General features: G+C 50.5%; 6 protein-coding genes across 10 annotated transcripts in view; 4 read left to right on the top strand and 2 right to left on the bottom strand.

Annotated features, from left to right (window-relative positions):
- Positions 1–8,725: 8,725 nt before the first annotated feature.
- Positions 8,726–35,963, bottom strand: LOC132805610 (hemagglutinin/amebocyte aggregation factor-like). 3 transcript variants are annotated; one of them, XM_060820754.1, is made up of 5 exons: positions 35,763–35,963; positions 34,449–34,527; positions 20,253–20,441; positions 10,433–10,585; positions 8,726–8,815 (listed from the first exon to the last, which is right to left on the bottom strand). In XM_060820754.1, exons 1-5 carry the CDS (start codon positions 35,833–35,835, stop codon positions 8,755–8,757), a joined length of 555 nt encoding a protein of 184 aa, XP_060676737.1. In that variant the 5' UTR covers positions 35,836–35,963; the 3' UTR covers positions 8,726–8,754. The 3 variants fall into 3 exon arrangements, with proteins under 3 accessions (XP_060676737.1, XP_060676739.1, XP_060676738.1); XM_060820756.1 differs by having other exon boundaries at positions 34,449–34,620; positions 35,821–35,963; XM_060820755.1 differs by having other exon boundaries at positions 35,821–35,963.
- A 12,979-nt stretch (positions 35,964–48,942) lies between these two features.
- Positions 48,943–59,399, top strand: pex11b (peroxisomal biogenesis factor 11 beta). The gene is made up of 4 exons (XM_060820714.1): positions 48,943–49,122; positions 54,301–54,416; positions 56,511–56,712; positions 58,131–59,399. Exons 1-4 carry the CDS (start codon positions 49,067–49,069, stop codon positions 58,507–58,509), a joined length of 753 nt encoding a protein of 250 aa, XP_060676697.1. The 5' UTR covers positions 48,943–49,066; the 3' UTR covers positions 58,510–59,399.
- Positions 59,400–60,928: 1,529 nt separating this feature from the next.
- Positions 60,929–109,373, top strand: LOC132805566 (uncharacterized). The gene is made up of 8 exons (XM_060820693.1): positions 60,929–61,011; positions 62,694–62,744; positions 66,305–66,503; positions 72,211–72,293; positions 73,817–74,069; positions 79,696–79,883; positions 95,747–96,013; positions 106,898–109,373. Exons 2-8 carry the CDS (start codon positions 62,709–62,711, stop codon positions 107,312–107,314), a joined length of 1,443 nt encoding a protein of 480 aa, XP_060676676.1. The 5' UTR covers positions 60,929–61,011; positions 62,694–62,708; the 3' UTR covers positions 107,315–109,373.
- A 1,719-nt stretch (positions 109,374–111,092) lies between these two features.
- Positions 111,093–115,480, bottom strand: LOC132805500 (ras-related and estrogen-regulated growth inhibitor-like protein). Its single transcript, XM_060820612.1, has 4 exons — positions 115,333–115,480; positions 114,242–114,295; positions 113,369–113,445; positions 111,093–112,710 (listed from the first exon to the last, which is right to left on the bottom strand). The coding sequence occupies exons 1-4, from the start codon at positions 115,433–115,435 to the stop codon at positions 112,327–112,329; spliced, it is 618 nt and encodes a 205-aa protein (XP_060676595.1). The 5' UTR covers positions 115,436–115,480; the 3' UTR covers positions 111,093–112,326.
- Positions 115,481–126,376: 10,896 nt separating this feature from the next.
- On the top strand, positions 126,377–136,851 carry LOC132805494 (diamine acetyltransferase 1-like). Of its 2 annotated transcripts, XM_060820603.1 has the most exons (6): positions 126,377–126,509; positions 127,606–127,657; positions 128,300–128,380; positions 131,031–131,132; positions 132,461–132,501; positions 136,338–136,851. In XM_060820603.1, the coding sequence occupies exons 1-6, from the start codon at positions 126,450–126,452 to the stop codon at positions 136,536–136,538; spliced, it is 537 nt and encodes a 178-aa protein (XP_060676586.1). In that variant the 5' UTR covers positions 126,377–126,449; the 3' UTR covers positions 136,539–136,851. The 2 variants fall into 2 exon arrangements, with proteins under 2 accessions (XP_060676586.1, XP_060676587.1); XM_060820604.1 differs by lacking the exon at positions 128,300–128,380.
- Positions 136,852–141,323: 4,472 nt separating this feature from the next.
- The window catches only part of LOC132805453 (diamine acetyltransferase 1-like), a 25,788-nt gene continuing 25,513 nt past the window's right edge, over positions 141,324–141,598 (top strand). For both annotated transcript variants that reach the window (XM_060820531.1, XM_060820530.1), the window contains exon 1: positions 141,324–141,468. In XM_060820531.1, coding sequence (XP_060676514.1) covers positions 141,406–141,468 — 63 coding nt within the window. In that variant the 5' untranslated portion in view covers positions 141,324–141,405. The remainder of the gene's footprint in view (positions 141,469–141,598) is intronic.

The following is a 141,598-nucleotide window of genomic DNA, read 5'->3' as shown; positions in this document are numbered from 1 at the left end:
GTGTGTGAGCGAGAGAGGGGCAAGAGAATTATTAAGCGGACTCCGACCTGTAAATGTGTCAGCGAATTATTGATAGAATCTCTGACGTGTGTGAGAGAGAATTGTCGTTATAGTCACTGACCTGTTTGTATTTTTGAGCGTTAGAAATATTAATACATCATTGACCTGCGAGTGTGTGAGACCGAATTAATGATATAATCTCTGACCTTTGTGTGTATCTGAGGATAAGAACAATTAACATAGATAACAGCTTGACTTGTGTGTGTATAAGTGCACGGGCGTGCACACGTGTGCATGCTCATCTGTGTATGAGAGAGAGGGTTGGGGACAGAAAGAGACAATGAGATAGATTAATGCAAATAATGTTTTGACCTACGTCTGTCTGCACGAGAGCAAATTATTAATGCAACACTGTCCAGTAAAATTTGAGAGAATTGCTGATATGATCTCTGGGCCTGTGTGTGTGGATGACAGAGAAATTTTAACAACAATAACAATTAGCAATAAATAGAACATAGAACATAGAAAAATACAGCGCAGTACAGGCCCTTCGGCCCTCGATGTTGCGCCGATCCAAGCCCACCTAACCTACACTAGCCCACTTTCCTCCATATACCTATCCAATGCCCGTTTAAATGCCCATAAAGAGGGAGAGTCCACCACTGCTACTGGCAGGGCATTCCATGAATTCGCGACTGGCTGAGTAAAGAATCTACCCCTAACATCTGTCCTATACCTACCACCCCTTAATTTAAAGCTATGCCCCCTCGTAATAGCTGACTCCATACGTGGAAAAAGGTTCTCATGGTCAACCCTATCTAAACCCCTAATCATCTTGTATATATAGCACTCTGATGTTGGGTATTCCTGTGAGATTGAATTATTAATATAACGTGTCACACAAAGACGGACAAAAAGAGAGAGAATTACTGATGCAAATGCATTTCCGAGCTGTGTGTGTCTGTGAGGCAGACAGAATAATGAAAAGAACACCAAACTCCATGTGTGAGAGAGAGAATTATTGATATAATCTATCTGTCCTGCATGTATGTGAATGCAAGCAACTTATTAATAGATATAAAAGGCCCTGATCTGTCAGATTATGTGAGAAAATTATTGACAAAACTGTACTTTTACCTCTGTTATTGAGTAAGTGAGAGAATAGTTATGCAATACTTGTATGTGTAAGTTAGATTTGTTACGAAAAGTGTTAAATCGTGCATTGGCTAAATCTGGGGAATAGAATCGACGCTGAAGGGATAAAAATTGTATTAATCTGAATGATAAAGAGAGAGAAAACAGAATCACTTATGCGAACATTTAGGATGGTCTCAGCTCCGAAGATGAATCACTGAGAGGCGTTCCAATGCTGTGACTTACCAAGAAACCAAGCCAGAGCTGGGGGGGGAAAATTGCAGAGGAAAAAAATGAGTGATTTGTCCTTTTCCAACTTGCGCCTTTCTCAGGGATATGAAGGTTATGTGGGTCAGAATTTCCTCATTCTTGAAGAAGGGCTTATGCCCGAAACATCGATTCTCCTGCTCTTTGGATGCTGCCTGACCTGCTGCGCTTTTCCAGCAACACATTTTCAGACTGATTCACAGGCGAGAGAGGGATTCACAAATCTCTGAGGATCCTGGCAGCATAGGGTTTCATGCAGAGACTAACATCTCTGGAAAATCTGACAGGAATCCCTCAAATTTCAGCTGGACTCTGCCGGAAGCTGCAGAGAGAGATGTTGCTGGAGATCGTGACATGTACTCAGCCAGTGATATTTCAGACGCTGTTGTAAATTTGATCGTTTCTGCACCCTGACCTGTCGCACTGTGCACAGTGAGAGACTTTGCCAGCGAGTGGTATTTAACGGTCAGACATTAATCCAGAGCAGCAGAGCCCACAGCAGGAAAGCACTGAAACAGTCAGCTGTCAGGGTGTTGTTAACTCCCGGGAACCACTCTGTGGGTAAGCCGGTGAGTGCTCTCCCGCCTCTATTTATTCAGCAGAATGCAAATTAAGAGGCAGAGACCAGGCAAATCGTCACTTCGGGTTTATTTCTGGCTTCTCACTTCATTGTCCATCATCTCAACTTTCGGGTTTATGGTGTTTAACATAGGATTGGATTTATTTCCCAGAGGAACATGGTAAATCAGGGCAGACATAAGCTATTCAGCCCAGCTCGTCAGTAGGATCATCCAAATCAGTCCCCTGTCCCCACTTTCTCACCCACTACCCTTTGATCCCTTTAGTCTGAAGAACTATATCCAAATCCTCTTGAAAACATGCAGGTTTTTTTTTAAAAAAAACTTATAATTCTCTTCTTTCTCCGGGCTTCCTTGTGGAGCAGAGACACAGAGAGATACAGGCCCAGAGCAAACAAACAGAGCCTCCAGTTCAACTCGTTCATGCTGACCGGGTGCATAGATTTAAGGTAAAGAGCAGGTCGCTTCGAGAACGTGTGAGGAAAATTATTTTCACCCACAGGGTGTTTGCCTTGTGGAACTCACTGCCTGTAAGGGTCGTAGGGGCAGAAACCCACATAACATTGAAGAAATATTTTGTTACACGAGTGCTAGAAAATGGGATTATGGCCCCATTTGGAGTACTGTGTCCAGTTTTGGTCCCCACACCTCAGGAAGGACATACTGGCACTGGAACGTGTCCAGCGGAAATTCACACGGATGATCCCTGGAATGGTTGGTCCAACATACGAGGAACGGCTGTGGATCCTAGAATTGTATTCATTAGAGTTTAGAAGATTAAGGGGAGACTTAATAGAAACTTACAAGATAATACATGGCTTGGAAAGTCTGGACGCTAGGAAATTGTTTCCGTTAGGCGGGGAGACTAGGACCCGGGGACACAGCCTTAGAATTAGAGGGGGTCAATTCAGAACAGAAATGTGGAGACATTTCTTCAGCCAGAGAGTGGTGGGCCTGTGGAATTCATTACCGCAGAGTGCAGTGGAGGCCGGGACGCTAAATGTCTTCAAGGCAGAGATTGATAGGTTCTTGATGTCACGAGGAATTAAGGGCTACGGGGAGAATGCTGGTAAGTGGAGTTGAAATGCCCATCAGCCATGATTGAATGGCGGAGTGGACTCGATGGGCCGAATGGCCTTACTTCCACTCCTATGTCTTATGGGATTAGGCGATTTAGGGGATCATATTTGACCAGCGCAGACTTGATGGGCTGAAAGGCCTTTTTTCAGTGTTGAAGACGTTTATGACTCTGTGACATTAAGTTTTGTTTGACCTCTCCAATTATTTTCAAAACTTTAATCACATCCCTTTCTAAAAAAGTATTCACAGCCCAACATTGAGTCATCAGCCTTAGCAAAGGAGATGCACTGCCGGCCTTTTCATTGCAATGATTTTAAATTTGTAAGGGTACAACTATCAGGGAAGAGAACTCTGCAGAAGGATGGGACGAACATACAAATCTCTTTGGGATATTAGACTTTGAGGTGGAATAGCAAGGCTGAAATGGGATATAGACTGCATAAGTGATTTGGGAAGGAATTGGTACACAGACTTTGATGTGGGTAAATGTGGAATTGTATGCTACGGTTGGCAGAACAGAAAAACAGGATATTTCTGAAAAGGCTGGAATAAGGAGCAGCTAATTTGAACTGAGATGAAGAAAAATTCTCTCGCTCAGAGCCCAGTGAATGTATGTTAGTCTCGATGCCTATGGAAGACCTTAATGTGTAGGACTTTGTACACAAAGTGAATCGAGGGATATGGGATAGGAAATTGGAGTTATGAAACAATCATCCTTCGTTTTGATGAGTGGTGAAGAAAGGTGGAAGGACTGAATGGCCTCCTCTTTCAGAGAGGGAGTCTTTGATTTTATTTTAAGGCTTGTTGCTTTGAAAGCTGCAGTCCCACAACAATCCTTTAGCAGTCTGATTGAAGCCACCCCACCCCAATGATGAATCATATAATCAAAGAGCTGGTTTTAAGTTGGCCTCTGCGTCTGAGTTCAATGCAGCGCAGGGTGTCGACATTGGGGGACCTGGGTGGCTTCATGTTAGCTCCCTAAAATAGAGGCTATGCTAGCTTTGGCCTGTTTATGAAGAGGTTACAGGCGGTGCGGTCATTCACTCCAGATGGAGGGGAAGGGGAAGGTCACGTCAGCAGAGGAACTGAAACCTCCCTGATCACTGAGTGATCAGCAACAGCAGCATCAGTCACCAGTCCCAAACCATCACCCAGGTGCCAGTGGCTTCACCTACATGCAGATGGTAAAGTGCAGGGTCTCCATCAAACCCTCACCTTCTCAGACACGTCACACGTTTACTCAAACAGACCCATGATAGACTAGGTCACTTGAAACAAGCATCTGCCGATCATCCTCGGGACTTTCTCATTATCTGTTTCAGTCCTGTACCCCATCACTCCAGCCCCACATCAGATCTCGCAACAGTTTTCACCTGTACCAGCACCTGTACCCCTTCCTATCTCTTTACAAGTCTCCATCTCCTGCATGTCTCTTTGTCTCTGTAACATTCTCCAGCTCCTACACGCCTCTCAATCACTGTAACCTTATCAGTCTCCTGTTGCTGTCACCTCAGCCAGCCATTAGACCTTTTCGTCCTTCTGTAACCACCTCAATCCCTGATATGCTTTACTTTCTCTGTAAGCTCCCCCAGCCACTCAGTCCTTCCTTATTGCGATCACCTCCTCAAGCTCCTATACCACTCCCTACCTCTGTTACCTCCTCCAGGCCCTACATGCCTCAATATCTCTGCACATTCCCTTATTGCTGTCACCTCAACAAGCCCCTAGCCCCTTTTGTCATTCTGTAGCCATCTCAAGCCCTTACATTCCTCACTATCTCTATAACCTGCCCCAGCCTCTACAACCTTCCTTAACACTATCACCTCCTCACATTTCTGCATCACTCCCTATCTCCATTACCTCCTACACACCCAAATGCCTCAATATCTCAGAAACCCTCTTCAGACCCTTTGTCTCTCCTTATCTCTGAAACTTTCTCCAGCTCCAACATCCCTCCCTAGCTCTGTAACCTATTCAAATGGTTACACTGCACCATTTGTCTACAACCTGGTGGGTGGCATGGTGGCACAGTGGTTAGCACTGCTGCCTCACAGTGCCAGACACCTGGGTTCAATTCCCGCCTCAGGTGATCGTCTGTGTGGAGTTTGCACATTCTCCCCATAACTGCGTTGGTTTCCTCCCACAGTCCAAAGATGGGCAGGTCAGGTGAATTGACCATGCTAAATTGCCTGTAGCGTTAGGTGAATGGGGTAAATGTCGGAGTCTGGGTGGGTTGCGCTTTGGCGGGTCGCTGTAGACTTGTTGGGCTGAAGGGCCTGTTTCCACACTGTAAGTAATCTAATCTAAAGACCTCTACCAGCCCCTCCAACCTTCCCAATCTGTTACCTCCTCTAGCACCTTCATGCCTCACTACCTCTTTCACCTACCCAAGTCCATTCATCCCTCCCTATATCTATACCTTCCTTCAAGAAGTCTTCAATTGATGCAAAGTGCTTTTAATGCACTGAAAAGCTCCAGAGAAATTGTGTGTGCTTTCTCTTCTGAGACCTAATGGCTTCTTGCTAAAGGACACGTAAGCCATCTGTGTACATTGAAGGAAATTGAAATTACTCTGTGAATGGTTTCTGGAATGAGGACAGCGAGGGTGAAATTTAAACCGAAGCCCCTCATCCATGGTCTAGTAAAGCGCCCTCCGAGCCCTTGCCAGGGGCTGCATTTATCAGAACCCAATTTCTTTTGTGACTTAAAAATGAAGAACCTCTCGATCAGTGTTGGTCAGAAACTGTCAGCTGCACTTTCTTTGTCCCCCTCTGACTTTCAGTCCATCTCGCAAGATGTCATGCCTGATGAGTTGCAGGCTGCTCACTCAGAACAAGTGAGAAAGTTGCATTCATATAGCACCTCTCACAACCTCAGCATGTCCCAGCGTGTTTTACAGCCAATGAATGGCTTTTAGGAGTGTGGTCGCTTTGTGATGATGCTAACGTGGCGGCCTATCTGCACAGCAAGCTTCCACAAACTCCATACTTTTTACTTTGCATTATTCTTGCAGGGGATCTGGGCAGTCAGGGGCGTCTGGGCCATCTTTTATCAGCTAATGCTAGCTCCCCCTTGAGACCATTGTGGTGAGGCACTTTCCTGAACTGCCACAATCCCTGGGTCGTATAGGGACATCTACAGTGCAGTTAGTGAGATAATGTCAGGATTTTGACACAGTCACATTGAAGGATTGACAGCTAGTTTAGAGTGTGTAGCTTGGAGGGGTACTTGCAGATGTGGTGCTTCAACTTACTGCTACCCTTGTCCTTTTAGGTCTCCTTCAGAGGTTGTAGGTTTGGACGGTGCTGTTTAAGTATCCTTGCTGAGTTGCTGCAGTGGTACACACTGCTGCTACTGAGTGTTGGTGGTGGAGGGAATGGATATTTGGTATTGCAGTGCTATACCAAAGCTGGCTGCTTTATCCTGGATAGTGTCGTGTTCTGTTGGACTGTACCCAACAAGTAATTTAGGATATATTCCATGACACTTCTGACTTGTGCCTTATTGATGGTGGGCAGGCTTTGAAGAGTTAAGAGCTGAGTCACCCGCTACAGAATTTCCAGTTTCTGTCCTGGTCTTGAAGCCATAGTATTTATAAATCTGTTCAAGCACCACTATTTCCCCAGCCATTATCCTAGCTCAACTGATTGTGTTGGGTACGGAGATTAAACATTTCAGGAAACATACATGTGGGGTTTGAGGGAGTTGAAACACAACTCCAACCCAATCTTGTATTGAAGGTTGGAAGAGGTTTGAGGGGCTGAACGATCTCCTCCTATCCCTTTGGAATCAATTTACTCAAAGAGTGGTGAGAATGTGGAACATGGTCCCAAACATGGATAGAGCTTGTAAGAAGGCCTATGGTGTATTAGCGTTCATTAGCAGAGGGATTGAATTCAAGAGTCGTGAAGTGATGTTGCAGCTGTACAGGACTTTGGTTAGGCCACATTTGGAGTACTGTGTGCAGTTCTGGTCGCCTCACTTTAGGAAAGATGTGGAAGCTTTGGAGAGGGTGCAGAGAAGATTTACCAGGATGTTGCCTGGAATGGAGAATAGGTCGTACGAGGACAGGTTGAGAGTTCTCGGCCTTTTCTCGTTGGAACGGCGAAGGATGAGGGGTGACTTGATAGAGGTTTATAAGATGATCAGAGGAATAGATAAAGTAGACAGTCAGAAACTTTTTCCCCGGGTATAACAGAGTATTACAAGGGGACATAAATTTAAGGTGAAGAGTGGAAGGTATAGGGGAGATGTCAGGGGTGGGTTCTTTACCCAGAGAGTGGTGGGGGCATGGAATGCGCTGCCCGTGGCAGTGGTAGAGTCAGAATCATTGACGACCTTTAAGCGGCAATTGGATAGGTACATGGATGGGTGCTTAACCTAGGATAGATGTTCGGCACAACATCATGGGCCGAAGGGCCTGTTCTGTGCTGTATTGTTCTATGTTCTATGTTCTATGTTCAAAGGGAGTGGATGGTGATGAAGTGAATAGTATTTGTGTGGAATATAGACAAGTGGGATAGGTGTGGGAATAGAGGGCCACAATGATATATAAAAACGAGAAACTATGACAGGAGGCTTGCTCGGAGCCTCAGCACTGGCGTGGCCTCTTATGGGCTGAGTGGTCTCATTGTGCCTTATATCCAATATAATGCAGTGTCTTAGTGAAGCTATCAAATACTTTCATCTTGCATTCACCAGAACACAACACAATACCACATTTCAAAGGGAGCAATAAGTTATATCACAGGAGAAAGGGGGATGCTTGGATATCTGTTTGCTCTGTTTGCCTGACATTGCTATGGAGAATTCACTAGGATTTTACTTCCACCGCACAAGATTTCCCGCCCCCACACCCACACCGTGCTTAAGTTTAATTTCCAAACAAGTCCAAAGCCTGAACATTAATACAATCGCCCCCACCTGCCCTTCTGTGGGGAGTGAATAAGAGGCAGTATATGCTGGTTCAAGAGTAGACAAAGATGTTCCTTCTGGCTACAGAGGACAGGTCGCTTCCTATGTCCAAGTGTGGAGCTAGCATGCATAAGTGAACCTTCGAGGAGAAAGTGAGGTCTGCAGATGCTGGAGTATCAGAGCTGAAAAAGTGTTGCTGGAAAAGCGCAGCAGGTCAGGCAGCATCCAAGGAACCCGGAACTTCGACGTTTCGGGCATATGAAGGGTTTTCAGCTCTGCATAAGTGAACCACTTTGTAAGTCCAACTGATAACCCTAAGTTGGCTGCTCGTAGTTCATTTGGGATTATTGATCCAGTTCTGTCCAACTGTGGAATGACATCTGATGTTAGATATTCTGTTCTGTGTTTTGCACACATCCACTGAATTAGGTCAGTATCCTGTCTATTGATGAAAGACAAAGGGATGTTCTGTTGGATACAATCCACCAGTCATTAGTTGCAGACTGTTGCATTTTGGTACCAAGGTAGACCTGATAATGCTTGGAACTTCTCCACAGCAACTATCTCGAACTGCCGATCTCCCACCAATATCAGCCCCCCCCCAAACAGCCTATCCTCATCCTGTCTTCGGCCAAGCCTCCCCCAACCCCGTCAAGCACCACCTCTCCTGGTCCACGCAAAGCCCTGCTAGGTGCCATTGATAGAGGAGATGGGGATGAATCAAGATGGGACTCGCCAGCTACAGTGGACTCATCAATCTCTTTATTGCAACATGAAGCAATCATAAGGTAGGCAGAACGGTGGGGAACATCGCACAGTATCGGTACTGCCAACGGCGTTTGCTGGAAGAGAAATCAAAAATGTCAGGGGGCATTTCATACACTGAAGGAACATTAAAGAAACCTCCATCTGTTCGAACCTTCACTGATATTTCATCATTTTTGTTTTAAGTGTTTTATCAATTTTGGTTTGGAGCAGTGAACTGTGAGTAAAGATAACTTTTGGATTGCTGGTAACAACTTGTGTTGAAAGAAAAACAAGCTTTCGTTTATCTGTGAGGCCAGGGCTGGAAGCTAATTGCAGTTTGGTTCCTGGTCATTAGGTTTTGCACTTGCTTTGTCACCAGGGAAGAGCATTGTGCTTAAACAGAGAGCAGGAGTTGGCCATTAATGGGTTCAATACCTGGGGAAAAAGAAGACCATTAATGAGGTCAATACCTGGTCGTTGATTCCGGCATGTCTGGAAAAGACATTCTGCTCAAGCAGTTAGTAGTTGTTGAATAGTAGCAGGGACCTTGTAGAGGAGGTGGTCAGTTTTTCAGGAAGTGGTCAGAGTTTGAATTGGGTTTTAGACTGTCTCTTCTGTGAACAAAACGAATCTTTGCTATTGATGATTTGTAGGATCTCTGTTTAACCTCCTTTATCAGATTTAGGAAGTTCAGAGAATAGAAAACAAAATTATAGACATTACTGCCTTTATCTGAGTGAACTATAAAAGCAACGCTGATGGAAGCCTTCATAAAGTCAACCAAAAAACTACCATCATCTGCCCGTGGAATAATGCACAATGAGAACCATTCAAGAAATGTGGCCAGTTTTTTTTTTATTATTGTTTAGCCTGTAACTTCTTTACTTTAGATTACTTACAGTGTGGAAACAGGCCCTTTGGCCCAACAAGTTCACACCGACCCGCCGAAGCGCAACCCACCCATACCCCTACATTTACCCCGTACCTAACACTACGGGCAATTTAGCATGGCCAATTCACCTGACCCGCACATCTTTGGACTGTGGGAGGAAACCGGAGCACCCGGAGGAAACCCACGCAGACACGGGGAGAACGTGCAAACTCCACACAGGCGGGAATTGAACACAGCCTGAGTCAGGAATTGAACCCGGGTTTCAGGCACTGTGAGGCAGCAGTGCTAACCACTGTGCCACCGTGCCGCCCACCTAATGAATGGCACTGAATACACAAGGTTTCCAGCATAGATTAATTATTTCATGCTCAATCTTGCTTGACGATAGTTGGCATATTGTGAATAAATTCCTAATTCTTTTATTTAAGGTACAAACTGGTGTCAAGAATTGACTATTCACCAAGTCTGAGGTTGGTATTCGAAAAAGATCTTATTAGGACAGATTGGGGTCAATTTTCAGTATCTTTTAAGGTTTTAATTTTATTGTATTGTGAATATGCAGATACAAAGGCTAATTTGGTTCTGTCTCCATAACGTAGCACATCATAACAATAAGGTTCAAAGAGCAGAGAGAGCAGATTCAGGTCACATCATAATGGAGCCCACAGCTGAATAGCTTGCCCATGTCCAGTGTGGGAGTATTGTATAGTGATGGGTGGGAAGAAAAGAAAGATTGTGTGCATTTGGACAGATAGAGGGGAGGTGAATGTGTACAGTTGAGTCAAAAGAATTGCAACGAGGGGGAGGGAGTATTACATACTTGCCATTACTGTCATGGTAACGTACAGCGCCCACCAGATAAAATCCCTTTGGGACGAGCCAGCTGAAGTACTCTCTGGACTCATTCACATAGTCAGTCCATGCACAGTTGGCATAGCACACTGTGTACTTGCCGCAGCAGTAGAACTTCCACCTGCAGGTGAACACAAACCGAGAGCACATCATTGAGTCTCATCTATCAGGCCCATAATACATCCCTGAGGCATCTTAAGTGCATATGAGTTAGGAACAGAGTCTATCGACAATGTTTCGGGAATCTAAGGAGGGAACCTGTCCCAATATACTTTGAGTTTTAAAGTAACTTTGACAGATGGATAAGGGGGTGAAAAATAGATCAAATTTTAGAGAAAGATCAAGTACAGTTGGTGAGTTTGCTAGACAGCATTTAAAATAGCACAGCATGTGACGAAACAGGAAACTGACAAGAATATCAAAAATGTACATTTTGTTAACTGAGATAAAGTGTTCGCGTTACTTCCAGTCGTAGATGAACATTTAAAAGTCAGGTTTAGTGGGGCTTATTAAATTAAAAAGAAATTAAGTGAGGTGAATTATTTGGTAAGAACATTTGATATAAAGAAATCTCACAAAGCATGTCATGTGAATATGCTTGAAAGGTATTTAGAGAGGGGAAGAAAGCAAAAGGAGAATGTGTGACTGGTACAGTACAGAGTGAAGAACCAAATTCTAATGATTCTCAATTGTACATTCCTCAATTTAAATTGGACAACGAGGCAGTTCTCGTAATTGGGGTAAGTTATTGAATTAACATCCATTGAAAAGACCTGAAAGAGTTATTAGCATCACATGAGGAGGTATGTGGAAATAAATTGGGAACTACTAATCTAATTACACATGGTATAGGTATAGGAAATCCTGTTCCAATTAAGCAACATCCGTTTTGACACAGCAACCTAAATTTGGCACAGGTTCAAAAAGATATTGAACGCATGCTCAAAGACAACATAATCAAAGTGGGTTGCAGTGGCCGTAGCTCACCCATATTAATAGTGCTGTGGGATGTAGGTAAATTAATGTTACTTCTGCAATTCTGCAATTATAATTTCTGATACAAGATGAATGAACTCACATCAGTGTGTAATTGTTTCAGCCAGGAGCTGAGTCAACAAGAATGGGAACGATGTGGAGGAAATGCATAATTGTTTTTTGGTATTAGCTAAAAATGCATACAAGAAAGAAACGGGACTGAAAAACAATGGAAAAAAATACAGGCACTAGATAAGATGGTGTGGGGAGAGGCAGTTAAACTAAATATGCCTGTATAAACAGTAGGTATAAACATCTGTTTCCCACTTTTACAGAAACACAGGAGCAAACCCCAATTAAAAGGGTCTTAATGATAAGAGGCTGAGAGGGGCAGCACAGATGGATGGAGTAAATAATGGTAAGGCAAGAATGTGCCCACAGCAGGATGAGGTCAAATGGCCTTGTGAGAACAGGAATAAGCATTTTGTTACAGACAAGGCTGGATAAGACAAGAGATAAACAGGAGCAATGGGTACCGGTCTTAGGGAAGTGGAGGATGTAAAATGGGGGGGGAAACAATGAAATAAGAAAAAAAATGTAGGAACCAAATTATGTAAATATCGAGTATTTGTTGAATTCAGTGTATTTTGTCCCTGCCTTGTGGACATCACACCACTTGTAAGTGTGGAATAAAGGGCACTACTGATTCAGATCTTGTCTCAGACTGAAATTATTGAAGTGAGTGAGCTTTGTTTGTCACAGTGCCAAAACCAGATGGTACCAATGAATATGTGCGGACTATTGCAAAGTCAGTGTCATTACAAAATCTGATTCATATTCTATTCCAGGTTCAAAAGACGATATTGAGAGGGTGCGATAAGCAACTTTCATTTCAAAGTTGGACTTGCTTATAGGATGCTCACAAGTACCTTTATTCGAAAGAGTGGGGACAATTTCAGCTTTTGTGACTGTGCCAATTTAAAGGCACTTCATTTGGTATGCAAATTATGCCAGCCACATTTCAAAGACAAGCCAAGAACATCTGTTCGGGATTTTCCAATTGTGTGGTGTACATCGACGACATGGCGATTTTGAGTCAGACATGGAAGGAATATTTGCAGCATCTGTCAGAATTGTTTGATTGATTTTGGGCGACAGGTTTAGTGATAAACCTGGTTAAGAGTGAATTGACATTCCTAGACCATGACATTTGACACTAGCAGATTACTGGGGAGTTTCCCATACCATCAAAAAAAAAACAGGCAGTACTACGATTCCTGGAATAGAGTGATTTTTCATCAGAAGTTCATCCCAAATTTTAGCAGTGTGGTTGCTCCACTGACTGACGTTTTGAAAAAGTGTAGAAAGTTTCAGAAAGGGACATTTAAACAAATCTTGGATAGACACAGGGATGATAGTGAAATAAAGGGTATGTAAGTTAGTTTGATCTTCGAGTAGGATAAAAGGTTGGCACAACATTATAGGTGGCACAGTGGCTCAGTGGTTAGCACTGCTGCTTCACAGCATCAGGGACCCAGGTTCGATTCCAGCCTTGGGTAACTGTCTGTGTGGAGTTTGCATATTCTCCCTGTGCCTACATGGGTTTCCTCCGAGTGCTCTGGCTTCCTCCCACAGTCCAAAGATGCTCGTAGTGTTTGGTAAACGGGTAAATGTAGGGGTATGGGTGGATTGCTCTTCGGTGGGTCGGTGTGGACTTGTTGGGCCGAAGGGCCTGTTTCCACACTGTAAGTAACCTAATCTAATCTAAACATTGAGGACCGAAGCGCCTGTACTGTGCTGTGCTGTTCCACGTTCTATGTTCAGTGGACTGGGGACTGTCAGAAGACATTTGACAGCCTGAAATCTGTGTTAATCAAATTACACAGAGCCATTCAAGGCTATCGATGTGAGTGATGTGTTTTTAAGTGCGAGCAGCAGCGGAGGTAGGACGAACTTGGAAGACTGCAGATAAGATAAGGCAGTTTTTATTAAAATTACTTATTGGTAGCGGGCAGCGGTGTTTTTCTCTTTCACAGAAGGAGCGGGAGCAGCAGAGGAAGTGACGGGGACCAGAGGTGTAGCCAGGAAGGTAAGCAGTGAGGATAAGTACTCACCCTTCGACGCCAACGGCCATTTTAAGTGCGAGCAGCAGCAGAGAAGCAGCGGGAGCAACGGAGGAAGTGACGAGGACCGGAGGGGCAGCTGGGAAGGAAAGCAGTGACCGTATATATCAGCAAGACAGCTAAACCCGAGACTCTACTACTGTAGTGTCTCCCACCCGCCCTCCTCCTCTAACCTAGCTAATAAGCAGGAAGAGCAGGAGCGATGACCAGGGGACTGTCGGTAATATATCTGGGCAGTGGCTGAACCCGAGACACTACACGTGTCTCCACCCCCCTCCTCTAACCAAAAATAGGACTCTGGTTTGTTAAGGTAAGGATTTTCTATTTCTTTATCAGTGAATGGTTAAAACTTTATTTTTTATGGTGTATCTATTCATTGGTTTTTAGAAAAAGACTATAGCAGAGAGGTATCAGAAAGTATTTTAACTCAAACATATGCAAAGTAATAAAGTAATTAACTAAGCCGAGATGGCTGGGCAGGTGATGTGCTGTAGCTGTATGATGTGGGAGCTGGCTGATCCCATTGTGAATGGCAGTGACCACATCTGCAGCAAGTGTTGGTTGCTGGAACAACAAAGTTGATGATCTGGAATCTGAGCTTCAACTGTGACACATCCGGGAGGGGGAGAGTTACCTGGACGCTTTGTTTCAGGAGGCAGTCACACCTGGGAGATTAAGTAATTCACATTCAGTCAGTGATCAGGGACATCAGAGTGTGACTGTAAGTGAGGCAGGCAGGGGGACCTTGAGTTCAGGAGTGCAGGAGCCTCAGCCCTTGACCTTGTCCAACAGGTATGAGATTCTTGCTCCCTGTATGGATGAGGAAAAGGGCTCTGGACAGGATGAGCCAGCTGACCACGGCACCATGGTGCAGAAGGCCATTCAAGCAGGGGGAGCAAAAAGGCAAGTCGTTGTTATAGGGGATTCTATAATTAGGGGGACAGATAGTATCCTATGCAAGCCGGATCGGGAGTCTCGCATGGTGTGTCGCCTGCCCAGTGCCAGGGTGCGGGACATCACCGACCGGCTTGAAAGGATACTGGAGCGGGAGGGGGAGGATCCAGTTGCTGTGGTCCACGTTGGTACTAACAACATAGGCAAAGCTAGGGTGGAGGACCTGTTTGGGGATTATGAAGCACTAGGAAGGAAATTGAAGTACAGGTCCTCAAGGGTCATAATCTCCGGATTACTGCCTGAGCCACGTGCCAATTGGATGGGATAAGAAAATTAGGGAAGTAAACACGTGGCTAAGGGATTGGTGTGGGAGAGAGGGATTCCATTTCATGGGGCATCGGCATCAGTTTTGGAACTGGGGGGATCTGCACCGTTGGGACAGTCTCCACCTGAACCGATCAGGTACCAATGTTCTAGCGAAGGGGATAAATAGGGTGGTCAGTAGGACTTTAAACTTTTGAGTTGGGGGGAAGGGAAAGTGAAAGTGACAGGGAGCACGGAGTTCAATGGAAAGATAAGCAGCAGGATAGCATGTGTCCAGGTGGATTTAACCTTGAGGCAGATTAGGAATGCAACAAAAAGGAAGGATAACTTAGGACATCTTATGACTTCCAATATCTCTAATGATAAGAATGTTAGCATTAAGGTTTACCTGAATGCTCGTAGCATTCGTAACAAAGTAGATGAACTAACGGCACAGATCATCATGAATGCTTCTGATGTGGTAGGCATCACAGACACATGGTTGCAGGGGGTTCAGGACTGGCAGTTAAACATCCAAGGATTTACAACTTATCGAAAAGACAGGGAGATAGGCAGAGGGCGTGGGGTGGCCTTGTTAGTTAAGAAAATAGTTACATTTATGGCACTGAATGACATAGCGTCAGATGGTGTGGAGTCTGTGTGGGTGGAATTGAGGAACCTCAAAGGCAAAAAAACCATAATGGGAGCTATGTACAGACCTCCTAACAGTGGTCAGGACCAGGGGCTCAACATGTACCGGGAAATAGAGAAGGCATGTCAGAGAGGCAAGGTCATGGTGATCATGGGAGACTTCAATATGCAGGTGGACTGGGTAAATAATGTTGCCAGTGGATCCAAAGAAATGGAATTCTTGGAATGCTTACAGGGTGGCTTTTTGGAACAGCTTGTCATGGAGCAGGCTATTTTGGACCTAGTGTTATGTAATGAACCAGATTTTATAAAAGATCTTAAAGTAAGGGAACACTTAGGAAGCAGCGATCATAATATGGTAGAGTTCAATCTGCAGTTTGAAAGAGAGAAGGCAAAATTGGATGTAATGGTGTTACAGTTAAACAAAGGTAATTATGAGGGCATGAGAGAGGAACTGATGAAAATCGACTGGAAGCAGAGCCTAGCGGGGAAGACAGTAGAGCAAAAATGGCAGGAATTTGTGGGTATAATTGAGGACACAGTACAGAGGTTCATCCCCAAGAAAAGAAAGATTATCCGGGGAGGGATTAGACAGCCATGGCTGACAAAGGAAGTCAGGAAATGTATCAAAGAAAAGGAGAGATCCTATAAAGTGGCCAAGAGCACTGGGAAATCAGAAGATTGGGAAGGCTACAAAAACAAACAGAGGATAACAAAGAGAGAAATAAGGAAGGAGGGGATCAAATATGAAGGTAGGCTAGCCAGTAATATTAGAAATGATAGTAAAAGTTTCTTTCAATACATAAGGAACAAACAACAGGCAAAAGTAGGCATTGGGCCACTTCAAACTGATGCTGGAAGGCTAGTGATGGGAGCTAAGGAAATAGCTGGAGAACTTAATAAGTACTTTGCGTCAGTATTCACAGTGGAAGACATGAGTAATATCCCAACAATTAAAGGGAGTCAGGGGGCTGAGTTGAGTATGGTTGCCATTACAAAAGAGATAGTGCTAGAAAAGCTAAAAGGTCTTAAAATTGACAAATCTTCTGGCCCCGATGAGCTACATCCTAGAGTTCTGAGGGAGGTGGCTGAGGAAATGGTGGAGGCGTTGGTTGTGATCTTTCAAAAGTCACTGGAGTCAGAGAAAGTCCCGGATGATTGGAAGATCACTGTTGTAACCCCCTTGTTCAAGAAAGGATCAAGACAAAAGATGGAAAATTATAGGCCAATTAGCCTAACCTCGGTTGTTGGTAAAATTCTAGAATCCATCGTTAAGGATGAGCTTTCTAAATTCTTGGAAGAGCAGGGTCGGATTAGAACAAGTCAACATGGATTTAGTAAGGGGAGGTCATGCCTGACAAACCTGTTAGAATTCTTTGAAGAGGTGACAATTAGGTTAGACCAGGGAAACCCAGTGGATGTGGTTTTTCTAGACTTCCAAAAGGCCTTTGGTAAGGTGCCACACGGGAGGCTGCTGAGTAAGGTGAGGGCCCATGGTGTTCAAGGTGAGCTACTGGCATGGATTGAGGATTGGCTGTCTGACAGAAGGCAGAGAGTTGGGAAAAGAGGTTCTTTTTTGGAATGGCAGCCGGTGACAAGCGGTGTCCCACAGGGTTCAGCGTTGGGGCTGTTCATGTTATATATTAATGATCTGGATGAAGGAACTGGGGGCATTCTAGCGAAGTTTGCTGATGATACGACGATAGGTGGACAGGCAGGTAGTACTGAGGAAGTGGAGAGGCTGCAGAAGTATCTAGACAGTTTGGGAGAGTGGTCCAGGAAATGGCTGATGGAGTTCAATGTGAGCAAATGCGAGGTCTTGCACTTTGGAAAAAAGAATACAAGCATGGACTACTTTCTAAACGGTGAGAAAATTCATAAAGCCAAAGTACAAAGGGATCTGGGAGTGCTAGTTGAGGATTCTCTAAAGGTAAACATGCAGGTTGAATCCGTGATTAAGAAAGCGAATGCAATGTTGTCATTTATCTCAAGAGGGTTGGAATATAAAAGAGCGATGTGTTACTGAGACTTTATAAAGCTCTGGTTAGGCCCCATTTAGAATACTGTGTCCAGTTTTGGGCCCCACACCTCAGGAAGGACACACTGGCACTGGAGTGTGTCCAGCGGAGATTCACACGGATGATCCCTGGAATGGTTGGTCTAACAAACGAGGAACAGCTGAGGATCCTGGGATTGTACTCATTGGAGTTTAGAAGGTTAAGGGGAGATCTAATAGAAACTTACAAGATAATACATGGTTTGGAAAGGGTGGACGCTAGGAAATTGTTTCCGTTAGGCGGGGAGACTAGGACCCGTGGGCACAGCCTTAGAATTAGAGGGGGTCAATTCAGAACAGAAATGCGGAGACATTTCTTCAGCCAGAGAGTGGTGGGCCTGTGGAATTCATTGCTGCGGAGTGTAGTGGAGGCCAGGACGCTAAATGTCTTCAAGGCAGAGATTGATAAGTTCTTGATGTCACAAGGAATTAAGGGCTACGGGGAGAATGCAGGTAAGTGGAGTTGAAATGCCCATCAGCCATGATTGAATGGACTCGATGGGCCGAACGGCCTTACTTCCACTCCTATGTCTTATGGTCTTATGGGTGTCAGTGCTGTACTCCTGCAAGAAGACAATAAGAAGATAGAAAGACCTATTAGGTATATTTTTTTCCCAGAAAATGGAATAATCCTTCACAGAAATATTTGATCATTGAGAAAATGTTGAGCTTGATGTTGGAGTTGCAACATTTCAACATTTATATTGCCAGGAATGGGTCTGCGACAATTGTATAACCCCTTAAAGTGTTTGGGGAAAATTTAAGGACAAATATTCCAGACGTTGTAGATGGAGCTCATTATTTCAGCCGTTCAATTTGAAAAGGATACATGTGGCAGGACAAAAGATTCCTGAAGAAGGGCTTATGCCCGCAACGTCGAATCTCCTGCTCCTTGGATGCTGCCTGACCTGCTGCGCTTTTCCAGCAACACATTTTCAACAAAAGAACATAACTGCCAAGACACTGTCACGACTTTGGTGAAGGGAGACAGAGGCATTCAGTAGCAGGAGAAGACTATAATGGCCTGTAGTGCTGACTGTTCTCATGCTTCGAGTCAATGTTTTGCATAATAATAACACAAGAATAAAGGTTTTTTTAAAAAATTAAGCTATTTTTGTATATTGATGGCTCATTTTTTTAAGAGGGGAGATGTGACAATATTGTGACTTTAAAAGGTTATTTGCCCTGGATTTCTTTTGAAGAAACTCTTAAGGCAAAGTTGCCAAGAATTCTACCAGAGGCACTAGAGTAAACAGCTTGTTAGGTTTTGGGGTTTTTTTTCCCCGAACAGTTGGAACAATATGAATGGGTGCAGTCAAACTCTCACGGAATCAGGAATTTTAGTTTTAATTTTCAGCAGTTGCTGATGGGGTCTTGAAGAAGTGGACGCCATTGTTATCCTTCCCTTGTTACACCCAAAAGCTGTGGGTTGTCTTCCTCCTGCTGGAGTTGTGTGTGAGATAATCTGTTTTATTGAGTTTGCCTTTTGCCAAGGTTGTGTTTATGGGATGCTACCATATTGGAACAGATAACAGATAACAGATAGCTACTGCATCTACTTTCCTGTTAAGTTTTCCTATAGAGTTAAGTTATTCCAATTCCATCATTCAGTTGTTGTATTTCAACTATAGGTGATCAACAAAATGTGGTTTGCTTTAAATCCAGTAGTTTTACCAATCGAACTGCATCTGGAATGCAACACCTTACATTTACCTTCAGAATAACAAAGAGTTCGAGTTTAGACTATTTTCTGACATTTTGAGAGGGTTTGGTCGGGTCTGTAACAGGACAGTGAGATAGAGAGAGTGCAAGAGAGAATAAGACTATGAAGTGTGGGAGGGAGTGACTGGGAGAGGGGATGGTAAGAGAGAGAAAGGGAGAGGAAGAGAGAAGGGAGTGAGAGAGAGAGTGTGTGTGTGTGTGTGTGTTAGCAAGAGAGACAGTGAGAGAGAGAGAGAGAGAGAGAGAGAGGGGAAAGGAGAAAGAGAGTGGTCGATACAAGGAGGGAATGAGAGGAGGAGAAGAAGGTGAGAGAGACAGGAAATTGTGAGAGAACGGGATGGAGGGATATGACAGAGACAGAGTGAAAGATGCAGGGGTGAGAAAAAAGGTGGATGAGGGAGGGGTACAGAGGCAACGAGGGAGGAAGGAGAAAAGAGGATGACAGGAAGAAAGAGACAGAGTGAGGGAGACAGAGTAGAGAGCAAGAGGGACAGTAAGAGAGGAAGGCGTGTGAGAAAGAAGGTCAGGAAGAGAGAGTATGTGTGTGAGATGCAGGGAGAGAGGGAGAGATAGAGAAAGATAGGGGAGGGAGAGAGAGTAACAGAGGGAGGGGAGTGAAAGAGAGCAACAGAGAGCACGAGGGGAGAGCAAGAGGGAAGAGAGTGGGGTGAGGGAGGTAAGAGTGGGAACGAGAGAGGGAGTGAGCAAGGGGAGGGTCTGACTGAAGGTGAGTGAGAGAGACAGCGCAGAGGGAAGGATGTTGAGAGAGGTTAAGAGAGAAAGGATGGGGGAGCTTGACTGACAGCGAGGAGGAGAGAGACAGATTGAAGTTTAGTGTCAGAGCTGTCACGGTAGAACAGAGACCGGTGATGCTGTTTGGAAAGGTGTGGGGAACTGCAACTTGTAGAGACCCAGTAACTCCAGATAATTTTGCAACTGCAAGCTCAGCATGGCCCGGGCCAAATGTACATCAAAGCACAACCTAGTGGTATGAAAGACTGGCAAGAAAGAGTGTCAGCACACAAACAATTTATCCAATAATCCAAGGGAAAGAAGAGCATTACTTCCGATCCTTGTGCTTAGGAAGTCGGAGATTTTCCACCCCACAAATCAGTGACTCGGAAGGGCAGGAGAAGTTGATGCCTTCATCGAAATTGTTGACGTAATCGGTCCAACTGCAGTTGATGATCCCTCTGAAGGTGGCCTTACAGGCAAAGTCCCAGACTCGCTCGTCAGTCTTGTTGTTGAACTGGCTGGTTGCGGAAGAAAAGGTTGCAACGATTATGATTAGAGATGACAGAGACATGGAAAAGCTGTCTAAGGGGAACATGCAGCATATACTGTCCAAGAGTAACAAGAAGATGGGGTACTGGGCTAATGGTCGGATACTTGGTAGTGTGGATGAGCAGAGGGATCTTGGTGTCCATGTACACGGATCTCTGAAAGTTGCCACCCAGATACGTAGGCAACTGTGAAGAAGGCATATGGCGTACTGGCTTTAATTGGTAGAGGAATTGAGTTCCGGAGTCCTGAGGTCATGTTGCAGTTGTATAAGACTCTGGTGCGGCCGCATCTGGAGTATTGTGTGCAGTTTTGGTCACCATACTATAAGAAGGATGTGGAGGCACTGGAACGGGTGCAGAGGAGGTTTACCAGGATGTTGCCTGGTATGGTATGGTCGGAAGATCGTATGAGGAAAGGCTGAGGCACTTGGGGCTGTTTTCATTGGAGAAAAGAAGGTTTAGGGGTGACTTGATAGAGGTGTACAAGATGATTAGGGGTTTAGATAAGGTTGACAATGAGAACCTTTTTTCCACATATGGAGTCAGCTATGACGAGGGGGCATAGCTTTAAATTAAGGGGAGGTAGGTATAGGACAGATGTTAGGGGTAGATTCTTTACTCAGCTCGTTGTGAGTTCATGGAATGCCCTGCCAGTAACAATGGTGGACTCTCCCTCTTTATGGGCATTTAAACGGGCATTGGATAGGCATATGGAGGATAGTGGGCTAGTGTAGGTTAGGTGGGCTTGATTCGGTGCAACATCGAGGGCCGAAGGGCCTGTACTGCGCTATATTCTTCTATGTTCTATGTTCTATGTTCTATGATGCCAAACAGAGGTATCTGGTTTCACCTCACTCCCCAGCTCTGGGTATGTAACATTACAGGTTATGGTAAGGGCCTCTCCAAATGGTTGTCTGCGAGCTCAAAACCTGAGTATTGCTGGAAACAGGCACCTTATGCATCTGGCACTTTTCAGGACACTACGCAAGAATACTGATTCAATGGGAAAACCGAGATTGATACTGCTCTAGCATGTTGACTGGGAGTCAAATGGAGTCTGAGTGGTTGAAGACTTGCAGTCATTCATGCAGAGGAACAGTTAAATGCCTAGTTTTGTTCAAATTTTAAACCAGACGTGGAGGCATAGAGATGTACAGCATGGAAACTGACCCTTCGGAGAAACTCATCCATGCTGACCAGATATCCTAACCTAATCTAGTCCCATTTGCCAGCACTTTGTCCATGTCCCTTTAAACCCTTCCTATTCATATACTCATCCAGGTGCCTTTTAAATGTTGGAATTGTACCAGCCTCCACCACTTCCTCTGGCAGCTCATTCCATACACGCACCACCCTCTGTGTGAAAATGTTGCCTCTCGAGTCCCTTTTACATCTTTCCCCTCTCACCCTAAACCTATGTCCCCTAGTCACAGATTCCCCTGCCCAGTCAAAAGACCTTGTCTATTTATCCTATCCATGCCCCTCATAATTTTGTAAACCTCTATAAGGTCACCCCTCAGCCTCTGACACTCCAGGGAAAACAGCCCCAGCCTGTTCAGCCTCTCCCTATAGCTCAAATCCTCCAACTCTGGCAACATCCTTGTAAATCTTTTCTGAACTCTTTCAGGTTTCACCACATCCTTCCGATAGGAAGGAGACCAGAATTGCACACAATATTCCAAAAGCAGCTGAAACGTGTTGACTCTGATTGATCAGGTCATTGATGAGAAGCCAGTGCCGGTTCTGTTTGGTTGAAGCAGGCGCAGTGTGTAAAAATGTTCTTTTTACAAACAAATTCAACATATTGCACGTGTGACTAACAATCGAAAATTGCTTGTCAAAGTAATTCCTCACAGATTCAGAATTATGCTGCAAATGCTGACCTGTTGCTGAATCACATCTTACACTAGTCACTGTGTTGCAACTTTGCAAGCATGAGCTGTTTGAGAATGGAATTTTTCACAATGGGATGAGCATTCCTGCTTGCACCGTCCAGCTGAGCTGTGAGCTCCAGAGCCCCACCATCCTCTACATAAAAACATTTTTGTTTTCAATTCCCTGATCAACCTTTCCACCAATTACTTGACATTTGTGCGCACTAGTTGACGATCTTTCCCTTCACAGTGTGATTTTCCATAATGAGAAAAATAGACTCCCAGGACAGGAGCAGCATGGCGTTAGATACAGAGTAAAGCCCCCCCCCCCCCCCCCCCCCAAAAACTCGGTCCCCCTTCAAACACCCCCAGGAAAGGGTTTAGATACAGAGTAAAACCTCTGAAGCGAGACTTTGCATGTTCTGTTCGCATATGCAGAGGGGTGTGATTATAAGTGCAGCCAGCAGAGGGAAATTAAGGTGAGACCATGGCTTTTCGTGTCTGTGTGTGCATATACTATCATAACAGTCTTCAGAGACCACTTGATTGTCTGTGTCTCTCTGAATATTATTACAGCATCTAGCACAGAGAGAGAGATGGAGATGGGACTCTGTGTGTGAGAGAGAGAGAGAGAGAGAGAGACACAGACAGACAGAGGGGGAGGGAGGGAGAGGGACAGGGGTGATGGGGGGGGGGGGGGGGAGAGAGAGAGAGAGAGAAAGAGAGAGGGACATTTTAACAGTCTCCAGGAGAGAGAACTATAAATGAAACTGTGTTATACTCATAGTCATCCAGCATAGAAACAGACCCTTCGGCCCAACCAGCCCATGCCTACACTAGGTTTCCCAAACTAAACTAGTCCCATTTGCCTGCGTTTGGCCCATATCCCTCTAAACCATTCCAATTCATGCAGCTTCTATCACTTCCTCTGTCAGCTCATTTCAGATTGGAACCATCCTCTGCATGGAAAAGTTGCTCCTCGTAGCCCTTTCAAATCTTTTTCCTCTCACCTTAAACCCATGCCCTCTAGTTTTGATCCACCCTACCCAATGAAAAAGACCTTTGCTATTCACCTTTTCTATGCCACTCATGCGTTTAAGACCATAAGACATAGGAGTGGAAGTAAGGCCATTCGGCCCATCAAGTCCACTCTGCCATTCAATCATGGCTGATGGGCATTTCAACTCCACTTACCCGCATTCTCCCCGTTTATAGATTAGATTAGATTACTTAGTGTGGAAACAGGCCCTTCGGCCCAACAAGTCCACACCGACCCGCCGAAGCGCAACCCACCCATACCCCTACATTTACCCTTTACCTAACACTACAGGCAATTTAGCATGGCCAATTCACCTGACCCGCACATCTTTGGAATGTGGGAGGAAACCGGAGCACCCGGAGGAAACCCACGCAGACACGGGGAGAACGTGCAAACTCCACACAGTCTGTCGCCTGAGTCGGGAATTGAACCCGGGTCTCGGGCGCTGTGAGGCAGCAGTGCTAACCACTGTGCCACCGTTATAAACCTCTATAAGATTGTCCCCTCAACCTCCTATGCTGCAGTGAAAAAAAAATCATATATCTTAAACCCAACAGTCTCGATAACATCCTTTTAATCATTTCTGCACATTTTCCAGTTTATTAACACCCTCCTTATCGCAGAGTGACTAAAACTGTATGCGGTATTCCAAAAGTGGATTCACCAATGTCCTGTACAGCCACAACTTGACGTCCCAACTCTTATACTCAATGCATTCACCAATGAAGGTAAGCATGCCAAATGCCTTCTTCACCGCCCTGTCTACTTAGAAGGAAATGTGTACTTGAAATGTGTCTCTCTATTCGACAATCCTCCCCAGGGCCCTACCATTAACTGTGTAAATCCTCCCCGGTTTGATTTAACAAAATGCAACACCTCGTATTTATCATCTAATTATTATTATCGGAGACAAATAGAAAAGTGAGATAAAGTGCGTACGTGAGTGACATTATAACAGAGTTCGGCAAAGGAAAATAAAAATGTGTGTACATGTGGGTGAGATAGAGAATGATTATTAGAGAACAAAGCAGAAAGAGGTGCAAATGAGACTCAGGATATGCGGGTGTATGAGACAGTACAACCCTCTCCAACAGAGGGAAAGAAAAGGGAAACTCTATTCGCAGAAAAACAGAAATTGCTGGAAAAGCTCAGAAGGTTTGGCGGCATCTGTAAATCAGAGTTAACGTTTCTGTTCCAGTGACCCTTGCTCAGCTCTCTGTTTTGCCTGCATGTGTGTCTTTGTCAAACAAGTACTGTTTGTGTAAATGCTCTTTCTGCCTGTGTATGAACACAAGTAGCTTTCCACACATACAGATGCCCGGCTGACCATTCTAAATTGGTTGCCAGTTGTAATTCCTCACAAATTCAGAAATAAATGCTGCTCTATTGCTGAATTGCATCACACATTAGACAATTCTTTGCAAGTGTTTCATGTGTGAGCTGTTTGGGAATGGTGCTTTTGATGACGGGATGAGCCTCCATCCTGTTATGAGCTCCAGGTGCCCACCATCCTCTGGGTGAACACTTAAAATTAGATTAGATTACTTACAGTGTGGAAACAGGCCCTTCAGCCCAACAAGTCCACACTGACCCACCAAAGTGCAATCCACTCATACATTTACCCCTTACCTAACACTGCGGGATATTTAGCATGGCCAATTCACCTGACCCGCACATCTTTGGACTGTGGGAGGAAACCGGAGCACCCGGAGGAAACCCACGCAGCCACGGGGAGAACCCACGCAGTCAATTGCCTGAGGTGGGAATTGAACCCGGGTCTCTGGCGCTGTGAGGCAGCAGTGCTAACCACTGTGCCAGCGCGCCGCCCACAAACCTCTCAACTCGTTGATCAATCCATCCACCAATTACTTTGAGTCTGTTCTTCCTTTTTATTGACATCTGTGTTAACAAAGTGATTATCTGTAATGAGAAAATGACCTCCACACACTCCCAGGACAGCCACAGCAAGGGGTTAGATACGGAGTAATGTTCCCTGTAAACTATCCTCCCATCAAATACTCCCTGACAGGGACAGCATGGGGCTAGATACAAAGTAAAGCTCCCTCCCCACTGTCCCCATCAAACACTCCCAGATCAGGGACAGCACAGGGTTAGATACAGAGTAAAGCTCCCTCTACACTGTTCCCCCCATCAAACACTCCCAGATCAGGGTCAGCATGGGGCTAGATACAGAGTAAAGCTCCCTCCCCACTGTCCCCATCAAATACTCCCAGAACAGGATGTCATCGTGAGCGATTATTACAGCGGAGGTAGATGAACAGGAGACAAGGGGTTTTTTTTTGTGGTGCAATGGTAGTAACCCTTCCTCTGAGACAGCAGGCCTGTGTTCATGTCCCATTCTGCTCCAGTAGCAATATCTCTGAGCAGTTGGATTTGAAAATATCTGGATGGAACTGAAGGTTCCTGGGTGTTGCTCTTTTTGTGAAATAGGCACTGTGTGAATTTTCTTTCTGTTTGCACTGAGCGGGATCCTGAGTATGAACACACACAGCACACAAGCCAAATGCTTGAAAATTGAATCAGAATATATGGAACAAAAATAGGTGAAAAAGCTCAGCAGGTCTAGCAGCGCCTGTAGAGAGAAATCAGAGTTATTATTTCGAGTCAAAGGTCACTTCCTCAGAACTCAACCCGAAATGTTAATTCTGATTTCTCCCTGCCAGCAATTTCTGTTTTTGTTTCTGACTTACAACGTCAATAGACCTTTCAGATTTTGTTCAGAATACATGGACGTTTGATGACTGGGTCAGACACGTTGGGCCGAAGGGCCTCATTCTGTCCTGTAAAGATGTGATAAGGCCTCTTGTGGTGCAGTGCACCATCCGTTCCTCCGGCCCAGGAGACCCGGATTCAACTCTCATACGGTCCAGTGGTGTTTGACAATATCAATGAGCAGGTCGATTATACAAAGGAAAATATCCTTAAGGTACAACTTTGAGTAACCCAAGATAGTGAAAAGTTGTGGCTGTAAGAGCTGTGAGGTTTTGGAGGTGAACTCCTCAAATTTCAGGACCTGCTATTACTGTCTTATAAACTGTTGCGTTGTTTTGGATCGTCGGGGGACGAAAGATCAAAACAACCACGCTTTAAACAGGAGGCAGACAGACAAAGGCAGTGACCACATGGTCAGAGACAGAAACCTGTACTGCGAACTGACACAGCAGTGAATCTGCACAGTTACTGCCTTTGCTGTTTGAGTTCAAGTATCTCTGGACGTCGGAGTGCGTGCAGGAAAAATGAACAAACAGCGAAATTCACAGCTGACCTTGGAGGAACCTGCATGGGAGAACTGAACAAATACGTGTTCATTTCTTAAGTGTAGCCTTGCTGTAAATCTACAATAATGAGTTTATGGTTCATTAAAATCTGTCCCTTGATTAAATTTTTAAAATGCAAACCGTAAGTGCTAAGTTGGCCTAGAACACTTGTTTTTCTTAGGAGCAATAAGATGGTGCTATTTTCTGGGTCTGTAGATTTTGAAGGAGCAAAGCTGGCCTTTAGTAGAGTGATGTGCTCTTCTTGTCAGATGTGGCAGTTTAGGGACAGTTTCTATGTTACTGATGATTACGTCTACAGGAAGTGTCTTTGGTTCCGAATCCTATCAGATCGCATGGATCAGTCGGGGGAGCAGCAGGTACAGGTAATAAGGAATTTACAGGAGCTAGTGGGTGTGATGGATGGCAGTTAAAGGAAGGGAGAAAAGCCAGGTAGATGGGTTAATGCCAGGAAAGGTAGGAAGGGGTAGGCAGATTGTGCATGTATTCTCCAGGGGCTATCCCCATCTCCAGCAAGTATGCTGTTTTGGAAAATGTAGGGAGTGACGGACTCTCAGCATGAACAGCCAAATTTCTGGTACCAAGAATGGCTCTGAAGTAATGAGGGATTTGTTGGGTTCCAAGCAATCGATTATTTTAGGGACTCTCCAGTCAGAGACATGGACAGATATTCCACCCCCCCGGTGCCAGGATCAAGGATATCATGGAGAGGATGTAAAATGTTTGCAAAAGGGAGATGGACCAGCAGGAGGTCATTGTACACATGGGAACTAACGACATAGGAAGGGAAAAGGATGAGATTCTGAAGGGAGAATATAGAAAGTTAGGCAGGAATTTAGAAAGGAGGTACTCAAGTGTAGCAATATCTGGATTACTCCTAGTGCTATGAGCAGTGAGGGTAGGAAGATGAGAGTAGAACAAATGGATTGTGGTTGGGGAGTTGGTGCAGAGGAGAAGGGTTCAGATTTTGGATCTGGGGTAGAAGTGACCTGTACAAGGAGGATGGGTTGCATCGAATTGGAAGGGAACTAATGTACTGGCAGGGGTTCTCAGGAGGATTTAAACCAGTAAGGTGGGGGAAAGGTGGGACCTAGGGAAATAGTGAGGAAAAAGATCAACTTGAGACCGGTACAGTTGGGAAAGGGAATGACTCAGTCAGGGCAGGCAGGAACAAACCAGAGAACAAGGTTAGACTGATAAATTAAACTGCATTTATTTCGACGCAAGAGGCCTAACAGGGAAGATGGATGAAATCATAACCAGTCCCATGGTTAGGAACATGAGACTAGGATATCATAGCAATTACAGAAATGTGGCTTAGGGATGGACAGGACTGGCAGCTAAATGTTCCAGGATACAAATGCTATAAGAAGGATAGAAAGGTGGGGGGGGCAAGAGAGGAGGGGGAGTAGTGGTTTGGAAAAGGATAGTATTACAGCTGTACTTAGGGAGGATATTCGCGGGAATATGTCCAGGAAATTATTTGGATGGAACTGAGAAATAGGAAAGGGAGAAACATTTCATTGGGATTGTATTATAGAACCCCTTCCCCCCCCCACTCCCCCGCACCACCCCCCCAACCCCACCCCTGCCAATAGTCAGTGGGAAAGTGAGAAACATATTTGTAAGGAGATTTCAGTTATCGGTAAGAATAACAGATTAGTTATGGTAGGGGATTTTAATTTTCCAAATATACCATTAAGGGTTTAGATGGAGATGAATTTGTTGAGTCTGTACAAAAAAAATTTCTGATTCAGTATATGGATGTACCTACTAGAGAAGCTGAAAAACTTGACCTACTCTTGGGAAATAGGGCAGGGTAGGTGGCTGAGGTGTCAGTACTTTGGGACCAGCAACCATAATTTTAGTAGTTTTAAAATAGTGATGGAAAAGGATAGACCGGATCTAAAAGTTGAAGTTCTAAATTGGAGGAATGCCACTTTTGACAATATTAGGCAAGAACTTTCAAAAGTTGATGGGGGGCAGATATTCGCAGGTAAAGGGACAGTTGGAAAATAGGACATCTTCAAAAATGAGATAAGGAGAGGCCAGAGAAACTGTATTCCTGTTAGGGTGAAAGGAAAGGCTGGTAAGTGTAGGGAATGCTGGATGATGAGAGAAATTGAGGTTTTGGTTAAGAGAAAGAAGGAAGCATATGTCAGGTATAGACAGCAGAGATCGAGTGAATCCTTAGAAGAGTATAAAGGCAGCAGGAGTATATGTGAGGGAAATCAGGACAGCAGAAAGGGAACATGAGATAACTTTGGCAAATAGGATTAAGGAGAATCCAAGGGAATTTTGTAAATATATTAAAGACAAAAGGGTAACTGTGGAGAGAATAGGGCCCCTCAAAGATCAACAAGTCAGCCTAACTGTGGAATCACAGGAGATGGGGGAGATACTAAATGAGCAATAAACACTAATGCAAAATGTGGAGAAAGACATGGAAGATATAGAATGTAGGGAAATAGATGGTGACATACTGAAAAATGTTCATATTACAGAGGAGGTGGTGCTGGGTGTCTGAAAACACATAAAAGTGGATAAATCCCCATGACCTGATGAGGTGTACCCTAGAACTTTGTGGGAAGTGAGGGAAGTGATAGCTGGGCCCCTTGCTGAGATATTTGCATTATCGATAGTCACAGGTGAGGTGCCAGAAAACAGGAGGTTGGCTAACGTGGTGCTGCGGGGGCAGCATGGTAGCATAGTGGTTAGCACTGCTGCCTCACAGCGCCAGAGACCCGGGTTCAATTCCCGACTCAGGCGACTGACTGTGTGGAGTTTGCACATTCTCCCCGTGTCTGCGTGGGTTTCCTCCGGGTGCTCTGGTTTCCTCCTACAGTCCAAAGATGTGCAGGTCAGGTGAATTGGCCACGCTAAATTGCCCGTTGTGTTAGGTAAAGGGGTAAATGTAGGGGAATGGGTGGGTTGCGCTTCGGCGGGTCGGTGTGGACTTGTTGGGCCAAAGGGTCTGTTTCTACACTGTAAGTAATCTAATCTACTCAAGAAAGGTGGTAAGGAAAAGTCAGGGAACGATAGACCGGTGAGCCTGACATTGATGGTGGACAAGTTGTTGAAGGAAATCCTGAGAGATAGGATTTACATGCATTTGGAAAGGCAAGGGCTAATTAGAGATAAGAAACATGGCTTTGTGCATGGGAAATCATGTCTCACGGGCTAGGGCTCGGCTGCTTTGGGAAGTGAGAAATGTGATTGCTTCGCCGCTTGCGAAGATCTTTGCATCCTCGCTCTCCACTAGAGTCATACCTGAGGACTGGAGGGAGGCAAATGTAATCCTCTCTTCAAGAAAGGAAATAGGGAAATCCCCAACAATTACAGACCAGTCAGTCTCACGTCTGTCGTCTGCAAGGTGTTAGAAAGGATTCTGAGGGATAGGATTTATGACCATCTGGAAGAGCATGGCTTGATTAAATGCAGTCAGCACGGCTTTGTGAGGGGCAGGTCATGCCTCACGAATCTTATTGAGTTATTTGAGGATGTTACTAGACAAGTTGATGAGGGTCGAGCGGTGGAAGTGGTGTATATGGACTTCAGCAAGGCATTTGATAAGGTTCCCCATGGTAGGCTTGTTCAGAAGGTCAGGAGGAATGGAATACAGATAAATTTAGCTGTCTGGATACAGAATTGGCTGGTCGACAGAAGACAGCGAGTGGTAGTGGAAGGAAAGTATTCTGCCTGGAAGTCAGTGGTGAGTGGTGTTCCACAGGGCTCTGTCCTTGGGCCTCTACTCCTTGTAATTTTTATTAATGACTTGGATGAGGAGATTGAAGGATGGGTTAGCAAGTTTGCAGACGACACAAAGGTTGGAGATGTCGTTGACAGTATAGAGGACTGTTGTAGGCTGCAGCGTGACATTGACAGGATGCAGAGATGGGCTGAGAAGTGGCAGATGGAGTTCAACCTGGATAAATGCAAAGTGATGCATTTTGGAAGGTCGACTTTGAAAGCTGAGTGCAGGATTAAAGACAGGATTCTTGGCACTGTGGAGTAACAGCGGGATCTTGGTGTGCAGGTACATAGATCACTTAAAATTGCCACCCAAATGGACAGGGGTGTTGAGAAAGGTGTTTTGGCTTTCATTAACAGGGGGATTGAGTTTAAGAGCTAGGAGATCTTATTGCAGCTCTATAAAACTTTGGTTAGACCGCACTTGGAATACTGTGTCCAGTTCTGGGCACCCTATTATAGGAAAGATGTGGATGCTTTGGAGAGGGTTCAGAGGAGGTTTACCAGGATGCTGCCTGGAATGGAAGGCTTATCTTATGAAGAGAGGTTGACTGAGCTTGGACTTTTTTCATTGGAAAAAAGATGGAAGAGAAGTGTACAAGATAATGAGAGGCTTAGATGGAGTCGATAGCCATAGACTATTTCCCAGGGCAGAAACTGTTAACACGAGGGGTCATGGTTTTAAGCTGGTTGGAGGAAAGTATAGAGGGGATGTCAGAGGCGGGTTCTTTACGCAGAGAGTTGTGAGAGCATGGAATGCATTGCCAACAGCAATTGTGGAAGCAAGGTCAGTGGGGATATTTAAGAGACTACTGGGCATGCATATGGTCACAGAAATTTGAGGGTTCGCACATTAGGTTTACCTTACATGAGGATCAATGGTCGGCACAATATCGTGGGCTGAAAGGCCTGTTCTGTGCTGTACTGTTCTATGAACCTGATTGAGTTCTTTGAAGAAGAAATGAAGATGATTGATGAGGGCAGAGTGGTGGACGTGATCTATATGGACTCAGTAAGGCATTCAACAAGGTTCTTCATGGTAGATGGGTTAGCAAGGTTAGATCTAATGGATTTCAGTGAGAATTAGCCATTTGTATACAGAACTGGCTTGAAGGTAGAAGACAGAGGGTGGTGGTGGAGGGTTGCTTTTCAGACTGGAGGTCTGTGAGCAGTGGTGTGCTGGGTCCACTGCTTTTCGTCATTTATATAAATGATTTGGATGTGAACATAGGAGGTATAGTTAATAAGTTTGCAGGTGACACCAACATAGGAGGTGGACAGCGAAGATTACCTCAGACTACAATGGGATCTTGATCAGATGGGCTAATGGGCTGAGGAGTAGCAGATGGAGTTTAACTTCAATAAATGTGAGGTGCTGCATTTTGGAAAGGCAAATCAGAGCAGGACTTATACACTTAATGGTAAGGTCTTATACACTCAATAGTGAGCTGGATAAAGAGACTTTGGAGGGCAGATTCAAAGTTTCTCGAAAGTGGAGTCACAGGTAGATAGAATTGAAGAAGGAATTTGGTATGCTTTCTTTTATTGGACAGAACATTGAATATAGGAGTTTGGAAGTCTTGGTGCGGCTGTACAGAACATTGGCTAGGCCACTGTGGGAATATTGCGTGCAATTCTGGTCTCCCTCCTATCGGAAGGATGTTGTGAAACTTGAAAGGGTTCAGAAAAAATTTACAAGGATGTTGTCAGAGTTGGATGATTTGAGCTACAGGAAGACGCTGAATAGGCTGGGGGTGTTTTCCCTGGAGCATCAGAGGCTGGGGGTGACTCTATAGAGGTTTATAAAATCATTAGGGGCATGGATAGGATAAATAGACAAGGTTTTTTTTCGCTAGAATGGGGGAATCCAGAACTAGGGGGCATTGGTTTAGGTTGAGAGAGGGAAAATATATAAAGAAGCTAAGGGGCAACGTTTTCATGCAGATAGTGGTGTGCGTATGGAATGAGCTGCCAGAGGAAGTTGGTACAAATACAACATTTAACAGACATCTGGATGGGGATATGAAAAGTTTTGAGGGGTATGGACCAAATGCTGGTAAATGGGATTAGGTTAGGTTAGGATAAGAACATAACAACTAGGAGCAGGAGTAGGCCGTCTGGCCCTTCAAGCCTGCTCCACCATTCAATAAGATCATGGCTGATCAATTTGTGGACTCAGCTCCACTTACCCACCCTCTCACCGTAACCCTTAATTCTTTTATTGTTCAAAAAAAGTCTATCTCAGCTTCAAAAACATTTACTGAAGTAGCGTCAACTACTTCACTGGGAAGGGAAGTTCATAGACTTACAATCCTCTGGGTGAAGAAGTTCCTCCTCAATTAAGTCCTACATCTGCTCCCCTAACTTTGAGGCTATACCCTCTTGTCCTAGTTTCACCTGCCAGTGGAAACATCCTCTGTACTGCTATGTTAAATATTTCATGAAATTTTATTCTATTCTTACATATTCTATGAAAATGAACCATCCAGTGTCTATTCCCTTCGTCACTTTGGATGTTTCTATAAGATTCCCCCTTCATTCTTCTAAATTCCAATGAATATAATTCCAGTCTACTCAGTTTCTCCTCATTAGCCAACCCCCTCAACTCCGGAATCAACCTAATGAACTTCCTGTGCACCCCTTCCAGTGCCAGTACACCCTTTATCAAGTAAGCAGACCAAAACTGCATGCAGTACTCCAAGTGTGGCCTCACCACTATCCTACATTGCTGCAGCATAATTTCCCTGCTTTTAAATTCAATCCTTTAGCAATGAATGACAACATTCCATTTGCCTTCTTAATTACTTGCAGACCAACCTTCTGTGACTCATGCACAAGGACACTCAGGTAATAATCCTTTTTACTGTTAGTCCTACCAAAATGGATGACTTCCCATTTATTGACATTGCATTCTATCTGCCAGACCTTCGCCCACTCACTTAAAGTATCCATGTTCCTCTGCAAAGTTTCACAGTCCTTTGAACTTTGCTTTGCCACTCTCTTCAGTGTCATCTGCAAACTTTGACACACTACAGGTGATCCCCAACTCCAAATCATCTATATAAATTGTGATTAACTGGTCTGCATATACGAGTTGGACCGAAGTGTCTGTTTCCTTGCTGTACATCTCTGTGACTCTAAATGGTGCTATACATACACAGGCAAAAGTGAGGACTGCAGATACTGGGGATTAGAGTCAAGATTAGAATGGTGCTTGAAAAGCACAGCAGGTCAGGCAGCATCTGAGAAGCAGGAAAGTTATCCACTTTGGTAGGGTGACACGGTGGCACAGTGGTTAGCACTGCTGCCTCACAGCGCCAGAGACCTGGGTTCAATTCCCGACTCAGGCGACTGACTGTGGGGAGTTTGCACATTGTCCCCATGTGTGCGTGGGTTTCCTCCGGATGCTCCGGTTTCCTCCCACAGTCCAAACCTGTGCAGGTCAGGTGAATTGGCCATGCTAAATTGCCTGTAGTGTTAGGTAAGGGGTAAATGTAGGGGAATGTCGGCAGGTTGGTGTGGACTTGTTGGGCTGAAGGGCCTGTTTCCACTTGTAAGTAATCTAATCTAACAGCAAAAAGCATTATTACCTGAATGGTAAAAAGTTGCAGTATGCTGGGACCTGGGTGAATCTTGTGCATGAATAATCACAGAGGGTTGGTCTTCAGGTATAACAAGTAATTAAGGAGGCAAATGGAATTTGAGTTTAAAAGCAGGGAGGTTATGTTGCAGCTATATAGGGTATTAATTTTCCTGCTCCTCAGATGCTGCCTGACCTGCTGTGCTTTTCCAGCACCACTCTAATCTGTACAAACACACATCTGCTTCATGCCCAATAGAACATCAAAACAATGCGCAAATCGAGCCTCAGTTTCCCAAAGGAACGGGAACACAGGCTTGAAATCCAGGATGGTGGACAGGTGGCAGACACTGGATTCACGAACTAAGAATTAAACTCTAACCCACAGCCCCATCCGACTCCAGAGTTCAGCATTTGTCTCCTGCAAGTTATAATTACCTCACGATTACTGAAATGGATCCCCCACGAGGGCAAACGTAGCTCATCCCACTCATGTTATCCACCAGCCATCGTTTCTCTGGAAGAAACAAGATCGCCGCGAGAGATTCCGGTTTTGATTGGTCTCCTTATTTCTTACACCAAACCCAACTTTACTTCATCAACAGGGTGTCTGGTGTACAAGGAACGCCATGGTAATACGTGTAAGTCTCATCTCCCCTTCCTTCCACCACCCGCCCACCCCCCTGATACTTTTCCCGGGGACAAACTGTGCTCAAGAAGACAACATTTTGTTCCTGAGCCAGCTATAAATGGACACACACAGGGACACGGTGTTCCTGTGCTCAGCCCAGAAGGTGAATTCTCATCAGACTAATTTCGGAACAGTTCTGGCCAACTGCCCGATTCCACCCGCATGCGACCCCAGCAGCTCCAAAGTTCTGCTGCTCCTGCACCCCAGCTCCATCACAGCCCCCCACCCCCAGCCTGCCTCACTCGGTACATGCTGACCGACACTGGGTCCCAATACACCAACACATTGAGACCATTCACTCCCTCAGCCACTTCCTATACCGTAACTGTGTACAGCCCCTACATTCCCTCCTCATCTCTATCACTTCCACCCTATCTCGGTCAACTCCTACAGCCCCTACACCTCCTCCCTGTCAACTCCTCCAGCATGCTATACTCCCTCCCTGTCACCTCCTACAGCTCCTATACGCCTTCACTATCTCTGTCACCTCCTACAGCCTGTACACCTCCTCCTTATCTGTCCCATCCTCCAATCCCTACATCCCTTCCCTAGCTCTGTCCCCTCCTCCACCCCTACACCTCCTCCTTATCTCTGTCCCCTCCTCCAGCTCCTATACCCACTCCCTATCTGTCACCTCCAACAGCCCCTACACCCCTCCCTATCTGTCACCTTTTCCAGACCCTACACCCCCACCTTATCTCTGTCCCCTCCTCCAGTCCCTACACCCTCTCCCTATCTGTCACCTCCAACAGCCCCTACACCCCTCCCTATCTGTCACCTTTTCCAGACCCTACACCCCCACCTTATCTCTGTCCCCTCCTCCAGTCCCTACACCCTCTCCCTATCTGTCACCTCCAACAGCCCCTTACACCCCCTCCCTATCTGTCACCTCTTCCAGACCTTACACCCCCTCCCTCTCAGCTAACGTTGCCCAACCCCAATACGAAATTTAAATTTCCCACTCTCCTGAACCTCTGAGCAACATTATCCACCAATACCCTCTGAAACATAAGGCTAGCTACTTCTAAACCCACTTCTGGTCTGAGGCTAAGGGCTTGTACCTGGGCCTTCACTGGGGGCTCTGACCCGAGCCAGGAGAACGCAGAACAAGAGGCAAACCTTTCCAGGTGACATCAGAAAGCCGAGCGGTCAGGAATCAGGGACGGAGGAGAGTGCGTCTGTGATCCAGCCCCAGTCCCGCTCTGAACGAAACAGGCAGTCAGCTGTGCGAGGAGCTCACACAGGTGGGCACCTGTACCTGGCAAAAGGTGGAACCGTCTCATCCTCTCCCTGCCCTCCCCACCCACGTAAGCCTGCTCTTTGGCTGTGTCCCAAATGAGGCCGTTGGCAGACAAGAAGCAGACTATGTACAGTACAAATACTCAGAAGCAAGGTGAAGCCCGTGGTCAAGGCAACTGCTGCCTCTGCAGACAGACAGCACAGGTGACAATATTGTTTCCAACAACATTTCTGTTGCCCAGAGCCCAGACCGTTCAAGAGGAAGAGTTCAACTGGAAGAGTCCACTCGCACCCTTGTATTTAAAACATAACAAGCAGGTGTTCCCTTTGGACAGGAACCAGAAAACCAAATGAAAGACATTCACTGCTCCCCCACCCCCAAGCAAACACTCCCAGACAGGGACAGTACGGGGTTAGATACAGATTAAAGCTCCCTCTACACTGTCCTCCCATCAAACACTCCCAGGACAGGGACAGCACGGGGTTGGATACAGAGTAAAGCTCCTTCTACACTGACCCCCAATCAAACACTCCCAGACAGCGACAGTACGGGGTTAGATACAGATTAAAGCTCCCTCTACACTGTCACCCCATCAAACACTCCCAGACAGGGACAGCACGGGGTTAGATTCAGAGTAAAGCTCCCTCTACACTGTCCCCCATCAAACACTCCCAGGACAGGGACAACACGGGGTTAGATACAGAATAAAGCTCCCTCTACACTGTCCCCCCATCCCAGGACAGGGACAGCACGGGGTTAGATACAGAGTAAAGCTCCCTCTACACTGTCCCCCATCAAACACTCCCAGGACAGGGACAGCACGGGGTTAGATACATAGTAAAGCTCCCTCTACACTGTCCCCCCATCAAACACACCCAGGAAAATGACAGAATGGGGTTAGATACAGAGTAAAGCTCCCGCTACACTGTCCCCCATCAAACACTCCCATAACAATGACAGAATGGGGTTAGATACAGATTAAAGCTCCCTCTACACTGTCTGTCCCCCAATCAAACACTCCCAGGACAGGGACAGCACAGGGTTAGATACAGAGTAAAGCTCCCTCTACACTGTCACCCCCATCAAACACTCCCGGGACAATGACAGAATGGGGTTAGGTACAGAGTAAAGCTGTCTTTACACAACCATATCAAACTCCTTCCACAACTACCTGTCATCTAAAAGGATGGGTTTGCATCTGAGCCAGTCACCATCTTAACTTGGAAATGCACTACCATTCCTTCACTGTCGCTCGGTCACGTCAAGCCTACGGAATTCCAATCCTAATGGCATTGTGAGACTACCTACCATAAACGAACTGGACTTGGTTCAAGAGGGTGGCTTACCACCATCAACAAAAGGGCAACTAGGTATGAGTAATAAACTTTTTCTCAGTCTGTGACACCTAAATCCCATGAAAACTGGAACCCAACAATGGGTTCGACACTCACTTGCCCTTGAGAATGTCCAAAGACAACCGCTCAGTTGATTCAGAGTCATATAGCCAGCTCACTGCCAGTAGTCGAAGTCAAAAAACTGGAGTGGGTCATAAACGACCCCAAGGAGCAGTGTTTAGATAAGGCCCAAGTGTCGGGAATAGGATCAGCGTATTGAGCCAACTGCTCTCTCATGCAGCATACTCAATGGGCAGAAGGACCTTGCTCTGTGCTGCAGACCTCTGGGATAGCAGACAGGGGTTGAATGGCCTAGAACGCTCCTGCTCGGGGTCATCACAAAGTGACAATGCAAATCAAGGTCAATGGATGCGATCTTGAGGGAGACCTGGTTGCAAAGAGGACAGAGGGTTAAGGTGAGGGGAAAAGATTTAAAAAGGACCTGAGGGGTAACGTTTTCACACAAAGGGTGACGCACGTACTGAACAAACTGCCAGAATAAATGCTGAGCCTGGTACAATTGCAACATTCAAAAGGCATCTGGATGGGGATAGGAATGGAATGGGTTAAGGGGGATATGCTGACAAATGGGAGCCCGATTGAGATGACTGATTTGAATGGATGAGTTGGACTAAAGCATCTGTCTTTGTGCTGTAAATCTCTGTAAGTCAGAACTTAATTTTCAGGTATTTTGTACTTGTCAGAAATGCAGGATGGAAGGAAAAGCTGGTGGGGGAGCACTGTTGATTAGTGATGAAGTGAAGACAGTTGTGAGAGATTATCTAGGTTCAGATCATGAAGAGGTAAACAGCTTCCTCATTTCCCCTTCCCCCACCTCATCCTAGTTTCAAACTTCCAGCTCAGCACTGTCCCCATGACTTGTCCGGACTTGTCCGACCTGCCTAGCTCCTTTTCCACCTACCCACTCCACCCTCTCCTCCCTGACCTATCACCTTCATCCCCTCCCCCACTCACCCATTGTACTCTATGCTACTCTCTCCCCACCCCACCCTCCTCTCGCTTATCTCTCCATGCTTCCGCTCACTGCCTTTATTCCTGATGAAGGGCTTTTGCCCGAAACGTCGATTTTGCTGCTCGTTGGATGCTGCCTGAACTGCTGTGCCCTTCCAGCACCACTGATCCTGAATCAGAAATGAAGAATCCACTTGGTTGGAGGTAAATTATTGCCAAAGAAAGAAGACATTGGTAGTCAAATAGTCCAAACAGTAGGTAAGGGTAATAATCAACAAACACTCAGGGCATGTAGGAAGAATAGAGCAATAATTACCGGGTGACTTTAACCTTCATGTAGATTGGATAAATCAAGTTGGAAAAAGTAACTACGACAACAATTTTATGGAGTGAATTAAGAATAGATTTCTTGAGCAACATGTCCTAGATCTGCTAGTGGACAGGTTTAATAAATGACCTCAGAACAAAGGATCCCCTGGGAAGTAGTGATCAGAGGAGAAAGTGAGGACTGCAGATGCTGGAGATCAGAGTCGAGGGTGTGGTAGTGGAAAAGCGCAGCAGGTCAGGCAGCATCCAAGGTGCAGGAGAATTGATGTTTTGGGCTTAAGCCCTTCATCAGGAATGTGGGCTGGGGGGAGGGGGGGGGTTGCTGAGAGATAAATGAAAGGGGATGGGGGCTGGGTGGAAGGTAGCTGAAAATGCAATAGGTTGATGAAGGTAGGGGAGAAAGTAATAGGTCGGAGAGGAGGGTGGAGCGGATAGATGGGAAAGACGATATGACAGGTCAACAGGGCGGAGCCTAGTGGAGGCTTAGGACTGGAATAAGATGGGGGAGGGGAAAAGAGGAAACTGGTGAAATCTACATTAATCTCGTGCGGTTGCAGGGTCCCAAAGCAGAAGATGAGGCATTCTTCCTCCAAGCATCGAGTGGTTAGTATTTGGCAATGGAGGCCCAGTATCTGCATGTGGACTGGGAGGGGGAGTTGAAATGTTCAGTCACCGGGTGGTGGGGTTGGTTGGTGCGGGTGTCCCAGAGATGTCCTCTGAAATGATTGCAAGTTGGTGTCTTGTCTCCCTGATGTACAGGAGACCACATTGGGTGCAATGGATACAGTAGATGACATTAGTAGAAGTACAGGTAAATTTCTGTCGGATGTGGAAGGATCCTTTGGGGCCTTGGAGAGGGGGGAGGTGTGGGCATAGGTTTTGCACTTTTTGCGTTGGTAGGGGAAGGTGCTGGGAGTGGAGTGTGGGCTGGTGAGAGGGGTTGATCTGACAAGGGAGTTGCGGAGGGAATGGTCTCTCCAAAATACTGATAGGGGTGGGAGGGAGACATATCCCTAGTGATGGGATCTGTCTGTAGGTGGCAGAAGTGGCGGATAATGATGCAATGTATACAAAGATTGGTTGGGTGGAAGGTGAAGAGCGTGGGGGAGATTCTATCCTTGTTGCGTTGGGAGGGGTGGGGTTCAAGGGCGGAGGTGTGGGAAATGGAGGAGGTGCGCTGGAGGGCATCGTCAACCACGTGGGAAGGGAAATTGTGGTCTTTGAAGAAGGAGGGCATTTGGGATTTTATTATGGTGGAATTGGTCATCCTAGGAATAGATGTGGTGCAGGCGGAGGAACTGGGAATAAGGAATGGCATTTTTATAGGAGGCAGGGTGGGAGGAGATGTAGTCCAGGTAGCTGTGGGAGTCGGTGGATTTGTAGTAGATGTCTGTGGTTAGTCGGTTGCTGTAGTGATCATAACATGATACCATTTAACAGTTGGGTTGAGAGTGAGAAACCCAGGCCAGAAACAATTGTGTTTGACTCAAATAAAGAAAATTACAATGAAATGAGGAGAGAGTTTGCTCAATGATAAATTAGCAGGAAGTACACTATCAGTAGTAGGCATTTATGAGATAAATCATGAGCTCCCAGCGATATATGTAATCGAATAAAGCACAGTCAGCGTGGTTTCATGAAAAGGGAATCCTGTCTGACTAATTTATTGGAGTTTTTCAAGGAAGCCTCAACCAGAGTGGATAGATGGGCACAAGTAGATGTGTTCAATTTGGACTTCCAGAAGGCATTTGACAAATTAAGTCCCAAAAGGTTCAGTCATAAAGGCCTATGGTTTTAGTCGTAGTATATTGGTATGGATAGAAAATTGGCGGATGGGCAGGAAACAGCAGGTGGGGATAAGGGATTCTTTTCCAGGTTGATGACCTATAACCAGTGGGGGGGGGGGGGGGGTTCACAGGTCTCTCATCGCTGGGAGCACAACTGCAGCAACTTAAAGGAAGTAAGCAAATGTACTGTAGTCAAATTTGTAGAAAGGCAAGTTGTGAGAGGGATACAAAGAGTTTACAGAGAGATATTGATAGGTTGAGTGAGTGGACAAAAAAAAAATTGGCAATTGTAGTATAACATGGGAAAATCTGAAGTCATTAGAATGGAGAATGAGAGAACAGTATTACTTAAGTAGAAATAAGGCAGAAAGTTGCAACACCTGGAGGTACATGTGCATGAAACACAAAAAGCCAGCACACACTCACTAACACCCTCGACATTTTCAGCTAGAGGTGGGCACCGCAGGGAGTGGAGTGTATTATTTCTCCCTCCAACCCTATGTTGACTTAATCCCTGCCCTCCCCTTCACTGTATGATCGCGCAGCATTGCCCCCTGAGCAGGGCACTGCTTGTCACTGGCCACCCGGGTGTTTTCCTATCTTCCTGGTGGTGGACATTGAATAAAGATTTACACACTTCTCGTTCTTCATTGCGTCTGACACCTGCACACACATGACATGGGTGCTGGGGGGAAAATAACCACGACTACTGTCAGATGGTAATGTGGGGAGAAGAAAAATAATAAACAGGAAAATCATACACCTTGTTCACTCTGAGAGCTGCCTCTGAGGGAGCTGGATCAGTAAGAGTGAAAGACTCTTCACTTTTCTGTATAGGAGAGAGAGGAGAGGAGTCGGTCTATCTTATTTACTGCTGTTGGTGCCTTCCTACTTAACAGGAGTTTATTTTGAATTTTTTTGGTTTTCTTTATTGGTTATTGTGATTGTTTTCTTGCAAAAGAAAGAAAATGTCAGCACACAGGGCCAGCAGGTAATCAGAATGGGCTCATGGAATATTGGCTGTTAGAGTCAGAGAGACGTACAGCACGGAAACAGACCCTTCGGTCCAACCCGTCCATGCCGACCAGATATCCCAACCCAATCTCGTCCCACCTGCCAGCACCCGGCCCATAGCCCTCCAAACCCTTCCTATTCATTTCCCATACAAATGCCTCTTAAATGTTGCAATTGTACCAGCCTCCACCACTTCCTCTGGCAGCTCATTCCATACACGTACCACCCTCTGCATGAAAATGTTGCCCCTTAGGTCTCTTTTAAAATCTTTCCCCTCTCACCCTAAACTTATGCCCCCTAGTTCTGGACTCCCTGACCCTAGGGAAAACACTTTGCCTATTTATCCTATCCATGCCCCTCATATTTTGTAAACCTCTATAAGGTCACCCCTCAGCCTCCGACACTCCAGGGAAAACAGCCCCAGCCTGTTCAGCCTCTCCCTGTAGCTCAAATGCTCCACCCTGGCAACATCCTTGTAAATCTTTTCTGAACCCTTTCCAGTTTCACAACATCTTTCCAATAGGAAGGAGACCAGAATTGCACACAATATTCCAACAGTGGCCTAACCAATGTCCTGTAACAGCCGCAACATGACCTCCCAACTCCTGTACTCAATACTCTGACCAATAAAGGAGAGCATACCAAATGCCTTCTTCACCATCCTATCTATCTGCGACTCTACATTCAAGGAGCTATGAACAGGAAAGTCTTACTGCTACTGCACAAGTTGCAGGCGAGAGCACATCTGGAGTACTGTGAGCAGTTTTGGTCCCCTGGTATAAGGAATGATATCATTTCACTGGAGGCAGTTCAGAGGTGGTTCACTTGAATAATCCCTATTATGGAGGGATTGACTTATGAACAAAGGCTAAATAGGTTGGGACTCTACTCATTGGTGTTTGAAGAAAGATGATGGCACTGGAGCGTGGCCTCAGCAGATCAACCCTTCACATCTTTTATAATTGTTCTACGTTTTTAAATCTCAATTGTAATTTTGTCAGACTTACTAACAATGTTCTCTTTATCTACTTACGGGTCTGGTCATCTTTCGATCTCCGGAACCAACCAACAGACCAAATGGATCTGATGCATCAAATCCCAGGATATCCTGGAGTGCCTGACTGCGTGAAATGACGGGTCCCGATGCTGACGTTAGAACCACAACGTGGCAATGAAGTGACCATCCACTTCAAGGCTTCTTGAAGGCCCGATTCCTTGGAGTGGACCCAATGCCCTCCCCGATCTCACGGAGACCTGACACTGAGACTCAACCAGACCCAGAACAAGACTGCACCCCCTTTCCCCAACCCGGAGCGCTCGGGGCCTCGACCTGTGCCCAGGACCTCGTCGGATGCTCCCACTTACCTTCTGGAATGACAGACCATCCACACCAACTCCAGGACCCAACTGGAAGCAGCCAATTACTCAGTGAACGTGGGAGACAAGATGGCCAGCGGGTGAGACTGAAACAACACGGTTCCAAGCTCTCCCTGCCCCCCGAACTCCAGCATACTGCTAGCAAATGTCCAAGCCATTAAAAACAAGCTGTGTGAACTTAAAGCAAGACTCCCAAAGAGAATTGAGAGTCTGCTCTGTGTTCTGTTTTAGGTCCTGCTTCACCTGACTGTGCCTTACAACCTGAGGGTTTCTCAATCTACTGGATGGACCTCATGGTGCCCTCCAGTAAGCCAAAGGGAGGAGGGGATCTGCCTGCTGATCAATACCTCTAGGCGCTCAGATGGGATGACTCTGGTGAGTCACTGCTCCCTGGACCAAGAATACCTAACAGTGAAATACCGTCCCCCCACTACCTGCCACATGGTTTTACTTTCCCATCCTCACAGCAGTTTACATCCCACCCCATGATGACATATGCACCACCACAAACAGCTTTGAGACCCAAGGCCATGTTCATTTTAGCCAGTGATTTCAAACAGGCTACCATCAACAGTGTGCTACCAAATGCCATCAACACATCTTCTGTCCCACCAGCGACTCAAACATCCCAGACCACTGTTACACCATCAAAGACCCCGAACCGCTCCATTCCCCCCACAGGCATTTTGGGAAATCAGACCATAAGACTGTGTACCTTCTCCTGGTGTACAAGCAGAGACTGAAGCATGAGGATCGGTATAGAAAGTCCGACAGTGCTGGTCTGAGCTAACAGATGAGCTCCTATGTGACCACCTGGAGTCAGTGGACTGGTCTACATTCAGGAGAAAGTGAGGACTGCAGATGCTGGAGATCAGAGCTGAAAAATGTGTTGCTGGAAAAGCGCAGCAGGTCAGGCAGCATCAAAGGAACAGGAGAATCGACGTTTCGGGCATAAGCCCTTCTTCAGAAATGAGGAAAGTGTGTCCAGCAGGCTAAGATAAAAGGTAGGGAAGAGGGACTTGGGGGAGGGGGTGTTGGGAATACGATAGGTGGAAGGAGGTTAAGGTGAGGGTGATAGGCCGGAGATGGGGTGGGGGCGGAGAGGTCAGGAAGAAGATTGCAGGTCAAGAAGGCGGTGCTGAGTCTGAGGGTTGGGACTGAGAAAAGGTGGGGGGAGGGGAAATGAGAAAGCTGGAGAAATCTGCATTCATCCCTTGTGATTGGAGGGTTCCTAGGCGGAAGATGAGGCACTCTTCCTCCAGGCATCATGTTGTCATGGTCTGGGATGGAGGAGGCCAAGGACCTGCATGTCCTTGGGGGAGTGGGAGGGGGAGTTAAAGTGTTTAGCCATGGGACGGTTGGGTTGGTTGGTGCGGGTGTCCCAGAGGTGTTCTCTGAAACGTTCCGTATAGGAGGCCACATCGGGTGCAGCGGATGCAGTAAATGATGTGTGTGGAGGGGCAGGTGAATTTGTGGCGGATATGGAAGGTTCCCTTGGGGCCTTGGAGGGAAGTGAGGGGGGAGGTGTGGGCGCAAGTTTCGCATTTCTTGCGGTTGCCGGGAGTGGAGGTTGGGTTGGTGGGGGGTGTGGATCTGAAGAGGGAGTTGCAGAGGGAGTGGTCTTTCCGCCACCTCCACAGACCCCACCACCAAGGATATATTTCCCTCCCCACCCCTATCAGCGTTCCTTCCCCTGCAACCGCAATATATAAGAAACTTGCGCCCACACCTCCCCCTCACTTCCTTCCAAGGCCCCAAGGGATCCTTCCATATCCGTCAGAAATTCATCTGCACCTCCACACACATCATTTACTGCATCCGCTGCACCCGATGTGGCCTCCTATACATTGGGGAAACAGGCCGCCTACTGGCGGAACGTTTCAGAGAATACCTCTGGGACACCCGGACCAACCAACCCAACCACCCCGTGGATGAACAGGGCACGTTCCAGTGCACAGGAGGATGAGAGTAGGGAGGACAGGGACAGGATTTCACAGTCACAGGAATGTGCTGGCAGACAAGCTGGTTTGAAGAGTGTCTACTTCAATGCCAGAAGTATCCAAAATAAGGTACGGGCAGCAGGGTGGTTAGCACTACTGCCTCATAGCGCTAGAGACCTGGATTGAATTCCCGCCTCAGGCCACTCTCTGTGTGGAGTTTGCACATTCTCCTTGTGCCTGCGTGGGTTTCCTCTGGGTGCTCCGGTTTCCTCCCACAATCAAAAATGTGCAGGTCAGGTGAATTGGCTGTGCTAAATTGCCTGTAGTGTTAGGTGATGGGGTAAATGTAGGGGAATGGGTCTGGGTGGGTTGCGCTTCGGCGGGTCGGTGTGGACTTGTTGGGCCGAAGGGCCTGTTTCCATACTGTAAGTAATCTAATCTTAAAAAAGGTGGGTGAGTTTCCAGCATGGATAGGTACCTGGGACTTCGATGGTGTGGCCATTTCGGAGACATGGATAGAGCAGGGTGAGGAATGGATGTTGCAAGTTCCAGGATTTAGATCTTTCATTAAGGACAGGCAAGGCGGTAAAAGAAGGGAAGGTGCGGCCTTGTTAGTTAAGGATAGTATAACGGTGGCTGAAAGAACTACTGAGGTAGTGTGGGCTGAAGTTAGAAACAGGAGAGGAGAGGTCACACTGCTTGGGGTATTTTATATGCCTCTGCAGAGTTCCAGGGAGGTGGAGGAGAGGATTGGGAAAATTATTCTGTGTAGGAGTGAAAGGAACAGGGTGGTCATTATGGGGGACTTTAACTTCCCCAACATTGTCTGGAAATGCTATAACTCTAGTACGGCAGATGGATCAGTTTTTGCCCAATGTGTACAGGAGGGTTTTCTGACACAGTATGTCGAAGGGCCGACAAGAGGGGAGGCCACACTGGATCTGGTGCTTGGTAATGAACCGGGCCAGGTGTTTGATTTAGTTGTAGGTGAGCACTTTGGAGAGAGTGACCATAATTCAATTACATTTAGTTTAGCGATGGAAAGGGATAGGTACATGCCACAGGTCAAGAGTTATCAATGGGGCAAAGGCAATTATAATGTGATTAGGCAAGAATCAGGGTAGAATGGGGTAGCAAAATGCAGGGGATGCAGACAATGGAAATGTGGAGCTGGTTTAAGGAACAGATATTGCGTGTCCTTGATAGGTATGTCCCTGTCAGGCAGGGAGGAAGTGATAAGGCAAGGGAACCGTGGTTTACTACAGAAATTGCATCTCTTGTTAAGCTGAAGATTTATGTGTTGATGAGGCAAGATGGTTCAGATGAGGCGATGGAGAGTTACAGATCAGCTCGGAAGGATTTAAAGAGAAAGTTAAGAAGAGCAAAGAGAGGACACGAGTAGTCTTTAGCAAATAGAACAAAGGAGAACCCTAAAGCTTTCTATAGGCATGTAAGGAATAAAAGGATGATTAGGGTAGGATTAGGGTCAATCAAAGACAGAAGTGGGAAATTCTGTGTGGACCCTGTGGAGATCGGAGAGGTGCTAAATGAACATTTCTCATCGGTTTTCACTCAGGAAAAGGAGAATATTGTAGAGGAGAAGAATGAGATACAAGATATTAGACTACAAAAGATCGAGGTTAGTTACGAAGAGGTGTTATCAATTCTAGGAGTGAAAGTAGACAAGTCCCCTGGACCTGATGGGATTTATCTGAGGATTCTCTGGGAAGCTAGGCAGGAGAGAGCAAAGCTTTGGCTGTGATCTTTGAGTCATCATTGTCTACAGGTTTAGTACCAAAGGACTGGAGGATTGCAAATGTTGTGCCCTTATTCAAGAAGGGCAGTAGAGATGACCCAGGTAATTATAGATCAGTGAGCCTTACTTCTCTAGGAAAGGCTTTGGAAAGGATTATAAGAGATAGGATTTATAATCATCGAGCAAGCAACAATTTGATTTCAGATAGTCAACATGGTTTCATCAAGGGCAGGTCGTGTCTCACAATCCTCATTGAGTTTTTTGAGAAGATGACCAAGCATGTAGGTGAGGGTAGGGCAGTTGACGTGGTATACATGGACTTCAGTAAAGCCTTTAATAAGGTTCCACATGGTAGGCTGTTGGAGAAAATGCAGAGGCATGGGATTGAGAGGGATTTAGCAGTTTGGATTAGATTCTGGCTTTCTGAAAGAAGGCAGCGAGTGGTAATTGATGGAAAATATTCAGCCACAAGGATCTATTTTGGGACCACTGCTGTTTGTAGTTTTTATAAATGACTTGGACACAGGCATAGGTGGATGGATTAGTAAATTTGCAGACGACACTAAAGTCGGTGAAATAGTGGACAGTGTGGAAGAATGTTACAGGTTGCAGGGGGACTTGGATAAACTGTAGAACTGGGCTGAGAGGTGGCAAATGGAGTTCAATGCAGCTAAATGTGAGGCGATTCACTTTGGGAAGAATAACAGGAAGGCAGAGTATTGAGTCAATGGAAAGATTCTTGGTGGTGTGGATGTGCAGAGGGATCTTGGAGTCCATGTACACAGATCCCTGAAAGTTGCCACCCAGGTTGATAGTGCTGTTCGGAAGTCAAATTCTGTGTTAGGTTTCATTAGTAGAGGGATTGAGTTCCGGAGCCACAATATCATGCTGCAACTGTACAAAACGCTAGTGCAGCTGCACTTGGAATATTGTGTAGAGTTCTGGTCGCCCTAATTCGGGAAGGATGTGGAAGCATTGGAAAAGATGCAGAGGAGATTTACTCGGATGTTGCCTGGTCTGGAGGGAAGGTCTTTTGAGGAACGGCTGAGACACTTGGGCCTGTTCTCATTGGAAAGAAGAAGGCTAAGAGGGGATTTGTTAGGGACATACAAGATGATCAGAGGATTAGATAGGGTAGACAGTGAATGTCCATTTCCTAGGATGATGATGTCAGGCTTGTACAAGAGGACATAATTACAAATTGAGGGGTGATAGATTTCAGACAGCTGTCAGAGGCAGATTCTTTACTCAGAGAGTGGTAAGGGCATGGAATGGCCTACCTCCCAATGTAGTTAGCTCAGCCACATTAGGGAGATTAAAACAATCCTAGGTTAAGCACAGGGATGATGATGGGATAGTGTAGGGGGACGAGCTGAGAATAGTTCACAGGTCGGTGGAACATTGAGGGCCAAAGGTCCTGTTCTAGGCTGTATTGTTCTATGTTCTACGGATACAAAACTCGAAGTATGATCTTTGCAAGTCACTTTTGGAATATTGAGTGAAATTCTGGCCTCCCTCCTATTGGAAGGACGTTGTGAAACTTGAAAGGATTCAGAAAAGATTTCCAAGGATGTTGCCAGGACTGGAGGGTTCGAGGTACAAGGAGAGACTAAATAGGTTAGGGCTGTTTTCTCTGCAGTGTCGGAGGCTGAGGAGTGACTTTATTGAGGTTTACAAAATCATGAGGGGCATGGGTAGGGTAAATAGATAAGGTTTTTGTCTTGGGTGGGGGAGTCCAGAACTAGAGGGCATAGGTTTAGAGTGAGAAGGGAAAGATTTAGGAGCAACTTTTTTCATGCAGAGGGTGGTGAATGCATGGAAAGAGCTTCCACAGGAAGTGGTGGACACTAGTACAATTACAACATTTAAAAGGCATCTGGATGGTTATATGAATAGGAAGAGCTTAGAGTGACACTGGCTAAGTGCTGGTAAATGGGACTAGATTAGGTTAGGATAACAGGGCAGCATGGACAAGTTAGACTGACGAGTCTGTTTCCGTGCTGTATGACACTAAATGGCAACCAGATTAATGCAGGATATTTGGTCGGCATGGACGAGCTGGACTGAAGGGTCTGCTTCTGTGCTGTACATCTCTATGACTCAAAATGGAACTAGATTAATTTAGAGTATCAGGTCAACATGGACGAGGTGGACCCAAGGGTCTGTTTCCGTGCCGTACGTCTCTATGCACAACCACCTGAAGGAGCAGCACTCCGAAAACACGTGCTTCCAAATAAACCTGTTGGACTATAACCTGGCGATTGTGTGGCTTTCAACTTTGCACATGCCCAGTCCAACAAGAGCATCTCCAAATCATGACCACATCTGTATGACCCTTGATGGGCTGAATGGCACCTTGGTGGGTGGTGTCACGTGACTTTCAGCCCGCAGACCGCCGTCTGACGTCAGAGCACGAAAGGCAGCCCCGCATTGGCTGATTCTATGACACGTGACCAGCCTCCGCCGCTGCCAGCGGCCATGTTGTCGGCTGCGCGCCGCTGAGGCGACCCCGAAACAATACATATAAATACATCACTATTTCTCCATTTCTCAGCGCCATGGATTCCTGGGTGCGCTTCACGGCGCAGAGCCAGGGCAGGGAGCGTATCTTCAGGTAACCCCCCCTCGATTCGACACCGGCCGCAGCCGAGGGTTTTCCTCCTCCGGCGCATCCAAGCCTGATGGCGGCCGCGGGAGCCACGCCCTCGAGCGCACGCAAATGGTCGGCGTTGCCGACTTCCGGCCGAGCACCCCGCTCCCTATTGGGCGTGGCGCTGTCGCTCAATCGTGCCGGCCACGCCCCCCTTCCCGGATCCGATCGAGTTTGTGTGAGAGCGCGCGGACACTACAACAACAACTTGTCCACTTGCAGCCCTGGCCACAAGACTCCCAGCAGAACTGCGGCTGCTGTGAAGGCCTGAGACAGCAAACAGTGCTGGCTGGAGAAACTCTGCAGTGTCATGGAGCCAAAGGTCTGGAGTCTGAAGAGAGCCATCAGAAAGAGCAAGAGGAGTTGGCCATGAGACCATAAGGAGAAAGTGAGACCTGCAGATGCTGGAGAAGTCAGAGTCAAAGAGTGTGGTGCTGGAAAAGCATCATTCCTGATGAAGGGCCTATGCCCGAAACGTCGAATTTCCTGTTCCTTGGATGCTGCCTGACCTGCTGCGCTTTAAGGGCGGCACGGTGGCACAGTGGTTAGCACTGCTGTCTCACAGCGCCAGAGACCTGGGTTCAATTCCCGACTCAGGCAACTGACTGTGTGGAGTTTGCACATTCTCCCCGTGTCTGCGTGGGTTTCCTCCGGGTGCTCCGGTTTCCTCCCACAGTCCAAAGATGTGCGGGTCAGGTGAATTGGCCATGCTAAATTGCCCGTAGTGTTAGGCAAAGGGGTAAATGTAGGGGTATGGGTGGGTTGCGCTTCGGCGGGTCGGTGTGGACTTGTTGGGCCGAAGGGCCTGTTTCCACACTGTAAGTAATCTAATCTAATCTAATTTAAAAAAACCAGCAACACATTTTCAGCTCTGATCTCCAGCATCTGCAGACCTCACATTTTACTGGAAAAGCACGGCAAGTCATGCCAAATCCGAGGAGCAGGAGAGTTGACATTCCGGGCATGAACTATTCATCAGGACCGTCGACTCTTCTGCTCCTCAGAGGCTGCCTGACCTGCTGCGCTTTTCCCGCACAACACCTTTTAACTCAACATAAGATTGGAAGACATCGGAGCCAAAATTAGAGCATTGAGTCTGCTCCGCCTTTTTTTTAGATTAGATTACTTACAGTGTGGAAACAGGCCCTTCGGCCCAACAAGTCCACACCGACCCGCCGAAGCGCAACCCACCCATACCCCTACATTTATCTCTTACCTAACACGATGGACAATTTAGCATGGCCAATTCACCTGACCCGCATATCTTTGGGCTGTGGGAGGAAACCCATGCAGACACGGGGAGAACGTGCAAACTCCACACAGTCGCCTGAGGCAGGAATTGAACCTGGGTCTCTGGCGCTGTGAGGCAGCAGTGCTAACCACTGTGCTGTCCATTTGATCATGGATGATAGGTTTCTCACCCATATTTTCCTGCTTTCTCAATGTAACCTTTGAGCTTACCTATCTGTGTTTTAAATGACTTCTATGGCAATGAATTCCACAAATTCACCACTCTCTGGCTAAAGACGTTTCTCCTTGCCTCCATTCTCCTTCCCTTTAATCTAAGGCTGTACCTTTGGGTCCTTGTCTCTCCTGCCAATGAAAACATCTTCCCAACATACACAGGGACTAGTTTGTGTGCGGAATGAACTTCCAGATGAAATGGTGCATGTAGTTATAGTTACAATGTTTAAAAGACATTTAGATAAGTACATGTATCAGAAATGTTTGGAGGAACATGGGCCAAGCGCAGCCAAGTGGGACTAGTTTAGTTTGGGATTATAGTCAGCATGGACTGGTTGGACCGAAGGATCTGTTTATCTGCTGCATAACTCGAGAGCCTGAATTTCTAGTTGTTTAGAAGTTGGCTTCTGGTAGCCACTGTTTTTCCCCACACAAAGATTTCTCCCTCGGGACTGCGGAGGAGACTCAGTGCAAGCTGGAGGTATCACACTTTCTCTTCCACTTGGGAACCCAGCAGCTTTCAGGACACTATCAAGCTCAACAGTTTTAGGGCCTGAGCACCCTCTTCCATGTCCTTTACCCACTACCCACAGCCTAGGCACTGTCTGGACAGGAGTTGATTTGAGCACAGCCAACCCAGTTTTGCCAACTCATTGTCCTTGTTATCAGCTTTTCTCCTTCCCTGACTTATTATCAACCTTGGTGGGCGGCACGGTGGCACAGTGGTTAGCACTGCTGCCTCACAGCGCCTGTAGACCCGGGTTCAATTCCCGACTCAGGCGACTGACTGTGTGGAGTTTGCACGTTCTCCCCGTGTCTGCGTGGGTTTCCTCCGGGTGCTCCGGTTTCCTCCCACAATCACAAAGATGTGTGGGTCAGGTGAATTGGCCAAGCTAAATTGCCCATAGTGTTAGGTAAGGGGTAAATGTAGGGGTATGGGTGGGTTGCGCTTCGGCGGGTCGGTGTGGACTTGTTGGGCCGAAGGGCCTGTTTCCACACTGTAAGTCTAATCTAATCTATGTCTACCTAACTGTCTTGCTTTCTAGCTCCGTATGTACTCATTGACCCAGCTCTCTCAGAAATTCCTCCTCCTCTCAGTCTTAAATTGCCTCCCATTTATTCTGAGAATATGCCCTCTGCTCCAAGAGTGTTCCATGAGAGATTCTCATTTTCGCAGCATTTATCCTGTCATGCCCATAAGAATTGTATATGTTTCAATGCGATCACCCCTCTTTCAGCTGTACAAGATATTGTTTGGAATTCTACATTCAATTCTGGTGTTCCTGATATAGGAATGGTGTTCCTGATATAGGAATGATGTTCTGAAAATGGTGCAGAAAAAATTTACAAGAATGTTGCCAGAGTTGGAGAGGCTGAATAGGCTGGAGCTATTTTCCCTTAGTACTGGAGGCTAAGGGGTGACCTTATAACGGTTTATAAGATCATGAGGAGCATGAATGTGATGCAAAGCCAAAGGTACAGGAGTCTAAAACTAGAGGGCATAGGTTTAAGGTTAGAGTGAAAAGATTTAAAAGGGATCTAAGGGGCAACTTTTTCACACAGAGGGTGATACGTGTATGGAATGAGCTGCCTGAGGAAGTGGTGGAGGCTGGTACAATTACAACATTCAAAAAACCTGTGGGTGGGTGCATGAATAGGAAGGGTTTAGAGGGACTTGGGCCAAATGCTGGCAAATGGAACTAGATAATTTAGTGCCATGGACGAGTTGGGCCAAAGGGTCTGTTTCTGTGCTATACCACTCTATGATTGTAAACTCCAGTAGGGAGAGACCCTGTTTAGTCTTTGCCCCTGAGACAATCCCTCCATACCAGGGCCGTATGCTTTTCACTGTACTCTAATTCTAATTCTAAATTCCTGGTTAACTTCTGTGAACTTTCTCCAGTTAATAATATTTTTACTTAAACAAAACATTGATGCGTTTCCCGCTTGCATTTTCCCTCATTTGTTTTGTTCTTTAACAAGCAGGCGTTGAAATAGTTTGCAGTAAGACTGGGGCACTGTCCCCATTTTGTACATCTCCCCTTTAACATTTCAAGAAGATTTCCCACTACCAGTTTTTAATTTTCTTACATTCTTTCCTAGGTTTTAGATGAGCAGTCATTAAAGTAATTTGCAGCTTATACCTATACACTCTGGAGACGATCTAATGACAAGATGCTAAAAGGGATTGACAAAGTAGATGTGGAGAGGATGTTTCCTCATCCACAATCTAGAAGGAGCGGTCATAGTTTTAGGATAAGGGGCAGCAGATTTAAAGCAGAGATGATGAGAAATTGTGTGGAATTCACAGCCCCATAGTGTGGCGGAATGCTGGGGCACTGAATAAATTCAAGGTGATAGACCGATTTTTTTAATTGAAGGTTGAGGGCAATGGAGAGCAAGTGAGAAAGTGGAGTTAAGCATGATCACATCAAATGGCTAAGCAGGCTGGAGGGGTTGAATGGCCTCCTCTTGTCCCTAGTTCTTAGGTTCTCGAGTTTTGGATCAACAGACTGGACCCTGCTGTCATTTAGTATCACTGTCACTGATGGCTTGTAAACGTTCCTGATGAAGGGCTTATGCCGAAAGTGTCGACTCTCCTGCTCCTCGGATGCTGTCTGACCTGCTGTGCTTTTCCAGAGACACACTTTTTTCGACTCTGATCGTCCAGCATCTTCAGTCCTCGGTTTCTCTTCGTAATCCCGAAACTCAGGCTAATGCTTTGGGGAACGTTGGTTTCAACCCCACTATGGCAGATAGAATGCAAGACTAGAGAAGACAATGAAAGCACTGCCCGCTGTTACATATAGCCATCCTGTTCAGTACGCCACATGGTCAGTGGTTAGGACTGCGACCTCACAGCGGCAGGGACCCGAATTCAATTCCACCATCAGGTGACTGTATGTATGGAGTTTGTACACTTCCCCCCCCCCCCCCCTCCAGCATCTGTGTGGATTTCCTCAGGGTGCTCCAATTTTCTCCCACAGTCCATAGATGTACAGCTTAGGGTGGATTGGCTATGCAAAATTGCCCCACAGTGCCCAGGGATTTGCCGGTTAGAGTGGCTTGGCCACGCTAAATTGCCCATAGTGTCCAGGGATTTGAAGGCTAACTGAATTAGCCATGGGAAATGCAGGGATGGGTCTGGCTGGCATGTTCTGCATAGAGTCGGTGTCCCCTCAATGGGCCGAGTGGCCTGCTTCCACACTGCCAGGATTCTATTAATGTCCTTTAGGGAAGGGAAATCTGCTGCCCTGACCTCCATGTAACTCCAAGCCCACAGCCAAGTGGTTGAATCTTAATTGTCCCCTGGGTAACAAATACTGGCATAGACAGTAAACCATAAACGAACAAAAATAACCAGTAAACTCAAAGCCAAACAAGGCACTCTCTCCACATTTGGCCAAAATTAAATGTTCTCAAGAAGGATTACACCCAAAACATTGACTCCTCCACCTCCTGATGCTCCTTGGCGCGCTGTGTTCTTCCAGCCTCCTGTTTGTCTACTTTGGATTCCGGCATCTGCCGTACGTTTCATCTCTCACCGCAGTTATGTGTTCAGCTGTCTCGAGTGGGACTCGAGGGGAGTGGGGTGGGACGAAGAGCGGGGAACGTTGCTGGAGGCTGTTGCGGAGAGCAGGGCGAGAACGTGACCCGCTTTCGTTGTCTGTCTTTCAGAGCTGCTCAGTATGCCTCTGCTTTAATTGCTTACTCGCTGCAAAGAAGTGGAGCGAGCCCGGAGCTGGTCATCCACATCAAACAACTGGAGGCGCATTTGAGTTTGGGACGCAAGTGTGAGTACACCAATCAGAACATCACACCTTGCCACATCTCTCTCTTAATCACCTCCGTTCTGGCATGTGTCTCACACTCGGGAATGTTCTATTCTGTTGATTCCAATGGGACCATATTGTAGCCATGACAGGCATTGGATACAGAGAAAAACTCCCTCGAGATTGTCACCATTGAACAATGGCTCAGTGGTCAGCACTGCTGCCTCACGTTGCCAAGGACCCAGGTTCGATTCCACTCTCAGGCAATAGTCTGTGTGGAGTTTGCACATTCTCCCCGTGTCTGTGTGGGTTTCCTCTGAGTGCTCCGGTTTCCTCCCACAGTCCAAAGATGTGCAGGTTAGGGTGGATTGGCCATGCTAAATTGTCCCATAGTGCCCAGGGATGTGCAGGTTAGGGTGGATTGGCCATGCTAAATTGTCCCGTAGTGCCCAGGGATGTGCAGGTTAGGGTGGATTGGCCATGCTAAATTGTCCAGTAATGTCCAGGGATGTGCGGGTTAGATGGGTCAGCCATGGGAAATGCAGGGTTACAGGGATAGAGTAGGGAGGTGAGTCCAGGTGGGATGCTCTTTAGAGGTTCGATATGGGACAAATGGCCTGATTCCACATTGTAGGTATTGTATTGTATGAAACTCTCAGCACAGAGTAAAGCTCCCTAAACTCTTTAAAGTAAAGCTTTTGTGACTCCTTTAAAAGCAAAGTAAAGTTTCTTCAATACTGTCACCTCAAACACTCCCAGGACAGGCAGAGCATGGGGTTAGATACAGAGTGAAGCTTCCTCTACTCTTAAAGTTAAAAGTCACCCTGTTAAAGTGAAAGTAAAGCATCCTCATCACTGTCCCCATCAAACATTGTCAAGATAGTACAGCACAGGGTTAAATTCAGAATAATCTACTCTTTTAAATTGAAGGTAAAATACCCTCGGCTCTGTCCCTATCAGCACTCTTAAGATGGGACCACAGAGAGGGTTAGATACAGTGTAAAACTCATTCGAGACTGGTCCCATCAAACACAGCCAGGATAGATACAGCACAAGCTTAGATCACAGTTCTACTCTATTAAACTGAAAGTAAAGTTCCATCTACTCTTTTAAACAGAAAATAGAGCTATCATCATTCTGTCCCCATCGAACATTCCCAGGTCAGATCCAGCACAGGGTTAGGTACAGAGTAATGCTTCCTCAACACTGTCCCCATCAAAATTCCCAGAGAAAGTAAAGCATGGAGTTAGACACAAAGTACAGATCGGTTGAAACAGTTTTATCTCTGAGTCAATCCCCATTCCAGGGTCTTGAGCCCACAATTCAGCTCAACATTGCCAGTGCCAGGACTGAGGGAGCACGGCACTGTCGGAGGGTCAGCGCTGAGGGAGCGGGCACTGTCGGAGGGTCAGCGCTGAGGGAGCGGGCACTGTTGGAGGGTCAGCGCTGAGGGAGCGGGCACTGTCGGAGGGTCAGCGCTGAGGGAGCGAGCACTGTCGGAAGGTCAGCGCAGAGGGAACAAACACTGTCGGAGGGTCAGCGCTGAGGGTGCATGGCACTCCCCGAGGGTCAGTGCTGAGGGTCAGCGCTGAGGGAGCGTGGCACTGTCGGAGGGTCAGCGCTGAGGGAGCGTGGCACTCTCCGAGGGTCAGTGCTGAGGGAGCACTGCACTGTCGGAGGGTCAGCTGCTGAGAGAGTGGACACTGTCGTAGGATCAGCACTGAGGGAGCCGGGACTGTTTGAGTCAGCGCTGAGGCATTTCCGGAGATATGACTTTTCAAATGGGTCGTTAAACCGAGGCCTTAGCTGCCCTGTCAGGTGGGTGTTGAAGAATCCATGGCGACTGTTGGAAGAAGTAAGAGAGTGGGCCTTGCTCCCAGTGCCCAGGAGGCCAGGACTTTTCAGTTGACGTCCTTAAGAAAGGCTGATGTGGGTCACTTTCATGTTGCTGACTGTGGGATCTTGAGGTGCATAAATATTTCTTCTCTTTCCTTTGAGGGGATGGGGAAAGAAAAGGTTCCTTGAGCCTGCGCAGGGCATTGGCAGGTGCTACACTAACGTGACCGGGGAGGGGGGAGGGCACACATTGATCTTTCCTTCTCCTCCACTTCCCAGTGTTCCGGTTGGGGAACTCGGCCGAAGCCTTGGAAGCTGCCAAGCGGGCCATCCACCTGTCGGACCTGGTGCTGCGGTTCTGCATCACGGTCAGCCACCTGAACCGGGCCATGTACCTGGGCTGCGACAACCTGCTGTGGGCCGGCAAGGTGGGGCTGGCCACCAAGCTGGACCAGGACAAGTGGAGTCAGCGCTCGTTCAGGTAGGCCTGTCCCCCCCCCCCCACCCCCACCGCAAGCTCGTCTCCCTTTCGCAGCGTCTTGTCGGCACCTCCTTACCCCTCCCCTGCCCCCCACACCACCTCGTGTCAACGTCTGTGGAAGAACGGTCCACTCGCATGCTCACATCGTCGTTTTACTCCCCATCCATTGCTGAGGTCTTAGGTCCTACCACCCCACCCCACCCCCACCCAAATTTCCTTTCTCCCCTCCCCCCATCAATAAGTCCTGCTAGACCACACCATCCTCCCCGTTAGACGAGGGGGTGTCTGTGATAATAAATGTGGCGATGGAAAAGCACAGCTGGTCAGGCAGCATCCAAGGAGCAGAAGAGTCGACGTTTCAAGCTTAAGTTCTTCATCAGGAAGGTGGGGGGGCTGAGAGATAAATGGGAGGGGGTGGGTTTGAGGGGTGGGAGAAGGTAGCTAGGAATGCAATGGGCAGATGAAGGTGGGGGTGAAGGTAATAGGTCGGGGTGGAGTGGATAGGTGGGAAGGAAGATGGACAGTTCAAGAAGCCGATGCCGATTTGGAAGGTTGGCTCCAGAGTTGGTGGGGGAGGGGAAATGGGGAAACTGGTGAAATCGACATTGTTCCCGTGTAGTCGGGTGGAAGATATGGGGTTCTTCCTCCGCCATCACCATCACCCCCCCCCGTCCCATCTTCATCTACCTATCACATTCCCAGCTACCCTCCCTGCCCCCATCCCACCCCCTTCCATTTATCTCTCAGCCTGCTTGGGTTCCCCCCCCGTATTCCTAATGAAGAGCTTATGTTCAAAACGTCGACTCTCCTGCTCCCCAGATGCTGCCTGCTAATGGTTTTGGTCACCCGGTTATAGGAAAGACATGGTTAAACTGGGAAGAGTACAAAGAGGCTTTACGAGGATGTTGCCAGGATTATAGGCCTGAGTTACAAGGAGAGGTTAGCCAAGGAATCCTTGGAATGATGGGTGACCTTATTGAGGCGCATAAAATCATGAGGGGCATAGATAGGATGAATGCTTATAGTCTTTTTTTCCCCCCCCCAGGGATGGGGAATCAAAAACTAGGTTTAAGGTGAGAGAGGAAAGATTTAAGAAGGAGCCAAGGGGCAAAACTACTTCAGGCAGAGAGCGGGCTGCCAGAGAAAGTGGGGGAGGCATTAAGGACAGCAAAATTTAAAAAAAACATTTGGTTCGGTACATGGATAGGCAAGAGGGACATGGACTAAAAGCGGGTAATTGGAACAAGCTGGGTGGGCCAGCATGGAGCAGTGTGGGCCGAATGGCCTGCTTCCACGCTGCCTCTGACTGCCTCCGAAGTCCGGTCTGTCGTTCATTGGATCGGTGGGGTTGAGAGGTGTTTGCAGGGTTCTGACCTCCCTGTCTCCTCTCTCTCTCTCTCTATCCTTTCCCTCCCCAGGTACTACCTGTTTGCACTCATCATGAACCTGAGCCGCGACGCCTACGAGATCGCGGCGCTGGTGCAGCGGGAGGCGCGGACCCGGAGCAAGGTGGGCGCCGAGCAGGACGGCAGCGGCGGGACGCCCTCCGGAGCCGGCGCCGCCGCCGCCCTGCTGGCCGGCAGCCTGCGGGCGCGGCTGGGGCTGCTCTGCCACGTGCTGAAGGCCAACCCGCCGCTGCTCCTGGACGTGCTGAAGAACTGCTGCGACCTGTTCATCCCCCTGGACCGGCTGGGCCTGCTCAAGACCAGCCCCGGCATGGTGGCCTTCTGCGGGCTCTCATCGTCCGTCCTCTCGATCCTCACCATTTCCCAGCCCTGGCTGAAACTGAAGCCGTGACGGAGTCGTGGGGAGCCGGGCCCCCCCCACCTCCACCTGACTGAGGGGACAGTAAAAGGCTCCATTTTCTTTCTGTTGCTAATAAAAACTGATTCGCCCCTGCTATGCCGGCCAGCAGAGGCAGGATGGGAGAGGTGCGTGCGGCTGCCAGAAAGCAAAGTCTTGTGTATTTAGCCAACGGCCAACACGATCCGCTGGCTCAAGAGAGCGGGCAGGCAGAATCTGCTGACTCAGCAAAGTGACCAGCTGCCTCGACCCAAAGGCAGAGCGACCGACAGGATCCGCTGACTCAGCAGGAAATGCCTGGCGAATTCTGCTGACTCGGCGATAAACACGACCCGCCGTATCCGACTGATTGATTGAACAAAGCAGAAGCTCTGGGCCTGGGCACGACGGAGCCCGTGACTCCTGTGCCTCGTCGCTGATCAGGAACACGCGATGCCCCTGCCCCCACAACCCCTCCCCCTCCCCCCACCCAAAAAAAAAGCTCACCGGGTCGTAGCCCTCAGGTTGGCGAGGCCCAGAGAGTAGCTTTGTCACATGGCAGCTTGAACATGTTGCATGAGGGGCTCAGCCAGCCATCTGTACTCCAGCCTGTTGTCCCTCCCTGCCTTACTACCCCAGTGACCTGCGGCTGTTTTGACCTCCACAAACGTTGCACGTTCCCTCCCCTTTACCCCTCCACCTGCTACATTCCTGCACCCAAGGCACGGGCATCGATGAACGCTCGCCAGGAAAGGTGGTGCCTCTTGGACCTTAGCGATCGCTCTCTCTGTCAGAACGCGGGTTCCATCTGTGCGTGAGCCTCCTCACAATCCAACGCTCGTTTCGGTTTCTGTTTCCTGGGGCAAGGTTTTAAAAGAAAGCTGAATAAAAGGAATGTTGCAGCACGTGTGTTTTTGAGAGAATGTTCTGAAGTGCTTTTCCAGCACAGGGAGGTTTTTAACTGTACCAGAGGAGGTACGGCAACCATATGCCCACAGTAAGCTGCCACAAACCAGCATTGAGATAGTGAACCACACCTTCCATTTCTCACCGGTGTGACAGCATATGAGGCACAGTGGTTAGCACTGCTGCCTCACAGCACCAGGGTCCCAGGTTCAATACAGCCTCAGGTGACTGTGTGGAGTTTGCACATTCTCCCCGTGTCTGCGTGGGTTTCCTCCGGTTTCCTCCCACAGTCCAAAGATGTGCAGGTCAGGGTGAATTGGCCAGGCTAAATTTGCCCATAGTGTTAGATGCATTAGTCAGAGAGAAATGGGTCTGGGTGGGTTACTCTTCAGAGGGTCGGTGTGGACTGGCTGGGCCGAAGGGCCTGTTTTCACACTGTAGGGAATCTAATCTAAATGTTGGCTATAATGCGTACCCCCCTCCACCTCTGCACTGTCAGAGATTTGGCACTAATGGAACACCACCCTGACCCTCCGACAGTGTTACGCACCCTCAGCAGTGAGACTCTGACAGGAGGCACTCACTCTCAGTACTCCAGCCAACTCTGACAGTGCAACAGTCACTCAGTACTGACATTCCAAGAGTGAGGCACCCCTTTAGCGCTGACCCTTTGACAGAGCCCACTCCCTTGGTGCTGACCCTCTGACAGCACCCGCTCCTTCGGCGTAGACCCTCCGACAGTGCCCGCTCCCTCAGTGCTGGCCCTCCAACTGTGTCCGCTCACTCACTGCTGACCCTCTGGCAGTGCCTGTTCCCTCAGTGCTGACCCTCTGACAGCGCCTGCTCCTTTTGCACTAACCCCCTGACAGTGCCCGCTCCTTCAGTGCTGTCCCTCTGACAGTGCCCGCTCCCTCAGAACTGACCCTCTGCCAGTGCCCACTCTGTCAGGACTGAATCTCTGACAACACCCGCTCCCTCAGCACTGACCCTCCGACAGTGCCCGCTCCTTCAGCACTGACCCTCCGACAGTGCAGTGCTCTCTCAGCACCAGCTCTGCCTGCCCTGACCTAGATTAAGTCAGAGCTTCCACCTTCTATGACCTCCTCACTCAGTAGCGAGACTGCTCCTCAGCTGCCACTTGCGTAAGGATCATGTGTAGCTCAGCCCAGGGCAACAAAACCCTTTCTGTTTTCCTTCCAAGACCAAGATAATCTGTATACAGCCATATTCAACTTAAACCCTGAACGGAATGTACAAGCCGACAAGGGGAGGTCAAATTTGGGGAAAAATTTGGGTTAATGGGAGTGCAGGAACCTGTGACTGGTTCGATCAGTACTATTTGTTCTATCCCTGATGGATTGAAGCACTTATGAGTGGAATTTTTTGCAAACACTTCACCAAGTTTCCTATCAGACGGTGTCCGACCAATCCTCGAGCTGAGTTTGGTTTGACGGGCAGGAGGTCTCGCCCAGCTGCCAGTCCTTCACGGGGTGACGCTTGCCTCGGTGTTAGTTAGTCCTCCGAGTTTAACCGAGCGTCTTCACTCGCCGATCCAGAGGTTTGAGAGTGCGTGGATCACTTTGGGACCAGCTCCCCCACTGAACACAATCGGTAAGTTTGTATCCTAGTTCCCTCCAGCAGTTTTTCACCTCTTCGAACGCTGACACTTGCCTCCCCCCCCCCCCCCCCCCCAATCATCTGTCTCCCCTCTCAATCCTCAAACTTTCAACTTAACACTGGATGAACGGCTGAGGAAGAAGGCTAATAGAGGAAACAGTAAGCAGGGGGATGAGTGGGGTTCATTGGATCATAGCGGTATAATGGGCTGAATGGCTTGCTATGATATGACATTCATTTCAGCCCCATCTCCTGCTGAATCCCACATTTACGTCTCCGTAATCGCTGGGCATGTCTTTTCCTCTTCACTCCCAGCTGGTCACATCTCCTTTCACCTTCTGTAGCCTGGAGGACGTTCAGAATACTCCTGCCCATATTGTTCCAGACCCTGTTTCCCTGTCACTCACCCCACCCCTGCCTCGATCGCTGATCGCCACTGGCTTCCAGTCAGGCAGCCTCACCGTTTTAAACTTTTCACTCACATTTTCAAAAACTACGGGCCCCTGCAGCGCCTCCCTATCTCTGTCACCCCCTCCAGCCCCTACACCCCCTCCCTATCTCGGTCACCTCCTCCAGCCCCCTACACCCCCTCCCTATCTCTGTCACCCTCTCCAGCCCCCTACACCCCCTCCCTATCTCTGTCACCCCCTCCAGCCCCCTACACCCCCTCCCTATCTCTGTCACCCTCTCCAGCCCCCTACACCCCCTCCCTATCTCGGTCACCTCCTCCAGCCCCCTACACCTCCTCCCTATCTCTGTCACCCCCTCCAGCCCCCTACACCCCCTCCTTATCTCCGTCACCTCCTCCAGCCCCCTACATCTCTTTCCTATCTCTGTCACCTCTTCCAGCCCCCTACACTCCCTCCTTATCTCTGATACCTCCTCCAGCCCCCTACACCCCCTCCTTATCTCCATCACCTCCTCCAGCCTCCTACAACCCCTCCCTACCTCTGATATCTCCTCCAGCCCCTACACCCCTGCCCTATCTCTGATACCTCCTCCAGCCCCCTACACCCCTTCCTTATATCCGTCACCTCTTCCAGCCCCCTACACCCCCTCATTACCTCTGATACCTCCTCCAGCCCCTACACCCCCTCCCTATCTCTGATACCTCCTCCAGTCCCCTACACCCCCTCCCTATCCCTGTCACCTCCTCCACCCCTACACCCCCTCCCTATCTCTGTCACCACCTCCAATCCCCTACACCCCCTCCCTATCTCCGTCACCTCCTCCAGATGAGCAAGAATATCCTCTCTCCGAGGGGAGTGAGTCTGTGGACTTCTTTACCACAGAGGGTTTCAAGGGTGGGTCAGTGATTGAGTATATTCAAGGGCTGAGAGCAAGAGATTTTTAATCAGGAAGGGAATCGAGTTGGGGGAAAGAGGTAGGGAAGTGGGCTTTGAAGATTATTGGATCAGCCACGATCCCATTGATTGGTGGGTCAGGCTCAATTGGCCAAATGACTCACATCTTGCAGTCTGCCCTGTGAAGGGGAGTGGGCACCAGTGTGCACAGATGCAGCAAGCGCTCTCATGTCATCTCCTCGAGGGGCGGCAAGGTTTGGCAGTGGCGAAAGGAAGCCTTGCTAGCCGGCTTCTGTCTGACGTGGAAGGGGCAGGTTTGTGTAAGAATACGGCCGTGGCAGTTTAATCTCTAACAAGGTCTTGTGCTTACAGCCCCGTGTTGCCACGATGACAGCGAGTAGACCGACGAGCAGAGCGGCTCAGGTATGGCTGTATCCTCCCGCCTCACCCCGACTACCACAGACGGGGTTCATGTCCACACGTACACTTTAAACATGTTATGAGGAGAATGCATTGAAACATGGGGTGGGGAGGACGCTGGATGAATGCCTGAGGAGGGAAGCAATTGAACGACAAGTTGATGGAGCAATGTGGGAGGAGGGTGATGTGGAGCTAAGATACGAGGGTTGGTTCTGGTGAGACATAAGAAAGAGGCCCTTCGGCCCATTGTGTCTGTGTCAGTCAATAAACATTGGTCTGTACTAATCCCATTTTCCAACACTTGCCCCATATTCTATAGCTCATCTTAATGCTTCTTAAATGTTTTGAGTGTCCTGGTCTCTATCTCCCTTTCAGGCAATGAGTTCCACTTACCTATCACCCTCCCCATTCCTCTGGATAATTTTTTTCTTCTTCACATCCCCTCTATACCTCACCCTGCTTACGTTGAAACCATGGTCCCTGGTTATTGAGCTCTCTACTTCAGGGGAGGAGATGTTTATCCCTATCTACACTGCCCATGTCCCTCAAAACAGGGACAGCACAGAGTTAGATGCACAGTAAAGCCTCTTCCATATTGTCCTCCATCAAACACTCCCAGGACAGATACAGTACAGGGTTAGATACAGAGTAAAGCTCCCTCTACACTGTCCCTCCATCAAACACTCCCAGGACAGGGACAGCACGGGGTTAGATACAGAGTAAAGCTCCCTGTACAGTGTCCCACCATCAAACACTCCCAGGACAGGGACAGCACAGGGTTAGATACAGAGTAAAGCTCCCTCTACACTGTCCCTCCATCAAACACTCCCAGGACAGGGACAGCACGGGGTTAGATACAGAGTAAAGCTCCCTCTACACTGTCCCCCCCATCAAACACTCCCAGGACAGGGACAGCACGGAGTTAGATACAGAGTAAAGCTCCCTCTACACTGTCCCCCCCATCAAACACTCCCAGGACAGATACAGCACAGGGTTAAGTACAGAATAAAGCTCCCTCTACATCCTGGAAAAGCGCAGCAGGTCAGGCAGCATCCAAGGAACAGGAAATTCGACGTTTCGGGCATAAGCCCTTCATCAGGAATGAGGAAAGTGTGCCCAGCAACACATTTTCAGCTCTGATGCTCCAGCATCTGCAGACCTCACTTTTTCCCTCTACATCCTTCCAAGGGAGATGGTGACATCTGAATTCAATTTTTAAAAAACCTGAAAGAGAAAGCTAATCTGTGGGGCCCTGTTGTGGCACAGTGGTAGTGTCCTTATCTCTGAATGGAGAGGACCATGTTCAAGTCCCACTTGCTCCACAGCGCTGAAGAGGTTGGTTAGAAAAATAAGTTAAAATTTTTTCAAAATCTGTGGGGCCCTATTGTGACACAGTGGGTATGTCCCTACCTGTGGACAGAGAGGCCTGGGTTCAAGTCCTCATCGATCCAATGGTGTCTAATGACATTTCTGAACAGGTTGATTAAAAAATGGAAGTTAAAATAAAACTAATCTGTCGGGCCCTCTTCTGTCCCAGTGGTAGTGTCTGCATCTCTGGGCTTTGGAGGCCTGGATTCAAGTCCCGCCTGTTCCAGTGGTGTCTACTAACATTTCTGAACAGGTCGATTGGAAAGCATAAGCATATTGGCCAACATTTAAGCTCTGTCAAAAATCATTAAAATCCCATCTGGTTCACTTAAGGGAAGGAAATCTGTCACCCTTACCTGGTCTGACCCACACGTGACTCCAGACACTCAGGCAAGTGGCGAACTGCCCTGTGGCACAGTGGTTAGTACTGTTGTCTCACAGCGCCTGAGACCCGGGTTCAATTCCCGACTCAGGCGACTGTCTGTGTGGAGTTTGCACGTTCTCCCCGTGTCTGCGTGGGTTTCCTCCGGGTGCTCCGGTTTCCTCCCACAGTCCAAAGATGTGCGGGTCACACGAATTGGCCATGCTAAATTGCCCGTAGTGTTAGGTAAGGGGTAAATGTAGGGGTATGGGTGGGTTGCGCTTCGGCGGGTCGGTGTGGACGTGTTGGGCCGAAGGGCCTGTTTCCACACTGTAAGTAATCTAATCTAATCTAATCAAAACTGGAGTCAACAGGAATTGGGGTAAAATCTGCCCTAGCTGGAGTCACATCTGAAAAGAAGGAAGATGGTTGCATTTGTTGGAGGTCAGTCATCTCAGCTCCAGGAGTTTCTCAGGGGAGTGTCCTAGTCCTAACCACCTTCAGCCGCTTCATCAATGACCTTCCCTCCATTGTAAGATCTTGACGCATTCAGTGGTGTTACCATCACTGAATTCCCCTGCTATCAACATCCTGTTCTAGTTACCGTTAACCAGAAACTGAACTGAACCTGACGCTGCAGTAGAATGAGATCTGTCAGGCAGCACGTGGAGGAACGTAACAAAATTGACACCCTTTCCTGAAGGTTACCCTTCGTCTACCTTTTCAAACAGAAGGTAAATGTCTCTTGACACTGTCCTCCATCATACACTCTTAGGGCAGGGTTAGATACAGAGTAAAGCTGCCTCTACACTGTCCCCCCTCAAACACTCCTAGGACAGGGACAGCACGGGGTTAGATACAGAGTAAAGCTGCCTCTACACTATCCCCCCATCAAACACTCCTAGGACAGGGACAGCATGGGGTTAGATACAGAGTAAAGCTCCCTCTACACTGTCCCCCCATCAAACACTCCCAGGACAGGGACAGCACGGGGTTAGATACAGAATAAAGCTGCCTCTACATTGTCCCCCCCATCAAACACTCCCAGGGACAGGGACAGCACGGGGTTAGGTACAGAGTAAAGCTCCCTCTACACTGTCCCCCCATCAAACACTCTCAGGAACAGGGACTATGCCCGAACGTCAAATCTCCTGCTCCTTGGATGCTGCCTGACCTGCTGCGCTTTTCCAGCAACACAATTTCAGCTCTGATCTCCAGCATCTGCAGTCCTCACTTTCTCCTAGGACGAGGACAGCACAGGGTTAGATTCAGAGCAAAGCTCTTTCTACAGGAACAGACAGGGTTAGATACAGAGTAAAGCTCCCTCTACACTGCCCCCATTAAACACCCCCAGGACAGGGACAGCACAGAGTTAGATGCAGAGTAAAGCTCCCTCTACACTGTCTCCCCCGCCTTTATACGCTCCCACAACAGGGACAGCACAGGGTTAGAAACAGAGTAAAGCTCCCTCTATACTGTCCCCCCATCAAATACTCCCAGGACAGGGACATCATGGGGTTAGATACAGAGTAAAGCTCCAATTCTCACTACCCCCTCCACTTTAGTTGAGACCAGTGGCCTAGAGGAGTCTACCACGTGCAAATCTCAACCCCACTAGTGTTTGTACATGAGGCCTGAAGACGTTTGGAGGGTGGCTACAGCACCACCATTGGTGAAAGAGTGTAATTACAGCGTGACATGTTTACATAGGAAATCTCTGTTGACAGTAGAATACCACAACAGTAAACCACAGCTTGCAGAGAGAGGGTTGGACTCCTCATATCCGGCTGTTACTGATTGTTGGTTGGCTTTTCCCTGCCCCTCATCCTTTCAGCCTAACATCATCTGGAGGGTCAGAATGCTTCCTCTGGTGAACTCGGCCTCCCAGGTTCTGCTGACTACTTACTCTGATGTCAAGAGGACTAACTGGCTGACCTCTACACTCTGCAACGTGGTGGAGACGAGCGCAAGAATGGCAACAGGACAGGTAGCGAGGAGAGCCAAGCCATTCCTCCACCTTTTTGAATCCCAACGTGAGTTTCAGCGTACAGAATGGGGTTTTGAATGGCGTCCTCAAATACTGCCACTCCCTCTGCATCTCTGCCTCAGGGGGGATATAACCTCAGTGGGTTGGTGCTGAGGGAGTGCTGCACTGTCAAAGGATCAGCACTGAGGGAGCTCCAACAATCAGCGATCCCTCAGCACTCGCCCTCCAACAATCAGCGTTCCCTCAGCACTGACCCTCCAACAATCAGTGATCCCTCAGCACTCACCCTCCAACAATCAGTGATCCCTCAGCACTGACCCTCCAACAATCAGCGATCCCTCAGCACTCACCCTCCAACAATCAGTGATCCCTCAGCACTGACCCTCCAACAATCAGTGATCCCTCAGCACTCACCCTCCAACAATTAGCGATCCCTCAGCACTTACCCTCCAGCAATCAGCGTTCCCTCAGCACTGACTCTCCAACAATCAGTGATCCCTCAGCACTGACCCTCCAACAATCAGTGATCCCTCAGCACTGACCCTCCAACAATCAGTGCTCCCTCAGCACTCACCCTCCAACAATCAGTGATCCCTCAGCACTGACCCTCCAACAATCAGTGTTCCCTCAGTACTGACCCTCCAACAATCAGTGTTCCCTCAGCGCTGACTCTCCAACAATCAGCGATCCCTCAGCACTGACCCTCCAACAATCAGCGATCCCTCAGCACTCACCCTCCAACAATCAGTGTTCCCTCAGCGCTGACTCTCCAACAATCAGCGATCCCTCAGCACTCACCCTCCAACAATCAGTGATCTCTCAGCACTCACCTTCCGTCAATCAGCATTCCCTCAGCGCTGACCCTCCAACAATCAGTGATCCCTCAGCGCTCACCCTCCAACAATCAGTGATCCCTCAGCACTTACCCTCCAACAATCAGTGTTCCCTCAGCGCTCACCCTCCAACAATCAGTGATCCCTCAGCACTGACCCTCCAACAATCAGCAATCCCTCAGCACTCACCCTCCAACAATCAGTGATCCCTCAGCACTGACCCTCCAACAGTGATCCCTCAGCACTTACCCTCCAACAATCAGTGTTCCCTCAGCGCTCACCCTCCAACAATCAGCGATCCCTCAGCACTCACCCTCCAACAATCAGTGATCCCTCAGCCCTGACCCTCCAACAATCAGTGATCCCTCAGCACTTACCCTCCAACAATCAGTGTTCCCTCAGCGCTCACCCTCCAACAATCAGCGATCCCTCAGCACTCACCCTCCAACAATCAGTGATCCCTCAGCCCTGACCCTCCAACAATCAGTGATCTTTCAGCACTGACCCTCCAACAATCAGCATTCCCTAAGCACTGACCCTCCAACAATCAGGGTTCCCTAAGCACTGACCCTCCAACAATCAGTGATCCCTCAGCACTGACCCTCCAACAATCAGCGATCCCTCAGCACTGACCCTCCAACAATCAGCGATCCCTCAGCGCTGACCCTCCAACAATCAGTGTTCCCCCAGCGCTGACCCTCTGAGGGTGATGGAACTCACAGTATTCTGCCTCAGAGGGAGAGCGCTAATACTGAACCACAGCTGGCACCTCAAGTGTAGGTCCCTCTTTGCACCTCATCCTCCTTTTATGAGTGAGTAAACTTCTCCAGACTCTGTCAAGCAACAGTTAACCGTATTAACCCAGTTTTAATCTACAAAAACAGTAAACAAACTTTAAACTGTGTCTGGGACACAATCATCTCCATTGAGATGAACGGTCACATGTAACGAGAGCTTGTGGCTGGAAATTTTTCACGACCCCTAGTGTCTTTAAACAGCTCATTAATCCGTCTCACTCGTTCACACCCGATTACAGAACAGTACGTTCAAGTCATCCAGGCTTGTGGGATTTGGCTGAAAGATGGAGTTCAGTCAGCAGTGTGGTGTTTACAGGACAAAACATTTGAGTACCCTGTTTGCCTCGTGGATCAACGACAAACTCAGTCCTTCGATCCTACCCCGCAGTTCAATATGTTCGTTTTGTCAAATTATTCTTGCCTGCGTCTGAATTAATCCTTCATTGTTCTTCGATTCCCTCACTGATAAAAAAAAACCTTGAATATCTTTAATGACCTAGTCTCAACAGCCCTGTGCAGTAACAAATTTCAAAGATTCACTCCCCTTGGAGAGGAGACGTTCCCCCTCATCCCTGTCATCAGTAAGGAGACCCGTTACTCTGAGATGATGCTCCCCTTGTCCTGGACTCTTCCTCACAAGGGGAGACAATATCTCTTCCGTTGAGTCCTCTGAGAATCTTGTATGTTTCTATTAATTTGCCTTTCATTCTTCTAAACTCCAATGAGTACAGGCCTCAACCTTTCCTCATCGGACAGTCCCTCTATCCCTGGGATCAGCTGAGCAAACCTTCTCTGGACTGCCTCCAGTCTATCCTTCCTTAGAGACGGGGCCCCAAAACCCTTCAGAGTAATCCAGCCGCGGTCTGACTAATGTCTTTTACAGTCTTAGCAAAACCTACTCCTATCTGTTCCCACATTCCTTTGGCAATAAAAAGTGCATTTATCATCCCTGTTATCTGCTGAACTTGGATGCGATCCATGGATGAGGAGTCCCAAATCCCTCTCTTCCATGGCTTTCCGCAGTCTTTCTCCATTGAATGAGTATCCAGCTCCCCTGTTCTTCCCGCCGACATTCTATCATTTTTCCACATTATATAGGCAGCTCCAAAGGCCTCATTTTAAGGTGAGAGAAGAAACATTTAAGATGGAACCTGAGGGACAACTTTTCCTCACAGAGAGGTCGGTGCGTGTGTGTGCAATGAACTACCAGAGGCAGTGGTAGGTGCAGGTACACTCACAACGTTTAAAAGACGTTGGGACAGGTACGTGGATAGGAAAGGTCTGGAGGAATATGGGCCATGTGCAGGCAGGCGGGGCTAGTTTAGCTTGGTCAGCATGGATGTGTGGGACCGAAGGGTCTGCTTCCATGCTGTCTATGTAGCTACGACGATTCCGCATGTCTGGCCCTCTTTCGCAAATGAGAGAGAGGCGGGAAGACTAAGAGTGTACGTCAGAGAAACTCTATTGATTCAGCGCAATTCCTTGCAATGCCAAAAATAGTCAAAGAATGCATCTATCGTGCATTGAAGACAGATGCTTGTCTTTTTTCTTTGTTCGGGTTTAAGGGTAGATTCATCCTGACCGCAGAACTGCTGGAAGCCATGGAATCGCTAAGTGGTGGAACATCTAGATCACTGGACTTGATACTGGGACAGGAGGAGACTATTTAGCCTCTGCAGTCTGTTCAACAGAGGACCTGCGTCTTAACCCCATCTAACCAACCTAAACACCCGCCCCCCCGAACCCAACAAGATAATCTACCTCCCCCCGCCTTGCGATTCCCTGTTGATACCCCATCCCTTCCCAACACTTCCCCAAATATTTTTTGAGGCCCGCGCTCTTGTAAAAGGTTCAATCTCCGCTGTTGGATGGAGAGCCACATTCTGAGGTGGTGAGGGTGGGGGGAGGAGGGGGCGGAGGTGAATGGGTCTCACCACGATCCCTTGGGCGAGGCCCCAAAAACGAACCCAAAGCGATGTGCGCGGTTATCCCGCTGCCGTGCGTGCAGAATGGCCGCCCAGTTTGTCCGGGCGTCTCCGAGTCCTTCAGTCGTCTTAAACCCTTCAACAAGGTGGCCCATTAATCCGCAACAGGACAACACATGACCAGTGTGTGTGTGTGAGAGATAGAGACCTGTCTTCAGATTGCAGTCTCGCCTGGGTGTTGGGAGCCATCCAGCCCCCTCCAGCCTCCTCCGCCATTTAATGCCATCACGGCTGACCATCCAACTCAGTTCCCCACCACCACCCCAACCCTGCTTTCTCCCCTTCATAACCAAATCCAATTCCTGAAGACCACTCAATGTTTCGGCTCCAATCACTTTGTGTGTCGGAGAATCCCACAGGTTCCCCCGCTGTCTGGGTGAAGACATTCCTCCCTGTTCTCAATACTACCCCGTCTCCTTTAGCCTGTGACCCCCCCCCCCCCCCCCCCCGGTTCTGGACTTCCCCTAGTTATTAGGAACATCTTTTCTGTGTTCACCTTGTCCAGTCCTGTCCGAATTTTCCAGATTTCTATGAGATACCCCCTCATTCTCCTAAACTCCAGCGCACGTTGTCCTCGCCAATCCAGTCTCCCTTCATACATCACTCCCGCCATCCTGAGAATCAGTCTGAGAAACCCTCCTTCTGTAGCTATGTGCATGCTGAGCAACTTGACCTCCACACCCCTTCTGTGGTAGCGAATTCCACAGGCTGGCCAGTCTCTGGGTGCAAACATTCTCCGGATCTCAGACAGGATTCTTAAGGGAGGACTGGAGATCAGAGCCGAGAGTGTGGTGCTGGAAAAAGCACAGCAGGTCATCCGAGGAGCAGGAGAATCGACATTTCGGGCATAAGCCCTTCTTCAGGAACTGAAACTCAATTCTCCTGCTTCCTCCGAGGCTGCCTGACCTGCTGTGCTTTTCCAGCGCCACACTCTCGACCCAGGATTCTGCAGGGGCTTGGCAGAGTCAATGCTGAGAGAATGTTTTCCCCCTCCTGGGAGAGCCTAGGACCAGAGAGCACAGTCTCAGAGCAAGGGGCAACCAACTTAAGACCAAGATAAAGGGGGATTTTCTTCTCTGACGTTTGAGTGTCTCTGGAAGACCCGTCCATAAAGAATTCTGAGGAGGCCATGCCCTAGTGGTATTATCAGTGGACTGTTAATCCAGAGACCCAGGTAGGGTTCAGAAAAGATTGACAAGGATGCTGCCAGGGTTGGAGGGTTTGTGCTATAGGGAGAGGCTGAACAGACTGGGGCTGTTTTCCCTGGAGCGTCGGAGGCTGAGGTGACCTTATAGAGGTTTATAAAATCATGGGGGGGGGGGGGTGGGCATTGATAGGGTAAATAGGCAACATCTTTTCCCTGGGGTGGGGGAGTCCAGCATTAGAGGGGCATAGGTTTAGGGTGAACGGGGAAAGATATAAAAGTGAGCTAAGAGGCAACTTTTTCCACACAGAGGGTGGTACGTGCTTGGAATGAGCTGCCAGAGGAAGTGGTGGAGGCTGGTACAATGACATTTAAAAGGGATCTGGATGAGTATCTGAATAGGAAGGGTTTAGAGGGATATGGATTAAGTGCTGGCAAATGGGACTAGATTAGGTTAGGATATCTGGTGGGCACGGATGAGTTGGACCGAAGGGTCTGTTCCCGTGTTGTACACCTCTATGACTTTCATGTTTTGGGGGACCTGAATTTCAATTCATTCACGGCAGATGAATTCAATGAGGTAAAAAAAAAATCTCAGGTGTAATAATGACCATGAATCTATTGTCGATTGAACCCATCTGATTCACCAATGCCCTGTAGGGAAGGAAACCACCAACGTGACTCCACGCTCACAACCAACATTTGAGATAGGCAATAAATGCTTGCCTAGTGTGAGTGAATAAGCAAGGAAGAGGCATCGTGTATATTTAAGGCTGGGTTATATAGATTCTGTAGGGGTGTCAGGTGGGTGGGCGGGGGAGGGGGGACACTGACCATGAGGAGTGTCAGATCGGCCATGATCCATCCCAGTGAATTTGCATGGCACCCTTTCCCCGGGGTCATCTCTCCCTCCTGAATCCTGGCACCCTAATTTAGCAAAGGGGGTTTAGGATTATTTTATGCTCGATGTTGACTGCTTGCTCTGTCCCGATAGTTGCGACGGTCAATACCTTTGCCTCGAAAAGACTGGACAAGTTGGAGGAGGAGTTCCCAATCCTGCAGCTATCGATAGACGAGGTACGTGGAACAGTGTCCTCTCTTTTAAATTTCCATCTCGTGTCTGTCCTTTTCCTCCCTCCAACTAACGCACCCAGCACAGTGGGGGAGGGGGGCCACTGGATGACTTTACAACAGAGGAATCCTGGCCGGTTTCCCATCCCATTCCCTCCTTCCATGGCGCCAGAACACTGAAGTCATTCACACCACCCTCTGCTGTCCAGAGGGCACGGATTGACATCTGAATAGCACCAGCAAGCCCACCTCCCATTCAAGGATGGGTTTACGACTGGATCCATCAGAAAACCCATCCACCCTAACGGGGTATTGCTCTGATCCAGCAGGAATTACTCTAATCCAGTGGGAATTGCTCTCCTCCAGCAGGAACTGCTCTCATCCAGTGGGAATGTGATTCACATCCAGCGAGAAGGATTCACATCTCGCGGGAATGACTCTAATCCATGGGACTTGCTGTCATCCAATGGGAAAAGTTAATTAGTGGGAAGACTAGGAAAAGTGTCATCCGGTGGGAATGATTCTAATCCAGCAGAAATGACATACGTCCAGCGGGAGTGACTCTAATCCAGTGGCAATTACTCTCAACCAATGGGAAAAATTGTAATTAGTGGGAATGATTCTCATCAACTGGGAAGACTCATCTGGTGGGAATGATTGTAGATTAGATTCCCTACAGTGTGGGAACAGGCCCTTTGGCCCAACAAGTCCACACCGCTCCTCCGAAGGGAAACCCACCCAGACTCATTCCCCTACACCTAATACTACGGGCAATTTATCATGGTCAATTCACCTAACCTGCACATCTTTGGATCATGGGAAGAAACCAGAGCAGACCCGGAGAGAATGTGCAAACTCCACACAGACAGTTGCCTGAGGTGGGAATTGAACCCAGATCCCTGGAGCTGTGAGGCAGCAGTGCTAACCACTGAGCCACCGTGCTGCCCCAATGGGAATGGCTCTCAGCCACTAGGGAACACTGTACTGCAGCAGGAAAGACTGCAATGTAGTGGGAATGATTCTCATCCACTGGGAATGACTCTAATCCAGTGGGAATGACTCTCATTCAATATGAATTACTCTCATCCCATGACAAATACAGTGGGAATAACCTGCATCCACTAGGAAAGAATGTAATCCAGTGGGAATGGCTCTCATCAAATGACTACGACTGCATCCAGTGGGAATAACTCTAACCTTTGGGAAATGATTCAAATCCAGCGGTAAAGACAACAATTTAGTGGGAATGACTGGAATCCAATGGGAATCACTTTAACCTAATGGGCTGCATTCTAAACCAGCAGGCATTCCCAGGCAAGGAGCAGATATCCAGTCCTACTGAGGGGAAAGGGGATGTAGTCTTAGCGGAAGGGGTGGGGTTCCAAGGGATCTGACCAGACAGTGGATGGTAGTGGGTGCCAGTCAGTGGTACCCATTCTGGTGAGGAGTGAGGGGAGGCAGTGTGCAACTGAGACCTTCTCGCCTCATCCTCAACCCCAACCCGCTCTCCCATCTCCTTTTGCCACCAGGTGTCCTTCCACCTCAGGGAATCCTGGACGCTGACCCTGGACAACGCGCAGGAGCGCCTGAGCGAGGAGACGGAGAGGCTGAGGGCGAGGAGTGGTGCCCTGGTGGAGAAGACGCGGATGGTCATGGCGGGTCAAGCCGCGGCCTTCTTGACCACCAGGGTAGGCCAACTGATGGTTGCCAGTGGAGACACCTGGGTGCGGCTAATGGAGGAGACCCTGGACCGGTACCTACCGGACCAAGAGGACAACTGCGGTGAGTGGCTACCCTGACCCTTCTCAATGCATTCACGTAGCGGCCCCAACCCCGCCACTACCCCACGCTGTCAAGGGAACACCTCAGGCATTTTAGTGGGGGATACAACCAGACACAGTCTGACCTCAAGCCAGACATTGAGGCCAGAGGCTCAGCTGACCCCAGCATCAAGACAGCAAGACGACTGCAGTCACACAGCTCAGTCCGAAGCGCCCCTCCTCAATGTTTATGGTACTGTGCTGTAATCCTCTACACCCGCTCCCTATCCCTGTCACCCCCTCCAGCCCCTAAACACCCTACCCATTTCAGTCAGCCCCTCCAGCCCCTACACACCCTCCCCATCTCTGTCACCTCCTCCAGCGCCCTCCACCCCCTCCCTATCTCTGTCACCCCCTCCAGCCCCCTACATCCCCTCCCTATCTCTGTCACCTCCTCCAGCACCCTTCACCCCCTCCTTATCTGTTACCCCTTCCCTATTTTTGTCACCCCCTCCAGCACCCTACACCTCCTCCCTATCTCTGTCACCTCTACCAGCCACTACACCCCCTCCCTATCTCCATCACCCCCTCCAGCGCCCTACACTCACTCCCTAACTGTGTCACCTCCTCCATCCCCTACATCCCTCCCTATCTCTGTCACCCCCTCCAGCCCCTACACCCCCTCCCTATCTCTGTCACCTTCTTCAGTCCCTTCACCCCCTCCCTATCTCTGTCACCCCCTCCAGCTCCTACACCCCATCCCTATCTCTGCCACCCCCTCCAGCCCCCTACACCCCCTCCCTATCTCTGTCACTCCCTCCAGCCCCTACACCCCCTCCCTATCTCTGTCACCCCCTCCAACCTCCTACACCCCCTCCCTATCTCTGTCACCCCCTCCAGCCCCTACACCCCCTCCCTATCTCTGTCACCTCCTCCAACCCCCTACACCCCTCCCTCTCTCTGTCACCCCCTCCAAGTCTGGACATGCACCATAATAGAGTCATGATGCAGAGGCTTCAGTGTTGGGCTGGGGTGGACAATGTTAAATATCACACAACACCAGGTTGCAGTCCAACAGGTTAATTTGGAAGCACTAGCCTTGGAGCACTGCCCCTTCATCAGGTGACTGTGGGGCAAGACCACAAGACAGAGAATGTGATACCTCTGGCCAGCAGATGGCAGTGCTCGCCAGGAGCTGCTCGCAGACTGGTCATCAGCCACCAGATGGCAGCATTGTCCAGCTCCTCAACAGCGACAGACTCATTCAATCTGAATATCACAAGCAGACCAGGAGTTGGCCATCTGGCCCCCATGCTTTGTCATTCAATAATTACCATGGCTGATCACTGTGTGGACTCAGCTCCACTTACCCGCCCTCTCACCGTCACCCTTCATCCCAAAACTGTTCCAAAATCTATCTTTGCTTTAAAGATATTCAACAAGGTGCCCTCAACTGAATCCCACAGATCCCCAACCCCCTGGGTGAAGAGGTACCTCCTCAGCTCAGTCCGAAATCTGCCCCCCCCCCCACTTATTTTGAGGGTACGCCCTCCCCCCCCTCATTCTAGTTTCACCCTCCAGCGGGAACAACCTCGCTGCTTCGATCTTATCCAGGCCCTTCCTCATTTTATCAGACCCCTCCCTCGGATGAGTGTGGGCCCAGTCTCCTCAATCTCTCCTCCCAAGGTAACCCTCTCCACTCCAGAGTGACATCCCCCCTCCCTGTACACCACCCCCCTCCAGGGCCCAGTCCATCCTTTCTCAAGGAGGGGAGACCGAAACTGGACACAGTTACTCCCAGGCGTGGCCTCCCCAGCTCCCTGTACAGCTGCAGCGTAACCTCCCTGTTTTTAAACTCCATCCCTCTCGCGACGAAGGACAAGATTCCATTTTCCTTCTTAATTTCCTGCTGCACAGTTGTACAGCGCAGAAACAGACCTTTCAGCACAACTCCTCCACGCCAACCAAGTTTTCCAAACTGAATGATTCCCATTTGCCAGTCTTTGGTCCATATCCTTCTAAACCATTCCTATTCATGTCCCCATCTGGGACATGCCTTTTAAATGTCATTGTACCAGCCTCCATCACTTCCTGTGGCAGCTCATTCCACACACGCACCACCCTCTGTGGGATAACATTTCTCCTTAGGTCCCTTGTAAATCTCTCCCCTCACACCTTAAAGGGTGGCTCAGTGGTTAGCACTGCTGCCCCATGGTGTCAGGGACCCAGGTTCAATTCTAGCCTCAGGTGACTGTGTGGAGTTTGTACATTCTCCTGCTTCCCCCCTCCCTACTCCATGACTGCATGGGTTTCCTCCCACTGTCCAAAGATATGCAGGTTAGGGTGGATTGGGTATGGGAAATTGTCCCATAGTGCCCAGGGATGTGCAGGTTAGGGTGGATTGGGTATGGGAAATTGTCCCATAGTGCCCAGGGATGTGCAGGTTAGGGTGGATTGGCCATGGGAAATTGTCCCATAGTGTCCAGGGATGTGCAGGTTAGGGTGGATTGGTCATGGGAAATTGTCCCATAGTGCCCAGGGATTAGATTCGATTAGATTAGATTACTTACACTGTGGAAACAGGCCCTTCGGCCCAACAAGTCCACACCAACCTGGCGAAGCCCATCCCACCCATACCCCTACATTTACCCCTTACCTAACACTACTGGCAATTTAGCATGGCCAATTCACCTGACCCGCACATCTTTGGACTGTGGGAGGAAACTGGAGCACCCGGAGGAAACCCACGCAGACACGGGGAGAACGTGCAAACTCCACACAGACAGTCGCCTGAGTCGGGAATTGAACCCGGGTCTCTGGCGCTGTGAGGCAGCAGTGCTGGTTAGGATGGATTGGCCATGGAATATTGTCCCATAGTGCCCAGGGATGTGCAGGTTAGGGTGGATTAGTCAGTGACTAAATGTGGAATGATGGGGTAGGAGGAATGGATCTGGGTGGGTTACGCTCTTGAGTGTCAGTGTGGTCTTGTTGGGCCGTAGGGCCTGTTTCCACACAGCAGAGATTCTCTGATTGAACCTATAGTTTTGAGCTCCCCTACCCTGGGGAGAAAAGACCTTTGCCATTCCCCTTATCCCTGCAGTCATGATTTTGTACACCTCTAAAAGGTCATCATTTAACCTCCAATATAGGAAATGGTCGCAGCCAATCCAACCCCTCCTGACAAATCAGATTCTCCATTCCTGGTAACATCTTTCCTGCACACTTTCCAAATTAAAAATATCCACCCGATAACAGGGAGAACAGAACTGCATACGGTATTCCACAAATGCTATTGGGGCTGGAGGGGGGGACAGAGATAGGGAGGGGGCATAGGGGCTGGAGGAGGTGACAGAGATAGGGAGGGGGCGTAGGGGCTGGAGGGGGTGACAGAGATAGGGAGGGTGTGTAGGGGCTGGAGGGGGTGACAGAGATAGGGAGGGGGTGTATGGGCTGAAGGGGGTGACAGAGATAGGGAGGGGGCGTAGGGGGCTGGAGGGGGTGACAGAGATAGGGAGGGGGCATAGGGGCTGGAGGAGGTGACAGAGATAGGGAGGGGGTGTATGGGCTGGAGGGGGTGACAGAGATAGGGAGGGGGTGTAGGGGGCTGGAGGGGGTGACAGAGATAGGGAGGGGATGTCAGGGCTGGAGGGGGTGACAGAGATAGGGAGGGGGTGTAGGGGACTGTAGGGGGTGACAGAGATAGGGAGGGGGTGTAGGGGCTGGAGGGGGTGACAGAGATAGGGAGGGGGCGGAGGGGGCTGGAGGGGGTGACAGAGATAGGGAGGAGGTGTAGGGGCTGGAGGGGGTGACAGAGATAGGGAGGGGGTGTAGGGGCTGGAGACAGTGGGGGTACGTACAGAGAACAGAAAGGGATCCACATCCTTAATCCTGAATCTGTAATTAATGTGAGGAATGTACGGAGAATGCCGTGCTTGTTGTGTTTATTTGTGTTTGACTTGCCCTTGCCTGGGGAGCAGGGAGAGAGACTGTCCTTGTGTGAGCTGTCTACGTGACCGATGGCAGCAGTGAGCTACAGGGAGCATCTCCCATCTCCCACCGCCCCCCCCCAGCCTCTCCCCAGGGGGGGCCTGGTAACTCATTGCCCTGTGATTGTCCCCACCCCCCCCCCCAAACATTTGGGAGCTGTTGCTGAACCTGCACTCTCCTGGGCAGCTTGCCCCTGACCCCTAAACCTCGTTGAGATGAAAATACACCTCCTCCATTTCTCCGTCCCACCACTCCACCTGCCTGGTTTTCACACTCTCACCTCCATCCGTGAGTCCCCCTCTGGTGACCACCCACCAGACTGTTGTACGTTCCCCTCCGTCCAAGTCCCGAATGTGATTCGAACGCCTCGATTCAAACTCTCCCGCCACCTTCACTCTGAGGGGAGCCCAGTGCAGCCCCACAGCCGGCCTCTCCTCACACTCTCGAACCCGTTGTCCCTGTCTGCTCTCGGCCTATGCTCCCACCACACTGCTCTCCGACATTCCTGACCCCTTTCCATTCCGAATGCAGGGCCCGGAACACTCAGAATCCAACGATGGACGGAGACTGTCCTTTCAACCCCATGATCCGTTCCCATTTACACCCCCTCCCTATCTCTGTCACTCCCTCCAGCCCCTACACCCCCTCCCTATCTCTGTCACCCCCTCCAGCCCCTACACCCCCTCCCTATCTCTGTCACCCCCTCCATCCCCCTACACCCCCTCCCTATCTCTGTCACCCCCTCCAGCCCCTACACCCCCTCCCTATCTCTATCACCCCCTCCAGCCCCTACACCCCCTCCCTATCTCTATCACCCCCTCCAGCCCCACACCCCCTCCCTATCTCTGTCACCCCCTCCAGCCCCTAGACCCCCTCCCTATCTCTATCATCCCCTCCAGCCCCTACACCCCCTCCCTATCCCTGTCACCCCCTCCAGCCCCTACACCCCCTCCCTATCTCTATCACCCCCTCCAGCCCCTAGACCCCCTCCCTATCTCTATCATCCCCTCCAGCCCCTACACCCCCTCCCTATCCCTGTCACCCCCTCCAGCCCCTACACCCCCTGCCTATCTCTGTCACCTCCTACAGCCCCCACACCTCCTCCCTATCTCTGTCACCCCCTCGAGCCCCCTACACCCCCTCCCTATCTCTGTCACCCCCTCCAGCCCCTACACCCCCTCCCTATCTCTGTCACCCCCTCGAGCACCCTACACCCACTCCCTATCCTTGTCACCCCCTCCAGCCCCCTACACCCCCTCCCTATCTCTGTCACCCCCTCCAGCCCCACACCCCCTCCCTATATCTGTCACCCCCTCCAGCCCCTACACCCCCTCCCTATCTCTGTCACCCCCTCCAGCCCCTACACCCCCTCCCTATCCCTGTCACCCCCTCCAGCCCCCTACACCCCCTCCCTATTCCTGTCACCCCCTCCAGCTCCACACCCCCCTCCCTATCTCTGTCACCTCCTTCGCATGATGATTGGGTGAGGGGGTGTCGGGTGGGTAGAAGGGGGGAGCAAGGCTGGTTGCTGAAATGGGCTGGATGTACGTTTGACAGCCTCCTGTGGCCTCCTCCATTGAGAGGTAATGACTGTGCATTCCCCTTGGCACTGACGTACATTCCCTTCCTTTCCCCCCTCCCTCCTGTCCCCCATCGTACAGCAGCGGGAGACGTCGGTGTCCGTGGATTTGAGCGGGATATCCCAGGAGAGCCCAGTCTCCTGCCCAGGGTGCAGCGCCTCACCCACAAGCTGAACTCCCGCCTGTCTCAGAGAATGCGCCTGTACTCCCAGAGAGCTGAGGAAGGGACCCTGACCGACATCCTGCTCTTGGTGCAGCTGTTTGACCGGGTGAGTCCTCACTCTCCTCCCACGGCCCCCCACACACAGCTCAGCGCTCCGAGAAGCTACAGTGCAGCTGCTGCACCAACCCCTCCCTTGCTCTCACATTCCCCCCCCCACACCATGTCCAAACCAAGCCCCCTTTCCAATCAATGTCCTCACCACCTCTCCCATCTCTCTCCTTCTGTTCCAACTGTCCCTTTCCACTGTATTCCCACCCTCCCAATCTCCCTCACTCTGCCTCTCTTCCTGTCTCCTGTGTTCTCTCACTTTTCCCTTCGCTCTCTCTCTCTTTCTCTCTCTCTTTTTCTTGCTCTGTCTCTCCTTCTCTTTCTCACTTTCCCTCTGTGTATGTTTCTCTCACTCTCCCACTCTCTCTCTGTCTTCCTCTCTCACTCTGTCTCCCTCACTCTATCTCTCCCTCTCTCTCTATCTCTCTCTCTGTCTTCCTCTCTCACTCTGTCTCCCTCACTCTATCTCTCCCTCTCTCTCTATCTCTCTCTCTGTCTTCCTCTCTCACTCTGTCTCCCTCACTCTATCTCTCCCTCTCTCTCTATCTCTTACTTTCCTTCTTTCTAGGTGCCTGTCTCTCTCTCTCTCTCTCTCTCTCTATCTCTCTCTCTCTCTCTCTCTCTCTGTCTTCCTCTCTCTCTGTTACTCTTTCTGTATCTCTGTTTCTCTGTCTGCCTCTCTCTCTCTTTCTCTCTCTGTGTTGCTCTTTCTCTATCTCTTTTTCTCTCTTTCTCTCCATCTCTCTCTCTGTTGCTGTCTTTCTCTCTCTCTATTCCTCTCTCTGTTGCTCTCTCTCTCTGTTTTTCTACCTCTCTGTCCCTCTCTATCTCTCTCTCTGTTGCTCTCTCTATCTCTGTTTCTCTCTCTCTCTTTCTCTCTCTCGCTCTCTCTATCTCTCTCTGTTGCTCTCTCTCTGTTTTTCTCTCTGTTGCTCTCTCTCTCTCTGTTTCTGTCTGTCTCTCTCTCTTTCTCTCTCTGTGTTGCTCTTTCTCTATCTCTGTTTCTCTCTTTCTCTCCGTCTCTCTCTCTCTCTGTTGCTGTCTTTCTCTCTCTCTATTGCTCTCTCTGTTGCTCTCTCTCTATCTCCGTTTCGCTCTCTAGCTCTGTCTCTCTTTCTCTCTCTCTCGCTCTCTTTTTATCTCTCTCTGTTGTTCTCTCTGTGTTTCTCTCTCTCTTTCTATCCCTCTCTCTCTCTGTTGCTCTCTCTCTATCTCTGTTTCTCTCTCTCTTTCTATCTCTCTCTGTCCCACTCTATCTCTCTCTCTCTCTCTGTCCCACTCTATCTCTCTCTCGCTCTCTCTCTCTCTCTGTCCCATTCTCCCATCAGTGAAAGTGAGGACTGCAGATGCTGGAGATGAGAGGTGAGAGTGTGTTGCTGGAAAAGCGCAGCAGGTCAGGCAGCATCCGAGGAGCAGGAGAACTGAAGTTTCGGACAAAAGCCAGTCCTCAGGAATTCTGTCGGTTTTCCTGCTCCTCAGATGCTGCCTGACCCGCTGTGCTTTTCCAGCGCCACTCTCTCGATCCCTGTCTCCCATAGGTCAGACCTGCGATGGGATCTGAGATACCTCCTCTGTGTCTCCCTTTGACATGAAGAGTTCACGTTTCAGTGCCTCTGCCGCCTCATTCTGTGTGTACACTCTGCCCCCTAATCCCCCCTAATCCTCTTAGGAGCGAGCCCCCCTTTCCCCCACCCCATTCCTCACAGGAATGAGTCCCCCATTCTCACTCCTGTGCCTGTGCGTACAAAGAATTCCCCAAGAGGGAGGTCATGCCCTCACTTGAGGGGGGGGGGGGGGGGAATATGGGAGGGGAGGGAGTTATTTCCAATAAAGTGGTGCATACAGCATGAGAGGGCTATCACACTCTGAACCCTGCGACCCGACGTCACGTTTGTGGGGAAGAGGGTCAAGAGCATTGCTACCCAAGTCAGACAAATCTCCGACACCACAGAGAAAATCTGATGGCCACATTAATGTCTCTCTCTGCCTCTCCCTCTCTGTCTCTGTTTCTGTCTGTCTCTCTGTCTCTTTCTCTCTCTCTATATCTCTGTCTCTCCCACTCTCTCCCCCCCCCCCCCCCCCCCCTCCACTCTGTCTCTCTCCCTCTCTCTCTCTCTCACTGTCTCTCTCCAGATCTTATCACCCAGTCAGCTGCTGGTTGTTTGCAACAGCTCCATTGATAGGACACTGATAAAGATGGGTCAGGGAAGATTTCTGTGTTTTTAAATACACTGTTATCATGAGGAACATCTGATGTCTGATCTAATTTCCCTCTCTCCATCACGTACACAGTGCGGCAGCAACAACAACTGTGCATTGCAATAGCGCTTTAAACACACACACACACACACACACACACACACACAGAAAAGATCTCCAGGCGCTTCACAATAGGGTACAGTCAAGGGACACAAGGGATGGGTGTCAAATGTTTCACTCAGAGGTGTTCAGAGCTCTAAGAAGCAGCTAAAGGCGAGAGAGACAGAGAGCGAGCGGGTGAGAGAGAGGGAGAGACAGAGTGACAGGGGAAGAGAGAGTGGGACAGACAGAGACATAGAGAGAGAGAAAGAGACAGAGAGACAGAGAGGGAGAGGCAGAGAGAGACAGTGAGAGAGAGAGACAGAGACAGAGTGACGGGGGAGAGAGAGTGGGACAGACAGAGACATAGAGAGAGAGAAAGAGTCAGAGAGACAGGCAGAAACAGAGAGGGAGAGGCAGAGAGAGACAGTGAGAGAGAGAGAGAGAGAGAGGGAGAGACAGAGTGACAGGGGGAGAGAGAGTGGGACAGACAGAGACATAGACAGAGAGAAAGAGACAGAGAGACAGGCAGAAACAGAGAGACAGAGAGGGAGAGGCAGAGAGACAGTGAGAGAGAGTGAGAGAGAGAGAGGGAGAGACAGAGTGACAGGGGAAGAGAGTGGGACAGACAGAGATAAAGAGAGCGAGAAAGAGACAGGCAGAAACAGAGAGACAGAAACATAGAGAGAGGGACAGAGAGAAGTTTAAGAAGAAAATTTCAGGGCTCCTATGGGCAGTGGGGGGAGAATGGGGGACTCATTCCTGTGAAGAGTGGGGGGAGAATGGGGGGGCTCGCTCCCACAGGATGAGTGAATTGTCATTTCAGTCTGACACTGTCCCACCAAGTTGTCTTCGTACAATGACCTTCCATCGTTCTAAGTTGCGATGTTCACCAATGAATACACAATGCTCAGCACCATTCACCGCTCCTCACATACTGAAGCTTTTCATATCTAAATGTCACGAGTCAGGTTTGGGAAGACAAGTGACGAGAAATATTTGCACCACGCAAGTGCCAGATAATGACCACCTCCGATAAGAGAGAATCTTAACCACTGCCCCTTGACATTCAATGGCGTTGCCATCACTGTATCCCCCACTATCCACGTCCTGAGGGTTACCGTTGTCCAGAAACTGAACTGGAACCGGCCCTATGTAAACGCAGTGGCTTCACGAGCAGATCAGAGGCTGGGAATCCTGCAGTGAGGAACTCCCCTTCTGATTTCCCCCAAAGCCCGTCCTCCTATCGACACGACACGCAAGTCAGGAGGGTGAAGGAGTACTCCTCACTTGCCCTGGATGGGGGGCAGCTCCAACAGCACTTGAGAAGCTCGACACCGTCCCAGGGACAAAGCAGGCCCCTGTTTGAATGGCCCCACATCCACAAACATCCCCTCCCTCCACCACTGCACAGTCGCAGCAGTGTGTACCATCTACAAGATACACCGCAGTGACCTCCCAAACCCACAACCACTAGCGTCTAGAGGGACAAGGGCAGCAGATACATGGGAACACCACCACCTGAAGTTCCCCTCTGAACCCCTCACCATCCTGTCTGAGAGATACGAGACCTGTTTTTTTCACTTTATCCTGGATCGTGTGTTTATATGGCTGGTCTAGTTCACTTTCTGATCAGTGGTCACCCCCAGGATGTTGACAGTGGAGCAGATGTAATGATGGTAACATCATCGGTTGCCAAGGGGAAACGGTTGGATTCTCTCTCAATGGTAACCCCCAGGATGTTGATAGTGGGGGGATTCAGTGATGGTAACACCATTGAACGTCAAGGGGGTGATGATTAGATTCTCTCTCAATGGTAATCCCCAGGATGTTGACAGTGGGGTGGGTGGGAGGAATTTAGTGGCAGTAGCACCATCATTTGCCAAGGGCATTGGTTAGATTATCTCTCAATGGGAACTCCCAGGATGATGATAGTGGGGGGATTCAGTGATAGTAATACCATTGAATGTCAAGAGGGCGATGGTTAGATCTCTCTCGTTGGAAATGGTAATCCCCAGGATGTTGATAGGGGGTGGAGAATTCAGTGATGGTAACACCATCAAATGCCAAGGGGCCGATGGTTAGAATCTGACTCCATGGTAACCCCCAGGATGTTGATAGTGGGGGGATTCAGTGATTGTAACACCATCGAATGCCAAGGGAGTGATGTTAAAATATCTCTCCATGGTAACCCCTAGGATGTTGATAGTGGGGGGAATTCAGTGATGGTAGCACCATCGAATGCCAAGGGAGCGATGTTAAAATATCTCTCCATGGTAACCCCTAGGATGTTGACAGTGGGGGGGATTCAGTGATGGTAGCACCATCGAATGCCAAGGGGGCAATGGTTAGAATCTCTCTCCATGGTAACCCCCAAGCATGTCAAAGGTCCTGCCCCTCAACTCCCCCCCCCAATACAGCACGGGACCAATGCCAAAGTCCAAAACTGCCTGGGGAACATAGAACAGCGAACATGCAGCATCGCTCGAACCCAGTGCCTCTTGGGACCTAGTCTGCCACGGGTGAAATCAAGGCCAAAGGAAGGTTGCCCTGGTGATGGGGCCTAGTCAGAAAGGCTCAGCTGGGGGTAGGAGGCCACCGTCCGCTGTTTTCAGTGGAAGCAGAGTGAGGAACCTCCAACAACTTGCTCACATTCAAGTTACAGATGGAGCTCCCTTCCCCCAAACCCTCTGTGTTTTCCAGGCTGCTTGTTTTGATAGTTTCGGGTTTTTTTGGTGCAGTGCACTCCACCAGTCAGTCCCGCGGTCACTGATAACCTGCTTCGACACCGTGCAGAATCACACAATGACATCCAAATACTGGGAATCTAAGACCAACGGGTGGCGCACACCATGAGGCCATTTGGCCCATCAGGTCTCTGCTCAGTCTTTGAAGGAGCTACCTCAGTGACCCCACAACCCCCCATTCCCTTTTCCTCCTGACTTTTACCCCCACAGGCCTATAAGATTTAACCTCTCGAGGTATGTCCTGCCCTTTTGATAGTTTCAGTTCAATCTGCACAGTCGAAGGGTCGGTGCTGAAGGAGTGGGCGCTGTCGGAGGGTCAGCGTTGAGGAAGCGGGCACTGTCGGAGGGTCAGCGCTGAGGGAGTGAGCGCTGTTGAAGGGTCAGTGCTGAGGGAGCGGGCACTGTCGGAGGGTCAGCGCTGAGGAAGCGGGCACAGTCGGAAGCGTAGGTGCTGAGGCAGTGGGTTCTGTGGGAGGGTCAGTGCTGAGGGAGCGAGCGCTGTCGAAGGGTCAGTGCTGAGGGAGTGGGCTCTGTGGAAGGTTCAGCATTGAGGGAGCAGGCGCTGTTGGAGGGTCAGTGCTTAGGGAGCGGGCACTGTTGTAGGAACAGTGCTGAGGGAGCGGGCACTGTCGGAGGGTCAGTGCTGAGGGAGCGGGCACTGTCGGAGGGTCAGTGCTGAGGGAGTGGGCACTGTCGGAGGGTCAGAGCTGAGGGAGCGAGCACTGTCAGAGGGTCAGCACTGAGGGAGTGGGCACTGTCAGAGGGTCAGTGCTGAGGGAGTGTGCACTGTCAGAGGGTCAGTGCTGAGGGAGCGGGCACTGTCGGAGGGTCAGTGCTGAGGGAGTGGGCACTATCGGAGGGTCAGTGCTGAGGGAGCGGGCACTCTGGGAGGGTCAACGCTGAGGGAGCGGGCACTGTCGGAGGGTCAGCGCTGAGGGAGCGGGCACTGTCAGAGGGTCAGCGCTGAGGGAGCGGGCACTGTCAGAGGGTCAGTGCTGAGGGAGCGGGCACTGTCCGAGGGTCAGCGCTGAGGGAGCGGGCACTGTCAGAGGGTCAGTGCTGAGGGAGCGGGCACTCTCGGAGGGTCAGCGCTGAGGGAGCGGGCACTGTCGGAGGGTCAGTGCTGAGGGAGCGGGCACTGTCGACGGATCAGTGCTGAGGGAGCGGCCAGTCTCGGAGGGTCAGTGAAGAGGGAGCGGGCACTGTCCGAGGGTCAGCGCTGAGGGAGCGGGCACTGTCGGAGGGTCAGTGCTGAGGGAGCGGGCACTGTCCGAGGGTCAGCGCTGAGGGAGCGGGCACTGTCGGAGGGTCAGCGCTGAGGGAGCGGGCACTCTCGGAGGGTTAGTGCTGAGGGAGCGGGCACTCTCGGAGGGTCAGCACTGAGGGAGCGGACACTGTCAGAGGGTCAGTGCTGAGGGAGTACTGCAATGTCCGCGGGTCAGCGCTGAGGGAGCGAGCGCTGTCGAAGGGTCAGTGCTGAGGGAGTGGGCTCTGTGGAAGGTTCAGCATTGAGGGAGCAGGCGCTGTTGGAGGGTCAGTGCTGAGGGAGCGGGCACTGTTGTAGGAACAGTGCTGAGGGAGCGGGCACTGTCGGAGGGTCAGTGCTGAGGGAGCGGTCACTGTCGGAGGGTCAGTGCTGAGGGAGTGGGCACTGTCGGAGGGTCAGAGCTGAGGGAGCGAGCACTGTCAGAGGGTCAGCACTGAGGGAGTGGGCACTGTCAGAGGGTCAGTGCTGAGGGAGTGGGCACTGTCAGAGGGTCAGTGCTGAGGGAGTGTGCACTGTCAGAGGGTCAGTGCTGAGGGAGCGGGCACTGTCGGAGGGTCAGTGCTGAGGGAGTGGGCACTGTCGGAGGGTCAGTGCTGAGGGAGCGGGCACTGTCGGAGGGTCAGTGCTGAGGGAGTGGGCACTGTCAGAGGGTCAGCGCTGAGGGAGTGAGCGCTGTTGAAGGGTCAGTGCTGAGGGAGCGGGCACTGTCGGAGGGTCAGCGCTGAGGAAGCGGGCACAGTCGGAAGCGTAGGTGCTGAGGCAGTGGGTTCTGTGGGAGGGTCAGTGCTGAGGGAGCGAGCGCTGTCGAAGGGTCAGTGCTGAGGGAGTGGGCTCTGTGGAAGGTTCAGCATTGAGGGAGCAGGCGCTGTTGGAGGGTCAGTGCTGAGGGAGCGGGCACTGTTGTAGGAACAGTGCTGAGGGAGCGGGCACTGTCGGAGGGTCAGTGCTGAGGGAGCGGGCACTGTCGGAGGGTCAGTGCTGAGGGAGTGGGCACTGTCGGAGGGTCAGAGCTGAGGGAGCGAGCACTGTCAGAGGGTCAGCACTGAGGGAGTGGGCACTGTCAGAGGGTCAGTGCTGAGGGAGTGTGCACTGTCAGAGGGTCAGTGCTGAGGGAGTGGGCACTGTCAGAGGGTCAGTGCTGAGGGAGTGTGCACTGTCAGAGGGTCAGTGCTGAGGGAGCAGGCACTGTCGGAGGGTCAGTGCTGAGGGAGTGGGCACTATCGGAGGGTCAGTGCTGAGGTAGCGGGCACTCTCGGAGGGTCAACGCTGAGGGAGCGGGCACTGTCGGAGGGTCAGCGCTGAGGGAGCGGGCACTGTCAGAGGGTCAGCGCTGAGGGAGCGGGCACTGTCAGAGGGTCAGCGCTGAGGGAGCGGGCACTGTCAGAGGGTCAGTGCTGAGGGAGCGGGCACTGTCCGAGGGTCAGCGCTGAGGGAGTACTGCAATGTCCGAGGGTCAGTGCTGAGGGAGTGGGCACTGTCGGAGGGTCAGCGCTGAGGGAGTGAACGCTGTTGAAGGGTCAGTGCTGAGGGAGCGGGCACTGTCGGAGGGTCAGCGCTGAGGAAGCGGGCACAGTCGGAAGCGTAGGTGCTGAGGCAGTGGGTTCTGTGGGAGGGTCAGTGCTGAGGGAGCGAGCGCTGTCGAAGGGTCAGTGCTGAGGGAGTGGGCTCTGTGGAAGGTTCAGCATTGAGGGAGCAGGCGCTGTTGGAGGGTCAGTGCTGAGGGAGCGGGCACTGTTGTAGGAACAGTGCTGAGGGAGCGGGCACTGTCGGAGGGTCAGTGCTGAGGGAGCGGGCACTGTCGGAGGGTCAGTGCTGAGGGAGTGGGCACTGTCGGAGGGTCAGAGCTGAGGGAGCGAGCACTGTCAGAGGGTCAGCACTGAGGGAGTGGGCACTGTCAGAGGGTCAGTGCTGAGGGAGTGTGCACTGTCAGAGGGTCAGTGCTGAGGGACCCGGCACTGTCGGAGGGTCAGTGCTGAGGGAGTGGGCACTATCGGAGGGTCAGTGCTGAGGGTGCGGGCACTCTGGGAGGGTCAACGCTGAGGGAGCGGGCACTGTCGGAGGGTCAGCGCTGAGGGAGCGGGCACTGTCAGAGGGTCAGCGCTGAGGGAGCGGGCACTGTCAGAGGGTCAGTGCTGAGGGAGCGGGCACTGTCCGAGGGTCAGCGCTGAGGGAGCGGGCACTGTCAGAGGGTCAGTGCTGAGGGAGCGGGCACTCTCGGAGGGTCTGCGCTGAGGGAGCGGGCACTGTCGGAGGGTCAGTGCTGAGGGAGCGGGCACTGTCGACGGATCAGTGCTGAGGGAGCGGCCAGTCTCGGAGGGTCAGTGAAGAGGGAGCGGGCACTGTCCGAGGGTCAGCGCTGAGGGAGCGGGCACTGTCGGAGGGTCAGCGCTGAGGGAGCGGGCACTGTCCGAGGGTCAGCGCTGAGGGAGCGGGCACTGTCGGAGGGTCAGCGCTGAGGGAGCGGGCACTCTCGGAGGGTTAGTGCTGAGGGAGCGGGCACTCTCGGAGGGTCAGCGCTGAGGGAGCGGACACTGTCAGAGGGTCAGTGCTGAGGGAGTACTGCAATGTCCGAGGGTCAGCGCTGAGGGAGCGGGCACTGTTGGAGGGTCAGTGCTGAGGGAGCGGGCACTGTGGGAGGGTCAGTGCTGAGGGGGTGCTGCACTGTCGCGGACGCCCTCCTTCAGTTGGCACAGTGAAACTCCAAAAAGCCTGCTCGGGCACCCTGCAAGCAAAAACAACAGTGTAAACGCCGCAGTGTTGGAACGTGGCGGAGTTGGTCGGCATCGCGGACTCCCTTCTGCCCCCTCCCCTCCGAGGGAGCTGAGGCAGATACTGATTCCACAGTGACTCCTCAGTCTGCCTGGCTCCCCCCACACCCCGGCACAAGTGTATGACCAGGTGACCCTCCCCCCCCCCTTCCCTCTCACCTCCTGCTCTGGAAGAAGGTCCTTCAAATCAAATTGAACTGTGCAGGCGCTATGCAAATGCAGGCAGTTGTTTTTGTTGAAGGCACTGATGGACAGTGCGGGCGTCATGAGGAATCTCTTCCTCTCTCCCTGCCCAGGAGCTCCCACTGCCCCGGTCCATCACTGTCTGATTAATCCCATTCTCATCGATCAGCACTGAGACCTCACGAGGCTCCTGTCTCCAAAGGCACACGTGCTGTCTCTCTCACACAACCGGCTGCAACAAACATCCTGCATTTATATAACACCCTGCACGTTGGCAAGGCAGGCTGCTTTTTCTCGGGAGGGCCATTCCTGAGCTCAGGACATTCGGCTCCCGGGGAGGGGGTGACAGAGAGAGGGAGGGGGTGTAGGGGACTGGAGGGGGTGACAGAGATAGGGAGGGGGTGTAGGGAGCTGGAGGAGGAGGGTGACAGGGAGAGGGAGGGGGTATAGGAAGCAGAGGGGGTGACAGAAATAGGGAGGGGGTCTAGGGGCTGGAGGGGGTGACAGAGTTAGGGAGAGGGTGTATGGGGATATAGGAGGTGACAGAGATAGGGAGGGGGTGTAGGGACTGGAGGGGGTGACAGAGATAGGGAAGGGGTATAGGGGCTGGAGTGGGTGACAGAGTTAGGGAGGGGGTGTAGGGGCTGGAGGGGGTGACAGAGATAGGGAGGGGGTGTAGGGGCTGGAGGGGGTGACAGAGATAGGGAGGGGGTGTAGGGGCTGGAGGGGGTGACAGAGATAGGGAGGGGGTGTAGGGGCTGGAGGGGGTGACAGAGACAGGGAGGGGGTGTAGGGGCTGGAGGGAGTGACCAATTTATCCTCTCCATCAGTCTGTTACACAGGGAAACTGGAACATCAGGGCAGGCAGGGACAAGGTAGGACTAATAAATTAAACTGCATTTATTTCAATGCAAGGGGCCTAACAGGGAAGGCAGATGAACTCAGGGCATGGTTAGGAACATGGGACTAGGATATCATAGCAATTACAGAAACGTGGCTCAGGGATGGGCAGGACTGGCAGCTTAATGTTCCAGGATACAAATGCTACAGGAAGGATAGAAAGGGAGGCAAGAGAGGAGGGGGAGTGGCATTTTTGATAAGGGATAGCATTACAGCTGTGCTGAGGGAGGATATTCCTGGAAATACATCCAGGGAAGTTATTTGGGTGGAACTGAGAAATAAGAAAGGGATGATCACCTTATTGGGATTGTATTATAGACCCCCCAATAGTCAGAGGGAAATTGAGAAACAAACTTGTAAGGAGATCTCAGCTCTCTGTAAGAATAATAGGGTGGTTATGGTAGGGGATTTTAACTTTCCAAACATCGACTGGGACTGCCATAGTGTTAAAGGTTTAGATGGAGAAGAATTTCTTAAGTGTGTACAAGACAATTTTCTGATTCAGTATGTGGATGTACCTACAAGAGAAGGTGCAAATTTTGACCTACTCTTGGGAAATAAGACAGGGCATGTGACTGAGGTGTCAGTGGGGGAGCACTTTGGGGCCAGCAACCATAATTCTATTTGTTTTAAAATAGTGATGGAAAAGGATAGGCCAGATATAAAAGTTGAAGTTCTAAATTAGAGAAAGGCCAATTTTTGACGGCATTAGGCAAGAACTTTCAAAAGCTGATTGGAGGCAGATGTTCGCAGGTAAAGGGAGGGCTGTAAAATGGGAAGCCTTCAGAAATGAGATAACAAGAATCCAGAGAAAGTATATTCCTGTCAGGGTGAAAGGGAAGGCTGGTAGGTATAGGGAATGAAAATGTGTTGCTGGAAAAGCGCAGCAGGTCAGGCAGCATCCAAGGAGCAGGAGAATCGACGTTTCGGGCATGAGCCCTTCTTCAGGAATGAGCATATGCCACGTATAGGGAATGCTGGACGACGAAAGAAATTGAGGGTTTGGTTAAGAAAAAGAAGGAAGCATATACCAGGTATAGACAGGAGAGATCGAGTGAATCCTTAGAATAAAGAAAGTAGGAGTATACTTAAGAGGGAAATCAGGAGGGCAAAACGGGGACAAGAGATAGCTTTGGCAAATAGAATTAAGGAGAATCCAAAGGGTTTTTACAAATATATTAATGTCAAAAGGGTAACTAGGGAAAGAATAGGGCCCCTCAAAGATCAGCAAGGTGGCCTTTGTGTGGAGCCACAGAATATGGGGTAGATACTAAATGAATATTTTGCATCAGTATTTACTGTGGAAAAGGATATGGAAGATATAGACTGTAGGGAAATAGATGGCGACATCTTGCAAAATGTCTAGATTACAGAGGAGGAAGTGCTGGATGTCTTGAAACGGTTAAAGGTGGATAAATCCCCAGGACCTGATCAGATGTACCTGAGAACTCTGTGGGAAGCTAGAGAAGTGATTGCTGGGCCTCTTGCTGAGATATTTGTATCATCGATAGTCACAGGTGAGGTGCCGGAAGACTGGAGGTTGGCAAACATGGTGTCACTGTTTAAGAAGGGTGGTAAGGACAAGCCAGGGAACTATAGACCAGTGAGCGTGGTGTCAGTGGTGGGCAAGTTGTTGGAGGGAATCCTGAGGGACAGTATGTATATGTATTTGGAAAGGCAAGGACTGATTAGGGATAGTCAACATGGTTTTGTGCGTGGGAAATCATATCTCACAAACTTGATTGAGTTTTTTGAAGAAGTAACAAAGAAGATTGGTGAGGTGTGATCTATATGGACTTCAGTAAGGCATTTGACAAGGTTCCCCATGGGAGACTGATTAGCAAGGTTCGATATCATGGAATAAAGGGAGAACTAGCCATTTGAATACAGAACTGGCTCAAAGGTAGAAGACAGAGAGTGGTGGTGGAGGGTTGTTTTTCAGACTGGAGGCTTGTGACCAGTGGAGTGCCACAAGGATCGGTGCTGGGTCCTCTACTTTTTGTCATTTACATAAATGATTTGGATGTGAGCATAAGAGGTACAGTTAGTAAGTTTGCAGATGTCACCAAAATTGGAGGTATAGTAGACAGCGAAGAGGGTTACCTCAGATTACAACAGGATCTGGACCAGATGGACCAATGGGCTGAGAAGTGGCAGATGGAGTTTAATTCAGGTAAATGCGGAGTGCTGCATTTTGGGAAAGCAAATTTTAGCAGGACTTATACACTTAATGGTAAGGTCCTAGGGAGTGTTGCTGAACAAAGAGACCTTGGAGTGCAGGTTTATAGCTCCTTGAAAATGGAATCGCAGGTAGATAGGATAGTGAAGGCAGCGTTTGGTATGCTTTCCTTTATTGGTCAGAGTATCGAGTACAGAGGTTGGGAGGTCATGTTGTGGCTGTACAGGACATTGGTTAGGCCACTGTTGGAATATTGTGTGCAATTCTGGTCTCCTTCCTATCGGAAAGATATTGTGAAACTTGAAAGGATTCACAAAAGATTTACAAGGATGTTGCCAGGGTTGGAGGGTTTGAGCTACAGGGAGAGGCTGAATAGGCTGGGGCTGTTTTCCCTGGAGCGTCGGAGGCTGAGGGGTGACCTTATAGAGGTTTACAAAATCATGAGGGGCATGGATAGGATAAATAGGCAAAGTGTTTTCCCTGGGTCAGGGAGTCCAGAACTAGAGGGCATAGGTTCAGGGTGAGAGGGGAAAGATATAAAAGAGACCTAAGGGGCAACTTTTTCACACAGAGGGTGGTACGTGTATGGAATGAGCTGCCAGAGGGAGTGGTGGAGGCTGGTACAATTGCAACATTTAAGAGGCATCTGGATGGGTATATGAATAGGAAGGGTTTGGAGGGATATGGGCTGGGTGCTGGCAGGTGGGACGAGATTGGGTTGGGATATCTGGTCGGGCGTGGACGGGTTGGACCGAAGGGTCTGTTTCCGTGCTGTACATCTCTATGACTCTATCTCCCCAGCGGAGTTTCACTCAGGAACAATAGACTGAGAGTTCAGGACAGTCCAGAGAAGGGTTCATTGGGCTGATCCGAGGGACAGAGGCACTGTCTGACGAGGGACAGATTGAGTCGGTTGGGGCCTGTACCCGTTGAGGTTTGGAAGAAGAAGAGGCGACTTTATTGAAACGTACAAGATTCTCAGGGGGACGTTGACAGGGGGAGGATGTGGAGAGGTTGTTCCCCCTTTGTGTGTGTGTGTGTGTGTGTGTGTGTGTGTGTGTGGGAGAGGGTCTGCAGACCAGAAAAGGCATCATCTCAAGAGTGAGGGTCACCCCATTGAAGACGGTGATTCCTTCACTCCCAGAGGGGAGTGAATCTGAGGAATTCTTTCCCGCAGAGGGTTGGTGGGGCTGGGTTCTTCAGGATATACGAGGGTGCGATGGAGAGATGTTTAATCACCGAGGGGAATCAAACTCTGAAGAAAAGGTGGGGAAGTGGAGATGCGGATTATCAGATCGGCCGTGATCTCATTGAATGGTGCAGCAGCTCTGATGGGCCAAATGGCCTCATTCTGTTCCTGCTGGTTACTGTTGGAGGGTACCTTCCCCCAGCACCGAAGGGCATTACGGTGGTGTATATCTGCCTGGGCTCTGCGTTTCGGAGGCTGCAATCGAACTGGGCGTTGAGGGACACCAGCACTGAACGAAGCAAGCTCTGTCACGCAGTTAGAAAAGAATAGGTCAGTGCTGGGAAATCTCAGCGGGTCTTCCAGTATCTCTGGAGAGAGAAATATTGTTCACGGTTTGAGACGGATAAGAAGCGAATTCATCTAGTCGCTCATTAAGACCCAGGAACAAGAGGCCATTCAGCCCCCTCCTCCAGCCTGTCACACAGGAACAGGAGGCCATTCAGCCCCCTCCTCCAGCCTGTCACACAGGAACAGGAGGCCATTCAGCCCCCTCCTCCAGCCTGTCACACAGGAACAGGAGGCCATCAGCCCCCTCCTCAACTGTAGCTGATCCGTGTCTTTGTCTACCCACTCCCCATCTTGGTTCCGTAACTTAGATTTAGATTTAGATGTTTCCATTTGACACCACAACCCAAATGGCAGCCATTTTGGCAGGAGAGAAAGTTCTAGACTTCCATTCCCCTTTGTGCAAAGGATTCCAACACCATCCCAATAACATCCTTCTTGCAGAGTGAGAGTAAGGGAGAAGGAGAGGTTTGTGTGGAACAGAAACTCCAGATCAGATGGGCTGAAAGGCCTGTTTCTGTATTGGTATCTGTTCAGGACAGGGATAGCATAGGATTACATACAGAGTAAAGCTCCCTCCGCACTGCCCCCCATCAAACACTCCCAGGGACAGGGACAGCACAGGGTTAGATACAGAGTAAAGCACCCTCTACATTGTCCTCCCATCAAACACTCCCAGGACAGGAACAGCATGGGGTTAGGTACAGAGTAAAGCTCCCTCTACACTGTCCTCCCATCAAACACTCCCAGGACAGGGACAGCACGGGGTTAGATACAGAGTAAAGCTCCCTCTACACTGTCCCCCCCATCAAACACTCCCAGGACAGGGACAGCACGGGGTTAGATATAGAGTAAAGCTCCCTCTACACTGTCCCCCAACAAACACTCCCAGGGACAGGGACAGCATGGGGTTAGATACAGAGTAAACCTCCCTCTACACTGTCCCCCAACAAACACTCCCAGGGACAGGGACAGCATGGGGTTAGATACAGAGTAAACCTCCCTCTACATTGTCCTCCCATCAAACACTCCCAGGACAGGGACAGCATGGGGTTAGATACAGAGTAAAGCTCTCTCTACACTGTCCCCCCATCAAACACTCCCAGGGACAGGGACAGCACGGGGTTAGATACAGAGTACAGTGGTGCTGTGGTGACCTCTGAGCTGTTTGTACTGAGGGGATGGAATGGCTGATGCTGATCTAATCTTGGACTGTGTGCATGTGTCTATGTCTGCGTGTGTGTATGTATGTATGTGTGTGTGTGTGTCTGCGTGTGCGTATGCATGTGTGTGTGTGTCTGTGTCTGTGTGTGTGCGCGTGCGTGCATGTGTGTGTATACTTGTGTGTCTGTGCGTGTGTGTGTGTGTGTCTTTGTGTGTGTATGTATGTGTGTGTACGTGCGTGTGTGTGTGTGTGTGTACGTGTGTGTGTTGTGTGTGTCTGCGTGTGTGTTTGTCTGTGTGTGTACGTGTGTGTGTGTCTCTGTGTGTGTGTATACGTGTGTGTCTCTATGTGTATGTGTGTGTGTGTACGTGTGTGTGTGTACGTGTGTGTCTGTGTGTGTGTCTCTGTATGTGTGTGTGTATGTCTGTGTGTGTACGTGTGTGTGTGTATGTCTGTGTGTACGTGTGAGTGTGTGTGTGCATTTCTGTGTGTACGTGTGTGTGTGTTGTGTGTGTCTGTGTGTATGTGTGTGTGTCTGTGTGTGTACGTGTGTGTGTCTGTGTGTGTGTGTACGTGTGTGTGTACGTGTGTGTGTGTACGTGTGTGTCTGTGTGTGTCTCTGGCTGCGTATGTACGTGTGTGTGTGTGTGTCTGTGTGTGTGTCTCTGTATGTGTGTGTGTGTGTGTGTGTATGTACGTGTATGTGTGTACGTGTGTGTGTCTATGTGTGTGTGTGTGTGTGTATGTACGTGTGTGTGTGTCTGTGTGTACGTGTGTGTGTACGTGTGTGTGTACGTGTGTGTGTGTGTCTCCTCCCCAGCTGCAAGCCTCTTGGGCCGTCGCCATGTTGGATGGTTCCTATCACTGGCTGCTCAGGGTCTCCGTCCCGGTGACTCAGCGCCTTGTGAACCTGTGGACCGTGCTGCAGGCCCGTCTCTCTGAAGCAGCCAACCTGGCCTCCTCAGCCTGGAGCCTGGGACTCTCGCTCACTGGGAACACCATCAGCCTCAGCCTCCACCTGCTCTCTCAGTTCAGCGAGATGGTCATGCTCCTGGGCCTGTTCCTCATCAACGTCATCTATGCCCTGGTAGGTTCACCCACCGCCTCCACCATGCCTGTTCCCCCCTCCACTCCACTCCCTCCATCCCTCCCCTATCCCCACAGCTCACCCACTCCCCATCCCTGTCACCTCCTCCAGCCCCTACACCCCTCCCTATCTCTGTCACCCCCTCCAGCCCCCTACAACCCTCCCTATCTCTGTCACCCCCTACACCCTCTACACACCCTCCCTATCTCTGTCACCCCCTACAGCCTCTACACCCCCTCCCTATCTCTGTCACCCCCTCCAGCCCCTACACGCCCTCCCTATCTCTGTCACCTCTCCAGTTCCCCTCCCTATCTCTGTCACCCTCTCCAGTCCCCTACACCCCCTCCCTATCTCTGTCACTGCCTACAGCCTCTACACCCCCTCCCTATCTCTGTCACCCCCTCCAGCCCCTACACCCCCTCCCTATCTCTGTCACCTCTCCAGTTCCCCTCCCTATCTCTGTCACCCCCTCCAGTCCCCTACCCCCCCTCCCTTTCGCTATCACCTCCTACAGCCCCTACACCTCATAGAGTCATAGAGATGTACAGCACAGTAACAGACCCTTCGGTCCAACCCGTCCATGCTGACCAGATATCCCAACCCAATCTAGTCCCACCTGCCAGCACCCAGCTCATATCCCTCCAAACCCTTCCTATTCATATACCCATCCAAATGCCTCTTAAATGTTGCAATTGTACCAGCCTCCACCACTTCCTCTGGCAGCTCATTCCATACACGTACCACCCTCTGTGTGAAAAAGTTGCCCCTTAGGTCTCTTTTATATCTTTCCCCTCTCACCCTAAACCTATGCCCCTCTAGTTCTGGACTCCCTGACCCCAGGGAAAAGACTTTGTCTATTTATCCTATCCATGACTCTCATAATTTTGTAAACCTCTATAAGATCACCCCTCAGCCTCCGACGTTCCAGGGAAAACAGCCCCAGCCTGTTCAGCCTCTCCCTGTAGCTCAGATCCTCCAACCCTGGCTACATCCTTGTAAATCTTTTCTGAACCCTTTCAAGTTTCACAACATCTTTCTGATAGGAAGGAGACCAGAATTGCACACAATATTCCAACAGTGGCCTAACCAATGTCCTGTACAGCCGCAACATGACCTCCCAACTCCTGTACTCGATACTCTGACCAATAAAGGAAAGCATACCAAACGCCACCTTCACTATCCTATCTACCTGCGACTCCACTTTCAAGGAGCTATGAACCTGCACTCCAAGGTCTCTTTGTTCAGCAACACTCCCTAGGACCTTACCATTAAGTGTTCAAGTCCTGCTAAGATTTGCTTTCCCAAAATGCAGCACCTCGCATTTATCTGAATTAAACTCCATCTGCCACTTCTCAGCCCATTGGCCCATTTGGTCCAGATCCTGTTGTAATCTGAGGTAACCCTCTTCGCTGTCCACTACACCTCCAATTTTGGTGTCATCTGCAAACTTACTAACTGTACCTCTTATGCTCTCATCCAAATCATTTATATAAATGACAAAAAGTAGAGGGCCCAGCACCGATCCTTGTGGCACTCCACTGGTCACAGGCCTCCTCCCTATCTCTGTCACACCCGCCAGCCCCTACCCCCCCCTCCCTATCTCTGTCACCCTCTCCAGCCCCATACACCCCCTCCCTATCTCTGTCACACCCTCCAGCCCCTGCACCCTCCCTATTTCTGTCAACCCCTCAGCCCCTACACCCCCTCCCTATCTCTGTCACCCCCTCCTGCCCCTACACCTCTTCCCTATTTCTGTAACCCCCACCAGCCCCTACACCCCCTCCCTATCTCTGTCACCCCCTCCAGCCCCTACACCCCCTCCCTATCTCTGTCATCCCCATCAGCCCCTACACCCCCTCTCTATCTCTGTCACCCCCTCCAGCCCCACACCGGCTCTCTATCTCTGTCACCCCCTCTAGTCCCTATACCTCCTCCCTATCTCTGTCACCCCCTACACCCCCTCCCTACTTCTGTCACCCCCTCCAGCCCCTACACCCCCTCCCTACCTCTGTCACCCTCTCCAGTAGGCACAGTTGACAGATTTAACAGAGGCGGTGCAGGGGCTGGAGGGAGTGACAGAGATAGGGAGGGGGTGTAGGGGCTGGAGGGGGTGACAGAGATAGGGAGGGAGTGTAGGGGCTGGTGGGGGTGACAGAGATAGGGAGGGGGTGTAGGGGCTGGAGGGGGTGACAGAGATAGGGAGGCGGTGTAGGGGCTTGAGGAGGTGACAGAGATAGGGAGGGGGTGTAGGGGCTGGAGGGGGTGACAGAGATAGGGAGGCGGTGTAGGGGCTTGAGGAGGTGACAGAGATAGGGAGGGGGTGTAGGGGGTGGAGGGGGTGACAGAGATAGGGAGGAGGTGTAGGGGCTTGAGGAGGTGACAGAGATAGGGAGGGGGTGTAGGGGCTTGAGGAGGTGACAGAGATAGAGAGAGGGTGTAGGGGCTTGAGGAGGTGACAGAGATAGGGAGGCGGTGTAGGGGCTGGAGGAGGGGACAGAGTTGAGTGTATTAGGAATTCTCTCCCTCAAGTTGATTGGAAACAGAGTCCTTGACCTGTTTTTAAGGCAGAGATAGAGAGACTGCTGGTAAATGACGAGGTGAAATGTTATTGAGGAACGAGAGGGAATGTGCAGTAGTTGGTTCTTATTGGACAGCAGTACAAGCTCAAAGTTGTGAGTGGCCTCCTTCTGTTAATTTGATGTTTGTATATGCTCTGTAACCACACTGTACTGCACCAGTCATGGGAGTGTTTAGGGCCATATACTCATTACTCCCTCCGACAATGCCCACTCCCTCAGCACTGACCCTCCGACAGCGCCCACTCCCTCAGCGCTTACCCTCCGACAGAGCCCTCTCCTTCAGTGCTGACCCTCTGACAGTGCCCTCTCCCTCAGCGCTCACCCTCCGACAGTGCGGCACACCCTCAGCGCTGACCCTCTGACAGTGCCCTCTCCCTCAGCACTGACCCTTCGACAGTGTCATCTCCCTCAGCACTGACCCTCTGACAGTGCCCTCTCCCTCAGCGCTGACCCTCTGACAGTGCCCACTCTCTCAGCGCTGACCCTCTGACAGTGCCCACTCCCTCAGTACTGACCCTCTGACAGTGCCCTCTCCCTCAGCGCTGACCCTCTGACGGTGCCCACTCCCTTAGCACTGACCCTCCGACAGTGCCCACTCCCTCAGCACTGGCCCTCTGATAGTGCCCTCTCCCTCAGCGCTGACCCTCTGACAGTGCCCACTCCCTCAGCACTGGCCCTCTGACAGTGCCCTCTCCCTCAGCACTGACCCTCTGACGGTGCCCACTCTCTCAGCACTGACCCTCCGACAGTGCCTCTCTCCCTCAGTATGCCCCCGGTTGTGACACTCCCGTGACTGGGGTTGGGCTTGATCACATGACCCTCTGCACCAGAGCTGAGGTCGGGGGTTAATCCACCCCAAGAACACGTCAATGCCCATTGTGGGGGAGAGTGGGGATTGGCGAGGTGGGGAGTGGACCTGACAGACAGGATCTGGCACTTAGAGACAGGAAATACCCTGGCAAACAGCAGCTCTGTTCATGTGGGTGACCTATCACTCAGTTATCCGAGTGTGGGTACAAATGACAGCAAAGGAATTTTAGGAATTCCCAAGGTGCCTCTAGAAACATTTCTGGCATTTGTCGGATACCGGGCAACGTTCCTGGCCGGGGGGTGGCGGGGTGTGCCAACTCCTGCAGGTCTGGACCCGTGCCTCTGGGAGATGAAAATGTTGTGCTTGGCACAGGCAGTGGGGGCAACCGGGCTCTTTGATCCAAATGCAGGAAGCAGATTACTGAGAGGCCACTGATTGGCTGTGGGAGAAAGGGTGAGCTGGGGATTGGATGTGCCCAAAGGCCAATGAAAGGAGAGCAGAAGTGGGAGGGTGTGGTGGGGGGAGTCCTGGGGGGAAATGGATGAGGAGATCATATAATTGACAATGCCTCAGCGCTGACCCTCTGACAGTGCCCACTCCCTCAGCACTGACCTGACAGTGCCCTCTTCCTCAGCACTGATCCCCTGAAAGTGCCCTCTTCCTCAGCACTGATCCTCCAACAGTGCCCGCTCCCTCAGCGCTGACACTGACAGTGCCCGCTCCCTCAGCGCTGACCCTGTAACAGTGCCCACTCCCTCAGCACTGACACTGACAGTGCCCGCTCCCTCAGCTCTGACCCTGTGACAGTGGCCACTCCCTCAGCATTGACCGTCTGACAGTGCCCGCTCCCTCTGACAGTGCCCACTCCCTCAGCACTAACCCTCTGACAGTACCTGCTCCCTCAGCACTGACCCTCCGACAGTGCCCACTCCCTCAGCACTGACCCTCTGACAGTGCCCATTCCCTCAGCACTGACCCTCCAACAGTGCCTGCTCCCTCAGCACTGACCCTCTGACAGTGCCCATTCCCTCAGCACTGACCCTCTGACAGTACCTGCTCCATCAGCACTGACCCTCTGGCAGTGCCCGCTCCCTCTGACAGTGCCCACTCCCTCAGCACTGACCCTCTGACAGTGCCCACTCCATCAGCACTGACCCTCCGACAGTGCCTGCTCCCTCAGCACTGACCGTCCGACAGTGCCCGCACCCTCAGCACTGACCCTGTGACAGTGCCCACACCCTCAGCACTGACCCTCCGACAGTACCCACTCCCTCAGCACTGACCCTCCAACAGTGCCCACTCCCTCACTGTGTGAAGGGTGTTACATAAATGCAGGATGTTTGTTGCAGCTGGCTGTGTGAGAGAGACAGCACGTGTGCCTTTGGAGACAGGAGCCTCGTGAGGTCTCAGTGCTGATCGATGAGAATGGGATTAATCAGACAGTGATGGACCGGGGCAGTGGGAGCTCCTGGGCAGGGAGAGAGGAAGTGATTCAGTTAACCATGACACCCGCACTGTCCATCAGAGCCTTCAACAAAAACTGGCTGCATTCATATAGCACCTTCAAAGTAGCAAAAGGGATCCCCAGTGTTTATTATACTGCATAACAAATAAAATTTGAGGTGGTACCAGGCACAGGCAACTAAAATAGTGGGAAGCTTTGAGCTGGATTGTAAAGGGGTTAGAGAGATAGAGGGGGTTGGGAGGGAATCCCAGAGTTCCAGGTCCTCAGGCAGTCTGCGGCACCTCTCCAATGCCAGGGCGATGGGAATCGGGGGATACTCGAGAGGCAGGAATTGGTGGAGTGCAGAGATCTTGGAGGGTTGTAGGGGGCTGGAGGGGGTGACAGAGATAGGGAGGGGGTGTAGAGGCTGGAGGGGGTGATAGAGACAGGGAGGGGGTGTAGGGGTTGGAGGGGGTGATAGAGACAGGGAGGGGGTGTAGGGGTTGGAGGAGGTGAAAGAGATAGGGAGGGGGTGTAGGGGCTGGAGGGGGTGACAGAGATAGGGAGGGCGTGTTAGGGGGCTGGAGGGGGTGACAGAGATAGGGAGGGGGTGTAGGGGCTGGAGGGGGTGACAGAGATAGGGAGGGCATGTTAGGGGGCTGGAGGGGGTGACAGAGATAGGGAGGGGGTGTAGGGGTTGGAGGAGGTGAAAGAGACAGGGAAGGGGGTGTAGGGGCTGGAGGGGGTGATAGAGATAGGGAGGGGGTGTAGGGGCTGGAGTGGGTGACAGAGATAGGGAGGGGGTGTAGGGGTTGGAGGAGGTGAAAGAGACAGGGAAGGGGGTGTAGGGGCTGGAGGGGGTGATAGAGATAGGGAGGGGGTGTAGGGGCTGGAGTGGGTGACAGAGATAGGGAGGGGGTGTAGGGGCTGGAGGGGGTGATAGAGACAGGGAGGGGGTGTAGGGGTTGGAGGAGGTGAAAGAGATAGGGAGGGGGTGTAGGGGCTGGAGGGGGTGACAGAGATAGGGAGGGCGTGTTAGGGGGCTGGAGGGGGTGACAGAGATAGGGAGGGGGTGTAGGGGCTGGAGGGGGTGACAGAGATAGGGAGGGCATGTTAGGGGGCTGGAGGGGGTGACAGAGATAGGGAGGGGGTGTAGGGGTTGGAGGAGGTGAAAGAGACAGGGAAGGGGGTGTAGGGGCTGGAGGGGGTGATAGAGATAGGGAGGGGGTGTAGGGGCTGGAGGGGGTGACAGAGATAGGGAGGGGGTGTAGGGGTTGGAGGAGGTGAAAGAGACAGGGAAGGGGGTGTAGGGGCTGGAGGGGGTGACAGAGATAGGGAGGGGGTGTAGGGGCTGGAGGAGGTGAAAGAGATAGAGAGGGGGTGTAGGGGTTGGAGGAGGTGACAGAGATAGGGAGGGGGTGTAGGGGCTGGAGGGGGTGATAGAGATAGAAAGGGGGTGTAGGGGTTGGAGGGGGGTGACAGAGATAGGGAGGGTGTATAGAGGCTGGAGGAGGTGACAGAGATAGGGAGGGGAGTCCTGAGCTATAGTCATGTGGATGGGGTCAGTACTGAGTGACAGCAGCTTTGTGACAGTGGGAGCAGCAAGGTGGAATGATATAACCGATATGTCCCAGGATGTGGGTTAGACCCAAAGGAATGGCAAGGCCACATTTTGAGCATGTGCCTGACAGTTGATTTCCTTATTCGTCCACCTCTTCCGAGACTAACACTTGCCTGTGGGTCAGACCGGACCTGATCCCCAGCCCACAGTTAGGGACATTACCACGAGTGGCTCCCTGGTCGTTATCAACTCATGTAAGTCCGAACACTTGCTGGGAAAGTTTGAGGGAAACCGGACAGAGATTCCGGTCGGAGGAGACCCCACGCTGATCTTCCCTGACCACACTCGATGTCCTTCCTCACCCGTACAGAGTACCGTCAGATGCCAATCATTCTTACTCCGAGGTGAGTCACCAGGAGGACAGGAGTGTTCAGAGATTCTAACAGCACAGCGCAGAGTTTAATATTTGAAAATGAGCTCAGTGTGACAGTAGCAGATTTGCCAACTTTAAGGGCATTTAACTGGTCATTGGATAAACATATGGACAAATTGGATTGGATGTATTGTCCCGTGTACCGAGGGACAGTGTAAAGCTTTGTTTTGTGAGCAATACAGGCAGATCACAGAGTTAAGTCGAACAGATAAGTAAATAATAGGGAAACAGAAGCAAAAACCTAATCACAGGGACAGGGGAATGTGAACGGTTTGTGAGTCCATTCAGTATTCGAACAACAGGAGGGTAGAAGCTGTTTCGAAACCGGCTGGTGCGTGTGTGTGTTCAGGTTTCTGTACCTTCTCCCCGATGGGAGAGGTCAGAGAGAAACGTTGCCAGGGTGGGATGGATCTTTGAGAATGGTGGGGGCCTTTCCCTGACAACGGGGGCCTGGGAGATGGATTCTGTAGATGGTGAGGTTGGCCTTTTGTGATTGTCCGCGCCGAGGTCACCGCACTCTGTAACCGTCCCCGATCTCGAGTGGTACAGTTGCCAAGTGGAATAGTGTAGGTTAGGAAGGCTGCAGATTGGTTTCTCAGGTCGGGGCTGAATGGTCTGCACTGCGCTGTACTATGTTTAATGTAGTGGAACTACTGAGGCTGGATGGGACCAGTCTGCATCATTTTAGAGACGTTTTCTGCTTGCTTAAGGCTTATCACAGAAAGACAGGTCAGGTGAACTTTGACCCCAAGCTAGGTGAGGTTCAGGTGACCAAAGGATTGGCTCCAAGATGTCAACTCTCAGCAATGCCGTAACGCAAACCAGTGAGATAGAGGGGTAAATGGAGGAAACTTCAATGTTTAAGGCGGTGATCCCCAAACTAATCCCATTTCCCCCCCACCCCGCTCTCTCTCTCTCCATAGCCCTGTATCAGTCCCCAAACTAATCCCACTGCCCCCGCTCTCTCTCTCTCCATAGCCCTGTATCAGTCCCCAAACTAATCCCACTGCTCCCGCTCTCTCCCCATAGCCCTGTATCAGTCCCCAAACTAATCCTACTGCCCCGCTCTCTCTCCCCATATCCCTGTATCGATCCCCAAACTAATCACACTGCCCCCACTGTCTTCCCGTAGCCCTGTATCAATCCCCAAACTAATCCCACTGCCCCCGCTCTCTCCCCGTAGCCCTGTATCAATCCCCAAACTCATCACACTGCCCCCACTCTCTCCCCATAGCCCTGTATCGATCCCCAAACAATCCCATTCCCCCCGCTCTCTCTCTCCCCATAGCCCTGTATCAATCCCCAAACTAATCCCACTGCCCCGCTCTCTCCCCGTAGCCCTGTATCAATCCCCAAACTAATCACACTGTCCCCGCTCTCTCCCCATAGCCCTGTATCAATCCCCAAACTAATCCCACTGGTCCACTCTCTCCCCGTAGCCCTGTATCAATCCCCAAACTAATCCCACTGCCCCCACTCTCTCCCCATAGCCCTGTATCAATCCCCAAACAATCCCACTGCCCCGCTCTCTCTCTCCCCATAGCCCTGTATCAATCCCCAAACTAATCACACTGCCCCCACTCTCTCCCCATAGCCCTGTATTGATCCCCAAACTAATCCCACTGCCCCGCTCTCTCCCCATAGCCCTGTATCAATCCCCAAACTAATCACACTGCCCCCACTCTCTCCCCATAGCCCTGTATTGATCCCCAAACTAATCCCACTGCCCCACTCTCTCCCCATAGCCCTGTATCAATCCCCAAACTAATCCCACTGCCCCCACTCTCTCCCCATAGCCCTGTATCAATCCCCAAACTAATCCCACTGCCCCACTCTCTCCCCATAGCCCTGTATCAATCCCCAAACTAATCCCACTGCCCCCACTCTCTCCCCATAGCCCTGTATTGATCCCCAAACTAATCCCACTGCCCCACTCTCTCCCCATAGCCCTGTATCAATCCCCAAACTAATCCCACTGCCCCACTCTCTCCCCATAGCCCTGTATCAATCCCCAAACTAATCCCACTGCCCCCACTCTCTCCCCATAGCCCTGTATCTGTGCCTGATTTTAGGAATGCTGTGAGGACAGTGTCACTGTTTGTTGGGTATTAGGATGGAGGGGTGAGGACATTGAGGTATTTATGGTGGACACTTCCTGTGCACTTTCTCTCTCTGTCTCTCTCGCTCTCTCTCTCTCTCTCTCTCTCTCGCTTTCTTTCTCCTCCCACCGGTTACTGGTCTCTGCAGGGGAGCCTGTGTGTTGCACGGTGTGTGGTAGCTCAGGTTATTTATTACCTTGGTACTCAATGCAGTGCCCATCGCGAGGTAGAGATCACAGCTCACCCAGCGAGAGCTGCCTGATCATACCCCTCACATCGCCAGCCTCCCCTCTCCCCAACTCCACACCCCCTCCCCCCCCCTCCACCTGCATTGTTTTCCCCGTTCCCCCTTCCCTTTCTGATAACCCCATCCCCACCCCCTCCTCATTCCTTATTCCCCTCTCCCCTACCACCATATTCCCTCTCCTCACCCCTCTTCTCCATCACCCCCTTCCCCCTGCCACCACACTCACGACCCCCCAATTCTACCCCAGCCCCTTGCCTCCCCCTCACCCTGCTGACTGTCCCTCTCCCTCCACCCTTCCTCCCCCCTCCCCCAGTCCTCCTAATCACTCTCTCAGCCCCCTCTCTCTCTGCCCTTCCCCTAGCTTCCTCTCCCCCCCTTCCCCCTCTCCTTCAGGGAATGAAAACTGTCAACTTTACCTGGTCTGGCCTGCATGTGACTCCAGACCCCTAGAGACGTGCTACAGGAGTGTAGGAGGCTGAGGGGTGACCTTGCAGAGGTTTATAAAGTCACGAGGGGTGAGGATAAGGTGAATGGTAGGCAGATTTTTCCCCAGGGCGGGGGATTTTGAGACTAAGGAGGGGTAAGGTAAGAGGAGACAGATTTTTAAAGAAGACTCTAGGGGCAAATTTTTTTACCCAGAGGGTGGTTCGTGTGTGGAATGAGCTTCCTGAGGGAGGGGTGGATGCGGGGACAGTTACAACATTTAAAAGTCATTTGGATAAGGACAGGAATTGGAAAGAGTTTGGAGGAATGTGGATCAGGAGCAGGCAGGTGGGACTGGTTTGGTTTGGGATTACGGTCAGCACGGACTGGTTGGGCCGAAGGGTCTGTTTCTGTGCCATGTGACTCTTAACTGCCCTCTGGGCAATTAGGGGCGTACAATAGATGCCAATAATGCCCACCTCCCACACATTAACTTAGAGTTGCTGAACAAAGAGACCTTGGAGTGCAGGGTCATAGCTCCTTGAAAGTGGAGTCGCAGGTAGATAGGATAGTGAAGGCGGCGTTTGGTATGCTTTCCTTTAATGGTCAGAGTATCGAGTACAGGAGTTGGGAGGTCATGTTGCGGCTGTACAGGACATTGGTTAGGCCACTGTTGGAATATTGCTTGCAATTCTGGTCTCCTTCCTATTGGAAAGATGTTGTGAAACTTGAAAGGGTTCAGAAAAGATTTACAAGGATGTTGGTGGATTTGAGCTACAGGGAGAGGCCGAACAGGCTGGGGCTGTTTTCCCTGGAGCGTCGGAGGCTGAGGGGTGACCTTATAGAGGTTTACAAAATTATGAGGGGCATGGATAGGGTAAGTAGACAAAGTCTTTTCTCTGGGGTTGGGGAGTCCAGAACTAGAGGGGCATAGGTTTAGGGTGAGAGGGGAAAGATATAAAAGAGACCTAAGGGGCAACTTTTCACCCAGAGGATGGTGTGTGTATGGAATGAGCTGCCAGAGGATGTGGTGGAGGCTGGTACAATTGCAACATTTAAGAGGCATTTGGATGGGTACATGAATAGGAAGGATTTGGAGGGATATGGGCCGGGTGTTGGCAGGTGGGACTAGACTGGGTTGGGATATCTGGTCAGCATGGACGGGTTGGGCCGAAGGGTCTGTTTCCGTGCTGTACATCTCTATGACTCTAATGCTGATTTTCTTTTTTTTGTCCCACCTCCCCCCACCACCCACCCCCGCCTTCCCCAATCTTTCCACACGGGGAGCTGTTTGAGTTGGAGGAGGCGGAAGGTTCCGGATCATCGGATGGCGAGTCGGACGACAGCAGGGAGGGGCGCGGCCGGCAGGGGGTCAGCCCCTGGGGCAGCGACCTGCTGAGCTGCGTCAGTGACGGCGACCTGCGGAAGCTTCTGGAACACGCCGGGAGCCGGCGGCGGTCGCTGGGCTGGGAGGCGGGGCCGGGCTGCGCCCACCAGCCGCCCTCCCGCAGCCCCTCGCGGAGGGCGGGGGAGCGGGGCTGCCGGCGCTCGAGCGACACGTGGATGATGCCTCCCCCGGCCGAAGAGCCGGCCTCCCGCTCTGGCCGCCGGCGATCTTCGGCGGACCAGGGGCCGAGGTCGGGGAGCAGGGCGCCCCCTGTGACTCAATCCTGGGGCAACCCGTCCACCCACCAGCACCAGTGAAGCAACAGGTAGCCCCCTTAGGGGTGATACAGGTCAGGACCCCTGGATCTCGCAAGAAGTAAAAAATGCTTCCCTGGCCTCGATTCCCACGCGTTCCAAGCCCCTTGCTTTAATCATCCCAACACCGTGCCTCATTCACAGGGCAGAGAGGAGACAGACCAGGGATCAGGGAAATCTCACCTGCCACCTCCACCTCTTCAGATTGTGGGTTCATGTGCCCTTCCCACTGTCTCCAACCCATCATGGCGGCGCTGAGGGAGCGGGCACAGTCACAGGGTCAGCGCTGAGGGAGCGGGTACTGTCGGAGGGTCAGTGCTGAGGGAGCGGGTACTGTCAGAGGGTCAGCGCTGAGGGAGCGGGTACTGTCGGAGGGTCAGTGCTGAGGGAGTGGGCACTGTCAGAGGGTCAGTGCTGAGGGAGCGGGCACTGTCAGAGGGTCAGTGCTGAGGGAGCGGGCACTGTCAGGGGGTCAGCGCTGAGGGAGCGGGTACTGTCGGAGGGTAAGTTCTGAGGGAGGGAATACTGTCGGAGGGTCAGTGCTGAGGGAGCGGGCACTGTCAGAGGGTTAGTGCTGAGGGAGTGGGTACTGTCGGAGGGTAAGTTCTGAGGGAGGGGATACTGTCGGAGGGTCAGTGCTGAGGGAGCGGGTACTGTCAGAGGGTCAGTGCTAAGGGAGCAAGCACTGACAGAGAGTCAGTGCTGAGGGAGTGGGTACTGTCGGAGGGTCAGTGCTAAGGGAGCATGCACTGACAGAGAGTCAGTGCTGAGGGAGTGGGTACTGTCAGAGGGTTAGTGCTGAGGGAGCGGGCACTGACAGAGAGTCAGTGCTGAGGGAGTGGGTACTGTCAGAGGGTTAGTGCTGATGGAGCGGGCACTGTCACAGGGTCAGTGCTAAGGGAGTAGGCACTGTCAGAGGGTTAGTGCTGAGGGAGCGGGCACTGTTGGAGGGTCAATGTTGAGGGAGCGGGTACTGTCGGAGGGTTAGTGCTGAGGGAGCAGGCACTAGAACATAGAAAAATACAGCGCAGTACAGGCCCTTCTGCCCTCGATGTTGCGCCGACCGAAGCCTACCTAACCTGCACTAGCCCAATAACCTCCATATGCTTATCCAATGCCCGCTTAAATGACCATAAAGAGGGAGAGCCCACCACTGATACTGGCAGGGCATTCCATGAACTCACAACCTCACTGTCGGAGGATCAGTGCTGAAGGAGCCGGCACTTTTGGAGGGTCAATGCCGAGGGAGCGGGTACTGTCGGAGGGTCAGTGCTGAGGGAGCAGGCGCTGTCGGAGGGTTAGTGCTGTGGAGCGGGCACTGTCGGAGGGTCAGTGCTGAGGGAGCGGGTACTGTCAGAGGGTCAGTGCTGAGGGAGCAGGCGCTGTCGGAGGGTTAGTGCTGTGGAGCGGGCACTGTCGGAGGGTCAGTGCTGAGGGAGCGGGTACTGTCGGAGGGTCAGTGCTGAGGGAGCAGGCGCTGTCGGAGGGTTAGTGCTGTGGAGCGGGCACTGTCGGAGGGTCAGTGCTGAGGGAGCAGGTACTGTCAGAGGGTCAGTGCTGAGGGAACGCCGCACTGTCGGAGGGTCACCACAGAGGGAGCGGGCACTGTCAGAAGGTCAACGCCAAGGGAGTGCTGTATTGTCGGAAGGTCAGTGCTGAGGGAAAGGGCACTGTTGGAGGGTCAGTGCTGAGGGAGCACTGGAGTCCAGTGTCTGATTGGAATCATGTACTGGCTGGTTTTGTGAGCTTCAAGCATTCCAGTGACCAATGCAGTTCAGGTCATACCCTGGATTCCAGTGATCCAGAGAATTGTATCATTGTCTCCTGGGTAAATCTGAGACAGTGAGAGAGGGGAAGAATGTGTGATAGTGGCTGAGAGAAACAATGAGATGAATATTCTGAAATCTGAGGGAGAGTCAGTCCAGCTCCCTTTCTCTGATCCCATTACAGCTCTGTAAATTACCCAGTCTGTTAGTCTCAAAGCAGATAACATTCTGCACTTTTGTACATCGTGTCCTAACTGCGCCTATTAATAAAGTTGGAAGATGGTTATTCCCAGCAACTGTGTCTGGGACTAAGCTGCAGTTCCGTACCCTGGTCCTGGTCAATCAGGTCAGGACATATCACTGTCTCGCACACACACAGTATTCATTCATATCTTCCCAGACAATCTATTCACTTTCACACTCAGCCACACACTCACTCATATATTGTCACACATGAACACATGCAAACGCTTATGTACACGCACCCTGACACATCCACACACACTCTCACACAGATTTGTATTCACGGAACAACAGATTTAGGAACAGTTTCTTCCTCGCTGTTATTAGATTTTCTGAATGCATCCCTCAAAGTTTAGATCTAATGGTGATCTTGCTCTCTGCAGACATCACCTTATATTCCACGCTCTGCTCTATTACCCTAATGTACTCTGTATGGTAAGATCTGCTTGTAATGGTGAGTTTTGAGAAGATTTGTAGCTCAAGTTGAGGTTCTGGATGTAGGTTTGCTCACTGGAAGGTTCATTTTCAGACGTTTCATTTCCATATGAGGTAACATCTTCAGTAAGCCTCCTGATGAAGCACTGCTGATGATTCCCACTTTCTATTTATATCTTTGGATTGGTGATGAAAATGAACCTTACAGCTCAGTGAGCAAACCTACATCTATCCACTTGTACTGCACGTAAAACAAAACTTTTCACTGTCCCCGAGGTCCATGGGACAATAAATCAGATCAAATCAGATACACACCCAAACATGCACGCTCTCAAATATAGGAGAACGTGAGGACTGCAGATGCTGGAGATCAGAGCTGAACGTGTGTTGCTGGAAAAGCGCAGCAGGTCAGGCAGCCTGAAGAAGGGCTCATGCCCGAAACATCGATTCTTCCGCTCTCAAATATACGCACACACACAAATACAGTCACACTCACACATTCACAAATAGACACACTCACAAATGTACCCAGTGTTGTACAAATACACACCCACACTCACTCACATACATGCATAAATACCCTCACACACACATACACACACTCACACGTACACATACACACAAATACACTCACTCACATGCACACATATACACACACACACACAAATACCCTCACACATAAATACACTCACTCACACGTGTACACTCTCACATACATACAAATACACTCACATGCACACATATACACACACATGCATTCACTCACATGCACACACACACACATACACACACACTCACATGCACAAATACCCTCACACACACACACTCACATGTACACACCACTACACACACTCACATGCACACATACACTCACACATAAATACACTCACTCACATGTACACACTCTCACATACACACAAGTACACTCACTCAAATGCACAAACACACACACACACATAACACAATACACTGACACAAAAATAAACACACACACACACTCATTCTCTCACACACACACACTCCCAAATGCAGCCACTGGACTCCTCCCTTGGGGGAACAGGATGAGGCCATTCATTCCCCTTGTTCCTGTCCCACCATTCAGTTAGACCGAGCCTGATCTGTGCCTTAACTCCATCTACCTGCCTCACCTAGAATCATCCATCCAGCGTCCCGCCCCCCCCCCCCCCCTCCCCCAGCCTCAAAAGCACCTTGGGATTTGAGGTGGGAAGGCTCTGAGATTTTCCCTGACCCGCTGCCAGGAAACGGGGTTTCCTGACTCCAGGGATGGGTCTAAATGTTGGACTCGATGAGTCATATCTCATAACAGAGCAGTGCATTTATTACAGGCCAATTACAGAACACATTGACACCGTGAGAAATCTGTACAAACGATTACCGTCTTAAATAGAGATTTACATCAGGTAACAAAATGAACATCATTTACAATATCCACAACAATTGCTACAACGCAATTTCGTCGGCTGTTCAAGGGGTTAACTTCTCCAAAGTGAGTTCAATGTACGGCCGCCCCTGAAGGGGCAGATAGTCCCTCAGGTGTCCATCTTGTTGACCTTGGGCGGCAGGTTGGTGAAGGCCGAATGGTGTTTGGAAGCCACGTTCTGAGTGGCTGAGCCAGAACGCTCACAGAATTTTGTTGCGAGGGGAACCGAGTTCGGAAGTTTCACATTTCAGTTCCACAAGGATCGGCGGTCATGTCGTGTGTCGTACAGCGCGGAAACTGGCCGTTCGGTCCAACTCGTCCGTGCCATCCCAATCTGACCCAGTCCCATTCTCGACGGGGAGCGGTGGCTCTGGGAGTGCGGTCTCCGGGATTACCTCTCTCAGAATGCGGAATTCCTTCAACCTTCCTGAGGCAGACGGAGTCCGGCAGCACGGAGACAGGCCCTTCGGTCCGAGTGGGTCCGTGCCGACCAAAGTGTCCGTCCACTCTCACCTCCACCTCTCCCGGCACTCGGCCCATCTAATCCGAACCGTTCCTGAGCGTGTGTTTGGATCGAATCACAGCGACCCGGGGTGGGGGAAGGGGCAGGGAATTGGGCGGGAGGGGATGTCAGATCAGCCCTGAGCGAGGACGGACAAATGGCCTCCTCCTGTGGCCATTTCTTGCCATCTGATTGGCCAAGGGGTTGAGGGATTGTCGGGGATGGAGTCAGAAACAGATGGGATAGTCTGGCGGAGAGGCGGGCTGAGTGGCCTCCTCCTGTCCCCATTTCTTACTGTCCTATTGGCCAAGGGGTTGAGGGGATTGACGAGGATGGAGGGTAGAAACAGATGGGATAGTCTGACAGGTGGGCTGAGTGGCTTCCTCCTGTCCCCATTTCATACCGTCCTATTGGCCAAGGGGTTGAGGGGATTGACGAGGATGGAGGGTAGAAACAGATGGGATAGTCTGACAGAGAGGTGGGCTGAGTGGCTTCCTCCAGTCCCAATTTCTTACCGTCCTATTGGCCAAGGCATTGAGGGGATTGACGAGGATGGAGGGTAGAAACAGATGCGATAGTCTCGCGGAGAGGTGGGCTGAGTGGCCTCCCCATGCTCCTTCTTCTTCCGTTAGTCCACCCGCCTCTTGCTCCCGAATATGGCAGAGACGCTCCTGACGATGCCCCGGAGCCGGGCTGCGCGTTTGGGCACCGTTCTGGCCGCCTGCACCGCGGCCAGCAGCTGGCGGAAGACCAGCAGGACCCCATGGTAGCCTTCGGCAGCTGAGACTTCCAGGAAGGCGCAGCCGCTGCCCAGCGCCAGGAGGTGCCCTTCCTCCACTGGTACCTCTCGCCGGTGGCACAGGTCCCTCTTGTTGCCCACCAGCACCACGGGGGCCCGGGCACTGCCCCGGAGCCACGCCAACTGCTGTCGCGCCACCTCGAGGCTCTGCCGGTCCAGGATGCTGTAGACCAGGACAAACCCATCGGCCCAGCGCATCTGCTGCTCACTCGGCTGCCAGAGGGAGACGGGAGGGAATGGGAGTGAGTGCCGGCAATCTCTGGAGACGGATCGAAGCCCCCGCTCCAGCCCCTCGGTGCCCCCGACCTCCCCTCCAACCACCCCACGGCTATTCACCTTTAGGGTGCAGCACAGTCAGACCCAATCCTGAAACCCCGTTGGAGGCTGGGCGTCCAACAAGGTGGGCACTGGCACAAATCGATGCCATCCCCATCGTCCCCTCCTCCCCACCCCCAGAGGCCTCACCCTCACTCCCCCCTGTCCGCCTCCACCACACCGAATGGTTACCGGCTATTCACCTTTAGTGTGCATCATAATCAGACCCAATCCTGACCCCAATGGAGGCTGGGGCATCCAACAGGGTAGCCAATGGCACTGGGGGAATTGGACATCTTCTCCACCCCCTCCCACCGCTCCCCAGAGTTCTCATCCCCCTCCCCACAGGGAATGGCTACCAGCTATTCACCTTTAGGGTGCATCACAGTTGGAACCCATCCTGACTCCACTGGAGGCTGGGACTGTCCAACAGGGTAGCCAATGGCACTGACGTAAATGTTTGTCACCCACCTGCAGAGGCCTCCATCTCATCCCCCTTCCCCACACCAACAGCCCCCTCCATTCCCCACCCCCACACTCTCCCTGCCCCAATCACCTGGAGGTTCAGACAGTCCCAAATGTGAAAGCAAGTCTCCGCACCGTCGATCGTCACGTTGTGAGTGTAAATGGTCTCTGTCAAGGCAAAACCAGGAGTCAGCTGCTGGCTATTCGCCTACAGAGTGCAGCGCAGATCAGATTCCAGTCCCAGGCCCCCGATGGAGATGGGGTACGCCTTCCTCCCCAACCCATCCCACAGATCTGCAGGTGGGGGGCATTGAGGGACATGGATTCTACCACCTCATCAACTCCCTCTCCCCTCGACTCCCTCTCCTTCCTCAACCTCCCTCAACTCCATCTGACCCCAATTCTCTCTTCCCCAATTTCCTCTCCCCAACACACCTCCCCAACTCCATCTCCTCCAATTCCCTCTCCCCCTCAAACTCCCTCCTCAACTCCATCTCCTCCAATTCCCTCTCCCCCTCAACCTCCCTCAACTCCATCTCCCCCAATTCCCTCTCCCCCTCAACCTCCCTCAACTCCATCTCCCCCAATTCCCTCTCCCCCTCAACCTCCCTCAACTCCATCTCCCCCAATTCTCTCTCCCCATTCCCTCTCCCCCAATGCCCCCTCCTCCAATCTCTCTCCCCCAATTTCCTCTCCCCAGCCCCCCCACCCCAACTCCATCTCCCCCATGCCCTCTCCCCCAATGCCCCCACCCCATTCTCTCTCTCCCAATTCCCTCTCCCCTCAACCTCCCTCATCAACTCCATCTCCCCCAATTCCCCCTCCCCAATTCTCTCTCCCCCAAGTTCCCTCTCCCCAAACCCCTCTCCTCCAACTCCATCTCCCCCCAATTCTTTCCCCAATTCCCCGTCCCCCGCAATTCCCACCTCCCACCCACCCTCGCCGAGCAGAATGGTCTCCTCACCGATATCGCCGTATTCCCCGATGAATCTCCGGGTGAGGAAACGGACGGTGAGGGCTACAGAGGGGCAGAGGGAGAGAGAGACAGAGGTTGGAGGTTGAGCATCAGGAAGAGGTCACCACAGAAAGCCCGTCCTAGCCACAACACTAGCCCCTGTCCCCTCTCCCACCATCCGGCAGGGTCCACTGGAGGCCAGCTCTGATGTGAAGGTCCCGGGATGGGATTCCCCAAGGACAGAGGATCGGCCACTTCCCAATCGCTTGCCCCTGACTGTTACCTGTTGCTAACAGGACTGAGTCCAGACCAAAGGCAAGACGGGTCGGGGTGGGGGGGGTAAACCAACACAGTTCAGGAACAACAGCAAAACAGAGCATACCTCTTTGTGGGCTAAGACTGACCGGGTTGGTAAACAGCAGAGAAATAGGCCCTTCCGCCCATTTAGTCCGTACTGGCCATCGAACAGCCATCAATTCTAATTCCGCTGTCCAAATCTGACAGGATCTCCAGTTCAGACACACACACACACACACACACACACACACACACTCACACACACAGACACACACTCACACAGACACACACACACACACACACAGACACACAGAGACACAGACACAGACACACACACCCAGATACAGACACACACAGACACAGACACACACACACAGTCTGTGGAGCAGGGGATGGGCTTGAACTTGGGTCTCCCGGCACAGAGAGAGGGACACTACCCCTCTGCCCCCACCAGGACACTCCGCATAACCCACATATCCCGAGTGGGCTCCCAAGGGTGCCTTTCCTCTCCTTTGGCCACCTTCTGGGATTCAGGGCTGTGGGTTTTTCGATGGGCAGAAAGGCTTACTCAGAGAATGCAATCTTGGCTAATGTCAGACTGGGTGGTGGAAGGAGGCGCCGGGGAGGGGCAGATTTAAGCTTCAGTCGACCCCCAGCACCCTCCCCACCCAACTCGCAAAACACGAATGCCCATCACCTTTGCCCAGACGTTGCTCCAGCGACCTGGGTATTTGCCCTCCCTGCACGCCCCTCCCGCTCCCCCAGCTCCCCGCGACCAGCTTTTCAAAAGAAAATCCATTTACCAGACTTGCCAACCCTCTCTGCACCCAGGATGAGAATGTTGACCTGCAGTCTCTCCTGACTGGGCACTGCCAGGCATTCCCGGCTTTTGGAGTGGAGTACCATTTCTGCGGGTAGGAGCTGGTGCTGGAGGGAACAGGTATAGCACACTCTACTCAAACACAGACAAGCCTATTTTATACCACCTCCCACAGCCGGGAGTAAAGGGGCAGGACAGGGGGTGGGCGGTGATGTTGGCAGAGTCCAACCACAGTCTGATCCGCAGCTCTCACCGAGTTCTGGGCCACAGGGTGCCCGTGAGTCATTTTTAACCCTTTCCTGGCATGTTCAAAGGTTTCACTGTCGGCTCCTGCGGAATGGGGTGGGGAGGAAAGCAGAATTGTTAAAATCCGAGGGTCAGGGCTGAGGGAGCAGGCACTGTCGGAGGGTCAGTGCTGAGGGAGCAGGTACTGTTGGAGGGTCAGTGCTGAGGGAACAGGCACTGTCGGAGGGTCAGTGCTGAGGGAGAGGACATTGTCGGAGGGTCAGTGCTGAGGGAACGGGCACTGTCGGAGGGTCAGTGCTGAGGGAACGGGCATTGTTGGAGCGTCAGTGCTGAGGGAGTGGGCACTGTTGGAGGGTCATTACTGAGGGAGTGGGCACTGTCGGAGGGTCAGTACTGAGGGAGCAGGCACTGTAGGAGGGTCAGTGCTGAGGGAATGGGCACTGTCAGATGGTCAGTGCTGAGGGAGCGGATACTGTCAGAGGGCCAGTGCTGAGGGAATGGGCACTGTCGGAGAGTCAGTGCTGAGGGAATGGGCACTGTCGGAGGGTCAGTGCTGAGGGAATGGGCACTGTCGGAGGGTCAGTGCTGAGGGAATGGGCACTGTCGGAGGGTCAGTGCTGAGGGAGCGGATACTGTCAGAGGGCCAGTGCTGAGGGAATGGGCACTGTCGGAGGGCCAGTGCTGAGGGTGCTAATCAGAACAGGAAACACAATTTATGGGGAAGAGGAGGAAAATGGAGGAGAGAATGACCAGATAAACCTACTCTCATTGAATGTTGATGCAATCTCGATGGGCTGAATGGCCTATTTTGGTCTCTACTGGTTGTGGCATTGGTGAAATTTCTGATACACTAAGTTCCTAAAGCGCACCACAATTCTGTCTGAGTGCCCCACATACAGCTCATTACACAAGGACACTTGTACAGTGATAGCATCCCTACAGTGTGGAATCAGGCCATTCGGTCCATTGGGTACAGACCAACCCTCAGAGGAGCAAGAAAGGGACCCCGTTACCCCAGTCAGAGCCAACCCCTTCAGGAGAGGGAGGGAGACCCTGTACCCCAGTGAGAGTCAGCCCCTTCAGGAGGGGGAGGGGGACCCCATACCCCAGTGAGAGTCAGCCCCTTCAGGAGGGGGAGGGAGACCCTGTACCCCAGTGAGAGTCAGCCCCTTCAGGAGGGGGAGGGAGACCCTGCACCCCAGTGAGAGTCAGCCCCTTTAGGAGGGGGAGGGAGACCCTGTACCCCAGTGAGAGTCAGCCCCTTCAGGAAGGGGTGGGAGACCCCGTACCCCAGTGAGAGTCAGCCCCTTCAGGAGAGGGAGGGAGACCCTGTACCCTAGTGAGAGTAGCCCCTTCAGGAGGGGGAGGGAGACCCTGTACCCCAGTGAGAGTCAGCCCCTTCAGGAGGGGGAGGGGGACCCCGTACCCCAGTGAGAGTCAGGCCCTTCAGGAGGGGGAGGGGGACCCCGTACCCCAGTGAGAGTCAGCCCCTTCAGGAGGGGGAGGGAGACCCCGTACCCCAGTGAGAGTCAGCCCCTTCAGGAGAGGGAGGGAGACCCTGTACCCTAGTGAGAGTAGCCCCTTCAGGAGGGGGAGGGAGACCCTGTACCCCAGTGAGAGTCAGCCCCTTCAGGAGGGGGAGGGGGACCCCGTACCCCAGTGAGAGTCAGCCCCTTCAGGAGGGGGAGGGAGACCCCGTATCCCAGTGAGAGTCAGCCCCTTCAGGAGGGGGAGGGGGACCCTGTACCCCAGTGAGAGTCAGCCCCTTCAGGAGGGGGAGGGAGACCCTGTACCCCAGTGAGAGTCAGCCCCTTCAGGAGGGGGAGGGAGACCCCGTACCCCAGTGAGAGTCAGCCCCTTCAGGAGGGGGAGGGGGACCCTGTACCCCAGTGAGAGTTAGCCCCTTCAGGAGGGGGAGGGAGACCCTGTACCCCAGTGAGAGTCAGCCCCTTCAGGAGGGGGAGGGAGACCCCGTACCCCAGTGAGAGTCAGCCCCTTCAGGAGAGGGAGGGAGACCCTGTACCCCAGTGAGAGTAGCCCCTTCAGGAGAAGGTGGGAGACCCCGTACCCCAGTGAGAGTCAGCCCCTTCGGGAGGGGGAGGGAGACCCTGTACCCCAGTGAGGGTCAGCCCCTTCAGGAGGGGGAGGGAGACCCTGTACCCCAGTGAGAGTCAGCCCCTTCAGGAGGGGGAGGGGGACCCCATACCCCAGTGAGAGTCAGCCCCTTCAGGAGGGGGAGGGAGACCCTGTACCCCAGTGAGAGTCAGCCCTTTCAGGAGGGGGAAGGAGACCCTGTACCCCTGTGAGAGTCAGCCCCTTCAGGAGGGGGAGGGAGACCCTGTACCCCAGTGAGAGTCAGCCCCTTCAGGAGGGGGAGGGGGACCCCATACCCCACTGAGAGTCAGCCCCTTCAGGAGGGAGAGGGAGACCCTGTACCCCAGTGAGAGTCAGCCCCTTCAGGAGGGGGAGGGAGACCCCGTACCCCAGTGAGAGTCAGCCCCTTCAGGAGAGGGTATAGAGTAATGGAGAAAGTTTTTTTATCAGAAATAAATAAATAGGAACATTATAAAAAAGCCCCTCATTAGGTGGACAACAGCTCTCTCTGCTGGAGGCTGCTTGTCAGTGCAGCTCAGTACCCAGTATAAGTTTTCACTGGGTAAAAAATGAGGTCTGCAGATGCTGGAGATCACAGCTGAAAATGTGTTGCTGGTTAAAGCACAGCAGGTCAGGCAGCATCCAAGGAATAGAAAATTCGACGTTTCGGGCATAAGCCCTTCATCAGGAATGTTTTCACTGGACCAGGATAGTGTTCAGACTGAACCTTGAGACATTGCTGATGTTAGAACCCACACAATCACCACTCATTCTGTAAGTTTTAAAGTTTTTGCTGCTGCACGTTTGCTCGATTGCATTCATCTCCAAATCATAGCATCCTGACAGCGTGGAGGCAGGCCACTCGCCGACAAGCACCCCAACCCCACAACCACACCCGCCCCTGTCCCTACTGTAGCAAGACAGAAATCACTGGAAAAGCTCGGCAGGTCCAGCCGAATTTGAGGAGAGAAATCTGAGTTAACGTTGCGGAGGTGACGGTAGTTAGGAAGAAGTTGTGTTTTAGGCAGAAGATGGGGGGGAGGAGGGGGTTAGGGAGTGAATGATAGGTACGGATAGAGCCCAAAGAGAGAGGACAGTTAGACAGACAAAGGAACAGATAACAATCCAGCTGGGAGGGTGAATGGCTGTCAGTGGAGACTATTAGTGACTAACAATGGGTTGTGTGTAATGAGGCCTGGTTTGTGGGGCTACAACCTGTTGGATTATAACCTGTGGTGTGATTTTGTTGAGCTTTGTACACCCCAATGCAACACCGGCGTCTCCAAATCCCTAAGTTATTGAGTCGAGAAGGCTGCAGCGTCTCCCAGCTGTAAATGAGGTGCTTTCCTTCAAGTTTGTGTTGAGCTTCCATCCCTGTGACCCTGCATTTCCAATGGCTAACCCACCGAGCCTGCTCCTCATGGGACAATTCCCCATGGCCAATCCGTCCTATCCTACACATCCCTGGGCACTACGGGACAATTCCCCATGGCCAATCCACCCTAACCTGCACATCCCTGGACACTATGGGACAATTCCCCATGGCCAATCCACCCTAACCTGCACATCCCTGGGCACTATGGGACAATTCCCCATGGCCAATCCGTCCTAACCTACACATCCCTGGGCACTATGAGACAATTTCCCATGGCCAATCCACCCTAACCTGCACATCCCTGGACACTATGGGACAATTTCCCATGGTCAATCCACCCTAACCTGCACATCCCTGGGCACTATGGGACAATTTCCCATGGTCAATCCACCCTAACCTGCACATCCCTGGGCACTATGGGACAATTCCCCATGGCCAATCCACCCTAATCTACACATCCCTGGACACTATGGGACAATTCCCCGTGGCCAATCCGTCCTAACCTGTACATGTTTGGACACTATGGGACAATTCCCCATGGCCAATCCACTCTAACCTGCACATCCCTGGGCACTATGGGATAATTTCCCATGGCCAATCCACTCTAACCTGCACATCCCTGGGCACTATGGGATAATTTAACATGACCAATCCACCCTGACCTGCACATGCCTGGACACTATGGGACAATTCCCCATGGCCAATCCACCCTGACCTGCACATCCCTGGACACTATGGGACAATTTCCCATGGTCAATCCACCCTAACCTGCACATCCCTGGACACTATGGGACAATTTAACATGGCTCATCTGCCCTATCCTGAACTGTGAGAGAGACCAGAGCACCCGGAGGAAACTCACACAGACACAGGGAGAATGTGCAAACTCCACACAGCCAGTCACCTGAGGCTGGAATCGAACCCAGGTCCCTGGTGTTACGGGGCAGCAGTGCTGTCCAGTCTCTTAGAGCCTGTTAGAGGGTGAACAGATGTGTGGCCCGGGCTGTTCTCACACCATTACATCCTCACTTGATGATAAAGACGGTAAGACGTAGGAGCAGGAATTAGGCCATTCAGCCCATCGCGTCTACTCCGCCATTCAATCATTTCTGACAAGTTTCTCAATCCCCTTCTCCCACTGTCTCCCCATAGCCCTTGATCCTCAAGAGTCTATTTACCTCCGTCTTAAATATACTCAATGTCCTGGCCTTCTGTGGCAATTCATTCCACAGACACCCTGCTGTCTGGCTGAAGCGGGTTTCTTCTTATCTCTGCTCTAAAAGGCCTTCCGTTGAAGAGCTGTCCGAGCCCACCACCCCTTTCCCTTGGCCTCTTTGCATTCTCCCCTCACCCTGCCCCAACCACCAACGTTGCTCCATCCCTTGGGGCCCCACAGGCAGTGACAGGAGGAATTTCTGCGCGAGGCTCATCCGTTTCCCTGACAACCGGGAATGCCGAGTCTCGGATACCAGTGGACTTTGATCCCATTGGCCTTTGAGCTTTGTGATGGGGTGGAAGTCCTCCTGTGGGAGTGTTGGTGGGGGAGTGACAAGGTTGGCGCTGGGCCTCTGAGGTAAGTATTGTAACTGAGGAGGTGAGGATTTCTCTTTTTTCAATGGACATCCCACTTGCGCCAACCCCACCCCCCCACCCCTCCCACCACACACACAACCCCCCCACCCATCCCAATCAGCCAGCTCCCAACTCCTCCCACAGCTCTGCAGTACCACACGAAGGACCTGCATTTGTATAGCAACCGACAGCCTGTCCTCAGGCTGTAGGAGGTTGAGGGAGGTAATGCAGAGCTCAGCAACCCCACAACACCCACCCCCTCACCTCCAGCCACCCAAACCCAGCCTTACCCCAACCAGGGGCTAGTTGGGTGGTGGATGTGCGATACCATGAGGGTTGTAGGGGCAGGAGGGGGTGACAGAGATAGGGAGGGGGATGTAGGGCTGGGGGGAGTGACAGAGATAGGGAGGGGGTGTAGGGCTGGAGGGGTTGACTGAGATAGGGAGGGGGTGTAGGGGCTGGGGGAGGTGACAGAGATAAGGAGGGGGTGACTGGGATAGGGAGAGGATTTAGGGACAGGATAGGGTGACAGAGATAGGGAGGGGGTATAGGGGCTGGAGGGTGTGACAGAGATAGGGAGGGGGTGTAGGGGCTGGAGGAGGTGACAGAGATAGGGAGGGGGTGTAAGGGGCTGGTGAGGTGACAGAGATAGGTAGGGGGTGACTGGGATAGGGAGGGGATTTAGGGACAGGATGGGGTGACAGAGATAGGGAGGGGGTGTAGGGAGCTAGAGGAGGTGACAGAGATAGGGAGGAGGTGTAGGGTGCTGGAGGGGGTGACAGAGATATGGAGGGCATGTAGGGGCTGAAGGAGGTGACAGAGATAGGGAGGAGGTGTAGGGGCTGGAGGGGATGACAGAGATAGGGAGGGGGTGTAGGGACTGGAGGAGGTGACAGAGATAGGGAGGGGGTGTTTAAGACTGGAGGGGATGACAGAGATAGGGAGGGGGTGTAGGGGGCTGAAGGGGGTGACAGATAGGGAAGGGGTGTAGGGGCTGGAGGGGGTGACAGAGATAGGGAGGAGGTGTAGGGGCTGGAGGGGGTGACAGAGATAGGGAGGGGGTGTAGGGGCTGGAGGGGGTGACAGGGATAGGGAGGGAGTGTAGGGGCTGGAGGAGGTGACAGAGATAGGGAGGGAGTGTAGGGGCTGGAGGGGGTGACAGAGATAGGGAGGGGGTGTAGGGACTGGAGGGATGACAGAGATAGGGAGGGGATGTAGGGCTGGAGGCGTTGACTGAAATAGGGAGGGGGTGTAGGGGCTGGGGGAGGTGACAGAGATAAGGAGGGGGTGACTGGGATAGGGAGGGGATTTAGGGACAGGATGGGGTGACAGAGATAGGGAGGGGGTGTAGGGAGCTAGAGGAGGTGACAGAGATAGGGAGGAGGTGTAGGGGGCTGGAGCGGGTGACAGAGATATGGAGGGCATGTAGGGGCTGGAGGAGGTGACAGAGATAGGGAGGGGGTGTAGGGGCTGGAGGGGGTGACAGAGATAGGGAGGGGGTGTAGGGTCTGGAGGGGTGACAGAGATAGGGAGGGGGTGTAGGGGGTGACAGGGATAGGGATGGGGTATGGGACCTGGAGGAGGTGATAGAAATGGGGGGGTATGTGTAGGGACCGGAGAGGATGGCAGAGATATGATAAGATGGATGAGTAGAGGTGGGCCATTCTGCCCATCGGACCTGCTGTGCCATTCAACGAGATCACGGCCGATCTGATAATTGTCAACTCCACCTTCCTGCCTTTTGGCCGTTGCCCTCCCTGAGTAAAAATCCCACTCAGCCGTGAATATACTGAGTGACCCAGCTTGGCCAGCCCTCTATGGGAAATAAGTCTGCAGATTCTCTCCCCCCACAGAGAGGCGAAATTCCTCTCCATCTCTACCATCCATGGGAAGGGCTCCCTAATCTGAGATGATGCCCCTCTGGTTCCTAGACTCTTCCATACACAGAGGGAAACAGCCTCTCCACATTCACCCCCCCCCCCCCCCGCCCCCCCCCATCAATGTCCCCTTGAGAATCCTGTAGGTTTGAATAACGTCATCTCTCGTTATTCTCGACTTGAACACATACAAGCCCAAACTGTCAAACACTCCCTGTCAGACAGTCCCTCCATCTCTGAGATCAAATGAATGAACATCCCTCTGGACTGCTTCCAAAGCTGGATACCATTCCTTAGATACAAGGGCCAGAGACTGTCTACACTATTCCAGCTGATTGATGTCTCACATCGGTCTTTCAAGATCCATATTTTATTCTCCTTTGAAATAAAGGCCAATATTCCAGTTGCCTCCCCTGCTGGGTCGGTATCCTCAGCCTTCTAAGATTTATGCACAAGAACCCCCAGATCCCACTATCCTGCAGCTTTCTGGAATCGTTCTCCATCGGACTAATAGCCAGCTTCTCGGTTTTCCCCGTCAAAATGCAAACCCTCTCATTTTCCCACCTTATATTCCATCTGCCAATTCCCTCCGCAGAGTCTGTCTCTCCCTTAGTGCTTGCCTTGCCACCTATATTTGTGTTATTTCCAAACTTAGCGACAGCAAATTCACGTTCCTCATCCAAGTCCTTGACTCATATTGTAAATAGCTTTGGCGCTGATCCCTGTCGCACGCCACTGGCTACAGGTCACTGTCCTGAAAATGCAACCCTCCATTTATCCCGACGCTCCGTCATAGAGATGTACAGCACAGAAACAGACCCTTCGGTCCAACCCATCCATGCCTCTCAGATATCCCAACCCAATCTGGTCCCACCTGCCAGCACCCGGCCCATATCCTTCCAAACCCTTCCTATTCATATACCCATCCAAATGCCTCTTAAATGTTGCAATTGTACCAGCCTTCACCACTTCCTCTGGCAGCTCATTCCATACACGCACCACCCTCTGTGTGAAAATGTTGCCCTGTAGGTCTCTTTTATATCTTTCCCCTCCCACCCTAAACCTATGTCCCTCTAGTTCTGGACTCCCCCACCCCAGGGAAAAGACTTTGTCTATTTACCCTATCCATGCCCCTCATGATTTTGTAAACCTCTATAAGGTCACCCCTCAGCCTCCGACACTCCAGGGAAAACAGCCCCAGCCTGTTCAGCCTCTCCCTGTAGCTCAAACCCTCCAACCCTGGCAACATCCTTGTAAATCTTTTCTGAACCCTTTCAAGATTCACAACATTTTTCCGATAGGAAGGAGACCAGAATGGCATGCAATATTCCAACAGTGGCCTAACCAATGTCCTGTACAGCCGCAACATGACCTCCCAACTCCTGTACTCAATACAGGAAAGCATACCAAACGCCTTCTTCACTATCCTATCTACCTGCGACTCCACTTTCAAGGAGCTATGAACCTGCACTCCAAGGTCTCTTTGTTCAGCAACACTCCCTAGGACCTTACCATTAAGTGTACAAGTCCTGCTAAGATTTGCTTTCCCAAAATGCAGCACCTCACATTTATCTGAATTAAACTCCAACTGCCACTTCTCAGCCCATTGGCCCATCTGGTCAAGATTCTGTTGTAATCTGAGGTAACCCTCTTCGCTGTCCACTACACCTCCAATTTTGGTGTCATCTACAAACTTACTAACTGTACTTCTTATGCTCGCATCCAAATCATTTATGTAAATGACAAAAAGTAGTTAATCAATTCTGTATCCCTGCTAATCTGTTACCTTTCTAACACCATGGACTGTCATCTTTTTGAGTTAGCACGTTAAACAATGCCTTCTGAAAATCCAGATATATTGTATCCACAACTTTCCCTATATCTATCAGACTTCAGTTTGAAATCGTGAGTAATAAAGATGGAGGGCTCGGTTCTCTGTTATCTCAGACCTTGTCAGACACTGTCACCTCCCCAAACAACCCTTCAGGAATGGATACACAGATGCACTAGATTGTTCACCGCTCCCAGAATGAGTTGTGGGGAGATAACTAATGGAGGGGAGGATATCCCAGCATGCATGGCTGTAGGGGGCACCCTCTATTAAAACCTCAGCAAGTGGGCTTTTAGTGGACCCCTTGTCACTGGGATTATAGAGTCATAGAGATGTACAGCACAGAAACAGACCCTTCGGTCCAACCCGTCCATGCTGTACATCTTTGTGAGCTTGGTCTCAGCAGGAGAGAGAGAGAGAGAGAGAGAGAGAGAGAGAGAGAGTGTGTGTGTGTGTGTGCGTGTGTGTGTGTGTGTGTGTGTGAGAGAGAGAGAGAGAGAATTGCAAGCACTAGCTTTCGGAGCGCTGCTCCTGCATCAGGTGATAGTGGAGAACACAATTGTAAGGCACAGAATTTATAGCAAAAGTTTACAGTGTGATGTAACTGAAATTATACATTGGAAAATACCTCAATTGTCTGTTGAGTCTTCCATCTGTTAGAATGACACTGATAGTTTCACTTCTTTCATATGTAAATCGCAAAACATTTTTATATATAAGTTGCATTCTCAGGTTAACTCTAACAGTTGGTGTCAGCCCAGATAAGATGTTGAAGGTGTTAATCCCCTGTGTTCTCTGTGCCATAATGTTTAGACTGATTCTAATCTAAAAAGTGAGTCTTACGTGAATTCATACAGTTTTTAAGCAGAGTACAATGTAACTCTGCAAGTACAAATTCACCCCACAAACTTATATGTATATGTGTGCATATGGGTTTGTGTGTGTGTGTCTGTCTGTCTATTTGGGGTGGGGTGGGGGGTGTTGTGAGTGTGAGAGAGAGTGTATATGTGTGTGTATGTGACTGTAGAGTGTCTAAGTCTGTGAGAGGGTGCATGTCTGTGTGGGAGTGTGTGTGTCTGTAGGAGTGTGTGTGTGTGTGTGGTGTATTTGTCTGTCTGGGATGGGGGTTTGTGAGTGTGAGAGAGAGTGTATATGTGAGTGTGTGTGAGTGTAAAGTGGTCTAAGCCTGTAAGAGGGTGTGTGTGTGTGTGTGTGTGTGTGTGTGTGTGTGTGTGTGTGTGTGTGTGTGTGTGTGTGTGTGTGTGTGAATGTGTGTGTCTGTAGGAGTGTGTGTGTGTGGTGTATTTGTCTGGGGTGGGGGTTTGTGAGTATGAGAGAGAGTGCATATGTAAGTGTGTGTGACTGTAGTGTGTCTAAGTCTGTGAGAGGGTGCTTGTGTGTGTGGGAGTGTGTGTGTGGGAATGTGTGTGTCTGTAGGAGTGTGTGTGTGTGTGTGGTGTATTGTCTGTCTGGGTTGGGGGTTGTGAGTGTGAGAGAGAGTGTATATGTGAGTGTGTGTGAGTGGAAAGTGGTCTAAGTCTGTGAGAGGGTGCTTGTGTGAGTGTGGGAGTGTGTGTGTGTCTGGAGGACTGTGTGTGTATGTGTGTGTGTGTGTCTGTGTATACGTGTGTGTATAGGAGTGCCTGTGTGCGTGTGTTTAGGCTGACACCAATTGTTAGAGTTAACCTGAGAATGTAACTTATAAAAAAATGTTTTGTGATTTACACATGAAAGAAGTGAAACTATCATGGTCATTCTCTCATTGAAAGACTCCACAAACAATCGAGGTATTTTTCAATGTATCATTTCAGTTACATCACACTGTAAACTTTTGCTATAAATTCTGTGCCTTATAATTGTGTACTCCACTATCACCTGATGAAGGAGCGTCGCTCCGAAAGCTAGTGCTTCCAATTAAACCTGTTGGACTATAACCTGGTGTGGTGTGATTTTAAACTTTGTACACCCCAGTCCACCAACAGCATCTCCAAATTGTGTGTGAGTGAGAGAGAGAGGGGGGTGTGGCCCTAGTGGGAGTGAGAGAGGCAGTGTGGGAGAGTGAGAGAGAGTGTAGGACTGCTCAGGGAGAGATCAGCAACGCGACGATGTTTACAGTGCGGGAGGCGAGGCCTGAGGACAGCGAGCACATTGTCCGAATGATCAAGGTGTGTCAGGAGCAGCAGCAGCCACACACACACACACACACACACACCCCACCTCCCCTGGAGAACTCAAGGAGAATCTCAGAAATTTTCACAAAGTCTAGCAGACCCTGCGGTCAGGGGAAAGCAGTGCTCTCTCTCTCTCTCTCTCTCTCTGTGCCAGATGCCCTTTGCCCCAGCCATACAAGACTTTGAAAGGTGGCTAGTTTAACTGAGACAGACTGGGGGGTTGGTGGAGGGGGAAGGGAGAGGACGGCTCTGTGAACACTCCACACTTTACAGCGGGAAAAGGGATTGCAAGCTAATGAAAGGGAGATTTCTGTTGGTTCTTAGTTACCAAGGTTTTGCCAGCTTGCCCTTGCCCTGGAGAGGGAGCTGGTTATGAGGGCAAAGTGCATTCTGTGTACATCCATGGCTCTGAGAGTGTGCGTGTGTGAGAGAGAGAAAGTGTGCGTGTGTGAGAGTGCACATATGAGAGAGAGTGTGCATGTGAGAGAGAGTGAGCGAGAGTGAGCGTGTGCATGTGAGAGAGAGTGTGAGCGAGAGTGAGCGTGTGCATGTGAGAGAGTGAGAGTGTACATGTGAGAGAGTGTGAGAGAGAGAGTGAGAGTGCACGTATGAGAGAGTGTGCATGTGTGTGAGTGTGAGAGAGAGTGTGCATGTGTGCGTGAGAGAAAGTGTGTGTGCGAGAGTGTGTGCGTGTGAGAAAGTGTGTGTGCGAGAGTGTGTGCATGTGAGAGAGTGTGGGTGTGTGAGAGAGAGTGTGCATGTGAGACAGTGTGAGAGAGAATGTGTGTGTGAGAGAGTGTGTGTGCGAGAGTGAGCGTGTGCATGTGAGAGGTGTGAGTGAGTTTGTGTTGGTGAGTGTGTATATATGTGAGAGAGTGTGTGTGTCTGATAGAATGTGTGTGTGTGTCTAGATCAGAGGGTGACAGATTCCCTTCCCCATGACTGAACCCGTTAGCTTCCAGTTCCAGATCTTAATCCTTGAATTGAAATATTGCCCAGAGGCTGCGATGGGATTTGAACCTGTATTACCTGGGGGTTTAGTGCACACCTGTGGGTATAATTGCTGTTCTACTGGTCTTTTGTGTTCCAGGAGCTGGCGGAATATGAGAAGCTTGCTCACCAGGTGATTCAAACAGCAGAAGGTGATGTTTTTAAAGAGATATACACTCACCCTGTCACTCACACTCTCACATTCACACACACACACACACACTCATTTATATATACACACAACTCACGCACACACACTCTCACACATACACTCTCTCCCTCACTCACACCCATTCACATAAACACTCCCCCACAAACACACAAACCCATTTTGTACATTCACATGCTCTCTCTCGCTTTCTGACACACACACACACACACATTCTCTCTCTCTCACACACACATTCTCTCTCTCTCTCTCTCTCTTTCTCACACACACACACACACACACATTCTCTCTCTCTCACACACACATTCTCTCTCTCTCTCTCACACACACACACTTTTGAAAACACACTGTCCCACACACAGACTCATTTACACACACACACACACACACACACTCTCTCTCTCTCTCACATTCACACGAACACTCTCTCTCCCTCTCTCTCTCTCTCACACACACACATTCTCTCTCACACACACTTTTGAAAACACACTGCCCCACACACAGACTCATTTATACACACTCTCTCACTCACATAGAACACACACACAGACACACAGATGCACACCGAGTTTCTGGAAGGTGGGGCACTTTGAGAACATGAACATTCTGTTGTGATGTCCCACAGGTCTGATACAGGATGGATTCACAGAAGGTCCCTATTACAAAAGTCTTGTGGCAGAGGTTCCAGCAGATCAGGCGTGTCGAGGTAATCGCCGGTGGGCCCCAGTCTCTTGGCCATTCTATTTATTCACTGGTGGGATATGGGTGTAGCTGACTGGGCCCAGCATTTATGGTGCATCCCTAATTGACCCTTGAGAAGGTGGTGATGAGCTGCAGTCCATATACTAAAGGGTAAAGCCCACACAGTGCCGTTAGGGAGGCTGTGGTGAGATTTATGACCGGATTGGCTTGAAATTCTGCTGAGGTCAAACTTGATGTTGGGAAAACAAAGACATTGCATCTTAAATGATTCTCCCAAAGATCAGGGTGTGTTTCTTGTTGGGCTGGGTAGTGAGTCACAAATTAAGGAGGAGTCACAGCTTGTTGAAAGTCTTATTGACCCAGTGACACTGAAGGAACAGCCAATATATTCCCAAGTCAGGATCGTGAGTGGCTTGGAACAGAACTTGCAAAAAGTGGTGTTCCTATATATCTGCTGACCTGGTCAACGATAACCCCTCGGCTGTTGATAGTGGTAGGGGGTGGAATTCAGTGATGGTAACACCATTGAACGTCAAGGGGATGATGGTTCTATTACCTCTCATTGGAGATGATAACCCCCAGGATGTTGATGGGGGGGAGGGGGCATTCAGTGATGGTAACACCATTGAACGTCAAGGGGGTGATGGTTAGATTCTGTCTCAATGGTAACCCCCAGGATGTTGATTGGGGTGGGAGCATTCAGTGATGGTAATACCATTGAACATCAAGGGGGGATGATGGTAACCCCCAGGATGTTGATAGTGGGGGATTCAATGATGGTAGCACCATTGAACATCAAGGGGGGGTGATGGTTAGATTCTGTCTCAATGGTAACCCCCAGGATGTTGATTGTGTGGGGGGGGGCAGTGCATTCAGTGATGGTAACACCATTGAACGTCAAGGGGGGATGATGGTAACCCCCAGGATGTTGGTAATGGGGGATTCATTGATGGTAGCACCATTGAACGTCAAGGGGGGGGGCGATGGTTAGATTCTGACACAATGGTAACCCCCAGGATGTTGATGGGGGGGGGAATTCAGTGATGGTAATACCATTGAACGTCAAGGGGGGATGATGGTAACCCCCAAGATGTTGGTAATGGGGGATTCAGTGATGGTAGCACCATTAAACGTTAAGGGGGGGCAATGGTAACCCCCAGGATGTTGGTAGTGGGAGATTCAGTGACGGTAACACTGTTGAATGTCAAGGGGGTGACGATTAGATTCTCTCTCAATGGTAAGTCCCAGGATGTTGGTAGAGAATTCAATGATGGTAATGCCATTGACTGTCAATGGGGAGATGGATAGACTCTCTCTTGTTGGAGATCATCTTTGCCTGGTATTTATGTGGTGGAATATTACTTCCCACTTGTCAGCCCAAGTATGGATATTGCCTCAGTTGTCTTATCTTTGAACATGGATTGCTTCGGTATCTGAGGAGCAGTGAATGGTGCTGAACATTGGTGAACATCCTGACCTCTAATAGAGGGAAGGTCATTGATGGAGCAGCTGAAGATGGTGGGGTCTAGGGACACTCCCCTGAGGGACACCTGCAGGGACGTCTTAGAGCTGAGATGACTGACCTCCAACAACCACAGCCATCTATCTACAAGAACAGGAGCAGATGGTGTCATGGGTCAGAATCCTACAGAGGGCTGAACGACAAGGGCTACGTCGAGGGCTATGACAGGATTGGGTGGAAATTCCAGTGACATCAGGAGAAAAAGGCTGATGCATCTTTTATGAATCTCCCGAGGGGCAAGATGTATTTCTGGCTGGGCTGTTGTGAGTTGTCAATTGGGGGGGGGGGGGGGGGGGGGGGGATCTCTCTTTGTCTCTCTGTCTCCCTTTCTCTCTCTCTCTCTCTCTGTCTCTGTCTCTTGTCTCTCTCTTTCTCTCTTTCTGACTGTCTCTCTGTCTCTTTCTGATTGTCTGTCTGTCTGTCTCACTCTCTTTCTTTCTGTCTCTCTTGTCTCTCCCTGCCTCTCTGACTCTGTCTCTCTCTGTCTCTGTTATCTCTATCTGTCTCTCTCTATTTCACTATCTCTCTCTCTCTCTCCCTCTCACACTGTCTCTCTGTCTTTCTTTCTGTCTCTTGTCTCGCTCTGTCTCTCTCTGTGTCTCTGTCTCTCTGTCTCTCTCTCTCTCTCTCTCACTCTGTCTCTCTCTCTCTTTCTGTCTATCTCTCTGTCTTTCTTCCTGTCTCATGTCTCTCTGTCTCAGTCTCTCACTCTGTGTCTCTCTCTTTGTCTCTGTCTCTGTCTCTGTCTCTGTCTCTCTCTCTCTCTCTGTCTCTCTGTCTCTGTCTATCTGTCTGTCTCTGACTCTGTCTCTCTCTGTCTCTGTCATCTCTATCTGTCTCTCTCTATTTCACTATCTCTCTCTCTCTCTCTCTCTCTTGCTCTGTCTCTCTTTCTGTCTCTCTGTCTTTCTTTCTGTTTCTTGTCTCACTCTGTCTCTCTGTCTCTCACTCTGTGTCTCTCTCTTTGTCTCTCTCTTTGTCTCTCTCTCTCTCTCTCACTCTGTCTCTCTGTCTGTCTGTCTCTCTCTGTGTCTCTGCCTCTGTTTCTCTCTCAATCACTCTGTCTCTGTCTCTCTCTCTCTCTATTTATCTATCTCTCTCATTCATTTGCACTTGCTTTCTCTGCTTCCAGGACACACAGTGGTGGGCTACGCATTGTATTTCTTCAGCTACGTGGGCTGGAAGGGCAGGGCGGTGTATTTAGAAGATCTCTATGTGATGGAAGAGCTTCGAGGTGAGGGGACGCCATCTCGCCCACTTCTGCCCAGTTGTGGATCGATCACCATCACCCCCACCCTACACCCCATCCCTATCATCATCACCCCCACCAGCCCCCAACACCCCCTCCCTATCACCATCACCTCCTCCAGCCCCTACACCCCCTCCCTATCACCATCACCCCCTCCAGCCCCTACACCCCCTCACTATCTCTGTCACCCCCACCAGTCCCCTATACCCCCTCCTTATCTCTGTCACCCCCACCAGCCCCCAACACTCCCTCCCTATCACTGTCACCTCCTCCAGCCCCTACACACTCTCCTATCTCTGTCACCCCCTCCAGGCCCCTATACCGCCTCCATATCTCTGTCACCCCCACTAGCCCCTACTCCCCCTCCCTATCTCTGTCACCCCCTCAAGCCCCTACACCCCCTCCCTATCACTGTCACCCCCTCCAGCCCCCAACACCCCCTCCCTATCTCTGTCTCCTCCTCCAGCTCCTACACCCTCTCCCTATCTCTGTCACCTCCTCCAGCCCCTACAACTCCTCCCTGTCTCTGTCACCTCCTCTGGCCCTTACACCCGTTCTCCCTCTGTCTCTCTCTCTCTCTGTCTCTCTTTGTCTGTCTCTCTCGGTCACTCTCGTTGTGTGTATGTCTGTCTGTCTGTCTGTCTGTCCCTCTCTCCCTCTCTGTCTCTCTCTCTCAGTCACTCTCACTGTGTGTCTCTCTCTCTGTCTCTCTCTCCCCCTCTCTCTCTCCCCCTCTCTCTCTCTCCCCACCTCCCTCTCTCTCTGTGTCTCGCTGTGTGTGCGTGTGTGTCTCTCTCTCCCCCTCTCTCTCCCTCTGTCTCTCTCTCTCTGTCTCTCTCCTCTCTCTCCCTGTCTTTCTCTGTCTCTCTCGGTCACTCTCGCTGTGTGTGTCTCTCTCTCTCTCTCTCTCTCTCTTCCCCCCCCTTCCCCCCCCCCCCCACTTCTCTCACTCTCTCATACAAGACGTACATCAAAACCAACACCTTTGTCCCCAGGTGTTTTGTGTCCCTGTTCGTCCTAATTTTCTAGGCTGGTGGGGGGTCACATTTCCCTCTGTCACATTCCTGCGTGAGTCCCGGGATGGCTTATCTCCTTAGAACGTCAAAGCCCCGAGAGCTGTTTGTGCCTGAATATTCCCCCACCACCCCCACTCCCACCCCTACCCCCCTCCCCAGCCACGCTTAATCGAGAGTAACACGGGTCTCAATATATGTACAGTCAGCTCTCCACAGACAGAGACACTGAGTCACCTCCACCAGCAGCCCTACCCCCTGGAATTCAGAGCGGATCTCACCAGATTTCTTTTATTTCAGGGAAAGGAATCGGGAGTGCGTTACTGCGCAAAGTGGCTGAGGTAAAACGAAAACCGTCTCCTGGAGGAGAGAGATTTTGAGCTGGTACAGCGGGAGGCGATCAACAAGAAACCTGAGATGAGCATAAAAAGGGCAGAGAGAGAGCGAAAGGAAGTCATTAGGAGGATGAAGAGGGAGCATAAGAAGATGCGAGGCAGATAAGATTAGGGAGGGATAAGACAAGAATGGGAAAGGGGAAGAGGATAACCAGGGAGAGGGGGGTCGGGTCCACAGGGGACAATCTGGGTTTGGAGCCAGAGGACATGGCTGAGGTGATAAAACAGAGCCTCACTTCTGTGGGACGACACTGTGGCATTAAGAGGTGCGTTTTGTCCGAGTTTTGTTTTTCATGAAGGAGAGTTGAGCCAGAGGTGCCGAGCAGTCTGCTCAGAGCCAATCCACAGCTCAGGATTCATTCCACAGTCAGGACAATAGAAGCAGCCTGAACGGGTGGGGTCAAGCTTCCCCCAGGGCCAGTTTAAGTCTTTCAGGAGCAGTTGCTGGGGTCTTGAAGGTGGTTTTGGGAGCTGTTTTCCCTCTCTCCCTGTTCCAGCTGAAAGCTGAGGGTTCTCTTCCTGCTGCTAGAATTGCCTGTGAGATAAGGAGAAACGTCTTTAGCCAGAGAGTGGTGAATCTGTGGGAGAGTATTTAAAATGGAGATTGCCAAAGGGATCAAAGGTTACAGGGAGAAATGGGATAATGGGGTTGAAAAACCTATCAGCCATGTGTGAATGGCAGAGTAGACTGGACAGCCTAATTTCTGCTCCTATGTCTAATGGAGATAATCTATTGCACTGAATTTGCCTATGCCATGGGTGTGTTTATGGGATGTCACTATATTTAGTGGGTAGATAGTCTAGTATTCTGTGATGTCCAGCATCTATGGTCCTCACTATCTCCCTCAATTGTAAGCATGTCCTTCCTCAGACTAGGAGACCAAAACTGCACATAGTACTCAAGGTGTGGCCTCACCTAGGCCCTGTATAACTGCAGCAAGACATCCCTACTCCAATGCGCAAACCCTCTTGCTATGAAGGCCTGCATGCCATGCGCTTTCCTCTCTGCCCGCTACACCTGCATGCCAACCTTCAGCAACTGTTCCGCCATGACACCCAGGTCTTGCTGCATCTCAACTTTTTTTCCTAAACTGCACCCGTTTGGAGAATTATCTCCCTCCTTCTTGGATCAGGCCAGTGAGTCTCACATCCTGGGCGGCACGGTGGCACAGTGGTTAGCACTGCTGCCTCACAGCGCCAGAGACCCGGGTTCAATTCCCGACTCAGGCGACTGACTGACTGTGTGGAGTTTGCACGTTCTCCCCGTGTCTGTGTGGGTTTCCTCCGGGTGCTCCGGTTTCCTCCCACCCTCCAACGATGTGCAGGTCAGGTGAGTTGACCATGCTAAATTGCCCTTTTATTTTAGGTAAAGGGGTATGGGTGGGTTGTGCTTCGGCGGGTCGGTGTGGACTTGTTGGGCTGAAGGGCCTGTTTCCACACTGTAAGTAATCTAATCTAATCATCAACAGTAGGGAAACTATTGAGGAAAATCCTAAAGGAGGGAATTAGTCTCCACTTGGAGAGATGAGGGTTTGCCTGAGGGAGGTCATGCCTAACAATTTGGTTGAACTTTTCGAGGAGGTGACCAACTGCGTAGACGAGGCTTGATATATTTAATACATCAAAGCCTTTGGTAAGGTTGTATGTGGGAGACAGATAAAGAAGGTCAAAGCTAAAGGGGGTCCAGGGTAACTTGGCAAGACTGATCCAAATTTGGCTCCGTGATGAGCACAGAGCTGGAAGATTCGTTTTCAGACATTTCGTCACCAATTTATGTGACATCATCAATGAGCCTCCGGTGAACTGCTGGTGTTCGTGACCCACTTTCTGTTTGTGTGTTTGGGTTGTCTTGGAGTGATGATTTCATTTCCTGTGTGATGTCAGGGGAAAAAACAAGAAATGACATCACCACCAGAAATGACATCAATAACCCAAAGAAATCTAGACATATAAATAGAAAGCGGGTCAGTAACACCAGTGCTTCACCAGAGGCTCAATGATGCTATCACCTGGTATGGTGATGTTGGGGGGGGAACCGGAAATGACATCACCATAGGAAATGACATCACCAACCCAAGGAAACCTAAACAAACAAATAGAAAGTGGGTCACTAACACCAGTGCTTCACCAGAGGCTCACTGATGATGTCACTTAGTATGGTGATGTCGGGAGGGGGTACAGGAAATGACATCACCAACCCAAGGAAACCTAAACACACAAATAGAAAGCGGGTCACTAGCACCAGTGCTTCACCAGAGACTCACTGATGATGTTACCTAGTATGGTGATGAAACATTTGAAAATGAACCTTGCAGCTCTGCGAGCAAACTTATATCCAGAACCTCAACCCGAACTGCAAACCTTCTCAAAACCTGCTACCAAGAGCCCGAGGCTGGCCGTAGAAGGCTGTTCATATTACTAGACCCCCCCCCCTCACCCCCCCGTGTCCATTGGTGTGCCACAGGGATCAGTGCTGGGTCCATTATTGTTTGCATTATACATAAAGGATCGAGGTGAGAGTGTGGGAGAGGGAGCGATAAGTAAGTTTGCAAATAATACAAAGATTGTCTAGGCGTGAGGAAGGCATTAGGTTACAGGAGACGAACAATAGATTGGTCAGATGGCCGGGTCAGTGGAGCTAGCATTTGACCCTGATGAACTGTGAGGTGGTAACATTATGGAAGCAGAAACAGTATAAAAGAGTACTCAGAGAGATGTACAGCACGGAAACAGACCCTTCGGTCCAAGCCGTCCATGCTGACCAGATATTCCATAAAAATCTAGTCCCACCTGCCAGCATTTGGCCAATATCCCTCAAAACCCTTCCTATACCCATCCAGATGCCATTTAAATGTTGAACCAGCCTCCACCACTTCCTCTGGCAGCTCATTCCATACACGCACCACCCTCTGAATCAAAGATCCTTCAAGATCTTTTTAAAGTCTTTCCCCTGTCACTTGAAACCTTCGTTCCTTTAGTTCCGGACTCCCCCCACTCCAGGGGAAAGACCTTGTCTATTTACCCTATCCATGCCCCTCATGATTTTATAAACCTCCATAAGGTCACCCCTCAGCCTCTGACGCTCCGGGGAAAACAGAGTCAGCCGATCCAGCCTCTCCCTGTAGCTCAAACCTTCCAAACCTGGCAACATCTTTGTAAATCTTTTCTGAACCCTTTCAAGTTTTTGGAGGGAAGGGAGGACATTCACAGGGACAGAGGGATTTTGGAGGGGGGAGTGTTTGTCCATAGATCGCTGAAGGGGTACAGTGTAGAGGGAGCTTCACTCTGTATCTAACCCCGTGCTGACCCTGTCCTGGGAGTGTTTGATGGAGGGACAGTGTAGAGGGAGCCTTACTCTGTATCTAACCCCGTGCTGTCCCTGTCCTGGGAGTGTTTGATGTAGGGACAGTGTAGAGGGAGCTTTACTCTGTATCTAACCCCGTGCTGACCCTGTCCTGGGAGTGTTTGATGGGGGACAGTGTAGAGGCAGCTTTACTCTGTATCTAACCCCGTGCTGACCCTGTCCTGGGAGTGTTTGATGGGGGGACAGTGTAGAGGCAGCTTTACTCTGTATCTAACCCCGTGCTGTCCCTGTCCTGGGAGTGTTTGATGGGGGACAGTGTAGAGGGAGCTTCACTCTGTATCTAACTCCGTGCTGACCCTGTCCTGGGAGTGTTTGGTGGTTTGATGTAAAGGGAGCTTTACTGTTGTGATCATGATGTTTGACTGATCTAATGGACATGTCCCACACTTACCCGGGTGAATTGTGTGCATTTTTGCAGATCGCGTTACAGAACAAGTGCTCCCTGTTGAACTTTGTCGTCCTGAACACCAACTTTCCAAGCATTGACTTCTACCAGGCGAAGGGGGCCGTGGATCTGACCAAGTCGGAAGGCTGGCATCTCTTCAGGTTGGAGCAGGAACAGCTGGAAAAGCTAGCAGGAGGAAAGGGGCCGAGTGCCCCGGCCTCTCCCTCTCCGTAAACAGGGAGAACACCGAGAATTCCCTGTTAGCAAGAGAAATCGCAGCCTGGCCATGAAGAATGGGGAATCCCTATGTAAACCAGTCACGCTGCAATCATAGCCTCCCTCCAGCATGTGATGCTACAGGACGATGATCATGTGATTTGCTGCCACCTCGCCATCAGAGAGAATCTTTTCACTGACTAATTCAAGCGTCCTCTCCGTCTTTTACATCCACTATAACCTGTTCATCGGTGTTACTGACCCCTTAGTGTTGGATCAATTGTCCTGCGCACTGTAATTTTGATTGAGATTAAACTTATTACTTCTTCAAGAGTTGCTTCCTGTGTTTGGGTGAACACTTCCTGTTGTCTGATATTTGTGATATTCCCATTTTGCAAGTTGACGGCTATATTCTGTCAGATGCAACTCACTAGAAAGTTTGCAGGGGTGAAGGAAGGGGCCATGGGATCATCAGATATTGGGGCAGAATGAGTCCATTGACTGCTCCAGCATTCATGAGACCACAGCTCATCTAATCATCCACAACTCCTTTCCTATCTCTTTCCCACAATCCCTGACTCACTTCCAGATTATAAATCTCCTCCTCTCAGCCTTGTGTGTATTGAATGACCTTGCCTTGCAAACCCTCTACGATCAATAACTCAACAGATTCACTCCCCTCCTCGAGAGAGAAGAGATTTAAACACATCTCTAGGCCCGCCTTCATTCTGACATGGTGTCCCCTGGGCTTAAACTCTCGCACACAAGGGGAAACAACCACTCCACATCTCACCCTGTCAATTCCTCCACACCCCACCCCACCCCACCACCCCTAAAGAATCTTGTATGTTCCAATAAGGACACTTCTGATTCACAGAGACATAGAAGGTAGGAGCAGGAGGAGGCCTTTCCTCACAGTCTATCTAACTCTGATGAAGGGCTCTGGCCCAAAACATTGATTTTCCTGCTCCTCAGTCGCTGCCTGACCTGCTGTGCATTTCCAGCACCACTCTGATCCTGTCTAACCCAATAACCTGATCCTACTTTCTCCCCCTAACCCTTGATCCCATTTGGCCCAAGCGCTGTATCTCGCCGCCCCTTGACTACATTCAATGTTTTGGCATCAGCTAATCCCTCTGGTAACGAATTCAACCAGTCTTTGGGTAGAAAGGTTTCCCCATCTCCATCCTAAATGGTCCTCCCCAAATCCTCAGACTGTGAGTCCTGGTTCTCGGAAGCGCCCACCATGGGGAACATCCTGTCTAGTCCTGTTAAGACCATAAGACATAGGAGTGGAAGTAAGGCCATTCGCCCCATCGAGTCCACTCCGCCATTCAATCATGGCTGATGGGCATTTCAACTCCACTTACCAGCGTTCTCCCCGTAGCCCTTAATTCCTCGAGACATCAAGAATCTATCAATTTCTGCCTTGAAGACATTTAGCGTCCCGGCCTCTACTGCACTCTGCGGCAATGAATTCCACAGGCCCACCACCCTCTGGCTGAAGAAATGTCTCCGCATTTCTGTTCTGAATTGACCCCCTCTAATTCTAAGGCTGTGTCCAAGGGTCCTAGTCTCCTCGCCTAATGGAAACAATTTCCTAGCGTCCACCCTTTCCAAGCCATGTATTATCTTGTACGTCTCTATTAAGTCTCCCCTTAATCTTCTAAACTCCAATGAATACAATCCCAGGATCCTCAGCCGTTCCTCATATGTTAGACCTACCATTCCAGGGATCATCCGTGTGAATCTCCGCTGGACACGTTCCAGTGCCAGTATGTTAGAATTTTGTAACTCCCTGTGAGATTTCCCCATCCCCCCCGCACCCAACCCATCTGAACTCCAGTGAAAACAATCCTAACCTAAACAATCCCCTCATACAACAGTCCCACCATCCCTGGGACCAGGCTGGTAAAGCTTCACTGTACTTCCTTGAGGACAAGAGCGTCCTTCCTCGAAACACCGATGAGTACAGGACCCAACCGACTCAACCTCTTTTGATTAGGCAAAGTCTCCATACCTCAGATCAACCCAACTCAAAATGCTGTGAGCAGACCTCAGGAAGGATATATTGGCCTCGGACAGAACACAACATAGGTTTACAAGAATGATACCTGGACTTCAGGAGTTAAGTTAAAAATCACACAACACCAGGTTATAGTCCAACAGGTTTATTTGGAAGTACAAGCTTTCGGAGCGCTGCTCCTTCGTCAGGTAGCTAGTGGGGTAGGATCATAGGACACAGAATTTATGGTAAAAGAATACAGCGTCATACAAATTAGATTCCCGATAATATGGAAACAGGCCCTTCGGCCCCACAAGTCCACACCGACCCACCGAAGAGCAACCCACCCAGGCCCGTTCCCCTACATTCACCCCTGACAAATGCATCTAACACTAAGGGCAATTTAGCACGGCCAATTCACCCTAACCTGCACATCTTTGGACTGTGGGAGGAAACTGGAGCACCCGGAGGAAACTCATGCAGACAGTTGCCCGAGGCAGGAATTGAACCTGGGCTCCCTGGCGCTGTGAGGCAGCAGTTCTAACCACTGAGCCACTATTCAGGAGTTACATTGAGGAGAGATGATTCCAAATTAAGCCTGCTTTCTCTCGATCTTCAAGATATGAACTGGAAAAGGCAGGGCAGATAAAGATTAGCTATTAACATTAGTTTGGGGATAGCAAGTTTTGAGCAGATTTGTAGCTCGGGTTGAGGTTCTGGATGTAGGTTTGCTTGCTGAGTTGGAAGGTTTGTTTTCAGATGTTTTGACACCATACTCAGTAACAACTTCAGTGAGCCTCTGGATGAAGCACTGGTGGTATGGCCCACTTTTTATTAATGTGTTTAGGTTTCCTTGGGTTGGTGACATCATTTCCTGTGGTGATGTCATTTCCGGTTCTTCTTCTTATGGGGTGGTAAGTGGGATCCAAGTCAATGTGCTTGTTGTCAGAGTTCCGGTTGGAATGCCATGCTTCGAGGAATTCCGAAAAGACCACTCCCTCCGTGACTCCCTTGTCAGGTCCACACCCCCCACCAACCCAACCTCCACTCCCGGCACCTTCCCCTGCAACCGCAAGAAATGCGAAACATGCGCCCACACCTCCCCCCCTCACTTCCCTCCAAGGCCCCAAGGGGTCCTTCCATATCCGCCACAAATTCACCTGCACCTCCACACACATCATTTACTGCATCCGCTGCACCCGATGTGGCCTCCTTTATATTGGGGAGACAGGCCACCTACTTGCGGAACATTTCAGAGAACACCACTGGGACAACCGCACCAACCAACCCAACCGCCCCATGGCTCAACACTTCAATCCCCCTCCCACTCCACCAAGGACATGCAGGTCCTTGGACTCCTCCACCGCCAGACCATAACAACACGACGGTTGGAGGAAGAGCGCCTCATCTTCCGCCTGGGAACCCTCCAACCACAAGGAATGAACTCAGATTTCTCCAGTTTCCTCATTTCCCCTCCCCCAACCTTGTCTTAGTCCCAACCCTCGAACTCAGCTCCGCCTTCCTAACCTGCAATCTTCTTCCTGACGTCTTCGCCCCCACCCCACTCCGGCCTATCACCCTCACCTTGACCTCCTTCCACCTATCGCATCTCCAACGCCCCTCCCCCAAGTCCCTCCTCCCTACCTTTTATCTTAGCCTGCTGGACACACTTTCCTCATTCCTGAAGAAGGGCTTATGCCCGAAACGTCGATTCTCCTGTTCCTTGGATGCTGCCTGACCTGCTGCGCTTTTCCAGCAACACATTTTTCAGCTCTGATCTCCAGCATCTGCAGTCCTCACTTTCTTCTTCGAGGAATTCTTGTGCATGTCTCTGTTTGGCTTGTCCGAGCATGGATATGTTGTCCCAGTCGAAGTGGTGTCCTTCCACTTGTGTGTGTAAACATACTACTTGAGAGTGGGACAATACATCCATCCCAGGACAGAGTAGAGGGAGCTTTACTGAACACATAAATAAAAAGCAGGCATAGTCTGAGAATTAGGACCAGACTATTCAGGAGAGATATTATGGAGCACATCTACACACAAAGGATGGAAGAGGTGTGGAACACTCTCCCACAAATGGCAGTGGATGTTAGTTTTAAATCTTGTCACTAAAAAAATTAATCAGTTGTTAATTTTATATCTTTTTTAAAAATTTGGATCAAATAATGAAGTAGGACTGGAGGCCTTCCCTGCCCTGTTTCTAGTTCTTATTATAAATCCGAAATTGACTTTTTTTTTGTTACAACAATAAATAAATGATGCAAATGTAAGTCCATTGAGTGGGGTTCGAGGGGCTGAATGGCCTTTCCCTCTCCTTTTGGGGGTTCTCTGAGAGGGTGAAGAGGGGTATCAGAGAGAACGTGAGAAGGTGGAAATGTGGGTGGGGGGGTAGTGAGGTTGGAGTAGAGGAGGCGAGGGACTGAGACGGTAGGTGGAGGAGAGAGAGAGGAGTGGGCTAGGTTGGGTGTGTTGGATATTGCGACGGCCACTAGGACCCCGCGGCTGCAAGTTGGTTGTTGCGGCTCGGGAGACCGGCGGAGTCCGGACAGTTCACCTGATGTTGGGGGTGGGGGGAGAGACTATCTAAGTGGCACTTCTTCAAGTTGCATTCAGCAGGAAAAATCTCAGTAGTGTCGATAAAGAGAGAATTATAATTAAAATAAAAAGACATCTCGGGAAAATACTCATCTTTGTTGGATTTTAGGTGGGGGTTTGTGTATTTTATGAACGAGGCTCCCCCCCCAGCTTTGCAGTGGCAGCGGCCGGGTCAATGGTTCCCTGCGCCGCGCCCGGGCCAATGGGTTCCCTGCGCCGCTGGGTCCTAGAGAGATCTGCGGTGTACAGGCACTGTGCTGCTGCGCTATATTTCAGTGAGTTATGGCATTCACTGTTCGGGAGGCGACAGTGGAAGACACGGTGCAGATCGCTGCACTGATTAAGGTCTGTCTCAGCAGCAAGCCTGCAAAAAGAGGACAGGACAGGACAGAGAGGCATGCAACTTCACCAGATTTGGGCAAGGGAACAGGATAGAGAGAGGAAAAACTTGCTGGTATCCCCTCTAGCCCCTGGG

The sequence above is a fragment of the Hemiscyllium ocellatum genome, chromosome 50, assembly GCF_020745735.1.
Source record: "Hemiscyllium ocellatum isolate sHemOce1 chromosome 50, sHemOce1.pat.X.cur, whole genome shotgun sequence".
Classification (NCBI taxonomy): Eukaryota; Metazoa; Chordata; class Chondrichthyes; order Orectolobiformes; family Hemiscylliidae; genus Hemiscyllium; species Hemiscyllium ocellatum.
The sequence above is the reverse complement of the archived record's forward strand: the minus strand, read 5'-3'. Positions and strand labels throughout refer to the sequence as shown.

Coding starts and splice junctions, on each gene's coding strand:
- LOC132805610 (XM_060820754.1), bottom strand. CDS start 35,835: ATGTCACCTGGAAAGGTTTGCCTCTTGTTCTGCGTTCTCCTGGCTCGG. Junction 34,528..35,762: donor AGCCCCCAGTGAAGGCCCAG/GTACAAGCCCTT, acceptor TGTTTCTTCCAG/AGAAACGATGGCTGGTGGAT. Junction 20,442..34,448: donor TCCATTTCAGTAATCGTGAG/GTAATTATAACT, acceptor TTCCGCAACCAG/CCAGTTCAACAACAAGACTG.
- pex11b (XM_060820714.1), top strand. CDS start 49,067: ATGGATTCCTGGGTGCGCTTCACGGCGCAGAGCCAGGGCAGGGAGCGT. Junction 49,123..54,300: donor GGCAGGGAGCGTATCTTCAG/GTAACCCCCCCT, acceptor TCTGTCTTTCAG/AGCTGCTCAGTATGCCTCTG. Junction 54,417..56,510: donor TTTGAGTTTGGGACGCAAGT/GTGAGTACACCA, acceptor TCCACTTCCCAG/TGTTCCGGTTGGGGAACTCG.
- LOC132805566 (XM_060820693.1), top strand. CDS start 62,709: ATGACAGCGAGTAGACCGACGAGCAGAGCGGCTCAG. Junction 62,745..66,304: donor CGACGAGCAGAGCGGCTCAG/GTATGGCTGTAT, acceptor TCATCCTTTCAG/CCTAACATCATCTGGAGGGT. Junction 72,294..73,816: donor TGCAGCTATCGATAGACGAG/GTACGTGGAACA, acceptor TTTTGCCACCAG/GTGTCCTTCCACCTCAGGGA.
- LOC132805500 (XM_060820612.1), bottom strand. CDS start 115,435: ATGGTACTCCACTCCAAAAGCCGGGAATGCCTGGCAGTGCCCAGTCAG. Junction 114,296..115,332: donor AGAGAGGGTTGGCAAGTCTG/GTAAATGGATTT, acceptor GCCCCTCTGTAG/CCCTCACCGTCCGTTTCCTC. Junction 113,446..114,241: donor CGGGGAATACGGCGATATCG/GTGAGGAGACCA, acceptor TTGCCTTGACAG/AGACCATTTACACTCACAAC.
- LOC132805494 (XM_060820603.1), top strand. CDS start 126,450: ATGTTTACAGTGCGGGAGGCGAGGCCTGAGGACAGCGAGCACATTGTC. Junction 127,658..128,299: donor GGTGATTCAAACAGCAGAAG/GTGATGTTTTTA, acceptor GATGTCCCACAG/GTCTGATACAGGATGGATTC. Junction 132,502..136,337: donor TACTGCGCAAAGTGGCTGAG/GTAAAACGAAAA, acceptor GCATTTTTGCAG/ATCGCGTTACAGAACAAGTG.